This window comes from Amia ocellicauda, chromosome 17 (assembly GCF_036373705.1).
Source record: "Amia ocellicauda isolate fAmiCal2 chromosome 17, fAmiCal2.hap1, whole genome shotgun sequence".
NCBI lineage: Eukaryota > Metazoa > Chordata > Actinopteri > Amiiformes > Amiidae > Amia > Amia ocellicauda.
In genome coordinates, this window is record NC_089866.1 from 21,749,753 (window position 1) to 21,893,931 (window position 144,179).

Here is a 144,179-nt window from a genome sequence, read left to right on the forward strand (position 1 = left end):
GTCCCATCACAGCGGGTTACTCTTGGTATGCTGGAGCAGCTCCATTACAGACTCACATGCTCTTTAATTTAGCTGTGTTCACCAAACGGGACATGTAATTCCACCTGTAAGGGGGTGGCTGGGGAAACGTCTCTTAACAATATCATCCAGAGCCTTGGTGCATTTTGAGAAGTACAAAAACAAAAATGACCTTACAGTCTTTGATAGTGCTGCATGCTTGTGACAACACTAAATTCAAGAATTGCACAGCAATGAATGAGACTTGCACACGGATATTGTTCCCTCACCTCGGCCTGCAAGCCATTTAGTTGAGAAATGTGGATCCATCATATGTTGGACTAGCTAGTTGACAGTGCACATGCATGATGCTTAAGCAAGGGTTTCCACACACAGCTTTCCAGACAGCTCATAAGCATGTGTCCATGATGGGAGCGGATGAGCACATGTGCAAAGCAAGCCAAACCTCAGCCAGCATTACCATTCATAGATTATGATTCTCAGTGCTGTTGTGCAGTACTGTGATTGCAAAATAAAAGGAGGTCCTTGTTCTTTGAAGAGAATATGAAGGGGGCAGGAGAAAACATACATACATTAGATGAGTTTAAAATAAATAATGAGATAAGAATATTATAATAAATTAAATTGATATTATGTAGGTTACATTTTCTCATCATTTTAATTGCTTCTGGCCAAGTGCCGCACCTAGCATACTATGAACGCTCACCACTGATATTGGAAAAAAAACAAACAAGGGCTGTTGCGTAAGGGGATTTTGTTTATTGCTCTGGGAATTCAAAGATGTAAAAACAAAAGTATATTTCGGGGTATGTTCGTGGATTGTGGAAGCTTAACTGATACACTGTTACACAGTTGTAACACCAAAGCTGGTGGTTCTCTTGGGAAGCAGCAGACCTTCACTAAACTAATTTATCTTCTTGACATCCAGTTACCATCTCTGGGAAATGTTGCCCAGGTCAGTACAATGTTAAACCCCACACAGAGGAAGCATACACACAATATATACATCCTAAATCCTGTTTTTACAACAAAATTCAATTAATATCCCTCAAAATCAAGCCATGAAGAAGAGTTTCCCAAAAACATGCAGCTCTGGAAAAAATTAAGAGACCACTGCAAATGTTTCTTAAATCAGCATCTCTACATGTATGGCAGCCATTCAATTCCATTCATATTTTTATTTGTAATTTGGGAGAAATGTTGTCAGTAGTTTATAGAATAAAACAAAAATGTTCATTTTACCCAAACACATACCTATAAATAGTACAACCAAAGAAACTGATAATTTTGCAGTGGTCTCTTAATTTTTTCCAGAGCTGTAAGTTCTAAAAACATGTAACTCAGAAACCAAACCTTTTCTGTGTGAGAAAATATTCATTTCTATTGGGTATGCCTATTTTAAAATGTCAAGTATTTTTGAAAATGCCACCAGAAAATATAGGAATTTCTAAGGTTTTTGTTCAGACCAAAATCCCTCATGCATTGTATGGTGAACTCTAGGGATCTGAGGCCATGTTTTTTTTAATACTCTGTGATCAAACAGACTGAATGAGTCGAGAGATGCACTGAAGCACCTGTAAGATGAAGCCTCAGCTTTGATGATATACTTAATTAAACAAGAAAACGAAATAAAACAAACAAATAAAAGGATGGGAAATGCAAAATAGGTTACCCTTAGGAACTTCACAAATATCACAGCCATTAAATATGATATTGCAAGGTTTATAATGCATATCCCGACTCCCCCGCCCAATTTTTTGGTACAATATTTCAGTATTAGAAAATACAAGCTTCATTACCTGAGCAGCTTTGGACTGGCCAAGTAAAATTGTGATCTAGATACTTTCTTAAATTATATATACATGTTTTTAAATGTACAATGCTCTTTAATTTGTTAAGTATTTACAGATTAAATTACCAAACTTATGAACTGGAGGGAGTACTATATTTTTGCAAAAGGCATTTTCTGCAGGTCTTAAGGTGGCCATCAACGAAATAAAAGAAAGTGATCTAAAGGGTCTGAAAATAAGGTTTCATTATGAATACAAAATTATTCTGGCCCTTTAAAAATACCAACAGTAAGCCCAGAAACTATACCAAATATATGAGCACAAAATATAAATATTAAACGATGACAGCTAAATGAGAGCTGCTAAATAAAACTCCCTTTATACAGTGCTGGTGTCCACCTGGGCAACCAATTGATTGATTGACCATGGAATGAAAGAAAAGCAAACATTCTCATGCTTGTCAATCAACCAATTAAAAAACTCCAAGCAGACACCACTCAACTAATTAAGGGATGGTTGCAGCTCCTGTCACAGATGTTTAAAAATGTACATCGTGGTGCTCAATAAAGGCTGATATATTTGATGTTCGATGGTTTACTTTGTTCTTGGAAAATGTTTCAGTTATGTTACACAATAAGATTACTTTAAATGTCATGGATGAAATAGGAGACAAGGTTACATTGCTCTTCATGAGAAGGACAAGATCACTGTAAATTACATTGAACAGCTCAACTTCATCCCTTAATCTACTACAACTTCTTAGGAACTTCAATGGTGCATTTATTTGTAAAAGGCTTTTAAATTGAATTTTGATTAAACAATAACTATATACAATATAAGTTCCATTCCAACTTTGTGATACAAAACAGCATTTGTCAAAAACTTAATTTAATATAAAACATTCTGCAGGAAACTGTACTCCACTGTTAAAAGTACTGTGAAAATGAAATTGATCATTTTTAACTTACATCACTTAGCTTATTATTTACACACATATTTGTCTATAAGTAAAGGTATTTGTTGAATTATATACAGATTAAACGTGGTCTGATAAGGCCAGACCAGACCGGATCATTGATGTTGCCCAAGTACATAAAGTATACACAAACAGACAGATTTCAGTACTTTAGATGTTCATGTTTTACACCAGTAATCTGCTTAGAGCTATTCCAGAAATGGTCAGAGTAACTGGGGATAAGAGTCAGGTATGAAAATGCTCTTTTGATCTATATCCTTAGCCTGTAGTTCAGCCAGTCCTTCTCTCATGAAAATTGCCTTGTCAAATACAGTTTAGATTTCATAAGTTGGATGAGAGCACAGTGCCCCAGTGCTGTCAGTTCTATATTGTTCTACAGCCATTAATACGATATTGACCAAGTAGAAAAGTAATCAGTATTGGGTTTTAAAGGCTACTCCATGGTACATATTTCATTTTAACCTGACATCAGGAAAATATTGTGTTTATTTTTGTATTTTTGTAAACGAATGTGGACAAAGGGTAAAAATCGCCAAAAACAAAAACGTCACTCATTAGAAAATAATGGTTGCATGAAAAAACATACAAGACATCTTTGTTTGGTTGAAATTAAATTGCCTGCATGTTCCTCAAGCAGGATTTACCCTCCAAATTGTTAAACACAACAAACAACAACATATTTTAACAATCCTGTCAGAATCTTTTGTTTTATACTAAAGTGAAAATATAATTATTGTGATCTGTATATATATATATATATATATATATATATATATATATATATATATATATATATATACAGAGCCTTGCAATGCACACCCATGTCAACAGTTTATAGAGGAATGTTGCATGACAAATGAAAAGCAACAGGTGCCATTTCTGTTTTGTGCTTTCTGTTCAATTATTTTATCTTGGTGTCAAAGCTCAGTAACTGTACAAGTTATTAAAACAAGAAGTTTGGGTTAATCTACTAGAAACATGTTAGTCAACAGTCTGCAAAGGCTCAACATAAGTGATTTCCTTCAGCTCAGCGATCAGATTCATCTCTCAATTTTACAGGGCTATTCAGATCCAGGTTCAGATCCAGAAGAGGCTGAGCCATTGCCGTTGTTATCTAGCAACCGAAAGTGTAAAATCTCATTCATTTTAATGTCTAAGATGATGCTGGTTATTCGTTAGATTAGCTTGTAGGGCATGGTGTAGCATTGCATGTAATCCAGTCGAAATGTTTTATGGGAAACCTTTGCTTCAGTGACCCATTGCCCTTCAGCAGATCTTTTTTTCTTTGACATTACTCTTTTACATTAACCTTTCCACAGATTACCTTATTAAGGGTTTCGTCTGCAATTCGTCTAGCGTGAAGGTTCCTTCAGCTCCAATCCTAGTGGGGCCATGGAGAGAGAGAGGAGCAGTGAAGCCAGAGTAGCCTTCTGAAAAAGCAATAAAGATTTAACCCCCATTTCTGTGTCATAAACCCTTTCCATTCAACACTTTGCGTTAAGACTTATGATGCCATTAAGACCATCAAAATTGAACTGTAAGAAAACAGAGCTCTTGTTATCAATCTAGCCTCAGTATAATGATCTTGCTTCCCCCATGCAAATCTGCTGCTTTGAACTCTTCAGTGGATACCTGTCACTGCTTGTATCCAATTTAAGATTCTCTTCCTTTTAATCACTCAAACGCTTTCTATCTGCAGTCCCTTGTCTTTAACTAAAACCCCTCTTGTCCTCTCTGCTCATTTCCTATTGGCCATGATGTTGACCCTTCCTCTTGCTCTCCTACCTCACATGCCCACTCATTCTCTACCCTGTTGCCACGTTGGAGCTGGCACCATGACTTCATTAGCACCACAGGATCTCTGACCAGCTCTTGGTCCCTCCATCTTTGTGCTTGACAATCTGAGCAAATGTTGTTAAATACTTGATGCTACCAAGTCCTTTTTTCTGCTCTACCTTATTTCCCTGTAATTGCTTTATCTTGTACTGTAGTTTACTTCACTGTATAGCATTATACATTTTTTGTTGTTGAATATCTCTCTCTCTCTCTCTCTCTCTCTCTCTCTCGCTCTCTCTCTTTTTCTTTTCAGTTTCCAGGAAATATATAATGCAATTGCTGTTGTTCAATAAAGCTGATATGAATAAATGCACTAGCAACATGAATAATAACATCAGCAGCCCCAGTTAATCATTTTATGGAGAACCACATACATTATTCTAGTTTCTAGTTCATTCCAGTATAAATCCTGAAGAATCTGATTGGGAAAAGTCCAAAGAAAAGTTTTCAAATAACTTTTGGGAGTCATTTATCTGCGATTTTAGCAGCGGGGAGACTACGAGAGCAAAGGAAACTGAAGCAAAACCCAAGACAATGTCATTTGACAGGGGGAGATGCTTTGGGGAAACACAGAAACGATGACTGAATGACAGTGCTCAATACCTGACACTGTGTGCAACCAGAATTTTAATACTTCTAATCACTTTAAAGGTTTAGCCAAATATGAAGAGCATTGTTCCTTTCCATACCATGTTAATCTGATATACAGACTTGAGCTTAAGGCAAAGTAACCTTTCTTTCAAGAACTAAATTATAGCCTGGTCTTGCAAATTATACTTATATTTCAGGCAATTTCTTTATTTTGAATTGAATGGATTACAAATGATAGGTTTGTTCATTAGTTCATTTCTCTAATTTGAACTGTAGTAATTTATGTACTGTACCTCACAGCAGTAAGAAGTCATTTCATCCTAAAATGTTAACAGCAAAGCCGTCTCAATTGGGATAGATTACGCTGATTATTTAGTCTTAAGGACTTACACTTATCTCCATCTCTGAAAACTGTGGGCTGTGCTTTGTCTTGTTTAAAAGTCAGCCTGCTCTGCCTAAGAAAGGGGCTGAGTCCCAAATGAAAACAACACTGCATTAACCGAGTCCTGGGAGAGTCTATGCTCCTCAGACTTAGCGCTCTGCAGTAGTGGTTCAGAGGGTTCAGATGAATATAAACACATTGTATACGGAGTCAGATTCATAAAGCAGTCTGTGCTGTTGTTCATTACTGAACAATTTTATATGAATAGGGCCCCGCTCTTATTGCCTAGAACAAGGTAAGGGTGGACATGTTTTGTGATTCTGTCAGGAGTTAAATCATCTGCAGAAATACATTATTTTCAGCATTTCAGGTTTTCATATGAAGATTCCTAATTTTGGGCTCACTTCATGGCTAGGGTATGTCTGAGCTGCATGCTCATATTTAGATGTGCAAGAGTTCAAATCAAGAGGCTCATTTTAGTTTTATGTTTTTTGCTTGTGTGTTGTTGTTAAACTAAGACTGTGTTGAGCATATTTCAAGTGTCAAAGTAAAGTATTTCTTCATGTAGCAGACAGGATTAAAGTCCTAAGGAATAAAATAAAAACACACAGTAACTGTAAGGAGAACAAATCCCTAACACCAGCATATCAGAACAGATTTATTTTTGTGTTTTTCTTACTCTCGATGTCACACGAAGCCTGTAATGCAGACTCTATACTCCCAGCAGCATTTCCTGTCAAGTTCTGGAACTTCAGGAACATTACTTCAAATCCCCCACCCTCCAGCATATGCCAAAAAGTGTCTTTTGTCAACCAGAAACATGACGCCTCAATCCTGTGAAACGATATTGCCATCTTTCTCTTGCTCTCTCTCTCTCTCCCCCTCTACGTCTTTTGACCGGTTTCAGCAGGTGAATATCCAGATAAAACTTCAAGCAGTTTTAGAAAGTGTGTTATTAGTTTTACAATATTATTATAACTTTTTCACCCCACGTGACTACAGCTGGATACAACAGGGTCAAACTCAGGATTTGAAACCAATGCCGTCCAGTTATATGTCCAGAGCCCTAATCAACACATCACACTGCTGTCCTGTGCACAAAATAAAGAAACAAATAAATAAATAGATAAATACATTAGTTTGATATTTGTCATGAAAACCTAGCTTGCAATACTGGGCTCTATTTTGAGCTAACTCTTGTGTGCATTAATCAAAGATTTCAAAGGCATACACAAAAGTTTGAAGCCAACTACAGATTCCTTACTGTAGGTCAGAGTTATGCAAAGGCAAGGGTGGTTGAAAACTAATTCCACCGTGGCATTTTCACGTATCCATACATATGGATTAGATGTAAATAGTACACGGATGTCTCTTTGGGCACATCGGTGCTCAGTGTATTTTGAGTTCAATGAAGGCATAAATGGGAGCACAGGGAAATTAGCACACGGGTCCCTATTCTCACAAGCTATTAGGGAGGTGTTCTCAATATGTCAAATATATGTCAATTAGTGCGTCAATGGATCTTCTCTATCGTTGTGGATGGGCCCTCACAGACCTTATGGGAGGTTTAGTATTACCAAAGCATGTACTGTAATTTATCATTATTATTTTAAACTACAGCTACCACACTGCTGTACTTCATAATCCGTTCAAAATTAAGAATGGCTCCTAGCCTTTCGTGTCAATCAAGCACTAAATAACAATCCGCCACCTGTAATGTGATATTAGAGTTGCTTATGAATATGTAACCCCCGTCAGCAGCCGACAGCAAACCCAAGAGGGCATGGAGCTATGGGAGGGTTTGCTATAAATTCTACCTTCATACCTGGCAACTGGCTTAAACAGGAGACCTTATGCATAGATTGAGAAATTTGGGCAACCATTTAAACAGCAAATGAGTAACATGGCACAGTACACTGCTGTGACCTTGTTTGGTCTTGTCAGGGCTTTCAACTGGTTGCTAAGGAGGTTATAATCACAATTTAAAGCGTATTATTGATCTCTTGAAAGTCTTTCACTAATTTATTAAATAAGTCCCCCCCCAAATATTTCATACAATTCTGTTCACCGTGACTTAAAAAGCTTGCAATTTACTCATGCATCACTGGCTGCATTTCAAATGGAGATTGACTGCTTCCTAAATGACATTGCTGCAAATTAGCTTGTACGAAAAGCCAGTTTAAATCCCCAGCCCTTGGAGTGACATTCCAAATTAATTAAAAATCGAGAAATAGAAATAAATAAGAAAATATGCTTGTTCTTGCACAAACAAATGTCAAAATAAATGTTACATCTTAAGAAGTAGTACTTATAAATCAGAGATCTATTCAATGATTTGTATATCAATGTCTTTTATGTATGCATAGGACTAGACAAATAACAAAAAATCCCTGTATCAAAACAAGTCCGTGCACACAAAACATTAATAATTCACAGCAGTACAAATATTACCAATAATCATATAATAATTTGATAATATTGTGTAGCACTTATAATTACATATGTGAATATTAAATAAATCTTTAAAATAAAATGTAACGCCGTTACGTGAAGAACATTGGATCAGATCAGTCAGTAACAATACATCAGTGTATTCTATTACTAACTACTTAATATAATCATTCCCATAATGCTTAAGCACATTAACAAATCCTCTCCTTCATATTTGTAAAGAAGTTAGGATAACTTTAAAATATCTGTGCTTCATTCCTATTGGTTAATTATATCTCTAACGTAGGCCTCTACCTATATTTATTTTGAATTAATCAGATTTGTGATTTTCTTGCAGGTTTGTATCTAATCATAGGAAAAAACTAAAATACATGAACAAAACTGATGCATAAGGAATAAACATCAAAAATTAAAATTAAAAATAAAACAGTTGTATAGCAACACTTTATTTAACTTTAAAGCAAGTTTTGATCATATTTTATTTCTGATACATTTGCTGCCAAAAGGTTTTGATTTCTTCTTCCCCTTAATGTGGACTTAACGACATCACTAGCCCAGAAATCAACAAGTCAAACACATTTGGAATAGAATTCTTGTTAAGGGTATAACAAACATATCCAGTTCAGATCCTTGCAGAGATGAAATGGTATACAATATTTGTAAATCAATCCAGGGTATCTAATTATGTAAATACTTGAGTGAATGATGAATGTGTGCATGTATTATTCAAGCATCTCATCTTGAAGAATAATAAGACCCCCAAAACAGAACTCAACAACAATCTCCTTAGCAATAGCAGATTGATTCCCCACAAAGCTCAAGGCATGTGTCTGTTTTGAGTTCAAAATGACATCAGCAGCCAAGACAAAAAAAACAAAAAACGAATTGCCTTAATAAATTAAGGCAAAAAATATTATTTGACAATATTTAGGCTTAGACTCAATGTGGATATATTGGCAGTCCTGTGGGCTAATCAAAAATGATATACAATTCCCTGATCAACTTAAACATGATCAGCTGATGAAGCACATTTCTGTACTTAGCTGCAGTTCGTATTCCTTTAAAATACTTTGGATGGTGTGTTCAATGAGCCAGTGAGAACTCTCTAGATGTCTCATAAACAATGGAGAAGTGTAATTAATACGCTTGTGTTTAATTGTTGACAGAGGAGTATATACAATAGCAACAATTTCTTCTTTCACAGATGGCTTCAGTTCTAATTGAGAGCTTGCTTATTTGTTTTGGGTTTTCTTCTCTTTAAAGTGATAAAGGGCACCTCACTAGCAGCAGACTTTGTTTGTAATGAACTCAGGCTGTGTTGCACAGAATGCCACTTGTCAAAACACGTTCTGTTGTCATTCAACTCTGCAATGTTTTCTTCCACCTTTGATTCCTGATATGCATGTTACAATCCAGCGTCCATGAGAAGAAGTAATTATAATTGATATTTTCATGGCTTAGGCAGTAATCCATTTAATAAGCATTTCAAAATGATCGACATTCTAAACAGAAACTGTTCAATCCCCACATCGAAGAACTTTAAGCACAATAATATAAAACCTCCGGAAGAAGAACTCAATATCTCATGTACCTCCTCTGACTTTTGATGTTGATCATGTATAAGCCTGAACTCTCGTCTGTAACCTTATCCCTGACCCCAACTTTAACTGTTATACATGCGATCGACATCAGAATTCAGGGGTAGTGCATGGGACATTGCGTCTTTGTCAAGGTACTCCAAGGCAGGAGTTTCTGTTTCTTTTGTGTGTCTGTGTTTGTGTGTGTGCACAAGTGTGTGTATGGCACGTGCATCAAGGTACATATTGCACCTAAAAAGTCTAAAAAGTTTTTTGATCCTTGTTAAAAAGTAACAACTTGCTGAGCAGCAGTTATTGGAGTATCAATTTAGATGAGGACATTTGCTTGGTTTGTAAAGTGGATTATTTTAGGAATGTTTTAGGTAAAAATAACACTGTTTTCTCAAAGAAATGACTGATTTAGGTCATTATTTTAAAGAATGTACTAAGCAAATTCAGTACTATTTCAAATATCTTTCCATCACATTACCATGGCTTTTTCCCCATGATTGACTGGCTTGGTTTGGCTAATTAAAACGTTATGTCAGAAATGGGATTAATGGAGAATATCAAGTCGCAAGCCGTCTCTGGAAGCAACTTGTCATTAAGCTAAAGGAGAAAAAATATGCAAAAGCTGGGCTGGAAAAAAATTATCATATTAAATTTCATGTCATGGGTATTGGGTTCTTGTACTAAGGCACATTATTCAGATTTATTTTATTTATTCGACTGCTTACATATTCAATTATTGGTAATGGTATCTCCATCAGTATTGAAGCATAGCATTTATTATGATTTAACACCCCAGGATTGCACCACCCAGGAGAGAATACTGACTAAACTGAGAATATTGCATTTTCATTTTATTCCATTGCATCAGAAATACACAGAAGGTTGCGTCTCGGAAGTTATCTCAGTTTTTTGTCCCAAGCTTCGTCTGGTTTGTAGGTAAAAGAGTTAAAGCATTGCTGTTGCTGAGGCCCATTCACGGCTAGTCTGCTATAATGCTAATTCTGACCTACCAAGGTTTATTCAGGTTACAACTCATATTTCTGATATGCTGTGGATGCTGAGTAAGTGCCCCTGCCCTTATGATGTTCTCTGCATGTTGCTGTTTAGAGGAGCATCCTCCATCCCAAGATCACATCTAAGATACAACACCTAACATACAACGGAGCAGACCCCAACAAATCAGCAGAGACCTGCAAAACAAAAAGATGATGTAGGTACCACAGGCATAAATTAGAGAGTTCCAAATGTATTTATTTTTTCTGTGTGTGTGTGGGGGGGGGGAACTGTGAAATCAGTAGAAAGTTAAACTTCCTTTCATTTGAATCTTTATCAGTTAGTAAGCCTCAGTGCATTTTGTCTTTTTAAAACTGTGCAATGCCTTATTGTAATCAGACTAATTTGATGATCAATTTGAGATTCTTATCATTGTAAGAAGGCACTATATTAAATTACAAATTAGTAATGTAGATAGCCAATGATCATTTTATTCCTTTTAGTATTGTAAATGGCACATACGTCCAGATTTTCAGTGACAATATTGTTTAAATCTACCAGCACTTAATTCCACGGAAAACACCTCTGCAGAGTCTTAAAGTAACATACACTCACCTAAAGGATTATTAGGAACACCTGTTCAATTTCTCATTAATGCAATTATCTAACCAACCAATCACATGGCAGTTGCTTCAATGCATTTAGGGGTGTGGTCCTGGTCAAGACAATCTCCTGAACTCCAAACTGAATGTCTGAATGGGAAAGAAAGGTGATTTAAGCAATTTTGAGCGTGGCATGGTTGTTGGTGCCAGACGGGCCGGTCTGAGTATTTCGCAATCTGCTCAGTTACTGGGATTTTCACGCACAACCATTTCTAGGGTTTACAAAGAATGGTGTGAAAAGGGAAAAACATCCAGTATGCGGCAGTCCTGTGGGCGAAAATGCCTTGTTGATGCTAGAGGTCAGAGGAGAATGGGCCGACTGATTCAAGCTGATAGAAGAGCAACTTTGACTGAAATAACCACTCGTTACAACCGAGGTATGCAGCAAAGCATTTGTGAAGCCACAACACGTACAACCTTGAGGTGGATGGGCTACAACAGCAGAAGACCCCACCGGGTACCACTCATCTCCACTACAAATAGGAAAAAGAGGCTACAATTTGCACAAGCTCACCAAAATTGGACAGTTGAAGACTGGAAAAATGTTGCCTGGTCTGATGAGTCTCGATTTCTATTGAGACATTCAGATGGTAGAGTCAGAATTTGGCGTAAACAGAATGAGAACATGGATCCATCATGCCTTGTTACCACTGTGCAGGCTGGTGGTGGTGGTGTAATGGTGTGGGGGATGTTTTCTTGGCACACTTTAGGCCCCTTAGTGCCAATTGGGCATCGTTTAAATGCCAAGGCCTACCTGAGCATTGTTTCTGACCATGTCCATCCCTTTATGACCACCATGTACCCATCCTCTGATGGCTACTTCCAGCAGGATAATGCACCATGTCACAAAGGTCGAATCATTTCAAATTGGTTTCTTGAACATGACAATGAGTTCACTGTACTAAACTGGTCCCCACAGTCACCAATCTCAACCCAATAGAGCATCTTTGGGATGTGGTGGAACGGGAGCTTCGTGCCCTGGATGTGCATCCCACAAATCTCCATCAACTGCAAGATGCTATCCTATCAATATGGGCCAACATTTCTAAAGAATGCTTTCAGCACCTTGTTGAATCAATGCCACGTAGAATTAAGGCAGTTCTGAAGGCGAAAGGGGGTCAAACACAGTATTAGTATGGTGTTCCTAATAATCCTTTAGATGAGTGTATATATCTTTCATGGTTTTGCAATGAGTCATAAAGCTTCCTGAGACTCTTGAAGCTTTTAAATTAATATGTTTCCACTAGCTTGAGATTGACAACATTGTGTGTTTTAAAAGAACTATACATTTTATGGGCTTGACTCCTCAGTGCCAGTTGTCTTGCTTGATTAGGCTTTTAGCTCCAGGGTCTGAAATGAACAAGAACTTTAGATAAGAACCCAAGGTCGCAAAATAAATATTAATATTAATACAAATAAAAACATTTTTCTTTAAGGCTATTAATAGGATATTGGAATATGTGCAGTGGCATTTTCTGACTTATTAAAAATGTTCCGTATGTCTTAATGGCTATCACTCACCATGAAACCGTCTGACAGCAGCAGCAGCATCGAGGTCCATTTTCTCAGGGAGATAAATTAAGTTCTTACAGGCCAATTAGTTCTACGGTAGGAGTATCTATATTTTAATTGCATTCATGAGCTTGCTTGAATGGCTCGTTTCGGCAAAAAATAAGGCATTCTGAGTCCTTTCTGAATAATTGTCTGCTTGAAGTCAAGATTAACTAAAAAAGTCTGTCAGTTCCTCAGCTGTGGATTGTTTGAAACTATGGGTAGTGGATCATTTTATAATAATTATGCTTTTTTGTTCCCTCTGTATTGATACTAATGAAAGGCCATTTTAAAACACACAAGGAAAAAGTCTCTGTTAAACAGAAATAAAGAGTTTCAGTATGCAAATGCCTGTCGATCTTTTTAATTATTTAATTTCCATTTACAACAAGCTGTTCAGTGCAAAGCAAGAGAATAGAACAATTTATCAATTCGAGAAATAAATGCAGCTCCAAGACTTCAACATTTGGATATGAGAAGCAACAAATAAGAAATGCCGTTGTCAAGAGGCCTTCTGAAAAATCCATTATTGTAATTATAAACATAGTCAAGCAGCAAAGCCACTGACTTGGGGAATATGTTAATTCTATAATATGCAATTCCATCTGAAGGTCCTTCGTTTGAATGGGAGATTTTAAATAAATGAACATCTATTTGTATCAGATAGCTTTAGTGTACGATAGTTGGGTTGTCAAGCCACTGTTCCAATCTGCTCCTTCAAAATGGCTTTATGAAAACTATACATTAGCATACCATAGTTCACTAGCTTGCTCATTTCAGGTTTTGGCAGCAGACAGAACTGATCCAAAAACTGTGATTATCTCAGGGACACATTTTACTGAGGTTATTTTTGAGTTACCTGTAGAATCCTTAAGCAGTACCACCTCAATAGAAATGGAAGTAGCTCTTTGTAGGGTCAGTCAATCCGGTAGAGAGAGGCACTATTATGTACATGGTGTTGTGTGCATTAACCCGAGGCATTGACCACTTGGTTCTATGCTTAACAAAGTGTCCTGCTATTTTCAAGACGCACAGTATGAAATAAACTTGAAAGCAAAACTCAAATTGATTGAATCTATTTCAGTCCCACGTTCACCTGCAGTTACTGCCTGTGGTTGCGATGCTGCAATCTTTGCTTTCACTGCAGGTTTCTTTGGATTCACCTTTTTTTTTTGGTTAATGAGTTTTGGCACTGTTTTGCTGTGAGGGTGGGGTTTAGAGGGAGGTGTAGATCATGGGTCTCCATTGGTCCACTACGGTGGGATGGTCTGCGTTGGATTTCTGTGTGAGATGGTAATCGATTGTCAAGGTTTAAAAAAAAAAAAAAAGTGAATCCAAAGAAACTGGCAGTGAAAGCAAAGATTGCAGTATCGCATTTGATATCATTATTTTTGTTCACAATTCTATACATTTTGCTTTCGATAGTTTTATTTTGGATCTCAACATCCATTTTTTCAACTTTATTTTTCTCATTTACAATATATTTAATTTTGAATTAGTTACTTATGGCGCTAATTTGAGCCCATACATAACTGCGTCTACATATAGTAGTTAAAATCTTGAACCATATTTGTACTCTACAAAATCTGTTTTTGGAATTTGTTTTGAAGTGTGAACATACATTAAAGATGTAATGTTATTTTATATTTGTAGAAACCTGAACACAAGTTTATTTGTATGGACAACAACTCAGGGTCTCACCAGTGTAAAAATGTTGTCTAGTCATTTTCTTAATACAAGATGTAATGTCATCTGAAATCTTTCTTCGATTCATTTTTACCGTTTGTTTTGCTTTCATGTTCCTTCCTTCAGAAATGGATTGAGGCCTGCTCAGAAGACTTTCAGTCACTTTCAAAATTCAGAATGCTGTTTTACACTGGAATATGGCAAATTCACCCCAGTCACTTAGAAGCTGACCGTTTCATACCTTTGTGGACACAATATCCTTGATATATGTCAAGACAAGCATAACACTTAATGAATCCAATATATTCTGCGGGAGATTCATGTGTTTGGCATTATGGGGTAAACATCTAGTGGAAGTGTATTTCATGCTGTTTGCTACCGGATGGGAGTTTCCTAGCTAGTCAAATATTCTGTTTATTATTTGCTCTACTGATCATTTTATTTCTGTGTGGATAAAACTTTATGTTAGCACAAAGTGTCTCTAGACATAGTGAATTTAGTTAAATGTGCAATGTTGTTTGTGGCTGCCAATACAATCAGGCTAAACTTAACATACAGCCAAGTCAACAGTGCTTTGATCAGACACCATTAAATAGGTATGAATGCTCATGTCCACCGTGGTTTACATGCCAACTGAAGCAGACAAGCAAAGATTTTTAAAGTTTGAGATCAATAAAAAAACTTTATTTTTCTGGGTTGACCAAAACAAAAACAGACAGATCAATACAGATGGGCTCATCTGTTTAGTATTTTCTTATATGTATGGCATACACAACAGTTTTTCTTTCCAGTGTGAGTTTCCACCACCAAGACAAGAAATAAATAAATCCTACATTACATATATATTTAACATTGTTTTAATCGAAACGTGGTTTTGATTAAATGGGTGTACATCAACACTGTACATCACGCTGTATTGAACACTGTCCACAAAGAAAAAAAAAACATTAATTTGTTAAAATAAAAATAATAACACATGACATATTTACACAGAAAGACTGATGGATATACAGACAGTTAACCAAATCCATCTGTTGTTGTTTTTCTGACATATATTTTGGGTCGGTCACACTTTGAGTGGGTCACACTTTACAATAAGGTACCATGGTTCATCATGAATTAATAGATGAATGCCACAGGATAAACACATGAATATGTCATGCACTTCATCGGATTTCTTATGTTAATCACATGGATAGCAGGGTTAGGGTTCATGTGCTCAAATCCTATGGTATTCATATATTATGAATTCATGAGGAATTACGGTACCTTATTGTAAAGTGTTACCATATTTTGATTCAGAGTGAAGTGTCAGTGCTTCCAAGTCAGTGCTTTTCAGTCTCTCAGTCTCTTTACTGACTCTCACTTTGCCTTCACTTGCTAAAGATAAATCTTAATGAATGTCTTCACTAACACATTCAATAACATCCGATTCTTTGGGATGAAATATATTCAAAATGTAGATATAACTGATGACAAAATAATCACAAATAATAAATCCGATGTTACGTGTATTTCTTTCTAAACATCATTAGCTGGTGGTCGTTTACACTGTTGGAAGTTCATCCCATAATGCACACAAAGCATCATGGTATGTAGGAAAATTGTGGATACCTCAGGCAGGAATTCACATATCATTGTTACAGTGTTGAATGGAATCAACTCTTATTATTAGGTTAGCACTTTTATCCAAAACAGTTTCAGATCACTAACAGAGCTGCATGTAAAAATGGACATGCAAAGTACATGTCTTAGTGTACAGAAGCAACTACAGCAAAATAAATGAAGGATAACAAAGTATCAGCTTGAGTAGTGAGCATGTAGTTGAAGAACACAAGCAGCCTGTGATTTGGTCTACTGCAAGTGACATTCCCCATTAAAGGTGACATATTTTATTAATTTTATTTGGTACTATATATGTTGGAATTCAGCAAGTCCAAGTGTTGAAGCCGGTATGGGTCTGTCTCCAATGAGACAATATTTGATGATGGGCATTACATCAGTGATGCTTGTACTCTAATAACATTAGCAGCTGACATTTCCAAAAATGTCAATTTTTCAGCTCAGAGGTAAGACACAGAGATTCCCTGCTGCTCATTTATCAATTAATTTGATACAGTTATCTACAATAACTACAATGGCCTATGATCCATGTATCTACCATCAAGGAAATTAAAAAAACACCATACCAGAAGAGGGAGTTTAAAAGAACGGCACAATGTGGCAAAGCAACTGGCTTGACATAAGATTTAGTATTATTATTTGCATTTCCAGTAGGTAACCCATGTGGAAAATAAAAATAAATTAACATTATGTCATAAAAATATTTCAGCACACAATGGCCAAGAAATATATTAAAAATATGTTTTAAAATATAAAGTAATAGAGAGAAAGTAATGTATATGAAAAAATATATTTCAGCTAACATTTATATTTTATGTAGAGAAGCACAGGTGAATCTGTGCATGAGATATATGAAAATATGCATCCATACATTTAAAAATCTCTTTATTTTCTAAATATGTGGGCTTTTTTGCATTTGCAATATAAAAGATTTGTTGACAATATATTGCAATTCTGTCACAATTCACTTTCAGAAAGTATTGCACAATCTATGTAATTTGACCAACATTATATCGCCACCTAATAAACCCCAATAAATAAATACAAAATAACCAAAAAGGAGTATCTTAACTTTCTCTCAAAGTACATAACTTTCAGGACAGAGCACTACTGATTCAGGCTATCATGGATGTCTTTAAATAAGGTGATGTCAATACAAAATATGTTTGGCCATAGCTCTGGGGATCAACTGTCAGACAGGGGTTTGACAAAACGAAAGTATTAAAAATACATAATAATAATAATAATAATAATAATAATAATAATAATAATAATAATAATAATAATAATAATAATAAACTGGAATCTCTCCAGTTAAACATAACTCTTTGTGCCTTATATTGAAGTATTACAGTTAAAGCAGGGTCAGTTACTGAAGTTTAATAAAGATCAATATCTCATAGAAAAGAAATGAAGTAAAAGCCACCTTATTGATCTAAAAAGTAAAAATAATTTGTCAAAATTAATTTCAAGTTTAACATTTGTTTTTCAACGTTCCACATGCAGAAATAATTTACTGTGCATCATAAAGTGAATTAGATCCCAGTGTAGTCTTGAAGAGGTTTTTAGTCTAATTTCCCCTGATATATTAAGGGCTTTTGACATTTAAAATATGGGCCATCTTTGCCTCATATCTCACCAACCCCTAGCGCAACGTGTATTTCATAGAACTCACATCTGCAGTGTTTTTCACTACTTATTTGACTTATTTTAAAATGTAAACATTTGTGAAAATTGAATTTAAAATTAAGAATATGATGAAGTATAAGATATCAGAAAGTGAGAACATTTTAAATGCAATATAAAATCTATACATATATATATATGACATATTAACAAAAATGTTTATCGCTACTCAGAGGTAGCAATATAACCTTTAGGAAGCAAAACATATTTAAAATGTGTCCTAGATCTCACTTCAATATATTTGTAATCTTCAAGGTCTAGGTCTTTAAATAACCTAAACAGGAACATATCAGTAATTCACCAATGCAATTAGGTATTGCCTAAATTCCATTGACACACCCATTAGAGCGAACAGACTCATAAATGCTATAAAGACTAACATACATACTCAGATTGAAAATGTTTCCCAGATTTCATTTAAAGATACTTGCAATCTTCACAACTCAATCTATCAAAATCATCTGTTATTTTCCATACAGTAAACATACAAAAATAAGTCAATAGGGGTACATGTACACCAGTAAATCACCAGGTCAATAAACCATTGACTGTGGAGACTTGGCCTAGCCATTAGAAAAATACACTTGTAAATACTACACAAACTCAACAAAATTTGAAAATGTTCCCCAGATTTAATTTAAAGATATATGTAATCTCTAAACCAAACTCATTTCTAATACACACATTAAACATGAAGATACTGGTATAGGTATATACAATGCATCAAAAACATATAAATGTAATAAGGCATTGATATATCCTAGAAAATGTTTTTTTGGTAAATGGTATATATAATATAAATAATGCACAAAGACTGGTTTATGTGTTTCTGTACATAGTTTTAAATAACATAAACTATTTAAAATATTTAGTCATTTAAATAAGGAACCTCAGGGTTCCCACTCTTATTAGGAAATCATTTTCCAGGACTTTTCAAGGACATTTTCCATGACTCGTGTTTGGATATACAGTGCTCACTCGCCCATCATTATAATGCCACCCTCATCTACCACCAGCATAGAAAAGTATTGTTTTTAGTAGTAGTAGTAGTAGTAGTAGTAGTACTGTAGTGCCACAGTAATAGACTATATACTGTAGATCCATAGTGAGTCGAGTAGTCGGTGAGGAAGGGACGGATTCGGCGTATGTTGCTCAGGAAGAATCTACAGGTCCGTGGTGATGTGCTGGGTGTAGGAGAGCGCAGGATTGAGGGTGACTCCGAGATTTTTTGCGGAAGAAGAAGGAGAGAGTGTGGTGGATTCCAAGGGGACTGAGATGGAGAGATAAGCAGAAGGTGAGGAAGAGTGGGGGAAGAGCAGGAGATCCGATTTGGAGAGGTTGAGCTTGAGGTGGTGCGAGTGCATCCAGGCGGAGATAGCAGACAAACAGGAAGAGATGCGAGAGGGGATGAGAGGGTCAGAAGAGGGAAAAGACAGGAAGACCTGGGCATCATCAGCATAGAAGTGGTAGGAGAAACCATGGGAAGCGATGAGGGGGCCCAGGGAGCAAGTGTAGAGAGAGAACAGGAGGGGGCCCAGGACGGAGCCTTGGGGTACGCCTGTGAGGAGAGGCTGGGGGGTGGATGGGGAACCTCGCCATGTCTCTTGATAGGTCCGGTCGCTGAGGTAGGAGGAGAACCAGGTGAGAGCAGTCCCAGAGATTCCAAGGTCAGCGAGGCAGGAGAGGAGGATGGAGTGATCAACGGTATCAAATGCTGCGGAGAGGTCAAGGAGGATGAGGACTGAGGAGAGGGAGGCCACCCGAGCACAGCTGAGGGAGTCAGTGACTGCCAGGAGAGCCGTCTCAGTGGAGTGAGCTGTGCGGAAGCCGGATTGCAGAGGATCAAGGAGTGAGTGTTGGGACAGTAGGTCAGAGAGCTGACGGTGGACCACCCGCTCGAGAGTCTTTGAGAGGAAGGGGAGTAGGGAGACAGGGCGGTAGTACTGAGGAGAGGTGGGGTCAAGAGTTGGTTTCTTGAGGAGTGGGATGACAGCAGCTTGTTTAAATGCAGAGGGGAAACAGCCAGAGAGGAGGGAGGAGTTAAGGAGGGAGGAGATGAAGGATCAGGAGCGATCGCTTGGAGGAGGCGAGAAGGGAGAGGGTCCAGGGCGCACGTTGTAGGTTTGTGACGTAGGAGGAGAGAGGAAACTTCAGAGTCCGAGAGGTGAGAATGAAGAAAAGGAAATTGAACATTGAACGTACCCCATAGTTGAAGGACTTTAATGTTGCCGTGTCTGTTGCTTTTCTATTTGCTTACATAGGAGATGAAAATAAACACCGGTTAACTATGTTTTTGTATCCTAACTTCACCATTTTCCATGACCTTTCAAATATTTCCAGGATATTCGACAGATTTTCACATTTTCCATGTGTTCTCCATGACTGTAAAACCAGTCAATGAATTTCAAGGTTTTCCAGGTTTTCCAGGACACATGGGAACCCTGAACCTCTTTAATAAGGAGATCAAACCCTTGAATGAGAACATTTCTCCTCTGAAACTCTTTACAAGCCATATAATTACGAATAATCTAAGGCTAAAATGCTAGAAACTAGATAGACAACCATGAAAAATTGCAACTCAATGAAAATATGTTATCCCAATCAGAAGTCTTATAGTGCAATGAACAGTGCAAACAGTATGCTAACCTTAATGCAAAATGGCCTTTGTACCAACATATAATATGCCATTAAAAAGGCTATTTAAATTGCATTAATTGATACGGGGAAATACCTCCTTCTCCTACCCCCTAAACACACATTTGAAAAAATATTTCAGTTTTCAATTTAGACAAATATTATCACTTCAATGAATGCATTTAGATTAGAAAAATAAATAGCCTTTTGAAATAATACAATTATTGCTTCTTCTGCATTCAAGACCCTGGTAAAAGATCCTTTAATTCAGTCACTTAAGTGTCCAGAAATGGCATATAAAGTAAATTGAATGTGACGGCTCATAAATTAAGCAATGAAGATTATTTTGCTTTGAAACTGATTGCATGTCTGCCATCACTCAATGGCTCTACTAAAGCAAATTTACCAGTATTTAATAGTATTTGTATTCATTAGTACTTCATGAAGCTTTACATGCAGCACATTCTTTTTACAAAGTTTGAATGGTACAATTTCAGTATACACAAGAAGAAGAAATCAATCAAGCTGTAGTTTCTGGATATTTTCCAGAAAGTTGTTTTCTCTCATTTGATTATTCGGCAATACATGATCATTGATCTGAAAAATGTGTGATTTTATTTTTATTATCTTACAAACTACAGAGCTGCATTTGTCACTATACTGTAGGTTCTTTCCTTCTTCTGAAAGTCATGCAAAATAATGTTCCAATGCATGTGATATTAAACAAATATTTTAAATATATTAGAAGTATCATCATATTGCAGAGCAACCAAGGCCATTTATAAATCTTTGATATGTTTGTCAGGGAGGCAGTGTAACTACAAAGCCGATGTGTGTTTGTGTGTGAGAGTTTCTGTGTTCAGTGGTTCCTTCCTGTAACTCACTGAAACAGCACTTACAGAGCGATAAGCTTAATGCTTAACTACTCCATGAGTTCCATGATTCATCCAAACACCTTGACAAAGAAAAGCAGCTACACAAATAGAGTGAAATGTACTTATATCACAGGCTACTTGCTTCACGCCCTCCTTGTGTCTGATATATGGTGAAGCCCTTCACTGCCTTGAATGATCCTCACTGCAAACACTCAATGAACCTCAGCCCAGTTCAGTATTGCTCACTTCAGTCTCTGTGGCCATTTAATCATCCCTGGAAATCTGTCAATTATGTGTGCATTCTTGCCAACTGTAGTGCCACAGTAATAGACTATATACTGTAGATCCATAGTGAAATCAATATGTAACGACTATATCTCTGCATTGCAGTAAACAATGATGGGAATGTCTGATTTCAAACCAAACCCTTTCAGCACTCATATCCTTTTTAGATGATCTAGTGCATACACCAGACTGCCTTACTATATAGGAATCTGAACTTGTATAATGACAGAAAAGGAGAGCAGACACTTGAATTTGGCATTTAATTCCAATTTCCAGGGAAATCAGTATTCATTAATCTGTTTTCACTGTTCTGTCAATTATTAATAATGTTGGGTTCAGCATATTTGATGAATGGCAACGTTTCCCTGCAAGTAACTCACATTTGTGATAAATAAAAAAGGTTTTATAAATGTGAAAAATAGTATGTGAAGCTTTGATGAAACCTGGTTCTCTGGTTTAATAGTTGCCATTTACACTCTTCTGTTTTGAACATTCACAAGGTTGCTTTTTGTAAAATGTGAGAAATATGCATCTATGAGTGCCAGGGGCATAGCATCATTGCTTTGAGTTCTCCATTAAATTGCTTTCAGCTTCTAGTTGGCACATTTCTGTTAAATATTAATACAAATCAGCTAGATGTTAGGACTCTTGGTACATGGATCCTTAATAATTTAGAAACCAAAGAATAAAACAGGCTGAGATCTGATTTTATTTGTACAAGAGAATAGCTGCAGAGTCCCAACTCCATTTGATTGGATGTATAGGAAGTCCGATTTTTCATTATTGTGCCGACCAAAAAACTATTTAAAAAAGTATAACTCTTAGAAGTGCATAAGTACATCTTATTTACCCCTTTTTTGTTTCTTGTTTATTGTTTGATCAAAGAAAAGCAGAAGCACCCCTTCTTCATCCTAACTGTCCCTTTAGACAATGAAATACATTTCATGGTTCAGTCTGATAAACACTGGTCATGATCAACTGTGCCAGTAAGCATCTTGAATAACATGTTCCTCTTTGGCTAAACTGTAATTCCCTATTTTAACTTTTCATTCTGCAAAACATCCCACAAGATGTTACAATTTGCCAGAGGTAATGGGTGTTACCTCATTTTGTTCCTCTTTGTGGTTTGCAAAATAGAGCTCTTAAGTCAGCACAAGCATCAATTAGCTTTTGTTATGGAAGATGCCACATTGTGTGTACTTCACAAAGGTACAATATTCCACTGACTCTTAATTGACATGATTAACCAGATGCATAATTTTTGTGCCCAACATGACGGGTCTTTCAGGCATTTTGCTCGAATGGGCATTAAAGCAGCAGAACACCACTGGAACTTATAACTAATGATTACTAATATGCAACATTAAAAAGGACTTTTGCTCTTCGGCAGGATGGAGGACAAAACGTTTTAAAGTCTAGTGTGCAGAATAGAAAGATAACTAATGTAGTACTTTAGACATAAAAAATGTGTAATGAAACTAACAACCTAACCACAGACATGAAATTGACCGAGGTCACTCGCTTGTAAAAAAATGTTCAGAACAAAGTATTTTATTTCTAAACAAGCTTTTTATGAAGTGGCTGAATGGATTAGTTAAATGTGAACCAAACAATAATCTTTCATTGGAGCATTATACACTCACCTAAAGGATTATTAGGAACACCTGTTCAATTTCTCATTAATGCAATTATCTAACCAACCAATCACATGGCAGTTGCTTCAATGCAATTAGGGGTGTGGTCCTGGTCAAGACAGTCTCCTGAACTCCAACCTGAATGTCTGAATGGGAAAGAAAGGTGATTTAAGCAATTTTGAGCGTGACATGGTTGTTGGTGCCAGACGGGCCGGTCTGAGTATTTCACAATCTGCTCAGTTACTGGGATTTTCACGCACAACCAGTTCTAGGGTTTACAAAGAATGGTGTGAAAAGGGAAAAACATCCAGTATGCGGCAGTCCTGTGGGCGGAAATGCCTTGTTGATGCTAGAGGTCAGAGGAGAATGGGCCGACTGATTCAAGCTGATAGAAGAGCAACTTTGACTGAAATAACCACTCGTTACAACCGAGGTAGGCAGCAAAGCATTTGTGAAGCCACAACACATACAACCTTGAGGCGGATGGGCTACAACAGCAGAAGACCCCACCGGGTACCACTCATCTCCACTACAAATAGGAAAAAGAGGCTACAATTTGCACAAGCTCACCAAAACTGGACAGTTGAAGACTGGAAAAATGTTGCCTGGTCTGATGAGTCTTGATTTCTGTTGAGACATTCAGATGGTAGTCAGAATTTGGCGTAAACAGAATGAGAACATGGATCTATCATGCCTTGTTACCACTGTGCAGGCTGGTGGTGGTGGTGTAATGGTGTTGGGGATGTTTTCTTGGCACACTTTAGGCCCCTTAGTGCCAATTGGGCATCGTTTAAATGCCACAGCCTACCTGAGCATTGTTTCTGACCATGTCCATCCCTTTATGACCACCATGTACCCATCCTCTGACGGCTACTTCCAGCAGGATAATGCACCATGTCACAAAGGTTGAATCATTTCAAATTGGTTTCTTGAACATGACAATGAGTTCACTGTACTAAACTGGCCCCCACAGTCACCAGATCTCAACCCAATAGAGCATCTTTGGGATGTGGTGGAACGGGAGCTTCGTGCCCTGGATGTGCATCCCACAAATCTCCATCAACTGCAACATGCTATCCTATCAATATGGGCCAACATTTCTAAAGAATGCTTTCAGCACCTTGTTGAATCAATGCCACGTAGAATTAAGGCAGTTCTGAAGGCGAAAGGGGGTCAAACACAGTATTAGTATGGTGTTCCTAATAATCCTTTAGGTGAGTGTATATTAAATTAGCATCACTATTATTGAAGATTTTACCTGTTGCATATCCTATTATACAGCTCTGGAAAAATTTAAGAGACAACTGCAAAATTATCAGTTTCTCTGGTTTTACTATTTATAGGTATGTGTTTCGGTAAAATGAACATTTTTGTTTTATTACTGACAACATTTCTCCCAAATTCCAAATAAAAATATGAATGGAATGGAATGGCTGCCATACATGTAGAGATGCTGATTTAAGAAACATTTGCTGTGGTCCAGAGCTGTATATGTTCTGTATATCCTTGTCAATGATTTGGTTTCCTGCTGTGAAGGGCCCTGTAAATGTTAGAGAAAACCCAGATGCTAGGCCACCACTTTTTATAAGAGAACATGACAGGACGCAATGCAGATGAAATGGAAAAGAGGAAAAACTTTTTTTCTGGCTATGGTAATGCCATGTAGGTGCTAACTAGAGTAAAGGTCTTTCCACACTGTATGCATTGCATCAGAACCTCAGTTCCATACAGCAACTACTCCGGGTAGTTACTGATGAAGGACACTGAGGGGTAGGGTTGCCACGATTATTATAATCATCTTTGCTTGGGGTTCACTAAGGGTAGGCATCTAACACTGGTGGAGTGGGACCCTTTCCTGTATATATATTAATCTCTTGCCAGTCGATCTTTTGGCACAAACTTGTCTCAGTTTCTGATTCTAAAAAAAAACCCTCAGCTTTTTAGTCCCACTGAACAGTAATTACTCGTAATACCAGCTCCTACCTGTCTGAGCCTCACTGGTGCTGGTGCTTCAGCTGCTTCAGGGAGACGTCTCTCTTAATAATTAAGCATTTCTGAAAAATACGTGTATTGACTCATGTGCTGCCAATGCATTATAAAACAATAGTACGAGAGATAAAACAATGCCTATTTCAATGTACTTAAATATTGTTTTAAGCAGAATGCATATTGATTAGAAACATTAGAACAAAAATATGAAATTTCAGAAAAAGAAAAAAAAAACATGGACAATGTACATGCTTCAGACTGTCACCGAATAAGCAAGATAAATTACAATTAAATGCCTACTCAAAGGAATTTCAAAGTGTTGTTCAGTGAGTGATGTCCATACCTTGCGGTCTTCCACTGAAACAGCGACGCCACCAGGTACACACTCGATGACGCGCATGCGCTGATTAAGGGCTGTCACTAAATTGCATGCTGTGTAGCTGAAGTGGCGATGGATCATCTAAGGTAAATCATATTTACTGAAATGTTTCTACATACGTTTGCCATTTAAAAAAAAAAAAAAAAAATCGAAATAATTTGGGGGGCACGTGCCCCAACAGGATGACGCCACTGAAAGAAAGAGACGTTTAGGTCACGCCTGTGGCCCGCTTTTCATACTCATATTTCATAGGAGGAACAACCTGAAGGAGAGTCACAGTGGTCGTGTTCATGTAGGGCAGATTTCCGCAGTTCTGCATAGATTTGCAGAATCCCAATCCCATTGGTGGAGCCGCGCAGAACTGCAGAAATCTGTGCAACACAAATTATTATTATTTATTATTACATATTTCTTAGCAGACACCCTTGTCCAGGGTGACTTACAAAATGCAACCAGTATGCAGAATCCCTACCACCTGCAGCTGCACAAATAACAGAAGACTTGTTATTATTATTATTATTATTATTATTATTATAATAATAATAATAATAAATTGACGAAATGATTTCTCTGGCTTATAACAAAGAAAGTTCTATAAAAAACTGGAAGCACTTCAAACTTATTTAGACATCTTCAAAATTACCAACTATGAAGTTTACAGCAAGTATCCATCAAAAAAATTAAATGCCTGTTAATCTTGGAGCCAAGGTAAAATATTATTATTATTAATAATAATAATAATAATAATAACGATGACAACTTAAAATTTAATTTGCATTGTCTACATTATTATATTTTGTACAGCTTTTGCAACTACTGAAAATGCATTAAAACAACTGAATACATAAATTATCTTAAATGTGCACAGCTAGGTTATTTTTTAAATTAGAAAAATAATGGTAAAATAAGTGAATATGTGAACCTAAAAGTATTGTAACTAATAATTGTCTTCTATTAAGAAAATTAAACAGGTGTAGCATGTGAAAAACTGCTTTTAATATTGTTGACCATAGACCTTAGTTAGATAGAGAAAATAGTACAAAACAGAAAATAGAAACAGGTTAGATATTTTGTGCAGTAGAATTGCTTTACTCTTATTGTTTTCTATGTTACAAGAATAAACTGATTGTAAGTTATTTTGTGTATTTTGTGAAGCATCCTGGTCGTCCAGGTAAAAACAAGATCGAGACCACTTTATTTTTTAGTAAACAGTAGTTTTTATTTTCCTTAAATTGTGTACAGAAGAGTGACCCACTCTAATAGCACATCACCAACTTAGTCAGGAATTAACTCTCAAACCCCCAACTCTCTCTCCCCGAGCTATCCTCCTAACCCCACTACACTGCCCCCCCCCACTTGTAGATGCATCCGTCCACGAATATAATAGTAACTGAATCATTATCTGCAGAGCAGCCCCCAGCCATCAAGGTTTCCACATAAACTAAGCCCCAACTAACTAACTACACGGTAGAGTCTCTGGACAGACTGGAATGCAGCAGGTGGCATCTTTGGACCTGTGGAAACAAAAAAGATGCTACAACGCTGCCCTTGGCCCACCTCCCCCACAGCCTGGAGCTGCCCCCTCTGTAGTCAGCAACCAGTGTTGGGGTCATTACTGATCAAAAGTAATATATTAGTCATTATTCATTTCTTGAGAAAAAAGTAATTAGTATTATATTTTTGTTCATTTAAAATGTAGTATTTTATTTTACTTGTTATATTACCCACTGAATTCCTTCCTTTTGCACTGCAAAACAATGTGACTAATCTCTATAGTCTGGTAATGTGATTTTTAAATGTATACCAAACAAATAAACTGCAATTTAAGGCCTTATTTTGTGCATAACTGCGCATAAATCCTGTTGGGCAATATTATCTTATTTTAAACAAACAAAATAATCTGCTAGTAGTCTGCTCTAAACTGTGTAACAAAACAATAAATGAAAACAAAGTGGAAGGCAGTTAGGTAATTTCATTTCTGTTAATTTTCGAAAATTTGACTAAAATCGTCCAATAAGATGACGATGAAAATATGACGAGATTAAATCAGCAGTCTGACTAAAATACAGGCATGTACAACTGTTGCTGCCATGCAGTGCAGCTTATTGGCTGAACACTAGGATCTACAGCACAGACTAGTGAAGGAAGGGTGGGGAAAGTTAAGAAGTTTCCAAGAGTTTTGATAGTGTGATAATTTCCTCCAAAATAAATACAAATATTTGATCAAAAAGAGAGTGTTCGATAAAAGCTAGTTATGTTATATATAAAGTTAGTTATTATCATAGTTATTAGCTATTATAAGCAAACTGATTAAAAATAATATATATGAGAGAGAGCGAGTAGCTAGGCTACAGTCTGGCAGTACTTCAAATACAATGAAAAAACTAAGTAAACACATTTAAGATATGAACTGCAAGAAACTAAACCAAATGTGGCTACAATATGACTGGAAAAAATACAACACATTTGAAGTGACATCTGAAGAGTGAAATAAATCAAATTCCATTAGTAAGATTTTGGCGTTTCTTTATTTCTCAGACAAACACGAGAAGGCTTTGGAGGTAAAATAATTATTCAGAATGTTAGTTAGTCAGTGATAGTCTTATATATTCTTAAAGTAATAGTTAAGATAAGCTTATCCGTTTTATTCATTTGTTTGTTGCATAAATAGTTTTGGAAAGTAATAAGTTTCCACAATTATTGTATGGATTTAAATGCTAACAAATTAGAATGGTTATTTATGTAATATTCCAAAGACTAAAACTGAAATAAGTGCAGGTTGTTGATAGGTTGAAAATTCAATAGCATGACTAAAATGTGACTAAAACTAATGTAATTTTAGTTGACTAAAACTAAGAAATATTTTAGTCAATTTTTAGTATACTAAAAATAAATAAAAGTTCATGACTAAAATGCGATTTTATCTCATAGACATTTTAGTTTGCCTGACTAAGACTATGGCTAAATCTATGACTAAGGCTATTAAGGTACAAAATAAACTTACAAAGTAAAACTAAATATTGCAATTTGTTAGTTTCACTATAACAGTTCACAAAACTAACAGGAAACAAAAAAATAAATAAAGCTGTATTAAACTACATGAAACTTGAATGAAAGAGTTTTTGAAGCCAATTGGCCGCATAAAAAAGACGGACAAGTGTCTTCGGCAGGTGATTGGAAAAGTGATTGGTGGCATAAAAAATGATTGACAGTTACTCCAATGACCAATGCCAGTGCTTTTAATCCTGTATGGGCATAGTTTACCCAGATAATGAGTGAGTTTCATAATAATGCCTACCTTAAGCTCTGTGCATCTCACGACAGTAGCACATACACAAGCACATGTGCACACATCATTTAGATGAAGAACATATAATGTAGCATGATAACATTTTTTTAATGGAAAGTAACTAATATTATTACTCAAATAAAACTAACACATTATATTAACTTGTTATTAAGATATGTAATAGTATTACAATAGTGCGTTAAGTTACTAACGCATTACCCCCAACTCTGTCGGCAACATGAGCAACGTTTGACCGGTTTGGATACCCTCTGGGATCTTCTGGGCTCATCACTCACCTCAGCGGTGGCATGGGGAAGCTCTGTTGGTGGTGTGTCCGTCACCACTGGATATCCCACCTCCCCAGCTTCATCTCCCAGGTCCAGGGCAGGTAGTGCGATGGTCTCTTCCTCACTTTGCTCCTCCAGAAACCCAGTGCTTTCCGGCTTCCCCACCCGGTAAGGTGTCATTCTGTCCTGGTGAAGGACTACCTTCCTACGGTGACCTGCCCTCTGAACTCTGTAGACAACCTGGGACAGGGCCTGCAGGACTGTGCAGGGGCCTTCCCATACTCTCATCATTTTTGGGCAGTTCCCACGTTGTCTGCGAGTAACGTAAATCCAGACCTTATACCCTGGCTGATAATGCTTCCCATGGCCTCGGACATTGTACTGATGTTTCCGTTTAACTACATCCAGACAATCCTGGAGTTCATGGACATATTCCAGCTCTGGGCCCTCTGTGTTATCCCCTGGAGGCCGCCCATACAGCAGTTCAGTAGGCATGTGCAGCTCCTGTCCAAGCATTATGGAAGCAGGTGTACATCCCATTGCCTGGTGCACTGATCTCTGGTAGGCCATTTGTAACAGCTGCAGGTGGGTAACCCAATCTCACTGATGCTTCTACACAAACAGAATAAACTGGATCTCCAAAGTGCACTGTGGGTGTAATAGAGCCTCCCGTAAAAGTGACTTGAACTAAGAATTCAGGTTAAATGTGATTTTAAAAAAATCCTTGAAAATCCTTAGTGCTTTCGATGCTGAGTTCAGGTACTTCCTGTATTTCTTTCCCTACTTATAAATGTAATAGGTATACTTACAGGATATTTTTCATAAAATTCGTGGTCCGGCAAAGAAGGTGCTTTCCTGCAATGGTTTCTCGTCTTGTTGTAGCTTCAGCTTCAGAGAAATCCAGTTCCAGCCATCTGCCCTTTTTGTCCTCCGTTGGTTCGCCAATAATATCAGACTAGAACCTCCTGTAGAATTAACTGGAACTAAGACTAATCAGGTCAAGTCAAGAGTCAAGAATATAGAGCACAGTATGCAGGTATACTGGTTACAGCAATGCAAAACTCTTTGATGAACAAGTCCGTCTTTTATGAGTCGAACCCCTGTCCAGCTACACCTTCCAGAGTGACCACCCCCCCCCAGCAGAGTAGCCAATGGCAGCTGTCCATTAGCATACAAAGGGACAATGGAGCCCCCATCCCCTCTCTCACACTCCATGGTAATGACCCTGGTTCCCACACCTGTACCTCTCTCACAGGTGATTAACTCACCCCTCCCAAATAGACAGGTTCCTCACCTCATCTTTATCAATAGCTTTTGATATGCTATTGATACTGGTAGACAGACCGTCTCCTCACCAATCTTTTGTTATACTATTGATACCTGAGACCCCCTGCCCTCAGACAACGGTGTCCATTTTCTTTCACTCAAGAACTGTTAGGGAGACTGTGGAATATTACGAGGGTGGAATTAATCCAGTTTCACACCGTTTTATTCCTTACAGGTGCATCACCTGAAACTCAATTTTCTCCTCCAATGTTTTTGAATAATTGGCTTCTACTAGTGTTGTCACAATACCTGAATTTAGACTTTAGAATTTAGAATTTAGATACAGATACCAGGTTTACTATAACAATACTTGATTCCGAAACGATACTCGATACTGGAAAGGATACCTTGACAAAAAAAAAATGTATTAGCCAAAGGCACAGAATAATCATTGGGCTTTTTTTCCCCCAAACACTGAATGCTTATAACTGGCTATATAATCCAAAATAACTACCTATAAAACTACAGCACCATAATAAATAACAGAATATAATATTTCTCTCTCAAGCAGGTAAGTGGTTACAGATCAGCAGCATCATTTTTTCAAGGACTTCAACATACTGGCATACTGGCAAAAAACAAATACTTCTTCCATGCTAAGGAATCCCACACGCTGAGGCATTACTGAAACTGTCACTCCTTCTGCCCACTGCCCAATCCAAATGATATTTTGTAAATGCATTGTAATGGACAGATTGTTTTGTTGAGGTTAAACTAAGACCTAATTTCAGAAACTCATTTTTTGTGTGCAAGATTCCATCATGCTTAGTGTTATTAGCAGTGACATCATGGCAGTAATTAAGCTACTCCTTCTGTACTTTCAACTTAAACTGTAAAGTTAAGGTGGGCAGGGTGGTTGCAAGATCTCCATCTACTAGCCATGTTAAGTTTGCATATTTTTCTATTGTCTACATATATTTAAGGTTTTATGTTACATAAAGAGGTAAATACAAAATAAAACCTTGTTCATTTAAGTTGGAAATGTTCAGGTACTAGCAGAGATAGGATATGCATGATCATTGTTCTATTCGCCTCTTTTGACTGGGGCTATTTGTTACAACACTGGCTGCTGGAATAATTTACATTATCAGATAACTACTTTTGAGTGATCAACTCATGTAGATCAGCATGACACTGCATTCAGTTGAAACTCCAGACAGTGAAATGCAAACAAGGCCAATCTAACCCCTGCTCTTTTAGGTCAGGTGTGAACTGGTCTAAGAGATAAGGACAATGGAGCAAGAGTGTATAGAAATTGGTAAAGGGTGCCTTCTTATTCAGAATGAAGCAACTATTAACAGTCTGTTAGCTCTCTCCTTTTTGTTTTGCTTGCATGTCCCTGACTGTACTCTCCTGGACTTTCCTGCCCGCTTTCCTCATCACTATCCACTGGCAATTGAATGCCCAGAGCCCCCACATGGCTTTTGAAGTGTTCAATTTTGGTTTTCAAGGGGTACTCGCTTATAGCACACTTCCCTAAAACCTATAGGTACTGTTTTCTTGTTTTATGTCTCAAAACATATTGCCAGCACTAAAGAGAACCATATATCATAATATAGGCCCTGAAGGGTCTAATCATCTTAAATCAAAATAAAACGATGCTCCTCTACCCCAAAACAACTAGTAAGGATACAAAAATGATTCCACAATGCCACATAAACATGGAATTTAAGTGCAAAAACAGAACCCATGCATTTATTTTCATAGCATGTATGTTGTACATATAATACCAAATTATACCAAACAGGTGCTAATGATCATCAATTCAATCTGTAGGTTGAAACACAATTATTAACTGAAACAGAAACAGCTGTGTAGGAGGAATAAAACTGGGTAACAGCCAAACTCAGCTAAAATCCCTGACTTTGAAGTGTACCTAGAAGAATTGATGCTGTTTTGAAGGCAAAGGGTGGTCACACCAAATATTGATTTGATGTAGATTTTTCTTCTGTTCACTCACTTTGCATTTAGTTAATTGATAAATATAATCTATTAACATCTCTATTTTTGAAAACATTCTTACTTTACAGCATTTTTTCACACCTGCCTAAAACTTTTGCACAGTACTGTATATTAGAATTAAGTATTAAAACTGTTCAAAGCAATACCACGTCTTGTCAAAAAAATACCATATCTTTATGCATTTACATGGAAACCCACCATTTCCAGCTTCTTCTCCTTCTCCAAACTACAAATCCTAAAAAGCATTGTTGAGTTACATGATATGTAATATAGTCATCTCAGCACTGAGGGCACACTGTGAAAATACTCTGCTTGAACATGCTATACATTGAGAGAATAGGTGAAGTTAGGATAATCGTGATTTAAAACAAATGTTTACCAGTAGAGGAATTAATGTTAGCACTGATTTTACTCTGCATATTTTCTTGTTTTAAGGTGACCTTGTAGTTTGTATTAGTTTTGGCATAATAAGTGTTATACATTGACCCCTCTGCAGTAAGAAATTCTTCAGGTTAGGTTAGGTTGATGTGGCTACGAGCTGAAATATGATTGGTTAGATAAAAAATGTACACCCGAACAAACAAGTGACATCAGAAACACAAAGGCCACAATTCAAACAAAAAAATCCAGGTTAAGGAGGTCTAATACATCCTGCATCCTATAATACATCTCTTTAGCTATCTTCTTAGGAGAACTGAATAGTAAAAATTTGTGACGAACTGCAAGGACGTTTGATTAACTGTACGTTTTTGGTAGATTTGCTATTCCTGCATTTTTGTATGCCATTGATTGCATTTGGTTTGGCTGACAGTAGGCCTACATCACTTGTATTAGAGTTATATTCTAAATAATTATGAACCAACTCTTCACTGTGGGAGTCTTGCACTTGGAAAAAAGCATGATCTTAATAAAGCTGGAAATAAAATAATAAATATAATTTCACCAGGCAACTGGCAGCAGATTAAAGGCAGAGGTTTTTGGAATTGTTTTACGTTTAATTGATCAGGAAGTGGAACAGTTTATTTTAAATGAATTGCACAGGCTTTGTTTGTATACATTTGTTTGTTTTTTCTTCTTATTATTGCAGTTATATTTGTACCATTAGCATGCAGTAAACCGAAACCCTGCATAAATAATGCATATCGCCTGCATTACCGGCAAGGCGAGATTTGATCTTCGTGCTGTCGGTATGAACGCTGTTATCCCTGAACAGAGCAGGGCTGCTCTTTGAAGTTCACAACAGTCTTTCATTTAAACAAAGGAATGGTCCACACTGCTCATCAGTGTATTCATCTCCAAAACTCAAGCGTCCTGATGCCGAGGTTTATGGTTTGATCTCTCACAGCACCCATCTTGCATTTACTCACAGATACAGGGACACCAGTGTCCTTATTTATTCAGACCCTTGATGAAGTGCAAACTTAGTGTTCATTTAGCTAAACCATGAAAGTGTTCACTCAGAGCTTTTTTTGTGGGGTTTTTTTTTGCAGTAGAAATAAATTGTGTGAATTATAATATTGTATGTATCAATGTCCTATCTGTACAGTAGTTACATATATTTAATCAACCAAATCAACTTTTAGTAAACACTTCATCAAGTGTCTGAATGCATGTGGTGTGCATATCAGTCTGTAATCTATTATTATTCCAGTCCTGATAATCAGTTTCTATTCTAGAGAAGAGCAGTGCTTGTGCGTTTTCTTGAAACATAATGGAAAGCACGATGAAACTGTTTGGAAGTCACCTACATGTGTTTACACAAACCCCAGACTGATGCAAGTTGACAGAGAGGTATCATTGTCTTCCAATAACACCAGAGGTGAAAATAAACTTATGTTTTACAAAAAGATGACTATTGGATAAAACTAGAGGCACTAAAGAACCGATTAGCTTTTCTTTCATCTGTCGAAGCGGCAGGTTTCTAACCTGTATTTCAGTCCTCCAGCCCCAAGATACCAAGGTACCTTCCTCATTAAGCCACATATTGAACAATCATTAAGAATCACCCTATTGTATTACTTTAATCATGAGCTGTGACCTGATTGAAAAAGGCTGAGTAATATTATTTCAGGAGACAATGCTAAGACCTACAGCATTCTCTCTGCACTACAATATATTGTGGAGAGTACAATTTAAAATGAAACTAAGCACCAGAAATACTTTTTATTGAATATTCCAGCAAAATGCAGATAACACAAAGCATTGAAACCGTTGTCTGTAACTTACAACAGAACACTCACGTGTTTGTTGTTTTGCTGTATCATAAATGTTCTTAACATAAGCATAATTGGAAGCAAGCTACCGAGTTAGCAGCATTCATCGCTCTTCATCTCCCAAAGAGTTACACTATATTGAACTTCAGAAGCATATTATCCATCAAACAGTACAGTAGAATTTGCTGCACATGTATTAATGGCCCTGTTTGTGTATTAAATCCATTTATAAAAGGAATTCTACTGGAGTGTCTCTTGTTGCAGAATAGTAGAGGAAATTGAAGTTAAAAGTAAATAATATGGTCAGATAATGAAAGTGCAACCAGAAAAAGGTCAGTTTGCATTTGGTAATCGTGCACTATGTGATTTCAGATTTCAGAAACTATTCTTGCATGTAGACAGAGCTCAGTGTGTCGTGTCCACATTAAAATTTACAATAAGCATCCTACAGCTGAAGAACTGTGTGTGTGAATTCTGAAAGGGTATGCCACTTTCCATCTTGTTTACCTATGACTTTCAGCTAGCAATATCCTAAGCGCCGGGAATTTAATACCACTGAACTCGACATGAAATACTGAGGCATTAAGTGGCAAAAGGGGGAGACTGTCCGATCAACATGTCATTTAAAAACATGGGATCAGTCAGAACTACTTGGAATGCACACCTAGAGAAGCAAAAGTCTATATCGGTAGGCACATTGAAAGAGGTTAATAATCTACATTTCTCATTTCCCTCTGATGCATTGATGGGATTCCTGAAGCAATAGCAGAAGTATAGCTTTTACTCTTTGGCCTAAACGCATATCAAACCAGTCAGATTTGGGAAACAGATATGCCTCTTATCATCACAGTCAATGAGAATAGAACTACAAAGTAAAACAAACAAAGCTGGTTCAATATTTCACTTCTCTACATCTTGTGTCTATCGTATTTTGCCATGAAACGTCTCTGAACAAGACCATAAAAAGCAAGTGAAAACAAAGAAATTCACTCCCGCTTGACAGCAATAGAAGCACCATTCTGGAACCATAACTTTGGTTTATTCGTGTCTTTATATTTATTTTTCTGTTCTCAGATCCATCTGTGCAATAGAAAACCTTTTACCGACATATGTTATTTATTATGAATGCGATAATTTATCTTAACGACAGGCATCTTAAACAGAGGTATTACAGACAGATAGCAAAACAACAACATCAGCATCATTCTTCAGGAATAAAAGTGCATTTGTTTTAAAGTAAAACATAATTTGACAAACATGAGACAAAACCAATATTTTTCCATTTATTATGTATATATAAACCTACACATACACGCACTAGATTACATTAGACAGTAAAAGCACCTAATTTAGTTTGTTGATGGGTAAACATTCATAAGTTAAGACATATAAATAGATAAACTTGTTGAAAGAAACTTGTCTCCCCTTTCGATCTGTAAACTGATTCTGAGCAAACATGCAGAATGTTCAACAGAAACTGGGAAGTTAGTGATAAATACCATTAGAAAAGGGAGGTCTGTTTAAACTGCAGGATGCTTTGGGTAGTCATTGTTACTTTATTTATTCCATTATTTACAAGTTCCTCTTGTGAATGTGCATGTTGAGAGACGCATGTTGTTCTAGCTGGTTAATTAAAGTACAATTTTAGGTATCTGTGGAGTCAAGTCACGATTTTCCTTTTGCAACATTACCGGGTAAGCTTGACTTATGTATAAATAATCACAGGGCTATATGACACTCAGTTTCATAAGGATTTGCAGCTTATATAACCTAGGAGAATACTATAAAACTGAAGAACTTAATATTCTTGTAGTAGGAGAAGAACTGTCCAATCAATAAATAAATAAAAAGCTGTAAATATAACCATAAAATGTTTTAAATGTTGTAATATATGTAATTCTATTCTCATGATACAAGTATTAGATATTTTCTGACTTAACACGTTAGGAAAATATATGCTTTTAATAACTTAACAGAGAGAGCATAGGGATTCACAATTTCCTCCTTCAACCAGAAATAACTGAAAATAAATCAATAAAATATTAATCTTAAAACAATGTAATCTTTATTTCAGTATACAAATCTTTAACATACTTTGTATTTCTTCTACAATTGTCAGCTTACACAAATGTTATGTTAAGGTTGAATTATTTAAATTCTGTGAGACAAAGGGCATATAAAAATCTGATTGCTATGTGAATATAAATTGTCAGACATCTTTTTTGCATTAGAACAGCATTCTTTTTTTACTACTTAGCATAAATACACCTCATTGTTTAATAGCCGTTAACACTCAAACTAAGCAATTCGGCTCCATTATATTGCTCAGCGTAATTTATCTTTAAAAACATTTTGCTGCCCCTAACCACCTTTTACATAAAAAGTACTCCCTGCTAGCTAATAAGCAGTTGTCATACATGCAGGAAAAATATATATATCGTATCATCTATTTTTACACATACATCATGTCTGCTCCACTTCATAATTTCCTGTTTAATAAGTCTGCATTGATATGGCAGTTTGATTTGCAAGGATTGGACTTGGACAAAAACAAGACCAGTGAGGGGGATTTCATTCTTAAAGGAAGTCAAATAGTACGTTTCTTTCATTACACTTAGCTGTTTATGATGAAAGCAACACTGGATCAATTTTGATTTAAAATGACAAGAGAAAATGTGTTTTAGTTGTCAGGTACCAGTCATTTTAGAAGGTGTGTATTATCATTTTGAAGTGAGCATCCTGAACAAATCCTCCTTTAGTGTTGTACCATGTAAAATCCTGCCAGATGCAGAACAAAACTCTATAAAACTTTCAATTAAGGGTACTTGAAAATTAAAAATAGAAACATGCTTCAAACATTAAACCACATGTTCATCTGTCTTCCTTGATCACATGTTTAACACTCCTCTTCCACTTTCACATTTAGAGATTGACTTCACAGTTCTTGGTGAAAATAGAAGTGTATCCAGATTATTTTTTTTCCCAGCTTCACACAGTTTAATAAGAAAGGACGGAAATTAGAACAACGCAAATTAACTCTGCATTTCAATTTAACAGAATTATTTTTAGTCAGTGTGACGACTGAGCATAAAAGTAACAGGCAAAACATTATCCAGAAATGTAGAGTTATATTGCCCTCTCATGTCAATATTAAGCAATGTAATCCATTTGACTGGATGTCATTTCAGATAAGGATTTGTTTAGCTTTAATGGAGTTGTGTAAAATAAATATATTATAAAAGCTGTTGTGCACTGTAACTATAAGTGGTCTGCAGCTTTCAAAGTGGATTTAGGTGACATGTTATACAGTACTCTACACAACAAAGAAAATCACATCACACTTGTTTTACTTGCCTATGTTAAAAGTTATATATTTTAAGGTCAAAAACCAAGCAAACGTACATTTAGATAACAACTTCACTTCCCATTATTGTTCATGTATTCATTTATTAAGACTTTAAGGTCCTGAACATGCAGCAATAACTTGATGTGGTTTTGTAGACTTGCATTTAAAAACATATTTTAGGATTGTGAGAAATAAAGCAGTATCCATTTAGCCTCTAATACACAGAAGGCTATTTTTTAAACTATTGCATTCTCAGGAGCTTTCCAAGCAGAGCTGCATCATGTCATAATTATTTTACTATTAGGAAATGCATTATCAAGGTGCGTGAATGAGATAGAGGTAAAGCTCCGATTGTTCCCCCGGGTGTTTGTTGTCAGGTTATTCTAATTGTGTAATCAAGGGAAAAATACTATTTTAATTAAAAAAGCAATTTGCATTTCATCCAAGCCAATAAATATATGAAGAAAACATGCAAGGAGAATCACCGTCCTTCAATCATGCGCACAATGCTGACTCACCAAATCAAGTCGTCTTATTCTAGGTTTTTAGTTTTTTAGCATTACTCTGCTAAGTTAACATCATTGTAGCCACATTGTGAACTATCACATACACCATTCACTTTTTAAATATAGACTTAAAAACTCACCACTCACTTTTCAAATTAAAAAAAAACCAACATAAAGTGTCTCCGTAAGGTGTTGGGCACCACAAGCCCCAGAACAGTTCCAATGCCCTTGGCACAGATTCTGCGAGTCTCTGGACTCTACTGGAGGGATGGAACTCCATTCTTCCAAAAGATATTCCCTCATTTGGTGTTTTGATGATGGTGGTGGAGAGCGCTGTCTAACACGTCAGTCCACAATCTCCCATAGGTGTTCAATTGGATTGAGATCTGGTGACTGCGAAGGCCATAGCATATGATTCACGTCATTTTCATACTCATCAAACCATTAAGTGAGCCCTCGTGCCCTGTGGATGGGGGCACTGTCATCCTGGAAGAGACCACTCCCATCAGGATAGAAATGTTTCGCCATAGGATAAAGGTGATCACTCAGAATGACTGTCATGATTTGCAGTGACCCTTCCCTCTAAGGGGACAAGTGGACCCAAACCATGCCAGGAAAATGCCCCCCACAGCATAACAGAGCCTCCGGACCCTCCTCACTGTAGGGGTCCAGCAGTCAAGCCTGTACCGTTCTCTTGGTTTCACCGCACATGCACTCGCCCACTTGTGGAGAATATGGTGAAGGATGACTCATCTGACCATATCACTTTTCTCCTCATCTCTGTAGACCAGTGCCTACGGAGCCCCAATAATGACCCCTCTTTCAAAGTCACTTAGATCCTTTCCTCTAGCCATCTTGATGCAAAAATCGAGGTCAGCTGGGCCTGCTCAGTATTTGTATACATGCCACAGAGCATGATAGGATGTTAATTGCTTAATTGTATCATGCAGTACACCTGTTTGGAGGCATCTGCATTTGTTATGTTACTCCACTCATTTATTCAGTTTTTTCCTTTAATTTGTCACTCGTCTAGTACATTTCCCAATAAGCCTGCTAATATACAGTAAGAGTTCTCCAAAGACATCAGGGAGAACAACAATGATTCACTTTCTACATAAAAAACATTCAAGTGATGAGCTTGACAAGAGATTCTAAAATATTAAATATAATTACACATTTTAAAGTCTTGCAAAGTTGTTTTAAATGCCACCAAGACACATTCGAGTTAGCCATAGCAATCCAACATGATTAAAAGGTACATCATCCAAAAAACAAAAAAATAAAAAATAAATAAAAGAAGTCATCAGTGGAATGGGTGCAAACTAAAAAGCACGAAGCAGACACACAACATTTTTCGTGATTGATCTTCTCTGGGGCATTTCACATGTGCGTAGGAGTACATATAAAGGATCTGTTGTTTGTGCGCACCTATGTTTGTATGCCTTAATTTGGGGATTGTGAATCAGTTAATCTTTGATTACCATGTGATTTAACATAATGGAATCATCTGTATCCAGTGGGTAAAAAGCAGAAAGTGTGTCGCATAAAGCACACTATGAATGGGCACTTTGAAAAGAAATCATGAATAAAGTCTCCTGTTGCTCTTCTAAATGACAACTACTCTTCACCTTTAGATTGTCTGAGACTGAAGTCATAATGCAAGCCAGACTGAATGAATTGTACCGTACTTTGAGAGGATTATTATTGGATGAGATGTGAGAATCTTTACACTACCATGATTCATACAGTCATCCCATCAGTATGCCCTCCAGGGAAAGCAATGGATGTTGCATCAAGGGAAATCACACTTGATTTTGCTAATTAGTCTGATGATAAACTTCTTTGCAAGTGCAGGTACACAGTAACCCCCCTGTGGTTAAAATGTTGGAGCCACAGAGACACCAACAGTTGAGATGTATTTTTTATCAATGACTTGCACAAAAATGGAAAGATTAAGATGCTGGATCTATCAGTCAAGCCTTGCTGTTCCCACATCCATCTTTACTCAATAACCACTTCATCCAGTACAGGGTCATGGCACCTATATCCTCTTATTAAGTGTTCAAAATGCATTTTAGGCAACTATTAATTGATTCTGCTTTAATACATTTCACACTAGGCTACACAAAATCATTAAACTGTGCAGATTATTTGAGGTGCCAGGAAACTTTTTCCATGCAAGGTTGATATACAGACTGATATTTATTAAACATGTCCCGACTCTTGAGCACCGATAGCCATGGAAACTAACCAGAATTCAAAGAAAAATCTCATTTAAAATTCCAAGATGAACATCGGAAGAAAGTTAAGATAAGGCCGAATTTCAACAGCGATAACCACTGTTTTTTTTCACTGCTTTAAAAGTGCATTCCTCTGCTTTCATGAGCTGTGGATTTTTATTACATTTGATAAGAAAGCTTTTGCTTTACGTGGTCTTTATTTCTTTTGAGAAACGCATATCTGGATTTCTCTCCTTTAAAGGTTCAAATTCATTTGTGAGAAAAGTATTATTTACCTAATCTGTATTGAACATTAGACTGTACTCGACTGTGCTTTTCCTACAGTGTACCATCTTTTAAAACCAACAAACATCTTAAAAAACAACAGTTGAATGTTATTCTAAGAACAACAGATAGCTGAATACATGTTTGCCACATAAAACTACTAACTGAATAGAAATACTTCAAATTCAAACTAATATGGCCTTGAAAATAAAAAAAGTCTTCAGCTGAATATCTGACCGTCAATCCCACAGTGCACAATAGCAATACGAATATGCAACAAAAGCAGTGGGGGGCGGTGGAAAATTTGACTAGGTGAAGTCTTGGATTACCTAATCATTGCTGCATATGGTGACAGTGAATTACAGACCTTGAAAGTATTTCCAATTAATTAAAGTAAATTCATAAAATAAAAACTGGAAGATAAAGTAAAGTATGTAACATTCTCTGTGACTGCACAGTGGAGACCGCTTAATTAAATTGCTGTTGCAGTTCAGCTATTGCCCCCTCCAGCTTCCCTCTCCTACCTTGCCATCTTCTCCCACTCCGTACAGTACCCTTGAGCAAGATACTGTACCTAGATTGATCCAGTAAAAACTCAGCTGTGTAAATGAGTAATTGAATGTAAAAATAATGTGATATATATCTGCTAAGAAATGTAATAATAATAACAACATAGCAATGAGGCCCAAAACCTCTACCATGAAAATGGAGCTCAGACATCAAAAGGGATTTATTTGTATTGGGTAATTTATTTATATAAGTGGATTAAATAAAATGTTCAAGGTGTCTGAGCCTCAGCAGTCAGAGTTGCTTGGGGTCATCTTGTTGCCTACGGTTGTGTTGAAAAGCGAGCACATGTTAAGTGCAAGGACAGGTTTGGAAGAATTTGGGTTGAACTGTTGAGCCTAAGTGAAGACATTCAAAGAGATAAGACAAGAAAGTTGCTTAGCAGACATGGGGCCTGGTACCAAATACCCGAGATATGCAGCTTGTTTGGTATTTTGTTGATGTAAGCAACTTTTAGCTTTTTCCTCCAGTTCATTTGTTGCAGAGAGATGTATATTTAAGCATTTCGGGAAAAGCAATTAGGCACAAAGAATGCAAACATATGCATTTATTACATGTATGATTTAATTATTTCCATTCCCAAAGCTTATTCTTATTCAACTTAGTTTCAAGGTTCTCAATGAAATATTTATGTTTGAGGGTCCACACAGGCTGATAGTAGAACCCTAGAGATTTTAAATAAAACTAAATAAAAATATCATAAATTTTAAAACAAGTCTATTACAACTAAAGATCTGTATATCCAACTCAATAAATGTGGAGATTTTATGTTTATAAGATTTGGAACTTGGGTGCCATTATTCATATTGTGTTCACAGTATCAGCATAAACAGAAGGAAGGGAGGGTACAGATCAATTTACACAGTTGACCATCTCGAGTAGAAGTATTGATCATGAGACAGAAACAGATCATTTAAGCAGCCTTGGGACATATCGATCCCTTTCAAATTGGGAAGCAATCACTTGAAATGGTCTAGACCCGATGCAAATGACTTTGAGTAAGTATGTAACTGCCATATATTCACTACAGGCAAAATGGAAAAAACAAAACACCAGACATTTCAAATGAAAAAGATCATTATTTTGGCTCATGAACCGGTCACTGCTACCTCTAGTCCCTAATTTGTCAGCCATGAACAACAACAGAAGAATGTTGTGTTCAAATGCTTCTCAAAAGACAGTGACCAACCCTGCTTAATGTTTCGATATAAACATATAAACATGCATGAGCAAGGGTCAGGAAATTGCTGAAAAAAAGATGACACTTGACAATGGAATTTTCCATCAGAAATTCCAAGGTTCACAGATGTTAAATGGCCATTTCAGAAGTGTTCACATGCAGTATGCAGTGGAATCACCCATACCTTACAAGTGAGGTCAAACTATGCCTGCAACATTACACTGGAATGCAACAGTCATTTGTTGTGGATAGTTTTGATTAGTTAAGACATACATGTGATTGTTCTAGCCCTCTGTTAAATTGGAGCTATTACAAGCCTCAGTAGCTGTAGCCCTGAAATAACTATGAGATGAAGGTTCTACATTTTGTTCCCTTTTTAGACAGATATAGAGTGGGAAACAATATTTTACATGTTCACATTTGTGCAAGTCAGAACTGAGGGTAATTTGTCTTCTTTTCAATGTTTGGGTCAATGCTATGCAGACGGCAGTGATAAAGGAAAAACATTTGGTGAATGTGTATGGCAAAACAAGCGGAGGCTGGATTATATCTTGTCTGCCACAGCACACTCCCCTGAAATTACAGGTACACTGCAGTTTGACTTTCCATACCTCGTAGCCTGCAAAGAAAACCTCCCAGATGTCAACATATAAATTTTTTTAAATGTATCTAATACATTTTCTGTCACTGAGGACAGACTGCAATTGCTTTATAAATATATATAAAATATATAAAATGCAGTCTAAAATCTTTTTGTATCTTAAAACAGCATCACATTTCACACACTGTGACAAACACCAAATTACCATGGTCTCTTGATAGCTGGTGGCTAGAATTACCTTATATACTGTGCGTATAGAAAACTGCCCTAAACACCGAAAGCAAATACCTTTACACTTTGGGACAAGATCACCCTTTCATGTCTTATCAACTGTAAAAGTAAAGTCATGCACCACTAGCTTTAAAATTAAAGTCCACAAGATCCAAAATAAAATCCACCAGAGAAAAATGAAAACTGACAATTGGTTTTAAGATAACGCAGCAAAATATCAGCCAGGAATGTTAATCTCTTTTAATAGGAAGATGAATGCCCTGAGGTTACAGGAGTAACTTAGAACAGCTGGAAAATCTTTTAACAATAATCACACAGCTTAATAATAATACAAAAAAAAGATGAACTTACCAGTGAAATAAATGTTCAATGCCAAACAGCTTCAGAGGCAAAGGAATGTCATTGTTGGTGAGATAATTGGATTCAGGTTTCTAATTTGTAATTTGATCAATCCTAACCAGCTCAGTAACACAGCCTCTCTTTTATGTTTTTGAATTTGTGTTAATGGAAGCTGGATGTAGTTTAAAAAAAAAGAAATACACCAACATCTGTTTCAAACTTGATTACATACGTACATATAGCCATCTATATCATAAAACAGATAAGAGAGACAATGCCACCCTGAAAACTGGTTCTGGAGAATGTTTGCACAAGTGCACACAATCAGTTAGATCAATTACTCAATTGGGTTTTAATTGGATAGGAACCTTTATGGCAATTAAGTTATATATAGACTTCCTCTATATCTGAAAGTTTACTTTAAATATTGGGGAATAGGATTCAGCTTTTTAATCAGTCAGGCAATATTGTCTTACACTTATACCTGTTATAGTAAATGAAGCCTCCAAACCAAACTAATATTCTCCTCATGTTTGCAGTGAAAATAAATGAAGTGTCAAGCCATTGAAAGCTGCCTCATTAATTCACACTTTATTAAATGGCACTAAAGGTGGGGTAACATTAAGCTGTAATGTTTGCAGCAGACAATTTTATCCAGGCCTTTTAACTTTACATTTTAAACATTAATGTGTCAGTCATTTTGAGGTGCAAGCTTTAGGAGAGTACCAGTCTAATGAAGTTAAACATGACATGGGTATGCAAATGAGGCTGAAAAGTCAGAGAAAGTGATCAAAATGTCACATGGTTTGAAAAGTTTAGGATTAAACATAATTTTGCCTCCCAAGCACATCGATATAGCTCATCATCATCATCATCATCATCATCATCATAACAGAAGTGCTATGTAGGATATCCACAATTAATATTGGACATTGAGAAAAATGCAGTTAACAAGGCTTGAAATGATACCACTACAAAGTCTTGGTGTTTGAAGACTATTGTTTACTTTAACCAGCAATCAATGATGACAAATTTCTAACCTACTTTTCTGTTGCCTTATAGAATGCAAAATATAAAAACATACAAATCAAGTGTTCACAGTAAACTTATCTCATAGCTGTTTTCCGTTAGGCACATCCAGAGGAGCATGATGGGACCTAATGACATCACTTACACAGAAAGCTGACTTCAATGATGTATCTTAATCCTTGTGACTTCTTAAACATTGTCTTTGTTTACACTGAAGATGCTAGCAGGAAAATGACCACGCCACAGAGAGTTATGTTCATTGTTTCTATAAAGCCAGCGAACGCTTTATTAAATTCCCCTTCGTGAACTTTTTCTCCTTATTCAAGAGATGACAATTCAGATCAAGTCTACACAGCACATGAATCTTAAATTAAGACATAAAAAAGGCAGCCAAGAAAATTGGACAGAAACTGTTTCTAATACTGAAATTGTGATCAAACAAAAGATACTCCCGAGACATAATACAGTAAACACCATTTATAGAAAACAGTGTAGCTACAGTTGATAAAATAAATTCAATTTTATTCAAAAGGCACACAAACCTTTTTCTGCTCACAGTTATGTTTATACAGTTTCATCTTTAAAAAAAGGCAAAATGTTGGGCCCAAGTCTGAGCCCAAAATCAAACAGCGACACACATAAACAAAATAGATAACAATCCACCTCCATTATGAAAGTTACTTTAAGGGTGTTACAGAATAGTGTGAAACCATTTGTCACGCGAAACATGATAACTATGATTATTGCTTGAAGCCCTTGCAAGTATAGAATGTATACTATTATAATATTATTCACATATATTCTTTGGGGAAAGGTTTTTATTTTAATAATGTATATCTTTCTGAATCAAATGTATGACCTCACACCCCTGTATCTCAACCACCAGTGTGACTAGTGGGACGAAGGGAGAAAGGATCCAATTAACTCCCCTATCAACTTGTTCATAGATTATTGCTGACATAACTCGTCTGCAGACACAATGATTAGTCTTACTTTTTATTAGCTATCTTGCGACCTGCTCTTTCATGAACTAGTTATGCATGGTTTATAAAGTCACATGATTCCGCAACACCGCAACAGCACCTTTCATAACAGGCAACAGAAAATGATTGTAAGTTGAACATCCACGCAAGACACGTGTGCTACATTATCGAGTCACTCGCAAGAGAAAGCAATGACAGACTTATGTAACACTCAATCAGACTCCTTTTATACCAAATTAACGCTGAATAGTAGAATAACTTAAATTTTGTTATACCCCTTAATTTCCCATTGATGAAGCACTACAATATTGTCATTTACTATAACCTTATGCAAGCTTAATTACAGCATAATGATACACATTTCAAGTGATCAAGCACTAATAGGTTTAATATTCAATGTTTAATCGGAAACTCAAACAGAAAGTCTTTATACTGTGACTTCTGCCAGCATAGGAGACTTCCACTGCATATCTACACAGAAACAGGACGTGTGGTAAGACTGTCAATTATACGCAAAAGAAGATCAACTAATATACAAATTTACAGTGGTATCAAGAGCGACTGATTATGAAACAATCGTCCTCTCCCTTCCCCAGTGAAATCTGATTTTAGCCCAGGTACAATCACAATTTCAACACACTGTCACTTAATTCCAGACCAGGTTCTTGGGGGAAGATTTTTTTTAATGTATTTATTTTTTGCCAGAGGTTTTTTTGTAGAAACCCAAAAGAAAACTTTCCTAGCTTTGGGTTTTATAATTTGCAGGTGGGTCAACGTTTTGACTGAATCTCAGTGTTCCAGTGTGGTCTGAATTACCATCGCTCTAAAACAGAGCCCCCGATCTTCCATACATTCCTCATCAGAGTCTGATTTTGATTAAGAGAACAATACAAAAAGCTAAAATTGGCACATAGTCAAAGGGGAATAGTAAAAAGAAATATACAGCTTTTTAAATTAGAAAAAAAAGTACAGTGCCTTACTTGTCACATAGGGGCTCTCAGATCGGACCCGGTGACAAGACATTTTTGGCATTAAAAACATTAGCAAACATTCTGTATTTCTAAAAAGAAAATATTAGAAAAACTTTTTCTATTAGAAATTATACTTGCTCTCTGTTGGACGTCTGCCTTGATTGTGTAAAGCTGAAAAGAATTCAAATTAAATAAAAGATTATCCGCAACAACCTGACAATGGAAGAGAACTGGTCGATTTCTTCAGGGGGATTGTAACTTTGCTGTGATTTACACCTTTTCATTCTTTCACAGAGTTTCGGCCGCCAACCTGCCGATCATGATCTACTGGCCGATTTTGAATTTTATTATTTTCTATCATATTACATAATTTCACTCTTTAAACTGCAAGTCACTATAAAGGGCAGTTATTTATTTAAAAATATATCTAAGCTTGAAGGCTGGGTTGCTTTTTTGGAGGGGAGGTGAAAAAATGTATATATTTCTTTCTTCTCATATGAAATCTTCTGGTCATTAAAAGGTTACTTTCAAGCAACCAGATAATGTGAACCAAAAATAATAGTGATGGGCTTTTCATAAGACCATTGAGGGCAGATACAGTATGACCCAGTTAGACTGGTTTGTGGTTAAGATGAAAGTCTGTTTTCAATGTGCTCTCCTATTTCAATTAGCCAGTGTTACTTCTCTATTTACACGAATAAACTTTCTCTTTTCATATGCATATATTTATATATACTTATTTTTTGGGGTTTTCTCCAAAAGTCAATGGATGCAGTCCAGGCAGTACTACACTGCTGATAAGTCAATGCGGTTTGCTGAGTTTGTACTCTTGTCCCATGTGTTCATTTTTGTTGGTGTCGTTCCAGGCCTGTTTCCATTCATCTGGAAAAAATTAATAAATGAATTCATTAAAATCAAACATAACTGCAATGAGATTTCAAAATGAGTTCTATCATAGCGACAATAATTGCTTGGACAGAAGAACTTTTCCTTGACTTAACCTTTCCCAGTGAAATTCAACAGAGTGCCGTTGGCAATGCAAATGCTTGTGTGGGGGATATGGTTGCCAAGAAATGGTTTAAAGTTCCTTGGGGAACAATAAGATTTGTAAATGTTCCTATGAATATTGACAAAAGGTTTCAAGGGTTCTATCAGTAGATCTTGTCCAAATGTCGTACAGTAACCTTAAAGAATCCGCACAGATAAGGGCTAAGCCGTCCCTGTTTATCTTTTGAACTACATTTTTTCCAAACATGAAATCCCCCATTTGATATCAGGAAATGTTGTTGTCAACTTTTATCTACTGTCACAAGAATGTATTAGACATGCAAGATTATGTGAGACAGACCTTTTTACTCCAGATGAATCTCTACAGAGTATCAAAGCCAACGTATTTACAACCAAATCAGACTGTATCTAAAGTTCTTGCTGACATAATACGAAATATAAACATGTAGTTTCAAAAAGCCATTTTCAATGTTCGGGAAGCAGAATCGGCTTTATATTGAACAACCTAGTAAGGTAGCTCTTGAACAGCAGACTCTAAGAAATCTTCCACAGTGTAGCACCTTTATGCATGCCTAGCTGAGTGTGAGAAGTAGTTATGTTACAGCCAAGAGGAAGTTCAACAACAGGTAAACCAAATAATACTTACAATGTCAGAGTTGAAAGGTTTCACGTTGATGTTACGGATGGAGCTACTGGTAAGAGACCAAACCTTGGTTTTGTGTTTAAAGGCAGCTCGGACCTTAAAAAGGGGAAAATATTTAAATATATATACATTTCAAAGTAGCCTCAATATAAAATTTATATTATCTTCACATATTGTACGTTAGATATTAATAAATGAAACATAAGTAACAACTTTGTATTGTATTCCGTGGATGCAGACCTCGACATCAAATCAAATCCCATTTATAATTCAGTTCTTTTTTGTGATGAACCCATAATTAAATTACATAATCATTACAAGGATATTAAACATGCAGATTAGTCCCTCCACGCTTATTTATTTTTTAAAATAGTTGTCTTTGATGTTGCTAATCGTTTTTTTAATTTTCATCGAATTAAACAAAATAATGAAATAAATGTGTTATTCTCTCAGGTTTGGAGATGACTTCAAAAAAGCAATGTTATACAACCTATCGGAGATCATTTCCATTCTTGATTAGATTGATGAGTATAATATACATGTTGACATTTAAACACTATATGCAGTACCTCGGAGTTAAGAAGGCAGTGGAAGAGGAAAATGAAGAAGCCCTGGAAAAAAATACAACTACAGTTACTTACAGTTACTTATTATCAAAGTATCAAACTCTAACTTGAAGGGAAAATATTTGCAGAGATAAGAAATAACTCTTAGAATTCAGTAATTCAGGAATTCGAAATTATGTTGTATTTTATCCTAACCAGTTTGAAACAAGTGTATCATACTCATATAACTTACTCCAGTAGAGTCTGAATTGGCTAAATACTATTTGAAATAATATACCAAGCATAATAGTAAACTTAATGTATATCAGAATGTTAATTAATCATACAATTCTATAAGGAAATAACAACACAATTCAGATTTTATCCTTAAAACCGATGTGTACATCAGATGGACTTCAGTTGCCAAGCTTTTTTGTGCATTATCTCATTTGTAAATAGTAACTCATGGAATCTTATTGTTGTTTCCTTGATTTGCTTAATTTCCTTTTTAAGACAATGTTCTTCAAGTTTAATGCAAGTTTTGCACTAAATGGTTTCATTGTCCCCATTTAATAACTAATAAACACTGCTTAACTATGCTATTAAATCACTCAGATTATATAGACTTTATACAAATGTATTTAAAATACACCCTGCTCCACTCAAACCATGCTTGCCTATAAAACACAAGTCCTTAAATGAACAATTATGTCACCAAAATTCCAGCTGCTCATTGCCACATCGTTAAATTGTAATTTGTAGTCTGTACTGAAATAAAATAAATAATAATAGCCACATATAAACAGAAAACTATTGCGTGTTTACATCTGGTCAAACAATGCTAGAATAGAACTTGAAAGTTCGCTATGTTCGCTATGCTAACACAGCTAAGCTGAAATGATAAAAATGAAGACTGAATAATCTGCAGTTGTTTGTCCTGATTGAAAAAACAAATGTCATGGTGTGTGTTGTTTTTGCATCTGGCCAATCTATTGCTGATCTAATTTAAGTGGAGTCTGTTTATCCTATTGCATATGCAGGCCTTTGTGTTCATCTATTTATGATTGATATTCATAATGCCCCTAACGTGAAACCTATTCAAAGTTTTTAGTTTTTTTAAATCCACACTACAGTATGATCAAAGGTGATGCTGTTTAAAATGGTGGTTGTCTCTAAGATGGTAGGTGAAAGAGGAACGTCTTTAAATGCACAAATTAAGGACCATCCTGAAGCAGAACATATCAAGGAAGACCCTTACTAACCACCTCTCTGGTTATTTCAAACATATTGGGGAAGAAAGGCAATTTTTCCCCTCTCTTTTTTATATTTTACATTAATATTTCAGTCATGTCAACAAAACTGTTTCATGGCAGCCTACATAAATTGCGTCTTCATTCATCTGTAATAAAGCCATTATTAATCACCAATTTGAGCCCAGTAGAAGGAAAGATCAGAATTTCAATCAGCGTGGTCTCTTTATCAGTACACGCTGAATACATTTCGCAATCTGGCACCAAATCATGGCACTGTCTTCCCTGGTTAGGAAGACAGCAGCGCTGGGAAATGAAAAATGAAGCATGGCTGCATGTACCTGTAACGAATTAAATATAGCAAACATGTACTGGAATGGAAGCGCATGTTCATTGACAGCCAGGACCCCGAAAATCCACGAGATCCCCAGGATTGGCAAGAGGACAGCAACAGCTTTGGCCGTCAGCCTGAAAGATAATATAACAAAGCAGAAAGTTTGTGAGACGGACAGGATTCTTGAAATCAGCACCAGCAGTTCTGTGACGGCTGCAGGGCACCACTATGAAACAGCTAAAAAGTCCTTTCAGATGAGCTAGCTCTTTCTAGAAACTTCTATTTCAGTGGTGTTGGATGTCTGAACTTGATTGCTTCTGAAAGCTGTGTGTAGAGGAGAGAGAGTTATGCATTGCAATGCTGGTGGACAAATCAGGGAGCTCCATCTGTCCTTTATTACAAAATGGGATTGACTCATAACAGTGTTCTTAATGAGAGCATGTTTGGTTAATCAACGTTTTATTCTACTCAAAGTCAAGTATGATATCATAAGATAATCAATGTTTTGTTAAAGATGTATAGGTAGCACTGAAACATAAAACTGCTTTTCTTTACAGAGTACTTCCAGGAACAAACACACAACAAAGTCTTAACTACATTGCTTACAGTCAGGGGAAAGCATTTGGACGTTTGACGTATATTATATTGTCAACAAATCACTGTAAAAATAACTCCTTGAGTCAACAACCACAAGAAAGAGCCTTCCTTTTAAATAACATAAGACAACGTAGATTAAGTATTTGGGTCCATGTGAAATGAGATCTGTATGTGATTTAAACTACTCTTTCATCCACATCAAGCCTAAGCCAGACCGACAAAATCAAATCAAATACAAATCCCTTCTCCTAAAACCTGGTGGAAAAAAAATAATCAACTGCAAAGTGTTTCAGCTGATTCTATATGACTGTTCTCGGGTTCCTTTTCAGCTGTGGATGACAATAGTCACTTGAAAACAATGCGAAACCGAGACACAGAAGAGATTAGAACACCATTGCGAGTACATACAGTAGAAAATAAACACATAGTTTGAAGGTGATCTCATTTCTACCGAGGAAAGAAAAGCACATGACTCTAAAACAATGATTTATGTTGTTTTTGATTGCTTGGAGTTGAACCCTAGACTTCCCAGCTGGAATGCACAAAAGAACAATAATTGAACGTTCACGTTGTCACCAACAAATTCGTTTTCCTTGGTTTAAATACATATCCACTGCTCTCACAAATACAAACAGCAGTGACTTCAGACAAAACAAAGACATAAATACTTCTCATATTTTTCAAACAGGGGTTCATCCTTCTCTAGCAGGGCACCATTACACCACAATTTCCAAGAAGAAAAAAACTAGGAGGCTAAAAGGATTATGAAATAATGAAAAGTGCGATCTCTACTGTAAAAGCTCTCTTCCAGCATTTCAGATTCAGTCCCGAGTTATATAATCCTGCTTCTTCCTTGTGAGTGAAATTAATGCTTATGGTGCAGCTGAAAAATTGTATTCTGTGCTCCCTGAGCCAACTTCCAAACATTATTAATCTAAAAAGCTGTATTTCAGTAAGCAGAAACAGTGTGAGCCTGGCCTGATAGACTTGCCTGTCAGCTATTGATTTCATTCTATTTAATCATGCATCAGCAAACTGGCCTGAAGACTGATGTAGTTAATTGAGTAATCAGTTCGTCTGCACTTCACATTGCACATCTTTCACAGTCTTTGACAGCCACTGATAGGCTTTTATAACAGTGTTGTTTTCGGCAGTCGGGATTGGCACCCGTTATGGATCATTTTATAGCTGCTGGTTAAAAAACGCGTGTCCTTTAATTGGCGATTTTTACAGAGTCATGTGGAACAAACAATCTTCCCGTTCACAAAGCACAGGCATGGGTGAATATAAATTTGGTTATACAGTATAAAGTTTAGCTAGAAGTTTAATACAGATGGGGTAATAAAAATCTGTATTCCCCTCCCCCTGTTGTAAATCTACCATCTTCTGCTTCACAGAACCACCGTTTTTAACTGTGAGTGTGCCATGCAAATTGTGCAGCTACAGATAAAAGATTAAAGTCCTGTTACATGCAAGTTAATAAACACAATAAACAAACAAAAGGCTAGAAATGAATCTGTAAGCATAGACATGATTTAGAAAGGATTTCAGGCATCTTTAAGAGTGGTTTAAGTGCTTTAAAAGAAGACAATGGAAAAAATGAACAGGAGACCCGTGGCTCATTAAGGAAATCTCCAAGCTCCATTTTACAAAATAATTTCTAGATTTGCTTTTCGTCTTCGTTATTCTTTATGTTCGACAAAAGCTGCAGCAATTATAGTCATAATGCTAAATTACTATCATTACACTAAAGAGAAAATGTTACAGGCCCCTTCCAATTTGTAAATTTCCATCAGAAAAAAAAAAGATTAGACAAGCACTGCTTGTGTGGGTTTTTTCTTACTTATCTTCAGCTCATTTATGTAGACAGCACACCTTGGATACAAAATGAAAACAAAATTACGTGCCAATTATTTCTTTGTTTGTCATGGCTGAAAATAACTAATGTGGTTGGGTTTGAGTTTATTTCTTTGTTTCCTTTTGTTCCTTTTTTTCCCTAAATGACATCCTTTATTTTAATTGGTTGTCTTCAGATGTATGCTATTTTTTCTTCCTTTCTTTCGTTTTCCTTTCTTTGTATCCATGTATATATTGGAGTGTCCAGCTTTAAAGTAAATAATTCAAATACTTCCTTGTGATCTGTTTCCAATAGTTCTGTACCCAACATCTACGGTATACAGAAAGAGCAGTCTTTGTTGTTTGAGTCTAAAAGTGAATAGAAACCACTGGAATCAAAAAGTAAAGAAATCAGACATAACATAAATTAAGCTGCATTTCTTTACTGGGATGTCTTGCCAATGATTACTAATTACCTGATTAAAGAAATAAAGTTTCTAGTAAAGGTCTAAAATATTAATCTTCATATATCTGTAATGTTATACACAAGATTCTCGTTAGCACTGATAGCTACACTAATACACTGTTTCCCTGTTTTTCAAATGCACCTTAGTAATTGATTTACTTAAGAGTGCTGTGATGTAGGGTCCCTAAATTAAGCCTGACTATGCGTGTGATGCTTCTACCTACAGTAAATAAATCAGCTTTTCCTCCCAGCAATGTAACCTTTTATTAAGGTATCTGGTCCTAGAATATCAGGATAAATCCCTATCCCTGCTTTTCTGTTCATAGCAACTGTACATTACTGGTAATCACCAAATGCAATAACAATGGTGATAATTCTGCCACAGTCCTATATTCAGGGATATGAAGATTTCCACCATGATAAGATGACCTGGAATCAGGTATACTCAGCCTTCTCATCAGTAAATAAGGAACACAGTTGCCTTAGTAAATCAATCCTTTATTACTATTAGACAGTCAATAGTTAAGATAAAGAAAGCTGTTGGAAATTATCAAGGCCTGTGCATGAGAGAGCTGTCACAGTGTGCCTAAAAATAGAATATGAAAAGTGAGAGAAATCATAATGGAATGGAAAGTTTATTATCTTATAAGGGAATATCATCCACAGAAAATAACACGACTTGTTTATGCATACGCTCGGTTCTGAATTTCATTAGAGAACATTTCCCGGGTGGACGATAAAATTTTGTTGCCAACTTTTTTCCTTCAGATGTATCACAATGCCGCAATTAAAGGGACAGCAGGTGTTCAAACAGCAATCATATCACTAATGGTGCATGAAAAAAGTTCAGTCATAAATCCTAGGTTCAATTATTCTCGCTAAGGATTGTTCCGAAAGGTCTGCAACAGGAAACGGATTAGATAACATAAATCTCCCTCAAGGATAACTTGTCGCAGCCAACTTGTTGACTTCGTTTTTATTCTGTTCTCTCTCTCTTTTTTTTTTGCAAGAATACTGTCTCCATGACGACTACTACACTGATTGGAAAGAGACGTCAAGGTTGAAGATGCAGTAAACACATTCCAGAACAGCTCTCTCACACTTCCCCTTTTCTAAAGAGCAGCGCTGTAATGTACACGGGATGCGGGGGTTTAAGACCTAGACTTCAATTATCACTAATAATGAAGTTTATATTTACACTGCATTGAAAAATGTAAGGGCCCACTAAATACCCTTTCCCCCCAGAGTCGTACAATTGTGTGTCAAATGTAAAGAACACGTGTCAGATCATGACTAACGATTTGCTGCAGAACACGTGTTGTGAAATGAGAAAATCAGCTTTGCCCATGACGGGGTTACACACAGCCGTCGGATGAGCTTCACACACTTGCCTTCTGGAGTCACATCAAGGAGTGGGAAATTGGTAAAATGGATGGTTATTTTACCTTAATGGTTTTATATGTATTGGCTAATTTAGCTAAGTACAGTTAGGGAAAAAAGTATTTGATCCCTTGCTGATTTTGTATGTTTGCCCACTGACAAAGAAATGATCAGTCTATAATTTTAATGGTAGGTGTATTTTAACAGTGAGAGACAGAATAACAACAAAAAAATCCAGAAAACCGCATTTCAAAAAAGTTATAAATTGATGTGCATGTTAATGAGGGAAATAAGTATTTGATCCCCTATCAATCAGCAAGATTTCCGATCCCAGGTGTCTTTTATACAGGTAACGAGCTGAGATTAAGAGCACTCTCTTAAAGGGAGTGCTCCTAATCTCAGCTCGTTACCTGTATAAAAGACACCTGTCCACAGAAGCAATTAATCAATCAGATTCAAAACTCTGCACCATGGCCAAGACCAAAGAGCTGTCCAAGGATGTCAGGGACAAGATTGTAGACCTACACAAGGCGGGAATGGGCTACAAGACCATCGCCAAGCAGCTTGGTGAGAAGGTGACAACAGTTGGTGCGATTATTCGCAAATGGAAGAAACACAAAATAACTGTCAGTCTCCCTCGGTCTGGGGCTCCATGCAAGATCTCACCTCGTGGAGTTTCAATGATCATGAGAATGGTGAGGAATCAGCCCAGAACTACACGGGAGGATCTTGTTAATGATCTCAAGGCAGCTGGGACCATAGTCACCAAGAAAACAATTGGTAACACACTACGCCGTGAAGGACTGAAATCCTGCAGCGCCCGCTAGGTCCCCCTGCCCAAGAAAGCACATGTACAGGCCCGTCTGAAGTTTGCCAATGAACATCTGAATGATTCAGAGGAGAACTGGGTGAAAGTGTTGTGGTCAGATGAGACCAAAATCGAGCTCTTTGGCATCAACTCAACTCACCGTGTTTGGAGGAGGAGGAATGACCCCAAGAACACCATCCCCACCGTCAAACATGGAGGTGGAAACATTATGCTTTGGGGGTGTTTTTCTGCTAAGGGGACAGGACAACTGCACCACATCAAAGGGACGATGGACGGGGCCATGTACCGTCAAATCTTGGGTGAGAACCTCCTTCCCTCAGCCAGGGCATTGAAAATGGGTCGTGGATGGGTATTCCAGCATGACAATGACCCAAGACACACAGCCAAGGCAACAAAGGAGTGGCTCAAGAAGAAGCACATTAAGGTCCTGGAGTGGCCTAGCCAGTCTCCAGACCTTAATCCCATAGAAAATCTGTGGAGGGAGCTGAAGGTTCGAGTTGCCAAACGTCAGCCTCGAAACCTTAATGACTTGGAGAGGATCTGCAAAGAGGAGTGGGACAAAATCCCTCCTGAGATGTGTGCAAACCTGGTGGCCAACTACAAGAAACGTCTGACCTCTGTGATTGCCAACAAGGGTTTTGCCACCAAGTACTAAGTCGAAGGGGTCAAATACTTATTTCCCTCATTAACATGCAAATCAATTTATCACTTTTTTGAAATGCGTTCTTCTGGATTTTTTTGTTGTTATTCTGTCTCTCACTGTTAAAATACACCTACCATTAAAATTATAGACTGATCATTTCTTTGTCAGTGGGCAAACGTACAAAATCAGCAGGGGATCAAATACTTTTTTCCCTCACTGTAGGTCAATATATGTACTGAATAACTTAAATGCTGTTGTTAAAGGATGGTTAGCAAAGTCTATATCAATATCTTATTTCTGAAGTCTGGTCAGTGGAATTAAAGAGAAAGGCCTAGAGGGAGAGTTAGGAATTAGTAAGAATTTAGCTTAACACTTGAATTTCTTGTTCTTTTCACAGCTGTTTAGGCCAACTAACTTAACAATAGAGAACAATATTTAATATTTTCCATCCCTTTCTAATATGGATATAGAAATTAGGCTGATCTGGTGAAAGATGATAGAATTATAGCAGTTATGCCCAAAACAAATGTCAGAAAGGATTTGACACACAACAAACCCTGTCCCAGTAAGACAAATTGATGTGGACAAATAATAAATCAAACTGATTGGAGAAGCTCTATTCTGCACTAAAAAGGTAGACTCTCCTCTTCCTGCTTCACCCTATCAAGGCCAGGGTTTGATTGTAAGTTATCCATGTGGTTGACAAGTTGTGGTTATTCCTTTCAAATAACTTTACTTTTCAAAAGGGATTTAATCTGATGAACCTGTGCTCTTTGACTGAAATATCAGCTCAAAATGTCCATACCCCATGCCTCAGCATTGCCAAATTAAGGCAAGAAGCCAAGAATTCCCATTACAATATAATTGTCCAAGATGTATTGTTCATGGTAGCCTACAGGAGGTAGAATATTAATCAATAACTCTTTGACATCACAGACATGCAACTGTTCAGCAACGCAATTCCCATGGGCTGTATTATGCCTTAATTATACCTTCATTGTGATAATACACTCTTTTAAAAGTGGATTGCAGTCATTTAAGGTCAGTCTCTTGAATATCAAAAATGATTCTTGTCTTAATACAGACATTTACAGTGTGAATTTTAAAATAGGGTAAAAAAAACTCATTCTGGGTCTCTTAATTAACTCCTTTTAAAGGGTTTATATAAAATTATACAATGTACCATGTGTCGCATTTCTGCACATTTTTTGTCCATTAAAGTAATTTTTAAAACTTCAATCAGACCTTAAAAATCACTTATTTGAAAATTCTGCTTTTATCCTGTAAATATAACTCGTTAGGTGAGCAACAGGACTCTACTGTCCAGTGCTGTTATGACTTCACTTCGATGTGTACATACCAAGACTAAGCAGTGCACTGTCTGAATATTTCATGCATCCCAAATCAGGGTTAATTAACGGCCTGACACAGCCTCGGCAGATTTATGAACTAATGAACAACTGTATTCGATCTGAGACGCAACATCTGCACAACACAGTTTTCACCAAAAGGGGAAATAGAGGGCAGAAAAAGGCCAAATGACCCAAAAGAGAAAGAACAAGTCAACAAGACTGAAATGAGTTAAAACACAGTCAATGTAGGGGGCAAGCTGGGCAAGAGGGAAAAAAGTATTGGTCACAGACTACTTGAAGAGGCTCTGCTGAGGCACAATCCTGGATTCAGAGACCTTCTACAAACTGCCTCCCCGAATAACAGTGAGGGAAAAAAGCATTTGATCCCCTGCTGATTTTGTACGTTTGCCCACTGACAAAGAAATGATTTATCTATAATTTTAATGGTAGGTGTATTCTAACAGCGAGAGACAGAATAACAACAAAACAATCCAGATAAACGCATTTCAAAAAAGTTATAAATTGATTTGCATGTTAATGAGTGGAATAAGTATTTGACCCCTTCGACTTAGTACTTGGTGGCAAAACCCTTGTTGGCAATCACAGAGGTCAGACGTTTCTTGTAGTTGGCCACCAGGTTTGCACACATCTCAGGAGGAATTTTGTCCCACTCCTCTTTGCAGATCCTCTCCAAGTCATTAAGGTTTCGAGGCTGACGTTTGGCAACTCGAACCTTCAGCTCCCTCCACAGATTTTCTATGGGATTAAGGTCTGGAGACTGGCTAGGCCACTCCAGGACCTTAATGTGCTTCTTCTTGAGCCACTCCTTTGTTGCCTTGGCTGTATGTTTTGGGTCATTGTCATGTTGGAATACCCATCCACGACCCATTTTCAATGCCCTGGCTGAGGGAAGGAGGTTCTCACCCAAGATTTGATGGTACATGGCCCCGTCCATCATCCCTTTGATGCGGTGCAGTTGTCCTGTCCCCTTAGCAGAAAAACACCCCCAAAGCATAATGTTTCCACCTCCATGTTTGACGGTGGGGATGGTGTTCTTGGGGTCATTCCTCCTCCTCCAAACACGGAGAGTTGAGTTGATGCCAAAGAGCTCGATTTTGGTCTCATCTGACCACAACACTTTCACCCAGTTCTCCTCTGAATCATTCAGATGTTCATTGGCAAACTTCAGACGGGCCTGTACATGTGCTTTCTTGAGCAGGGGGACCTTGCGGGCACTGCAGGATTTCAGTCCTTCACGGCGTAGTCTGTTACCAATTGTTTTCTTGGTGACTATGGTCCCAGCTGCCTTGAGATCATTAACAAGATCCTCCCGTGTAGTTCTGGGCTGATTCCTCACCGTTCTCATGATCATTGAAACTCCACGAGGTGAGATCTTGCATGGAGCCCCAGACCGAGGGAGACTGACAGTTATTTTGAGTTTCTTCCATTTGCGAATAATCGCACCAACTGTTGTCACCTTCTCACCAAGCTGATTGGCGATGGTCTTGTAGCCCATTCCAGCCTTGTGTAGGTCTACAATCTTGTCTTGGCCATGGTGGAGATTTTGGAATCTGATTGATTGATTGCTTCTGTGGACAGGTGTCTTTTATACAGGTAACGAGCTGAGATTAGGAGCACTCCCTTTAAGAGAGTGCTCCTAATCTCAGCTCGTTACCTGTATAAAAGACACCTGCGAACCAGAAATCTTGCTGATTGATAGGGGATCAAATACTTATTTCACTTATTAACATGCAAATCAATTTATAACTTTTTTGAAATGCGGTTTTCTGGATTTTTTTGTTGTTATTCTGTCTCTCACTGTTAAAATACACCTACCATTAAAATTATAGACTGATCATTTCTTTGTCAGTGGGCAAACGTACAAAATCAGCAGGGGATCAAATACTTTTTTCCCCTCACTGTACATAACCTATTTATCACCAAAAATACTGGGACGAGCCTCCCTCTGTCTGAAATAGATTATATCAAAGGTTGCATGTGACATGGTTGTGTTTTGTTTTTTCTTAAGGGCACCATGGCCATAGTCATGAGTCAAGAGGACCTACACTCTCTTAAATACATGGGCAGCAGCAGTCTTGGTGTATTTGTCTGCTATCCCAATGCTTTGGGTTATATAGTGTCTATCACCGTGCTAACTGGTAGTATATGTATTATGTACAGTTTAAGAAAAAGATGAAGCCTGCAAGATATAATAATATAGTTTGCGAGATGAAAAAAGGTATGACACTTTTAAGGCATAAAAATGTTATGCAGGTATTAAAATACTGATTCTTAGCTTCAAATAGTTTCTGAGCTGAGTTTCTCCCTAAAGTAATGAAAGTAATTGTAATGTTATAAAGAGCCTGGAAGGGAGACAAGAGAATTGACTGGCTAAGTCTGGCTATGGTGAGCCTTAAGTGGTCTTTGATGTTCGGTACCTAAATGAAAGCAGTTTCAAGTGCTTCAAACAATGATATCTCTAGCTTTTGGCAAAGTGGCAATTATTTTTCTCTCTCTCTGTGTTGGGAGAATGTGATACATGACAGGCTTGTCTTAAGTTTAGACCACAATGATTTTTTTGGGGGGGAACACTTCAAAAAAGACTTTCAATGGACAAAATGAATATTTATTATTAATAGACGCATTGAAACAAAACCATGCTCAGTGTACACAAGTGGCCAGCACTGTGTACACAACATTAAGCACTGTCTGCACTTCACACACCATCAGGCTATAATAAATAAATATCTCTCCATACAATGAACCTCGATCTGACTCTCTCTCTTCAGAGAAAGTGTATTTAACTTCTAACTGATGAAAACATGGTTTCAGCCCCTGAAGTGACTGTCGCCAGTTATTTTGTTTTTATTCGTTTTTCGTGTCTTTACATAGACTCAAGGAGGTCAGGAGTACCATTATACCATTCAGACACTCAGCTGTGGACTTCAAATTGAAAACAATGTTCAGCAAAGACCCACTCCTTTACAATACAAATATTTGTATAGTAGAGAGTCAAAAAACAATATAGATATACAGCTCTAGAAAAAATTAAGAAACCATTGCAATTTTTTCTTAAATCAGCATCTCTACATGTATGGCAGCCATTCTATTCCAGTGTCCGTTGAATTTCAACACAGGCACACCTCATTCAACTCAATGAGGTATTGATTACCTGAACCAAAGCTTATTTAACAAGGAAAAGTATAAAAAACACTGCTGTGGTCATCACTATTCTCTTGCAATTGGACAAGCTGGGTGGCAAAAACAGTGCTAGTAGTACCTCAAAAGTAATTGGAATCAAAAAATAACTATTGACCATGCCAAAATAGTTGAAAAGGAAAGTTCTGAGTGAGGAAAAGAAGGGTTCAATTCTGGCTTTACTGGCAGAGGGATACAGTGAGCATTGGGTTGCTTCCATCCTTAAACGGTTCATAAGAACAAGGTCAAGCAGCAGACATTGGGGACAACAAAGCTACAGATCGGCAGAGGGACGAAAACGACTCTCCACTGACCAGGATGACCACCAACTCATTCAAATGTCACTCAACAACAACAGGATTACATCAAGTGACCTACATAAAGAATGGCAAACGGCAGCTGGGGTGAAGTGTATGGCGAGGACGATTCGAAACAGGCTCCTAGGGGCAAGGCTGAAGTCATGCAAATCTAGAAAAAAGCCCTTCATCAATGAGAAGCAAAGAAGAGCCAGGCTGAGGTTTGCAAAAGACCATAAGTAGTGGACCGTAGAGGACTGGAGTAAGATCATCTTCACTGATGAGTCCAATTTTCAGCTTTGCCCAACACCTGGTCGTCTAATGGTTAGACGGAGACCTGGAGAGGCCTACAAGCCACAGTGTCTTGCACCCACTGTGAAATGTGATGGAGGATCGGTGATGATCTGGTGGTGCTTCAGCAAGGCTGGAATCGGGCAGATTTGTCTTTGTGAAGGACGCATGCATCAAGCCACGTACAAGGTTGTCCTGGACGAAAACTTGTTTTCTTCTGCTCTGACAATGTTCCCCAACTCTGAGGATTGGTTTCTCCAGCAGGACAATGCTCCATGCCACACAGCCAGGTCGATCAAGGTGTGGATGGAGGACCACCAGATCAAGACCCTGTCATGGCCAGCCCAATCTCCAGACCTGAACCCCATTGAAAACCTCTGGAATGTGAACAAGAGGAAGATGGATGGTCACAAGCCATCAAACAAAGCCGAGCTGCTTGAATTTTTGCACCAGGAGTGGCATGTATATGTCTACAATTCGCAGTGCTGATACCCAGTTGTTATTTACAATGATAGGTTTTAGGATTCCATGGCATTTCTCCAGCTCAAAAAGACACACTCCAAAACAGCTTACTCACCAATTACTTTACACAATTTCAATGATTTTTACAGCTTCCTCCCTGCAGCAATATTTTTTTTCACACAATAAAGTAAGAAGGTTCAGCTGGGAGTTTGGCAATGTAGAGAGTGCACCTACAGCCTCCGTGCAGTCTTTGCTATGATGTCCTTTAAGGCCATTACGTGTCTGTTTGTTTTTTAACACATTATCTTTGTAAAACCCTTCTTTATTATCCATATATTTTCAATCAGACTGTAGGGCAGATGCTCTTAATCCATATTTATAGGAGGTCTTCCTGCCAGTTAGCATATATCCAGAAATCAGTCTATGTCCTATATTAGCACCTGCCAGCCACACAAATTGACATCTCTCTGAAACCCTTAATAGAAGTTAGACTTCCATTAATCTGGCTACATTGAATCTTATTCCAAATTAATTGCTAATATTAATAACACAGGGATGTTTTTTGATTGAGGCTTTTGATGCAATAACCATCCCTGTCCCCAAAAACATACACGCATGTCTTGGCATCCCACTCGGATCTCTGACAGAGATGGCATTTGGGCTCTTGTATTTTTCCAGTGTTCTTCATAGCTCAGACATTATTCCTAACAGAAACATATTCATCTCGATACTGTCAATGTTTAACTTTTAGCCTAATCCAAAATCATATACACACTGGTATAATGTGTCAAATTATAAATTGCCTCTACATCTGTAACAATAACAAAAACAACCAAAACTAATCAAGCTAATAATGAAAAAATAAATATGAATGACTATTCTAAAATAAACTAAATCTTTCCTTTCAGGCTGTGATTTTATCAGTCCATTTGATAGTTTTAATGTGACTTTGAACTAATCAGTAAGATTAATATCTTCATTGTTCTGCTCCAAACTGCATTTCCAACAGAACTGTGCACGGTGAAAGCATAAACAAAAGATGCATATCCATTGTTTTGTGTAAGGAAGGGAAAAGACTCACTTGACTGCGTTGGCATCTCCGTGTACCTTGTAGTTATCAGCACTAATTCTGGAGATGATTCTCGTTACAGCTATCAGGATGCCGATGTTTACCTGATGAAAACAGATAGAGATTTTCAAATGTTTTCCACATCATAAAAAACAAGAAGAAAAAGTGTGGCACCACATCTTTCATAAATATGATGATGATGACAAAAACACTGATGGTGATCATTAGTTTTTGTAGCAGTTGTCGAAGTAAAAGTGAACAATAATAACTGTCATCACTACTATCATCAGCAAAACAACTCTAATCCACACCATCAAAGCTGGAGGAAAAGTTATCTCTAAATAAATGTTAAAAAGAGGTTCTGTTTAGCTTTGGTTTGTGCTTGGAGACAGTGATTCCTTTGTGCTTCAAAGGCATGCTGCACTCCGGCCTTGGTGCAAATTAAACACAAAGTGGACATAACAGCATCATTTAAGAAATTATTCACAGGTGAAAAAATCAAGAATTGGAGCTATGAAAACAAGAATGAGTGGAGTTATATAAATCCATACCAGCGTTTACACACTGACACACACACATTGACAAAATCAATTGAAACACAACGTTGGCGCAGTCTTCACAGTGCCTTTTACTGATATGGAAATGCAGAAAAGAGACCATTTATTCAAGTGGATAGAACATTATTCAGTTGCTGTGCCAGTCCGGCTATTCGCTTATTAAACGGGATGGATCAAAATGAATTTTATACAGAGGTACTTTATATGGTAATGAAATGAAACCGATCTCCTTATCCAATGACCATCTTCACACTTGAGATATTATTTTTGTTGACACACATTTTAGACCCAGAACAAAATCATTTTTTGCGTACGCTACAGGAATGGATCTCGTGTAAAGATTTCTAAAGGAGCTGGAGTCTCCTTCCACATGCCCTTCATATATCACACTCGCAGATAATAGGATAATAGGGGCAGAGTCTCTTATCAGGATCAACTTGTGGATTCAATCCATCAGCTTCCTCTTTGATCTGGGGAGTGCATGGGTAATAGCAATACAGACAACATAAATGTCATTAGATTTCCTTTCTGTTATTCACACATTCATTAGGGGTAGATTAATCTGTCTGCCCTGTAGAATATGGTCATCAGTAGCCCAGAAGAGGATGTATTTTGCTTTAGTCTGACATAAATGACAAGATTTTAAAATGTTCATAAGCACAAAACATTCTATTGATTTACACCTGCTTACAGAATAAAAAATAAAAAACAAGTTTTCTTACCACAATTACAAAAAGTGCTGGAGCAACAAAAGCCCATATCGCTCCATTCTGAAGGGAGAGCCAGCAGCTGTGACAAGAGACAAGGACAAAGTGTTGGTTGGAGGCAGAGTTGGCCATTTTAGTTTGGCCATTTTTCCTCAGATTAATAAACAATTATCATCAGATGAAATAAAGTGGAAAGAATTGACTTTTACGAATGATTCCTTCATTTATTTTTTACTGGATTAATTACCACAGCAGTCGCACAACATGGACAGTGTTGATGTAAACGAGCAAACAAATTAAATATATGTTTTATATATATATATATATATCTTTAAAAACATATTTGACTGAATGTGAGTAAATTTCCAGAGACAACATGGGTAATATAGCTTTCAAGTAAAGCATCCATTTTTGTCTCCTCAACCAACCTCTCACTTTGATCAGCTCAACTGTCAGTTGGTTACAGCAGAGTAAGACAGGGATGACTGTGATATAAACCCGGGCTATTTTCTGCCAAATTACACCCTGAGATTTCTCTCCAAACATTTCTCCAATCCAGCTACTGTCGTGAGCATGTTTTTTCTTTTCACACTTCAACTTTAGGCAGACAAATGAAATAATAGAACAATATCAGTGTAATCTACGAAACCTCCTCAACACAATTTGTATTATTATTTACTAAAGATACGTAATTAACCCACCACAGTTTGCTGCAGCACAGCACAGGTTAAACATCACAGAATATGTTTGTACTGTTCAGCAATTCTATATGGAAATTACTCTCATTTCTTACTGGACCCTAAAGAATACAAGTCTGTAACAGCAATTGTTTTGATATTACAACTTGTTTAGTTTGCCGTTATTTTGCAACATTAATTAAACTTTAATTTCTAGTGGAGGGGAGGGGGGTAATTAATCCATCTGCACTTTGGATGTGTTTCACAGTGGATGGGGGATTAGCTGTTTACCCAGCTGTATCCACACAACAAATACACAGTTATTCTTCATTATCATTTAATTTATCCTTCTCTAAACCCAAAGTCACTGTTTGGGATTTGAGCTCCTTTGGCAGGAAGATAAATTGAATGTATTTTGATGGTTTCAGGGCGCAGTGTCTGTGGAATACATGTGGCAGAGAGAGCGTTTCTCCAATATATGCAAACTCATTTTCTCCGGATGTATTTTCAAACTTCCATTTAAAAAGCGTGCAGAAATTGAAGCGGCAGTACTATTAATAATGGTATTAATCTCAACTACATACATTAATGAATTCTTCCAACTTAAAACCCTTGGGGCTGCATTATGTCGAGGGACAAAGAAACTTGAGCTTTAATTAACAGTGGATATCAAATCAATTCTAGTCTCTCCCAAACAAAGAAGTATGGGCTGATTTCAACAAGGTTCAATCAGGCTTTGAATATCTGAATTAACATTTTCGATACGTCTATATCTTCAGTGAAGATAAGTGGTACACATGCAGTGGCAGGTTGCATCCCATTTGGCTGATATTTTAATTTTTACAAGCAAAGTGTAATTCTGAGAGCGTTACACTGCAGTCTCATTATTTCCTCAAGGAGCTTTTAGATCCCTGCACACGATGGGCCATATTAATTGCAGATTCAGTTGTGGGTTCACGAGTGTTTGTGGGTCTTGGTTGCTCCGTCTTTTATTTTCTGTCAAAGGAAAGCTATACGCAGATTAACTCATCAAAAGATCAGGTTCAGTGCCAGATGAGCGGATTATTGAAGTTCCTCTCCTTCACAGCTGGGTTGTAAAACAGTCCAAAGTGGGCATCCATTTATCTGAAGACATGCAGCAAGGAGGATCATCTCAGAGCAACCTATCCACATGAAGCACTGTAGCATGTTGCCCTCGAGCCCCACACTGTCACGGTGCAGAAGTCACAGGATGAGCTCACCTGGCCCCTGTGGTGTGTATTGCATCAATGCAGGCTGTGTCACCATGCTTCTACAGCCTTGCAACTGCCCCCGCATTTCAAACTGATACCTCTTTTCACTGCCACAGCTTGTCATTGAAGCCTCTAGGTTGACCTGAGATTAAGTCCATCATGTCTCAGAGGTTATTATATTAATTTGTTTTGTTGATTGACAGGGTAGCAGAATCCCCCCCCCCAAACAAAAAAAAAACAGTACATCATATTGTGTTACACAGTATTGCTTTTGCTCCTCTATGCCCAAGGTGATGGGGCACATAACTAGATCACCTCACAACTGACTCAGTCAGGGGAGCCTACGGGCTCATTTCGATCAACATCCACTCCATGGGTGAGCTGACATGCTTTGTCTGACCTGGGGAGGAATATAACGTGATCTGTTTTGGTGAAGGCAGTGGGAGCGGATTGAATTACAGGTCCATACACTGATTCAGAGGAAATTCAGGGGCACACTGCAAATCATAGCTCATTGTGGGTAAAATAACAAAAAGGCCCCATTTCCAGTTCTTAACATACGTTGATGTTACCATGCCAATGCCGAATATTTCTTGTTAATATGAAATAGATGGCACTTCCCCTTCCCTCTGTTCATTTCATTTTTTTCCCTAAAATAAACCTTCTTACTTGGCAACAATTCAGGTCATTCAAAGAAGCAGGGTGGCAGTCAGCCAGAGAGTCTATAAATCCCACAGCATTATAAAAATGGAGACATGAAAGCACCTACCTTTACTTTTCAATCCCCCATATCCTACAACAGAGGAGAAGGTTTCTGCTGGCTATTTTCTGTCAGCTTACTGAAAACCAACTCCCAAACATCAAAAAACACAGCTACTGCAGATCAATAGGGATTATATTTAACAAGCTAATGCAGAAATAGAGACATTCCATCAACAGAATATAGGATGTGAAAATTATATATATATATATATATATATATATATATATATATATATATATATATATATAATGTTTAAATGGCAATGGAACGCACACATTGCAAGAAGATCAGATCAAAGATGGACAAAGGAAGCTATTGGATGGATCCCAACAGATAAAAAAGACCTAGAAGATGACCACATAAAAGACGGGAAGATGAAATAATAAACTTTGCAGATTGGAAAAGCGAAGTTGTAGATCGAAGTAAGTGGAAACATCTTGAGGATGCCTTCATCCAGCAGTGGATCGATATGGGTTGATGGTGATGATGACGACATATATATATATATATATATATATATATATATATATATATATATAGAGAGAGAGAGAGAGAGAGAGAGAGAGAGAGAGAAAGAGAGAGAGAGTTTTTATTTCTTACTTACTTTCCTTCTTTGCCATAGCTGTCCAGGGCTGATGTGACAGAAACAATGCAGATCACAAGAGGAGAACCTAGAACAATATGATACATGGGTTAGGGAAAGAAAAACAACAGGCAGAAAAAAGCAGAAAGTCTCATGCTTACTAATAAATGCATCTTTTTTTAATCCTTTTGGCTGCACAATTCCAAGACGACATTGTTTTGCCATTTTGAAAACGGAAGAAAAAAAAAACTGAAGATTGAGGACATTTGCTGGATATAAATATAAACTTTAAAGGCAAATAAATGGGGAGTACACTTAGTAGCAGTAGCTATTATTATCTATTGGCTATTAGTAAACACAGCTGGACGAAATTGTGCATTGTTTGCTTTTGGCAACAAAAATGCTAAATAGGTTTGCAAAAAAGATTAAAATTACTCATCCCAAATAATCAGTAAAACATGTGGGAAAGGCACACTGACTGCCAGATTGTCTGCCAAATGCAGTGCATTCCTTTGCCCGTTGAGAGCCACGGAGATCTCCAGTGTATTTCTCTCTGTAATACACATATTTATATGTTTCAAATTGGTCTCCAATGCAAAGACATAGGCAGGCTCAAATAAAATGGCCAGAGACCCCCATAAGCAAGGATAAGACATGGCCTATTTAGCACAAAGTTTTAATCTCACTGTTGCTGGCAGTTTGGCGTATCTAGTCCGAGTCAGCTCAGCATCTCTGTGGATTTCAGATGCTTCACGATAAACATTAAAATGTAATGAATGACAGAAGACGAGAATATACAACACATTTCACAGATGTATTTGTTTATTATGATTATTCCTTTAAATGTATTCAATATTTTTTCAAGGTCTCCCTCCCTTTGCACATTAAAAAGAAAAATGAAGCCTTGTCAAGCGTGAACAATGAAGCTCATCTAGATGTAGGAGAACAAAAGCTTATTACTATTCCTCTCTACTTTATTAATCTCATTTTAAACGGCTTTTAATTGGACATGCTTATGCAAACTGTAAAGAGCATTCGTCTCAGAGCGACCGAAAGACACTGATCAATCCTCATGGTGTCAACTCAGCACTCCTCAAACCTCAGTCATGCAGTGAAAAGTTTATCCAAATAGGACACTCATTTTTAGAACGTGCTGACGCCATAAAATAAATGGCAATGTCTATCATTAAGTGTGAACAGTAGTGTCCCTTCTAAAATAGTGCTAAGGGAAACTAAATGAGCAGAATAAACAGCTCTGTTTTTTGCAAATATTACCAAATGGATCTTTTATCTGCACGAGAGAAAGAAAAAGAAAGATTGCTTTATTTTTGTCACACCTTGTTATGGTGAAGAAGCCTCATAGGCAGTAAAGTGATAGTGAAGAGTACATTTCTCAAGACAGGTGTATTTGGAATGATGTCTCAGAATACTGGCTTTGTCTGCGTCCACAACAAGGACAAAGTGCCTGTATACTGTTCCTGCATTGGTCAGTACCGTGGAAACCGCATTTAACCAGTAAAATTGGCAACAAATGGGAGTTGTCCTGGACAGTGCTGTCAAAACATCACTTGAAAAGCTGCCACAAGTCATGCCAATTGTAAAGGATTATCTTAGTTCTGTGTTCAGCTACTCTTTCATATCCACCGCAGGAGTGATACATGGCTTTAATTATTCATGTTGGCTCTGTGGGATTCAAATCCAGCTGCCATTGTCTTCTGTTTGCATTTAACAGATTTTAGAAATGACTTAGCGACGCTGGTAATGACAACTAAACACAAGGCCTGTTTCAGAAGAAAAAAACCTGTATTTTAAGCCTAACTAATACTGTGTCCTCACACTATTTTTCATGTTTTATCAAAAGGGGTTTCCCTCCCCCATCTTCCGTTAATTATGGTTAATTAAGTAGACATGGACTCACGGATAAAGGATTCATAGAAAGAAAGACAATTAAACACAAGTGCCGTATCTCCATCATTGTAATTCGCGTTGTGGGATTTTCTACATCAAATATTGTTACCTAAGCCAAAAAGTAGAACACTACTTCAGGTAGTACATTATAACTTTACTCTTCTCTCCCCCACTATCTTCATCTATTGAACTTCCTACCTGTGCACTTCATTACAGATTCTATTAAAGCGTGCACCTTCAAGTTGGTTTTCCATTACAGTTTTGATGTTCCATTGCATTAATAACAAAGGACTCGGGCATCATGGCCTAATTTGTGTATCTCTCATGCTTGATACAACAGCAGATGAAAGCCAGTCAGACAGATTTAAAAGAAACCAGACATAAAGACACTAATTTACAACTCTGCACAGAACAGAACACAACTAAGAGCACCTTTCTGTCCCAGCTGTAAATATTGAATGCAATATGAAAGCACTATTGCGCTTTCACACTGCTCAATACCTCAGATTTTGTTTTCTAATATATAATGTATGCTGCTCCCAGATTTCACTGTATATTGCAGCACAATAACCATCGGCTGTCAGTGCAGGATTTCACATGCGGCTGGTCTTTTTGCTATGGAGAACTAATCGCATTTGAAGTCTCAATGTGCCTACGCGAAACATAAATCAATAATGAATAAGTCTGCGCTTTAACACACGGTGGTGTGAATTAACGATCAATCATATCAAAGTATGAAAATTGTAGTAAAATAGTCAATAAAAGCATCCCACAGTATTCATAGTTTATTGCCTGTATGAAGGATTGACGTTTTCAAATGTATACGTGAAATTTATACGTGAACAACTCCTAATCTGGAAGTATATAAAAATGCAAAAACTTCAACCAAACGAGCCACATGGAGGCACCAGACATACAGCAGATGCCATATGTGAATCTTATAGAAGAATGAGGTGAAAAACACAAACAAAAAAAGCTCTTAATTGAACCCAAAAGAGGGCACAGATCCCATTTCCCCCCACAAGCTAGAAACAGCAGGGACTTACCCCAGCCTATCCCATAGTAATAGAAGTGCTTGCTCTCTTCAGACCCGAACACTTTGATCACCATGCTGTAAAGATGAAGGCCCTCCACCAGCATCCAAGCAAAGGCACTCAAGAAGAAGAAGTGAAGGAGAATAGCCATAATCTTGCAGGGAAGCTATAAAATAACAAGTAGGGTTGGGGAGTAAAGTCACTTAGAAGTGTATCTTTCAGATTTCATCTTGTTATTGGTTGAACTTAGTCATCTCTAAAGTACAACAACATACACATTGTTATTGCAGCATTTGTCAAACATTTATCCTGGCTTTTTTATGCTCCCCTGTTTGATCAATGTCACCAGATACAAACACTCCACATGAATTTCTGTAAATACAAAGCATGTCCTCATTCCATTCGATGGCTGTCATTAAAATGAGCAGCAGAATCAAAATCTAAATCAGACGGGCTGAAATTGTGACAGAGGAGCCGGGCCTTCAGAGATGCCCTTAGGAGTCTTATTGAGTCCATTCATAGGGTTAAAAAAAAAATGCAATTCCATTCCGTGTGGTTGTGTACAATCAGGAAATGACATAACAAACTAATGATACAACTCAGGAACTATAGACAAAAACAGCATGTGTGGAGAACGAATACTGCTGTCTTTTTCTCTACAAGTTAGTTTGGTAAAACAGTGGCAGAAAAAAATCAACTGTTCTGTATCATGGTGGTGGGGGGGGGCGGTAATGAGATTTGTCTACTGTGAAGATTCATTAAAATCAACCCCACTTATCAAGATTTTCCAACTAAACTACACAAAACAAAGTATTAAAGATATCACAGGCTGCATTCAAATTGAGAAAGTGTTCTGTTCCAAAATAATTAAAGCATTCTGCCACTGGAGTACATGTAATTAAAGATACCTCAACCAACAATACAGTTTCTCACAATTATTAATAGGTCTCATTATTTAATCAATGCCTTGTTTATTTTGTGAATGTATCCACATATTTGCATTATTGCCACCATTGGATCTAATCAGCTTTGCACTCAATTGTTTTCAACGCCTAGCCAGACTGCACATATGTAACATCAAGTAGATATGACAAGTAAGCTGACGTAAGGGACAAACTCATATAATAAATTTGTAATTTTTTCATGAAAATTAAAAAGAAACCATACTAAACAAATATGTATATAAAAAGAAAGAAACCAAGTATGTTAGTACTGCATTCTATTATTGTTGTTGCTATTTTGTCAAAATAATTCAGTTAATCCTATGAACAAATACTGTGACTCATAAGACTTCTGTAATGCAGGTTTATGTTCAAGCTAACTGCAGATTGCATGGAGAGAAACTGAATCCTAAAACCACAGACCAATTTACTTCTGCAAGGTAACAGCAACTGGAGACCATTCTCAAGGGTAGTCCCGGCAGTCTCACAGACAGTCCAAACTGCACAAAAGCACTCTAGACTCACATTGCTCCCTGTCTGAAGGCGGAAACATGGGACGGCATTTTGAAGAGAGTGGGCTGCAGACAGCCTGGGGATGTTTAACACAGAGCATCATATGCTAAGAATAAATACTGAGGTTTTTTTTGTATGTGATTTATTTTTATATTTATGTTTAGCTAGATCCAAGAGAGGTGAAAAAAAAGTTTAGCAACTGAAGTATCATCTGTCATGAGCAAGAACACGCACTTCCAAAAGGATGTCCAGGTGTACAGATCTCCTGTATTAGGTGTATAGATCTCTTTGGGGGGCAAAACTAGTAATAACACAGCAATTACATAGTAATAGTTTAGTGCATCATAAAATAATCATATGAAATCTGTTATTGTATCATTAAAACATAACCCCTCCCACACCTGCAAAAGTCCAAGAGGCACTGATAAGTCTGCTTATTTGCCTTCACACATAAGAGAAGAAAAAATATGTTAGCTGCAGTTTCATTGCAAAATAAAATTCCTCTGACTGGATTTGGCAGAAATTCTGAAACTCTTTCAGTAAGCTTTTTCTCCACAAAAAAATAGCCGAAGTTAAAATAATGCCTCAAAAAACACATTCCTACTTCAGTTAATTAAAACATACCCTAAATAACTCAAGAGATCTTTATGACTGAGGGCCACACAGCAGCGTGCAATTGAGTGTTCCTCTACAGCTGGCTCACTGTAGGGCAGGAGCTCTTCCTGAGTTTAAAAAAAAAATTATTAGCTAATTTAGCTGTGCCACAACCGACAGCTCCTGGATTTTGGTTTACTACACAAAATCAATTAATCCAAATGCAAGACAGATAGGGTCTTCATTCTGAGGGAGAGATGAGTCAATAATGATTCTGGAACACTCTTCCAATTTTCCAATGTATGTTGTGACTAACTTACATTGAAGAAACATGTTATAAGATCTTTGTCCTAGTGGGAAAATAAATACATAAATAAATACATATAAATATTGCTTTCTGGTTTTCCAGAGATAGACCATATCAACACAGATTTAGGCATATGTGTGCAATTTAAGTGCTGGAAAAAGAGCAAAGAAGACACCTACACATAGGGAAAATATAATAATAATAATAATAATAATAATAATAATAATAATAATACAATAAAAATGTAAGCTGAATATTTTTTCTTTGTGGTTTTGTGCCAGTGCAATAAAGTGTTCTTCATAATACTGGTCTTGAGACCTATTTTTATTTGTGGTTTGGAAACACTATCTGAAATGATAGGAATGATTATGCGATCTGCTTAGGAACAGTTCAAATAATCACTAGTTTTCTGATATTGTTTTTTTGTGTATGGTTTAAAAAAAAAATCGAAAAGCTACTCTCTCAGTATGCAGACTTAATGTGAATGGGCACCATAACAGCCAGGGTGTACTTTGGACAGCTGTGTGTTGTCAGCATCCCTGCAATTGTATGATAAGGGCATAAACATCTACAAACACAGTAAGACACCATGACACAAAGCTGGGAGGTTAGTGGTTCAGGGAAAATAGTGTGGAAAGCATTTCGTGCTCAGAGTCCTCACCTCAACCCTACAAAGCATCTAGAGGGTGAACCGCTAATGAAAAGGGATTGTGCTAGCACAGAGGTGTAGTGAGGTATCTACTTACCGTGTCTGATTCAAATCGGAAGCTGATCAACAGCAGGATCTGAGCCACAAGGATAGCAAAGGACAAGTTGGCATGAATGTGGTAGCGCTGGTTGCGAATGGTGCTCACAGATCTGCAAATGAGCAGCAAAGAGGCACAGCTCTCATCATTTAAGCAGATTGAATGTTGAATATTTAGTGCATCCCTTTAAATGTTCATAGCTACAGTTACAAGTGGGACCACGGTGCTGTGCCTAGACAAATAAACTGCTTTTAAGGAGCTTTTGCCTTCACCAGCATTAAAAACATTTCACTATGACAACCATCCCATTCCCTTCCCCAATAAATCAAATCTCCCAGCTTTTTTAAATTACTCAATTAATTCTATATGTATTAACATTTGTGGATCCAGGCGCATTTGTACAATACACCATTTCACGTTCCAAAATGAAACCAAATGTCTAAGCAGCGTAGCTCTGTTCTAATACAAGGGTACATCCTCCTTAATGAGATTCCATGATTCATTTGTTTCCAACGATTAGTATTTATTAATGCATTTAAACCAAATAAATTGCTGGCAAAGTGTAATGAGAAGAAAAATGAACCACCAGAATCCAGTCATAGGGCTTTTTCTCTTTGAAAATTCAATTAACTTTAACAATGAAACCTATTACGATTATAATTTGGGTTTGGATGATATTTGGCCCAGCTTCCCTGAAAACACTTCATAATCAAATTTTGCTAACAGTACCATACCGCATTCTTTAATCAGTACGAATACAAGAAGCTGCAGTGATAATGTCAAGCAGAAAAATGCAGCTGGTGTTTGTGTAATAAAGTAAACCCCCCAAAAATGCAAAAAGCAAAGCTATGAGAAAAAGTCAATTTGGAATACAAAGCATTCACATTGGACACTTTTACAAATACACAAAAAGGAAGTTCAGTTTATCCTAGGAACCACTGTTTCATAATTACTGTGTATGTTTCATGCAGGGTGTGACTGACAGGCACATGAAGTCGTCACGCAGGACAATACTCACGAGAGAATGGCAAAGGTGACCAGGGTGATGGTCAAGCAGAAAATGGAGATGGAGCACCCAATGTAGCTGATGGAGGACAGCGCCACCTGGTGGACTTGCTTGAGCTGTGCACAGAAATGAAACAACAAGTGTTACCAACACAGGGCAATAGACTGGAAATCATTCTTAAAGCAGGAATGAAGGTGTCCCACAAGTCTTCATTTTTCTACATGGGAAATGTAGATGCTTCTCAGCACACCATTACAAGTCAGGTGTACTTCGGTTACTGTACATGCTCCCAAAGTCCAAAGGGGTGTTAAAAAGAGATGACTGCACACAAACCCGTGTGCAAAACACAAGCCCTAGTTTAAAATGGTCAATTATGGAACATTTCTAAAAGGAGTTTAAAAGTTTAAAAGCAACACTGGACACACATATACAAATATATGCGAGGCTCACACTACAGTGGACATCAGCTTTTAATGGTAGAGTCATCTTGAATCATTAAAATCCTTATACCACAAGGGGGGCAAAAATATAATACAAAGCCCTTTGGTCAACTGAACAAGACTCCTCTCTCTCTCTCTCTCTCTCTCTCTCTCTCTCTCTCTCTCTCAATGATGCGATTTTTCATACATCCAGTACATAATCATTTACAGTACCACATACATTGTGTATAACATGCTCAAGTGCCCTAATTTATACTAAAATCTAGGGCATTAGAGAGTTTTATATTTAAAGGGAAGAAGCACATATTCTTGAATGAAGGATTGGTTGGATCAAAATACCTGAGAACGCCCCCCAAACACAGACAACAAACTCACATTAAAAATGTTAAGTAAGAAAAGAAAAGAAAACATATCAATCTCAAAACACAAACTAATAATACCATATTAGTGTTGACCTAATGGTTGGCCAGAGCACTATAAGTGACAAGCCTTTTGTTTTCATTCCTCCATGAAGTGTGCTTTCCAAGGCAATAATAATCTGAGGACTCCCTTCCCTATTGGCTCTGGCCGACACTGAGTACAGCTCCCTGGAGTTTTGAAGACTATATGGTCCTGTTTTCTTTTGACTACTGTCCAAGGTGGATTCAATCACCCCATTCCAACCAGGCAAACAATTATCAAATTATGCTGGGGCTTTGTGTTGAGATCAGCAGGTCATACATCGAGGAGCATTTTTGCTTCAGTGCAATCTTTTGCACATTTTAGCGTCCATGATGGTTTCAGTTAACAATGTACAAAGCAGCAACATTTCCATGGTCTCTCCTGAAACACATGCAACTCCTCAGACTTCCAGCAAAATACTGCATTTGAAATTAACCCTCCCCCACCACTGAATTTACATTTATTAAATGCAATAGGTTACTATATTAGTGTCCCTATTAATATTATAGTCTGTGCAGGAGCCTGGGGCTTTTGAATAAACAAGCACATTTGCGACACTGGAATGAAAACATGGGATGTACAGGGAAACTGTATTTGACAGGGAACAGACATTTCTTAGAATAATGTTTGTTATCTGTCCAGATCAAATAGACTGAAGACCATTTAGCTCCTAAATGAACATATTACCTTTTCAGATAAAAAGGGAGGTTTGTTAATATGTATCAAATGTGATTAGAGGCATTTCATTCTGTTTGCTGTGGTGTTTCATAAAAATATTTTATGTAAGACTTTTTTTTCCATACTGAAACATAAATAGACAGCTGGTGATTTATTAATTATTTCATTACAGAACACAATTTCTTAGTTGGGGTAAAGGCAGTAACCTTTGCTGTTCATACTCCTGTATTTTTCATAGCAACTGTCAATATGTGCTGTTGGAGGATATGGAAACTTGCTATAAAATTCTCCCTCAGGGTAGCAGGATACTGGCTCCTATTTTCACTTGAAATGATGCTCCCCGTATCACATACAATTTCCAATTCCGCGCAGATCAGAAGGAGAGCGGTTCGGTGGATCTTAACATAAAGGTAACAGAAAAGCATTGCATTCATCTTGTTTGATTTCACCAAACACCCCACGGGATGTTGGTTTAGATGAAAAGAAACAGCCAAGGATGCAGAGAATTGAAATAACCTACGCTACTGACGCTGTACGGCTTTTCAGTGTAAATTGTAAATGCACAGAAGAATGTGCCCAATATATTTTCATCTCCATGTGCCGCGGTTTTGCTGAACTCACTCTCCCTGTCACTCCATCTCCGCGCAGCAATGATGGAATATTCCAATATCCCAACTTTGGTATCTGTTTACACTGTAAGTCACTAATCTGACTTTCTGAGCTCATGAATGATTGGCAGGATCCAAATTGGAAGCCAAATTAAGGAGGACAGATGGGGCCACCAACCTTACAAAGGCTAATAGGGCATTTCAGGTCATTGTTCTAGACCTGCAATTCATTATAACTTAGGCTCCAAGCAGCACAATCCTGACACAACAGAATACATAATAATGTATTCTGATGTCGCACTGCTTCATGCAAGCACCCCAGGGCACCTTATCCAATATATAAGCCTGCCAAGCGTAAGCAAGACTCAGACACGTACGTTTTCTAACAAGATTTAAAAGATTCATTTCTGTAGCTAATATGAATGGGGATCAGGTCCCAAAGACAAGGGGCAATAATGACTAAATGATAACCTGACTCCCTCATGGTATCACACAGCACTTCTCTTGGATACATGCTAACCTTCTGCGATTTCTGCATAAAAGGGAGACTAGGATAAGAAACCACAGGGATCTTTTTTTTCATGTTGTTATTTTAATCATGTCTATGCAAACCACTTTTTTTTTTGGTCACAGAGCAGTTCTTTTCTCCAGACATTTCCACTCCACTGGGTGTTCAACTGGTGTTTATAGAAGTGGGTTAGATCCTTTACGTTTACATAGACATTTTGTTGTTGAGGTTGTTGTTGCTTTCTGCATCTACCTCCGCGGCGGGCCATCTGGGGACATAGGCGGACTGGCCATCGGTCAATGCTGGAATGCCAAATGCCAGAAGGCCCGGTCCAGTTCGGTGGGCCGGTCGATTCACATGTGGGCCGGTCGCCCCGTGTAGACCGCACATCGCCAACACCAACCACCAACCAACACCAATAACCACACTTTGGCAACCCGCACCAGACCGCACTTTATTGCCCAGACTTCACCAGCCATCGTGCCCCTGGGTAAAAGTCCAGGGCCATTTTTTGGTCCCAGTCCGCCCCTGTCTGGGGACACCGTTTAGCACAGCACACCTTAGAGGCTCCGCTAGCATATTAAAATACAAAATAGATCACTAATAAAAAAAAATTATGCTGAATTGCAGCACAAAAGGATACCCACCTTCAAAATAATTGCTAACTACAGCAGCAGCAGGGTTCTTTAGCTTTCAAAAATAAAATTCCTACGATAATTGTGTTTGCAAGCTCACTTGAAATGAAATATTATCCCTGCACTATGACTGTAAGCTTTGGAGGATTAGCCCTGATGGATTAAAATAAGAGTGACAAGCACAAACTGGTTACCTAACGGACTTCCTGTGCATTGTATTTTAATGGTGTTTACTTGGTTTGTGCCTCAGGGCATCGATATATATTTATGTCTATATTTATTTATATATATATATATATCCCTGTAAAACCTCAGATTTGTAAAAGCCACGCAGAAAATAAAAGGGAGGCTTTCAAGAGCACATCTTAAACCACAAGTGACTGGCACTGAAGTTTTGAGAAAGTTTTACCCTGTTATTTCCAGATAAATCCAGCAATGCCACATGTGTTCTATATATATATATATATATATATATATATATATATATATATATATATATATATATATATTAAGTGGGATATAGATAGTTGGCTCATTTGTGGCATGTGGATTGTGAACTACTCTAACCCTTCTGTAAGAAAATAAAAATTACATATGTGAACGGATAGGACTGTATATAATACACCCCCCCCACACACCCAAAAAAAAAGAAAAACACTTTAAAACCACTGATAAGTGGAAAAACTAACACTCATAAATTTGCTGAGCAGACGAGTCTAAAGATCAGAGAGAAATGGAGAGACCAAACAAATTCAAGGAAACATAGCACCATCTTCAGGACAAAACAATGAACACATACAAAAAATACATATATTCCAGCAGAGCCTTTTTTGAAAACCTGCCTGGCTTAAAGGTTAGTGAACAGGGCTTTATTTATGTAAATGTCAGGTACATCGTTCATCGTTGAGCAGCTAGGATTTTTCTTTAATCCTAGTTAGTTTTTAATTTAATGCCTGTGAACAGAGATTGCTTAAGGGGTGGGGTAGCACTGAAGCAGGTTGTCAGCAGGAGCTAGGAGAGCTCGATCACAGCTTTGCAATTGCATTTCATTCTAGACATGCTATCAGCTTGTGGACCTTCACCAATTCCTAAGAGAAATGTGCCAGAAGTACATGGCCACTGTTCAGTATAGATGAAATTGAGAATATTAAAGTATTAGAGGCCTACGCTAGCTGGGCTTTTCATTTTCTCGTTAGCTTAATATGCGTGCGCAACTCTACTGTAAGATCATTTAACTGTCCGAATGCAGTTCCCTCACTTTTCATTTATCTTCCGATTTTTGGCAGTTTTGTTTTTTGTCCATTTCCTGTAAATTGCGGTCGGTATGCTCGGCATCAAGAGACTTGACTTTCCAGATCTGAAAGTTGTCAAGCAAATATACTGCAGAGAGCGGGAATCACCGCCCAGTGTGGCATGAATGGTTTTAAAAGAAGACAACAAGCTTGACAAAATACATAGCAGAACCTGGAGGGTGGGGGGTGAGCCAAGTGAAGCACATAGTACAGTGTCAATGCGTCAATGAGTTTCTGCTCAATTTAATTGGAGATACAACAGTCCGTTTCTTGAGAGGGCTTTAGATCTATATGCACTTCCTGCCAAATCACTGTTCAGAGTAAGCAGTTAAGCAAGTTCCAAGGTAAGAGAGCGCTAAACCCCCTTAAGCCATGCCTTTAAAGGAGACTGAGCATTTGAATTGGAGATTCCAGTTTCAGAGCCAAGAGCAGGGTATTAGTGCATCACCTCCAGATGCAGGAGGTCAGTCTATTACAGCTTCTGGCTGAATGCTACACTTTTCTATACGCCCCAGTTGTGACTGATTAAAACCAGGCAGGGATCTCAGGTAACACGCAGCACAATGCAGAAACCTCCCACCAAACAAAAGCACTTTATTCTTTTATGAAATATTCAGCTGAAGTGCAGTTCTTTCAGCGTTATTTCTAAATTCAGTATTTTTGTGAATGCAGGGATTATCTCCAGTCTTAGTTACTTTAAAGAGATGGAGATTAGACAGCAAGCTAAGGAAGAGGTTAGAACATATTACTTTATTTTTGGGGGGGAGTGTGAAATGTGCTTAGACAGCAAGCCCATAAACCCAATCGTCCCTCGCCTACTGCAGTTTGGGCTAAAGGGACCTAGGGGACACTGCAGAAAAGTCAATAGGGAACACAGGACACAGATGCTGATCTCATCAACCTCATTTCTGATAGGAAACGTTTCACGAACTCCCTTCTTTGTACCTGTGATGCTTCCGGATTTTCTGTAATCCCTGTACTTTCGGGAAACCTAAGGACCTCAATCTCGCCGTGTTCCCCAATCCTGCTGAAGTCTAATGAAACTGGCTATATCTTATCATGAAGGGCAGGGGGGCATAAGGAGTAGGAGGGCAGGCGCTGATTGTATTGACCCTAAAGTGGGGCTCCTTACATGTCATTTGGAGTCGCCTGTGAAGAAGAGTCAGCCATTCTGTAAAACTATGCACAAAACAAACATTTTTAGGTTCGCTACTTTCTTTTGTTCCTGTAACTTACAAGAGGTTTTGTCTGGGAAAGAAGAACTGTGATTGAAATTTCAGAAAAGAAATTCTCCTTAACCGTATGCTCAATACCTCTTTTCTTATCACTCTCTTCCCATGTTTGTCCTCTAAAGCATTTGTTATCAGAGAGCTTTTGTAAAACACTCGAAAGTCTGACAGATTCTGCTGTGTTACCAGGAGCTGTGATGAACTGGGCGCAGCAGAGGACGTGGACATCGATCAAAAAAGCAAACAAAGCATCGCCCAACTTGGAGTGAACATTCTCAATACTGCATCGAATTCAGCCAGCTGAATTCTCCAAATCTATCCAAATCCCATTGGACGGCACTTCCCAGAACCACAAGATGTAATATAAAATGATGGGGGGGGTAAATGAAACCAAGGTCCCAGCTATGTCTGCAAGGAACAATCTTTAATGTATTAGTCTGAGCTGCACACATTTAAAGGGTGGGGGGAGGATACAGCTGTTTCAGTTTACATCTGTGGGTTTGATTGGATAAATATGTAAAGCATACATATCATTCCATCACCTTCTATTTTTAGACTCTCCACTCATTTGAAACAGAGATCTAGCGAGTGTAAATGACTCAGTTTTTCTTTTTAATCCCTGTCTGCTCAATGCCAGCCGTTTGACACCACACTCCAACCCAGGCATGTATAATTGAACAGAGGCCTAATTTAAGGATGTAAGGTCTGAAGTGATGTCGAGAACAGGGAGGTCAGATGCCAAACCAAACAACATAATAGAAACCATTTGACAACAAGCATGGCTGTGGGACTGCAGACAACTGCCCTTGAAAACTGAAATGTGAATTTGATTTGAATGAGGTTTGAAGGATTGAATCCAGCTATCTGGAGCAAAAAATAAATATGTATATGTCATAATCAAAGACATTAAAAAATGTGGAATGATAAAACAATCTGGTTTTAGTAGCATACAGAAAGACTTATTAAAATCAAAGTCGAATTAAATCCTTCAAAACATGGCATCATTATATTAGGGAAAGTCCAGAAAGTCCACTGTTTAAATCTGTGGTTACAGGTAGAGTTTCAATACCTGAAAAACAGCAGCAGCATGAAAAACATTTGGAACCTAAATCCTGCATCTAAATAATTAAAAAAAAGGTTCAAATGTTGTTGTTTTTTAAGTATGAACCAGCAGAGTGTAATCCTGTTAGTTTTACAACACACAAACAAAATACTATTGCAATAGTACCTGAACAAGACCTCAGGGATAATATTTAACAACAACTTAAAAGCTTGCCTTAGGATCCAGAGCTAATTAGAAGAATACTACAACGTTCAATATAACCTGAATGAATTGATTTCCCCACACAAGAGCGGCACCAAGATCATAAGCAGTCAGAATTTTCTCCATTTACACAGAAAGAGCTCCAGCTATACGACTATACTCATGGGGGGGGTGGGGGTGGACAGACATCCTGTTCAGTATCAGACTAATGGATTTCTACAACCCTTTCTTTTATATTATGTAGAGATGTTACAGGTCAAGAGATTCCACGGTACCTTCCAAAATAAACAGACTAAACAAACTAATGCGGCCCTGTACTCTTAGCTGTATAAACCCAGTTGGAAGGTGCTGGGTCTTCATTTACATAAAAAGTGACGCACTGGCTGTATTCTAAATCACCTCTGGAAATTACACAGACAAGCACAGAAAAGCACAGGAGCAACTGACAACCAACCCCATAACAAACACCATGCGGCACACTTGGACAAACTACATGCGTTTAGGTAAAGGACTGTCAATCATCTACTGCAAGCTGAACATGGTGCGCTTCAATCTGGCTTGAGCATCCTGCTTCAAATCCCCAATATGCTGGAGTTTGTCCAGATTTTCAGATCTAAGACTCCTCGTTGAAGTGATTAATAGCCCTGCCTAGAAAAACACAACGATCGCATCAGGCGTCTGGATTGAAATGCATGCAGACGGAAGAAACAGAAACAGGACCAGTTGAACAGTTTCTTTTTGTAACTTCTCATCATAAAATTCATCAATTGTCATGTCTATCTCTGAATGCAAACAATCCAAAAAACAACAACATGCATATTGCATTTTTCCTTTGGGGCATTGTAGATTTAGTGGCAGTTTTATTTTGGTTTCCCTTTGGTATTTTAAAAAGTCCGTTTTGTTCTTTTTTAGACATCGCAAGACTTTGGTTAAGGCCTGTATAAACTTAGATTGCTCCCTTATAATTAGAACGATCTATAAATCACTGCTTTGCAGAAACTGCAAGACAGTTCACATACATTTGGAAAGGATGAAGTTAGCCTCTAATTAGAATTTAGAAATTAGCGAATTATAGCATCAAATCTCAAAGCAGTGATTACCTTGAGCGTCTCCAGAGAATGTTCTTTTCTTTGAGAGAACCGAACAACAGCTTAACTGTAACAGAGAACAATTCTCTAGGGTACATTTTCAAAATAATGCTCCAATCTCCAAAATTACCCAAGGGATATTATTTCTGTTCACAACATCGAAGTAGCCTCATTAATTCCAATTCAAAATTATTTTCTATATCACGGCATATGAAACCCACGATGTAAGCCAATGAACTGTCTCCATGGAAGTCTACCAGTACAGTAACATACCCTGTCAGCCAGATGTCAGTGTGACAGGGGGGTGCTAGTCTGTTTCATGTCCTGCTCAGCTTCCTGATCTCAACCCCTTAGAATATCTCTGGGATAAACTCTCTTGGATGAATTGGGAAAAGGCTTCAGAGACTCATTTGGCTACAAGTGGCACAGTATTGCTCAATAGCTATCAATAGGATTGGAGCAGCCATTAAGGTCAAAGGTAGGTATACACCACATTCATTTAATTTGGAACAGCTGCTGCATTCTGCTGTCCCAGTATATTGTGTAACATAGTGTATATATGTAATTATTATGAATAGGATATACATTGAATTCACTTCCCCATCTTGCTTGTGTTAAAAGCTTGTTGTTAGGCAGACAGTGTTTCAAAGTGATTCAGTCTCCCTTTTACAGAAAAAACAGCACACACTCTGTATCTATAGCAAACCTCCCAAGAGAATATGCCAGAATCAAACCTGATAAAACAGATAAAAGAAATACAGAAAAGGCGACATAAATAAGAAATAAGTCAAGCTGGCAATCAAGCCAAAGAGAGCCTGAAGCTTATGCAGCAGACACCTTGCATCATTTATAAAAATGAAAAATGCAGGGGAATTAATTTGCTTAACGCACACACGCAAAAACAATTTCTTTAAAATCTCTGGGATCACTAGGAACAAAGCATAAGCTATTTATGGTCTATAAACATGAGAATACTGGTAGCATTTTGTGTTCATACAGTCTGTGGGAAAACATATCTAAATTCACTTCACAAGCAGTCAATAAAGATTATCCAATGATAATAACGGTTATCAAAAAGCACTCTGAAAAACAGGCTGCATGTATACAAATCACCGCAAACATACATACAATAGAATCACACATTTTCCATTTGGAGAAGTTGAATATGACACTGTATGCACTATCTGAATGCTTCAAAAGTGTATATAATTGTTTTCAGAGCTGAAGTCATACTTGATCATTGTAAGACGTGAATTTATAGTGCAGGTACTATTACCTAGAAATAAATGTCTCACTCTGGTGATCCAAGTGTCTGTTGGAGGCTACAGCGCTGCTATAAACAGACAGCGCTGTACGCTTATCAATCTCACAGACAGCCCTATACACTTATCAATCTCACAGGCAGCGCCTTCCTAATCTTTTCAGACCAGGGTAACACATGATGAATTCCTTACATATTTAGATTTATAGCAGCGTCGAACCAATAGAAGTGAATTTAAATGGCTGTTTATTGGTTACTGAAGGAGTATAGTCTCTTTTGCATTTGGATTCACTTGTAACTTAAAGCACCAGAAAAGCCTCTGGTGCCTTCGTTTTTTATTTCTGATTTTTGTGTTTTACATATACAAGAGCTAAGAAAGACACATATAACAATATAAGCTTTATAACACACTGTTATCATCATACATCTACACCTGATAAACACAGAGTGCATTACCCACACAACAGATAATTCTTACTAACCAGCACATAATTTAATTTCCATTTAGCACAGAAAAGGTATATATTTTATAAACCTGTTCTTTCCAATTCACTTTAAAAAGAAAGGTATTTCACACAGTAACCAGGACCAATCCACAAAATGTTCAATTCCAGCTGTTTCCTTAGAAATACAACTGGAAACTAGAAGAGTCTTGGAGGCTCTTGGCTCAGTCTTTTTTCTAAACTAAACTTCAAAAATAGCTACTACACCTGCCTGGGTTGAACAGCCAACAGCCAACATCGCATTTAAAATACATCTACCTTTTCACCTCACCATCTGTGACTGCATCAAGCACACATTTGGGTGATAGACTATGAAAAAGTTTCCTTACCCATAGCAGGTCTTAACAGCTGGATATTATAAATCATGTGCCCAATGACTAGTTTTTATCTGCCACCTGTGAGAGTTATTAAATAGATTCACAGTCATACAGTTTTACACGATCTCCCTTTTTCATATGGATGTCGTAATCTTTAGTAACTACGCCACGTTAATAGAGCCTCTGATTTTGTTCTCTTGTGTAGCCTATTTCAGTAATGGTCATGTCATTGTACTTTTGTTTGGTCATAGTGCTAGTTATATTAGTCCATTTATCAGTTGTAACAGGAGTAGTAGTAGCCAGTAGAGGTGGCAGTAGTAATAGTAGTAGTAAAAGTATGTATTAAAATCTGTATCGTATTTAAGCTTTTAATGGATTTGATGGATGAATATTTAAAAGCCTAAAATTTACTCCATGTGGATTCCTGGTAAACTTTTATATGCCTCTGTAATGCTTTTTCACTTGGAAGTTGTGGGGAAGGAGATGTAGATACATTTAATATATATATATATATATATATATATATATATATATATATATATATATATATATATATATATGTATATATGCAATGCATTTTAATTGCAGACTATAAGGCAACAAAGGGTGAACATTTTGACTTTCTATAGACACTGATTTTTTTTTTTTTAATTCATAGAAATTGGAAAGCAAAGCATTTCCCTGTCCTTTCAACAACTTCTGTCCACAAGCATTCAAAATGTCATATTACAATATATTACTGCGTTCTCTAAACAATTTCTTTGTGGGCTGCTCTTAAACATTTTCCAGTCACATACCCCAAACTGAGCTTTCCTTAATCTGTGACCACCAGTTTCCATCCATTGCTGCACAGAAAATCTGGGATTAAATTCAGGCAAGCCAGTTTTTTCTCTCTTTTTTTTTTACAACGCAGACCTTTTCCTTTGGTAGCTGATGACGTCAAGTTTAGAGGAAAAAAAACACAGCAATTTACAGTGCAAGAAAAACAGCAGGTGATGGAAAAGTGTGAAATGATGTACAGCACGCACTGCCTGATCAGATGAAAGCAGTGCCACGAAAAAAAACCAGAGGTTTAGTGACTTTTATGAGAGAAGTGCAGATTGAGAAATGTGATCTTAATGGAAACATAGTGTTAGTGTGCCCTCTGGGGTACCACTATAGCTTGGTGTATATTGAGCGTGTTCTGCTGCAGGGCCCGTGTTGGAGCCACTACTTCTAATAGCTTGACCCAGTGACAGAAATGTGCCGGTGGAAAGTAACATCTGAGCAACACATGCTGCAGAATCTCGAGCATCCTTATTACATCTCCACAGATAACACTGGACTGTGTGCTGATGTCTGATTGGTAACAAGGATGACCACAAAGTCCTAATGAATCCATGTATGAGTACCACAGGGTTAACACCTGAAAATCACATGCACTTCCTCTGAGCTCTGAACCTTATTAACCCTGTCCCTATCCCTGATCCTAAGTCTCACCGTCACTGCTATACATGTGATCAGCATCAGAGCTCAGAGGAACTGCATCTGCACGTGATATTCAGGTGTTATCCCCATGGTAGCCAAACATGAATTCATTAGGAACCTGTAGGAAGTCATTGTAAAGTGTGAGCCCTGACTTTGAAGCAAAAAACTGTTGTTGTGTAAAAGTTGCAACCAATCAGACATCAACACACAGCCAAGTGTGATTTGTGGAGCTCTGTCTACAAATTCCTTCATTAATTCAGAATCTGTGGCCATCACTGTAAAGTGTTACGAAGCTGGTATGGGGTATGGTCAACAGACGCACACACATCATAAATGTTATGCAAAAAACGGTTTCTAGGCAAGGTAAGAATGTACTCTAAATTTAAAGTTGCATGCACTTAAGGCACAAGTTGCTATAAAATGTGAAACTAAAGTTACAGAGCATTAAGAGAAGATTGGCAAATTTAAAAAAAGCAAAAAAAGGTAGTTCAGGAAGGCTGAATGTGCTCATATAACATAAGAATAAACAGAGTCCAATGTAGTAACCCTAGAATACAAATCCAATTATGGCAAATTACAGTTATAATTCATGTAGAAAACCCTGTTAGCCAAGAATGTGTATAAAAAAATAATAATTGCTCTTTAGTTCTTTGACTTGTCACATTCACTGAATACTGCAACCATTAAGCAATAGTGCCATCTAGCTAATGCTTCCTCTGTTACTGTCCACAGTAAATCCAGCAAGCAGAGCAAAGGGACTCGGGGGCCTACCAACAAGACTGGTGGTGCTGTGCCAAGCGGAACCGCTTTTTATGAAATAAGGGTGGATAATAAAGCAGAAGTTCTAAGGCAGTTCTTATAAAGGTCTCTCCAGCTCATGCCAGGAAATTAAAAATAAAAAACTTCTGAAAAGGCAGTCCATATTGTGTAGCCAACAGTTTTTAACGAGATAACAAAGTCTTTGCCATCCTCTGTCATAGATAGAGGGGGGGGGAATATGCTTACTTTGAGTGGAACCACTTGCATGAGGATGGCGAAGTTGGTGAGGTGATTACACAGGCAGACGGAGTAGGTGAGGTTCCCTCCCGACCTGACACAGCCTTCATTGGACCACTTTCCCTCTCCAGAGCTGAGAGAATACAAGACACAGAAGAGCGCTTCAAAGGGGCTGTGGCCTGAGCTATGCTCCATTTTTAGTCCATTTTATGTGTCAAAATTTAAAATTGGCGATTGACAAACTGAGAGCTCTCCAGTTAAACTCTCTAGTTAGAAGGGACTTTATACTAATGAAGAGGCTAGCTGGCCGTTGTTTAAGGTCTTTTATTTCATAACCTCACACTTCTGGAGCAGGAAGTGGGCAATGGGAAAAAGGAAATGCAGTCCTGTTGCTCAATACACACTACACACACGCCAAACAACAACATTTCATGACAGCATAATTAAGTCATTTAAAAGCACCCTAAGAATTACATTTTATTTAAAGGGTAATTTAACCCCTCTAATATAATTAAACACCATTGATTGCTAGCATACCCAAATAATGTAATATGGTTCAATCATTTATTTATAGCACCCTAAAACACCTCAAATTGTTATTAATTTTGCTCACACCTCAACATATGGTCCAAAAGACTTTTGGCATTAATTCTATATGTTAATATCCAATTATGTTTTCTGTATTAAAGGTTTATATTATCATTATTATTATTATTATTAAAAGAATAGCAAAATTATAGGCATTTACCTGTAATCCAGAAAGGCACAGTAGAGATGCACATCATTGCTTTGGTTGCCTGCATGGCCATTATGATCAGCACTCTGCAAACACAACACATAATTAATTGTAATTACCGACCATCCATACCTGTTTCTGCATAAAGAGTTTTCACAGCTTTAAGAAAACTGTAATAGCCTCCAGCCTGAATCATTTTTAAATTAGTTCACCATTCGATTCCAGGGACTTGATTTACAGCCGGTTGTATGTTTTCATCTTCTTGTGCCTGAGGAATTGAGTTAAACCAGGGGAACTGTCAAAATCCAGCATCAAAACCATTTCCCCTGAAATTGCTGTGCTTTGACCTAAACTGTGATTCCTATTCAGAAGAGAGTAGCTCACATGAATCTAGGGCACTCCACTTCACTTTTTGAAACCCTGGCTGGATGTAAAGGGTTCCACCTTCTGTGACTTAACACCGCGCACCTTCTACATAATTCAGCAGAACCCACTGTGTCCCCGCTCTGCTAAATTGAAGGGCAGAATTTAAACTTACTGTTGACAACAAAATTGCTTTTTTTCGTAAACAAGCGTTATGTGCTTTAGCTCTTAACTACAAGTAAAAAACAAATTGAGAAATCTTGTTGATCCACTGAGATAAATTCAAGTTCTTCCGATTTGCCACTATAACCCATTCTGAACGCCACTAGCATTGGGCTGATGTGCAATTTAAATTAAGGGCTCCTGAAATCAACCAGTGCGAAGAATCCTTTGATGGCACTGTGGCATCATCAATGCACCTCAAAAGAAATCGTAAAACTGATCAGCATACAGTAGCGTACTAGCCATAGTGGTCTAATTAGGATCCTAGCAGTGAAGAGCCATGAGATGCTTAATTATCGTGAGGAACTTTGAAGCTGCGTCACAAATCATAATGAGAAACGGTTGGCTGCAGCAGTCATGGCCCCCTTTTGCGATTTTAGAAGTAAATCAGCGAGACCAATTCCTGCATTGTTGGAGGTTGGTTCTATTAAACGGGTGGCTTCAGACGGGTGGTTTCAGATCTGCTCCGATTTTTTTTTTTTTTTTTTTGGCTCAAATCAAAAAAGTATTACTCAACCAGCACAGAGAGCTACACACATCAGAACCGGCCATCACACTAACGAGATCAGAACAGAACAGCTTATCATTCATTTTCTGAAGGTGATTATGATATTGTACAAAATAGGACCGAGACTCCCTACTGTCTTAAAGTGTTTTATTTGACTATAACTCACTTTTTCCATGTAATTCCTTAAATCTGATTTGGAGTCCCCTGGGACAGTGAGCTAATGGTTGAAGGAATGCGAATGTGGTAATTGGGGCTTGGCAATCGTTTTAGATTTAATCTTTAGGCTCTGTGGTCCAATTTCTAACAAAAACAGAATTTCAAAGCCTGGCAAACGGTGTACACCGGTTTTCTTTTCCCATTTCTTAATTGGAAAATTGGATTAACTCTATGTGAGATAATCTTCATTAACTTCTTTTTTCGGAAAAAATTATGCATGAATGCAATTCCAATTCCTGCAGCAGCAAATGGGATCGCTTATCTTATTCCTGCCCCACCTAAACACATTTCATTTCATAATCTGCCCTGGGTTTCTCACCCTCTTTAGTTAAATGTATTGAGCGTCCCACATCAACCACAATTTGTTTTTCTTTTCCTGCACTAACACAATTGCAAACAGAAAAACCACCGCACAACCATTCTTGTTAAACAAATATGTGGGTGCGAAGTACTTACCTCAATGCATGTTCAACATGTGCCTGGTACTAACCTAGAAACAGCTCTGTTTAAAGAGGTGTTGCAGACTTTTGTGAATTTATAATGGTCCTATGAGGTTTAACAACTTTAAAGGTCTTGTCACAGACAAATGGAGACAGATGTGAAGAGAACATGAAGGTAAAACGCTAAGCTGAAATAGGAAACAAAGTAACTAGACACACAAAAATAGGTAAGTGAAACAGTAAGCATGTTAATTTTAATATCTTAACTGATCCAGTGTAGAAATTCCTTCAGCTGTTCAAAAGCATCCATAGAATCAATAACAATAATTTCAATGAAAAACAGTTTCAATGAAAACAGCTGTAGTTCTGTTGATCGTTTCACCTTGGTGCCCTTTTATTGTCCTTTTGCCAAGACCCATAAACCACCTCAACTATTTATGTGAGTTTATTAACAAGAGCGATCTTTAAACAACCCTTAAAAATAACTTCAACTTTCAATTAGAGAAGGTGCACAAGTGCAAACCCTCAGAGCTTTTTATACTCAATTAAAGCCCAGCAATACAACCTTGTTCAACAGTGTTCCTCTGTTCTGTAAATGGCTTTTGATCCCAATATAAAAAGATGCAGGCAGGCCTTGGCAAAAGCTGCAATATAAGATTTCGTCTTTTTCCCCCACAGCATTATGTTTTAATTATAAACATTTGTGTATACACCAAAATGTCATCAGGCAGTTACATGCTGTGCTTGTGTGTATCGATTCCACTTGATTTGAGGTGATGACAGATTGTCCTTAGATTAATGTTACAAATAAAAGCACACATACAGAAAAATCAAAGTGACATATAACATTCAAACTCTCAAGGCCGTGTTAGCACACACCTATTTATAATTGGTACAGCACTGGTTAATTATTACATACTAAAGGCAAAGATCATGCAGTATTCAGCAACTGTAATGACTTCATACATTCTTGACCATAAATAAAGGCATTGTGCATAATTTGAATGACCCTGTGCCACTAAAGTGTTGTGAATAGAGTACCCCCTCTCTGTCTCCTGCTAATGTGAGGATGCAACCTACCAGCCCAGGCTCCAGCTGGGAAACACTGGCAGCCTTGAGTTATTCGTACTCATTTCACAGTGCCATTGAGGTCACAATATGGCAAAACTTAGAGGTTACTAATAACCCCTCAGAAAGGCACAATAAGCAAGATAGTGCCATTGCCTTAAAATTAACTTAACTTTAGCTAACAACATCCAATAAAGTATTAGAATAGGTCCATTGCTGGTAGGTAAATGGCACACGCTTAAACATCTCTCGATATTCCAAGTGCTTAAGTGGAATGTGAATGTATTTTTCCAAATCCTAATGTATTAAAACACCTCCCTTGTGGTTAAAATAATCTGATATGCTTTACTACTGCAGCAAGCCACAATTCTGCAGAATAGCACAATTAAGACAAAAAACAATATCAAATCATTCTCAGCACTGACGTCCACTCCCCACAAGTGCCTTGAAAAAACACAAAACAGAATCAATCTCTGTTTCTGCCGGGATACACTGTAACATTGGAAGTAAACGTCTATGGCACAGGTGTGGCATAACAGACTCTCAAGGGTCTGTAATGGCAAAGTTTTCCATTCACATCTTGAAACCTCCAGCCAAACATAAACCCAGTTAAGTTTTTATTGTGAACTGCGTGTACTTTCAGAATAAGTGGAAAAGCTAAAAGCAAAAAGGGTGGTTCAGGCAGTAGTACATTTCAATACCTCAACAAATAGGGATGCAGAAAACATCCCAGTTGTCTAAGTTGTATTTAAAAAGCATTATTATAAAATTATTTTGTCAGTCAGGCATTACGTATTATGAGGTATTGGTGAACAAAACACAATACAATTATTCTGAAGCAGAAAAACAAGCACGTAATGTTTACTTTTCCAACCACGACAAGCAAATTTGAAAAGGTAACCAGTTTTGTTACACAGAAAGACTTCCCTAGAAGGGTTATGATACCATGCCAAACACTAAAGCCGTTACTACTGTAGACTGTGTGTTTTTCAATTCCCCGTGCAATATAATAACGTCAAAGACATTTTAAGTAAACCTTCAGCAGAAGCTTGTCTAATAACCCCTTAATAAATAACCTTGAAGTAACACAGAGCATCTGCACTCTGTATAGATATAAAGAATGGAACAGAAAGAGAGAAACAAAGGAGAGGAAGAGTATTATTTCTCACACTGATGTTAGTTGTCTCAGATGGCATATTACGACACGGTTTGCCAAAAACTAATGTGTGTCATCTGACATGAAAGGCATTATGAGGTTCTCTGGCATGTGGCTCATCACCACATTGTGGTTAGGTATATTTTAGGAAGGCTAAGATCTATATAAAGTGCGCCTGGGTTCTAAATTTGTAAGGTTCTTGCTCTATGCCTTTTTGAATATTTATCCACACAAAAAAGTCAGAATTCCATCCTTTTATTTTAATGTTTTTTCTCTTCAAATGTCTTATAGCATGTCTATAATTAGGGACAAGGCCACATAGGGTATAATTTTAAGGGTATTCATTTTTATCTCCTCAGTATAGGGAAATAAATACCCCCTTCCTTGACAAACCTCATTTCAGTGTACAATGTAAACAGGCTTTATATGTTAACAGAGGTAGCAAGACAAAAACAGTGCTGCAGCTGCTAATACATTTCATTATTACAATCTAATTTGTTTTCAGATTACTAGAGAATTACACACATATTCAGTTTTCTCATTTTGATTTTACTCAGTATAAAAATAAATAAAAGGCGCTTAAGATTTTGCCCAACACATAAGAAAAGCTATTAAATTACTTGTTTGAGGGTTTCATTTTAGTTCGGTTGCATGAATAACCCATTGCGGTCTATACTGTCTGAAAAGTTGAAACCGCATGCATCATCTTCCCCAAGAAACTGTTTATCAAAGCTAAGTTTTCTATAAAAAACAAGATATTTTATTCCCACATGTCTGACATGTGAAACAATTCTTTCAAATTTCCTTCTTAAGTGAAAATCAATGTTGTGGTACAGCTCGGACACCCGCCCCCCGAAGAAAAAAATGAAATGAAAGAAAGAAAAGCTATTGTCACTCTTCAATCTTTCAACACACATTTCACAGCAAGATACCCATTAAAAGGGATTCCGTTTCGTCCCCAATTTGAAAAATCCACTGATAATGTCATACAAGGGGAGATGAAAATGAAAGACATTGAATATGAAAGGAGGTCTTAAATTATCAGAACATTTGACCAGAACACACAGGTCCAGATGAAGTCATGCTTTCTGGGGAAATGTAAGCCATGCAGCTGTGCTGTGTGGGATCGCACAAACACACCAGAAAGGTAGTGGTTATCTGTAGTGAAGTGCAGAAGAAGAAAAAGTGGGACGAATACAAACCAGGGATTAATTCAGGTGCTAGAAGCCAAATAGTTATGTCATCTTGGTAGTGCATCTTCCTGGACACTTTTCTACTTTATACGATCACTAACATATCAGATAGCTTAAAATTCAAACGTTCTGAAGTCCTGATTTGGAAGACTTATTACTTGGTTTACCTATTATACCTATGCCTCCAAAAATATCACGAAGCTGGGAGTGTAGTTGTGGTTCATGGTGTCAAACATACTGAGCCCAGTCTTGATCTCATCCTCGTAGAGCCCTTCTGAGATTAACTAACTGGTGACTCAGGACCAGACCGCAGAGACCGGCCTCTCTCACTGCTCTGCAAAAATTCCTATGGAATATTGGCACAGCGTAAATTCAGTCATTTTTAAAAGTATTGCATCAATCATTAACACCAAGTGTGGGCCTGCGCTCTATAACAGAGAACAGTTCTCTTTTGTATGTTTTTTGTCTCTCCAATACGTTCAGTAACATAGGAAATATTGCCCTACCAGATCCACAAGGCAGATTTGAATTAAAGGGAGGTAAGACACAGCCTGCAGTTAAAAATCATATTTGCAGCCCTGTGGCAGTGACAGTGTGGAATGTTACCGATCAAATTCAATTGCCACAGATGTAGCAGAAAAATGACTCCAAATGAGGCTCTGATTTAATATACAGGTTTGTGTTAAGTTAGGAAGTGCCAAATTCAGTTTACTGTAGTAATGAGAAGAAGAAAATAATGCCACAGTGTTCCATAACGAGGAGAGAAAGCAAGCGCTCCCAAAAATAATAGAGCGCTGCGACTGAATTCTGTGAAAATGTCACACCTGTCATCTATGCAACAGCACACAGTCTAATAAACTGATAGAACAACATTTAGCGGTAGCCCTGACCTCTGGGCACTTCCCCGCATCTAGCAGTAGAGTGATATTAATGCAGCTGATTTTTCTAAGTCAAATTACAGCACCATTACCAACGGGGCCAGATTGCTCTTTTCACTTCCAGATTTTCGGTGCACAATTCCTGGCAGGGAAACAGTTTCTAGTGCCAGACTTCCATCTGCAATTGATCAGTTCACTACTCAAAGTGAGAGTGCGTTTTTCCCACAGGATTTGGGTGTGTTCTGAGAGTTATAAAAAGCCACTGGCAGTTGAGACTGGTTATTATTGTGGTATAAATTACTGATACTAACTTTGGCTGGGCTCGTTAAAAAACCAACAGAGTTTAGTTCAACGACGCGCTTATACCTAGTGCTTTTTATAAATGGCTTTTTTTTTTAAACACACCATTCCATTTGTAAAACCTGGACAAGAAAAGCCCATACATTCAAAAGACATTTATCTTTTTTAATGAATGCTGCAAGTATATCATAAAGTGTAATGATGACAGGAGGTTAGAGAAAGGAAAAATATAAGCCACCAGACTTTTACTCTTACTTGAACACCAACCTTTTACTTTGTTTGTTTCAATCGTTTTAACTTTTGTCTTGAAAGCCAATGAAATATAACATCGATTAAGTGACCAAAAGATGTTGGACAACTGATATAGATATAAAGAGGCACCATCCCCAATCATCAATGCACCGTGTTCAGTATTACTATGAATGGGGTTTACAGCTTGGGGTTTACAAAGAAAATGCATTAGACAGATCCTTTACAATTCCCATGATTTGTTTTCCAATTCAAGTACATTTATTAGGCTGTAAAGAAAAGCCTTGGTTGTCAAAATGTGTGTATTTGTAATCTTGTAATTTGAAATATGGCGCAACAGAGGCATTTATTCCAAAATCATTATTTCCATTCTTCCATTTATTAATGTTTAACTGTGCCCCCACCCACCACCCCAAATTTAAAAAAACCTCACACAATAATTAATCATGGCTGCTGCCAAAATCAAATCAACACAATGCAAAGGCAGGCGTGAGAAACTCCACAAGTCATAACATACTATTGATACAAGTGGTTCTCAGGATTGGGTGGAGGGATAGTTTTACTGTTCAGCCCCTTCCTCCATTGTGATTTTAACTTATTTAAAGCCTGACAGTAAATTAATATTATCTACCATCGTGTCAATTTTATCTCCATTTTATCTTTTGTTGGCTGAATCTTTCTCATTCTGTGTCTTCCCACATTGAAATCTACACAGTGCAAATTCCAGGGCCATCATAGCAACGCCTCACAATGCAGACATGGGCTTCCCTTCAGCAAGACTGCAGCGCAGCCCCCAATTAAGGCAAATTCTTGTGGCTGCGGTCTATTCTCCAAAGGACTGCATGTTTAGTCCACCCAATTCAAATAATTTCTGAACTTAAACTGACGCAAACATTAAACACCACAGAGACTAAAGAGTGTGCTCCTTGTTTGGAAGGCCTGGGGTTGTAAATATCAAGCAACACATCAGAAAATGCACAGGATTAATTAATATTACATAGATACTGTTAACCCCAATGTGTAGGGCAAGATAGCTGCAATCATTACAGAGTACAGCACAACACAGAATTATACAAACAACTAAACGACTCTGTGTTAAATTACAAATGTGTGAATTACATTCAAGGGAACAACACTTCGCTATCCCAGTGGAAAGTTCTCTTAATGCATTTGCAAAGGTTATTTCTGAGTACAAATACCTCTGCCCTGAAATCAGACATTAAAAGAAAAGGCCTGAGATTGATCACAGGTTGTTGTTTTTAGCTGTTATTAATGGGGAGAGGCCGAGCTGAGGTAACCATGGAGCGGGAGAAAAAGTCTGCAAAAAATGGCACAGGCTGACAGAAAGGCACTCCCGAAACAAAACTCCCTTTTCACGATTGCGCTCCAGCTTTAATTAACTGGATGTACTCACCCCATAGCCCCTTTTGTTCATCTGAGATTTAGGTCTCTTAAACAGTGATGGTTAACACCAAAGAGGTCAGCGCATCCCCTATATCACAACCGAATGGCAGGAGTGGCTACAAACTTCCAGAGTGCGTCTGGGAAATACGGTAAAGGTGAAGCGTGCAGTCCCTAAAGACGGTGTTGTACAGCCTGGATTGTGTTCAGATCTGCGTGGAAATGGAAAACGGAAGATATCCCAGCTCCTCAGGTCCTTGAATAAAGTGTAAGCGTTCTGCATTTCTCTACCATTGCATAAGAAACTTTCTTCTCAAAGTCACTTAAGAAACCAAACACACAGGGACCGCCTGAGACCTGACCTATGCCTCCTATGTTCCTTTAATATGCCACTCTTCAAAGAAACCATTGTAATGTGTACTAAACTAAACCAATTTTCGATGATGGTGTAATACACGTCAATGAAAATACAAGACTCACATCAGATACTCTGTACCTTCAGATGACGAGGATTAAGTTAATTAGTAAATTATTCTTATTGGAACATATTAGGGGGAGGAAAGCATTCATTGTCAAAATTCTAGTAAAAGCCAGAAACTTGAAATTGCATCATCGTATTTAAAGCACTTAGGTCATCTTTTTGACTTGAGGTGCACAATCACTATTTTTTTTTTTATATTGCAGCAGCTTTAATCAGGATTTTGTTCATTTCAAAAGCAATGCACAGACTAATAACTCAGTCCCATTAAAATCACTGCCAACAGTCAAGTGTGCTGGTATGCATCTGCAACAATCCAAAAAAGGACAAATTCTCTGGCATTCAAACTAAGAAAGGAGATAGGTGTCTGGTAAAACAAACACAATAATCATTTGACAAGGATAATGCTGGGTAATTACAAAGTAAACATTTCTTGTTCTGCGGAAAGTATAACAAAATAAGCTGGGATGGGTTAGCTAAGCAGAATGGTTTTCATTCAGTTCTGAAAATGTCTCTTTACAAAAAAGTCTTTTGATGTCAATTTATTTTAATAGTAACTGAATATTTTCTGCCTGGAAGCTGCTGTAGCTGGAAAAGCATTTGTGCACAGTGAAATGGACTGTATCTACAGCTGAGTATTTCTTGCAGTTAGTAGAAAGAAGGCCGTACTTTATTTCAATGATTTGTCTATTAAAATCACTAGATACTTTTCCCTTTTTCTTTTTTAAGCCAATGCAATACTAACACAAATTTATTTAATATGTCAAGTATTTAACAGGATTGAAATATACTGTATCCTCTGCAGAATAATTGAATTAATCCAGCTCTTGATTCAGTCATACTTTATCAAAATAATGAAAATAATAGCAGATCAGAATTTTTCCCCTTATTAATATTCAGTAGTACTGTATGGACTGAATAGGTGAAAACATAGGGCAATATAATGCTTTATTTTAGTGAGAGAATGCCTTGACTAGATGCTGCTGTGACTGCTGTTTTGATTAGCGTTCAGGAGATAAGACAATGTACAACATAGACGTATGTAAATATAGTTCATTTTGGCCTAGACTTGCTTGACTAAGGGAACGATGGTCAAGGGGATGAGGCCTGCAGAACCACCCACCCACTAGGTGGAATGGACCAGAGAGCTACTGGATGGAGGAGTGATGAAAAAGAAAAGGCTGCTGGGAAAGTGACTTTGTAGCCAGATACAAGTTAATTCATATGTCTTCATATAAATCCACAGTTTATGTTGGTTCCTCTTTTCTTTGTTGTATTTCAGTAAGATTGTTCATGTAGGCCAGGCTGTAATATATAATACTGAAATCCACAATAAAATAAATTAAATCACAAAATATATACAGCTCTGGAAAAAATTAAGAGACCACTTAACATTGTTTTCTGAACGTGGAGTGGTCTCTTAATTTTTTCCAGAGCTGTATATATATATATATATATATATATATATATATATATATATATATATATATATATATATATATATATACACATGTTGGATGTGTGTAACTCAAGAACAATGAAAAACATGTCCAGGTTGGAGGATTGCTGCGATCCACTATTAAGCGTAGGTTAACCAGTGCCATACATGTTTTATTAAGACGCTCGAATCATTGGTATTCATTTAAATTTTTGAGAGCATTTCCCATGGAAAACTGGCAACTACACACATCCTTTGCTAAATCCCAGCCATAATGACTATCAAAGCAAAAGAGTATGCTGTCCATAAAGTGAAATAATGTTCTGCTTTTAAGAGAACCCAAGGTTCAAATTTCGATAATTACATTTTTTTGTATACCACATGTTTCGTTAATAAAGAAAAAAATAAACATGGAGATCAAGGGTATTATTAAAAATAGATTTCCATTCAGAATGCTGGCAAGTACCCAAGAAAACATGCTTTTGGACACGAACAGGCTTTTGTCCGTGAGGGATATTATTCCTCTAATACATGATCAGAGTGTCGTAAAAACACGGCTAAAAAAAGAAAGAAAGTCAAGCAGAGAATGCCATATGTAAGTGAAATGATTTTCATTCAGTAGCCCTGTGGTTTCCAATCCTGGTCTTGCAGAGCAACTGGATCTTTTGTTTAATTCAAAGCAAGTGCACTATCACACCTGCAGAGGGTCACAAGCAGACAAGAAATATGAGAGGGAAGAGGCACTTGCAGTCTTATTTGAGCAGCTCCGACGCCACCAATCATAACCTACATGGATTAGAAAGGCTACCACTGTCGGTTTGATAATTCAGCATATTTTCGTTTCATTTTCACATTTCAAAGCCATTGTATTGATACTCTCATAAAGGTATAAATTGTGATAAATTATAAAAATGAAATAAAGAATACTTATCAAGCTGATGATTAGAAACTTGGATTTTAATTATCTGAAATAGAATAACATTAGCACTACTCCTTTCAAAGAGGATTCATCAGTCCTGATCCTTGAGGTCTTTCATTTGTTAAAATCTTAATTACTTAGGCTAATTAATCCCTTTTAATTAAACGATTGCTCAGATAACATATTATTTCCCTGCTTCCAGTTACATTGCTAAAAAGTGTCTGGTGATTAACGTTACATCTGTATTAAGTGCTGCGTTTCCGAAGTCACTTTATTTAGCTATACTTTGACAATGTCCAGTTATGTGGAATCAATGCAATTGGCCCCACACAAAACCCACAGCCTGTCATGAAATGGTTTCACAGTGTACCAGTCACCCTAGTGTCAGAGCGTCAATTAACCTATTAAGAGGTGGCTAGATACCAAATTTCCATGACACAAGTCGGGGTCAGAATTCAAATCTTTCTGTAAGTGAAATTCCTTGGCAACAGTACACCTATTTCTGAAGGCATTTTAAAATATCTAATTATGAAAATTATTTAATTAAAGGTTCCATAAGTAATTAGGAGTTGAGCTGGAAAGAAAACCAGATACTGCAGGGAGTCCTTTAGACCAAAACCAGGAACTCTGCATTACAAATATAGAACGTCTTTAACCTAGTCAAAAAGAAAAAGGATTTGTGAATAAATACTAGGTTCTGAAAGAGGTCATTGTACGCACAAAGTAAGGGGTGTGGATTAAATTACCCATCCATGTTGTGCATGCTGAATCATCATGTTTCATAAACACTTGGATCAAAATTGACGCGCAACTGGATGAGCTTGATGAGCCAAATTGTCTCCTTATGTTCTGAAACTGCCTTATGTTCTCATGTGCAGAAAATACTTCTTACCAAATATTCGTAATTGCTCAAACGACTGAATCCCAGAAAGGGCAGAACGTGAAATACCTGCTGCACTGTAGAGCTAAGTTCCCATAGATCTCAACATCATCACGAGAAAGGTGGGGGAGGAAATAAGATTTGCTGGTGTGACATGCAAAAGAGAACTGTACATCGAAACAAGTGGAATCATCTTGGGGAGGCCTCCATCCAGCAGTGGATCGATATAGGCTGATGAAGATGAGGATCCCAAGACTATATTTAATATGTTTAATAGATGTACAGCAAAAACAAAACTACATCAATTCAATAATGCAGCAAACCATCACTTACCAGTAAGTGTGTGAGGACAATTTTGATGACGGGAGACCCAGAGAGGTTGATGGACAGAGCAGGTGGGGGCTCCACCTTCAGGGAGATGAGGTAACTGGTCACTTGGATCTTGTAGTCTTTATAATCAGCAGCCTCGTTAATCCTACAGAGACCACAACACAAATAAAAACATTAGTTTACCAGGGTCACTAGGGTTGGTTGTAAAAGGAACAAAACTAAAAACTCTATTGCCTAAATAATACCAGGGGGCACTTCTTTCATATCCACACAATCTATTACATAAAGGCATAAAGAATTCACCTGCCTACTGTTACTATATAGCCTTCATTTCCTTTGGCTATTTACTTTGGCCTGCATCTTCAGGTTCAACTGTTATTCTTCCTAACATATTTCTGCTCATCCATCACACTGCACTTCCTCTGCAATTTATTGCTCAACTATCGCACCCGTCACACTAAATGGAGTTGCCAGCTAATCAGTTTACGAGGTGTGGATGTAAATTAGCATTGTAACCCCTCCAACAGCACAACCCACGTCATATTTACAAGAGCCATCTCCATATATGTTGCATTCCATATCTTGTAGGACAAACAAATAAATTACTATCCCCCTGCAAACATTGCTCAGTATCTCCCAGAAATTGTGTGCATTCGATTACATATGTGAGAATAACAGGAGATCAACTGCAAGCTGTTATCTAGCAAAGTATAGAAGACAATATACATCTTTTTATGATTGCTTTTCGCCCGTTCCACTGCTTCTCAGCGTATGTGTGTATTATTGAAAATCGATTTTAGTGTATTTCATTATTGTACAGTTTATATTACTGATGCTTCAGATACGCTGCTAGCTGAATCACTGTATGAAATAGAAGTGAAGAAACAAATGTTAGTAATGCTTTGCAATATCATAAATATTTTTAAAACAATAAAATGTCATTACTAGGGTCCAAATTATAGCAGAAGCAAATCTACATATTACAAGAGCATAAGGATGCCTCTAACTTAAATTGCCCCTAAATCATATTTGCACTGTTGGTGAATAGGTTATCTTTGGCAACCCAGTGCATATAAAAGGATTTATTATACACGCAAAAGCACAGATGAATGCCAGACATGTAATTTACAGTGTCCATCTTAAAACTATCAAAACATGATAAATATTTATGTCAGGGTTTATCTTGTCTTTGGAAGAGCACTGAGAAAACTGAGAATTTAAGAGCGAAACAAGTGATGCACATATTCCAAAAAGGAAACAAGATTATCTGTAAGCTTCAGACACGGGTGGAACTCGTACTGGTGGTATTTATATTAATATTTGTACTTTAATTGTGTTGGCTGTAATCCACCTTTGGGTGTGCATGGTATGGTATTTACAGTAATGGTATTTTATACTCACACATGAAAATGATTAAGTCACTGTTATTGATTTCTACGCTTTGATGTATGTAATGATGACAGAACTTACTTTGTACTGAGCGGGTCGATTTGCTTGTAGTAATTATGCATGGTGTGATAGAACAGGCCCACAATGGTGGTTTGAGCTGGGGAAGAATGAGAAGACAAAAAAAGCTGAATAAATTAATCTGTAAATTGCCAAAAAAATCACAGAGTTGTAGCTTACATTTTCACCATGCTGTGAAAATACTTGCTATCTGTACAAAATTAATTAGCACTCACTTGCAGCTGAATTCACACTCCGAAACTAATAGGAGTCTTGTTTGCTCACATTTGGGTGTGATTACACAGCTGCATGCCATGTGTCCAAGCTATATAAACTTTGTGCTCCTCAGAAAAGTATATACAGGCTGGATAAGTAGCCAAAGTAGCCAACAATACAGTCTTGCCTGGTCATTTTTCACATTTAGATTTTGAATAATACATTGCGCAACTGTCTTTGAAACAAATATCAAGACAAAGAACTACAAATCAGACACAGCTCAGTGCCTTACCTTACCTAGTAAGAAACCCCTTTTAGAAGATGTACCAAAGTACAAACAAATATTTTGGGTATTGTCCTTGTCTTCTTGCAATTGTTTTAATTTTTCATAATGCGTTTAAAGAAAAGAAAAGATCAACAAGCTCAGACACTGGACCGCTACAGTGTTTGAAAGAGACCTTATTCCTGTGCCTTAATAAAGCAAGACACTGTCAAATTAAACACCGACCTGTGAAAAGTCTGATAAATCATCTTTCATTGTCATGGAGGCTCTCTTCCAGCAACATGTGTAACTGTAGATGAGAATCGTGCTCCCCATGTCTCAAGCATTTTTATGAAAGCATCCAACCAAAATAACAGCTAAGGCATCCCTGCATTTCCTGTCAGTAGGAGACTGTCTACATAGTGTACTTAAAGCCCAGATGAATCACATGACACAGACAGTAAGAGGTGACCAAAACATCTGGGGACAACATGATGTAAGGAGATGAGAGAACGTGGCAGAAGGCATGCAGCTATAAGCAAGTCATTTTTATTACTTCCTGGGTTGTGGATAGAACAATAACAATAACATAATTTAGGAGATACTTCAAGACAAACAATTGGCCAGAGATGATGGCATCAAAAATTGCTTTTGTAGAGTCGCCTATATAAAGCCCTCAGTTTTACATCTCCCTCTAAGAATCAAGGTACAAATTTTGCACCCAAGTACAAAGACAATCTTAAAAAAATATCAATATATATAAAACAATGCTTTAATGATTATTTGACACCTTGCTGCTTTATATGCACTTAGCTACATTATAAAACCTCTGCTGGACTGCTTTAATGAAGCATTCCATGTGTTCCATTAATAGTAAATGGATTTTGCAATCAGGGACATTTATATTGCATTTCTGATAATGGTATTTTAATAGATTATTAAAATTGTTCATTTAAATAGTTCTGTAATATGTATTTAAACCCAAAAGGATGATTAACATGTCAAAACCTATTTTGCATTGGTTTTCTATGCTTATTCAAAGGAGAGAGAGATCCATTCAGATGCAGTTTGATTGCAAAGTCATTGATTGAACATCTTAAAGCAAAATGGCCTTTATGGATAGTTCTGTGCAGTTGGAAAAAAGGTTCTTCCCCTTAGAAGTTTTAAGACAAATATCCGTCAGATCCGTCAGACTACAGTGCCATAAGAATGGACAACACTGCTGCGAAGAGGAAAAAAATGTTGAATTTACAATGTGTTTTATCTGTTACTGGCTTGAATACTAATGAGTAGGAGTTTTACTAATGTACATTCCAGAGACTGCTTCCAGAAATCAGCGTGGGCTTATTTAATGTACAATTTGAGAATTAGTCACCGCTGTTCCTTACACAGCTGTGTAATAAAGGGGAAAGAATAGTCTCAAGTCCTAACATTCAATATTGATTTACAGTACAGTAGTTCTTATTAATGATGCAGAGCCCTTAAAGCAAAGACACTCAGTCCAAGGTTGTCTCTGTAAAAAATGTAAAAGGACCATTTGTGCCTTTTGAATTTTACATTCAGTACAGTGTTGTCATACTACCTAATGAGGTTATGATTTAAATTTTGTGGGAGGGGAGGTTGCAAAAATCGATTCATTTCTATGGCCCATTCCATATATAATACATATTTTTATACTACTCTTTCTGAATACATTTATTTTAAGTACTCCCAAATTTGCTCTTGGAAGCAAAAAATATCTGTCACACAGGCTTTTTTTTCCACACAGCTGCCTCGTGTAACACTTTTTAGTTCCCCCTGCACACTTCCTCCGTACCAGGATGTGCTCAGAAACGACCTGTTCTTAAGGACGGGCAACTGTTTTAGCACACTTAATTCCCCGTAAATATATTACTGTCACAAAATGCAAATCCTCATATTTGGAATGACGGAGAAACGATCACTTACAGTTGTGGTTGAAAGCTTGTCCTGGAACAGAGATATAGTTCTTGCCAAGCATAGGAAAGCGGTAATGTGGCAGACTGATGCTCTGAGGGATTTTCACAAGAGAATAATCTGCAAGAATAATATAAAATAATTTTGTATTGACAATGTGGACATAAAAGTAGCGCATAGGTAAAATATGTCCTATAAAATCAAATGAAATGAGAAATTACAATAAGAACCTTTCAACCGTACCTGCTACTGACGAGGACCCATCAATGGATATCACAGCTTGGGAACTGAACTCAAGGTTGTACACCATGTGTAACATCACTTTATCAACTGTGTCAATCAGGCCACTGACAACAGGGGTTGACTATGACAAAAAAAGACGTTACAAGGTTAACCCTTCATTTAACTCTTCCTTCAATCAACCAGACAATATGGTAACGACAGACAGATGCTACTACCACCAGCGAAGGAGGTGCATGGAGCAAAATAATTGTTCTGGTAAAGTAGGCATCTTCTAATCCCCAGGATAAATCAGCACGAAGACGTTTAAATATAAAGTCTTTAAGAAATGTGGAGAATCATGCATAAATACACACATAATACACCTACATAATACCCCTTACAATAAAATGTGATGCAGTACCCTCTGCAGTGCTCTTGACAATGTCTGGCAGACTACCCACTGCTACTGCAGCCAATTCTAGTTCTGGTTTTAAAGCACTGTATTATAAATCATTCAGGAATTTAATACTATGTTTTACGGAAGATCAATATAGAAGGCACATATTTCTTTTATCTTACATGATAAAGAAAAAGAACTATGGTTAATCAAATAAGTAATCCAGATATCACTGGAGATACTACATGTATGGAATTGGAATGGAATTGTGCCGATATATCCAGCATATCAAAAATGCCACTTTTAAAGCTGTGCATCCATAATCATTTTGCTTCAAACTACATATTCAAGCTCACAAACTCACCCTATCACCAAGTGTTAAGGGCTTCGGTTCAGACACATACATTAATGCGATTGCTGTTTTAATAACTAAACCAATTACACAATCCTTCTTCACTAGATCATAGATTAGTGATGATTTTTGGAATGATGTGGAAATGTGTCTGTGTAACTTTTAAAGACTACTTTGGGTTCTGTGTAGATTTGCTGGAATGTGCTCAAGTATTGAAACATCTGTTTCAGAGTTTCATCATCCCATTAGCCATTATGCTACATTTCACATCAAACCACAAGCTTTTAGATGTTGTTTCTGTTTCATTGTCAAACATACTTGAATTTATTTTTTGGTTTATTTTATGCGAGACTCATTTATGGGCCTCTCAATACTGCAAGCATTTCCAAACAGGTCATCCACTTTAGCAGTGAAGCTTTGTGTTTTCAGGGAAATTGATCCAGATGGAAATTGCCTGATCTTACCTCGGCAGCATCAGGCCAACCAGGCAGTGAAAGCACCTCTCCAACGCTTTTCAAGAATGTCTGAAAAATAAATCAAGGGATAGCTGCAGTATTCGCCATTCCCCAGCAGGAAAAACACTAGTGGCATCTCCAGCACACTACTAGAGTAAGCTGAGAGTACACTTTCTGTCAAAAATGATTCATAAGAGACACAAAATAGGAATAGTAAAAAAGGAAGCACTCCAAAGAACTGTCTTAAAACACAGGACTTTTCAACATGAGCACCAGGAGGGACGTATCTGTCTTTGTTGTTGAAATAGGGGTTTTGTTAAAAGAAACAGTACCTCAGTCAGGTTGGAGGCGGTTGCTTGGGGAATGGTCTTGTTTGGAAGTTTGGTGGAAAATAACTCCAAGGCGCCCAGCATAGGCGCTGGGTACTGGAAGTTCTGGATCTCCTCGGTCAGGTTTATAATAATCGGATGGTAGGCGTCCATAGATACCTGCAACACAAAGCAATGAAGGAGAAAAACACACACACACACACACACACACACACAGAAAAGAAAAAACAAATGACAAGTGGTGACTCTTGGTCTTCACATCAAAGCAAGGTGTTTAGCTTGCCGAAGGCATTTTAAAATAGATGCTGGATTCCACCACTCTTTTAAATTAAATTAAAAACTATTGTGTTTCCTCTTCTGCATCACTTGCTCTTGGGTCCTATGCCAATCACTGTGTATATATATATATATATATATATATATATATATATATATATATATATATATATATATATGCCTTAAATGGTTTTAGATTTATGAATAACTTTGTATCTAACCACATTTTGGATTGTCCCAGCAGCATTGACCCCGGCTGTACTGGTCCTGGTTGACTGAACGTCTGAGCCTAATTGTGATATAGTATACTGCATGCAACTTTAAATACAAATCCACAGAGATTAATAATCTGCGTTTAAACATATTTTACTCTTGGAAACACAATCTAATGGGCAGCAAAGTAGAACTATATTAAAGAGAAGAAAATACAAATCAAAAGTGTCTTTTAGAAACGTGGGACTTTACAGCTCCATACCCCAAAGGAGACATTTCTTACTATTTAATAGCGAGCTAAATGAGTGCTTTTACTTTTGTAACGTTGGATCTTTAGAGCAGAGTTAATATTTAGTATGATGTCTTTGCGTGATCAGACTATGTAACTACGTAACCATTATTTTGTTTTTTCCTTTGTTTTTTATTTTTTGCTTTCCCTCACAGTTTAAAGGTTTATGAATGCCTATCTGTTTATTGACAACCAACACTCTGGGGTTCCTAAGCACAATGTGACAGATGACGAATTGACAATTGTGTTTATAATGACATTTTTAGTAGTGTTATTGCTTTGGTCCACCCAAAGCAAATCCTATAAAAAGATGATGTTTCCATTACCCTCTCATATCTTTACTTTCTTACAACAGGGGGTTAATTGATTTTTTTTTTTTTTATCTTGAAATAATATTGCTCAGTCTCACCCATCTGTTTCTTCAAGTAAGCTAAAGTACATATACGTCCATGTTTTTTGGAGTTCTGATCTGTAATTCTAGACTGTATTGCACTTTTAGAGTGCTCTTATGTTTTGTAAGTCACCCTGGATAAGAAATAAATAATAATAATAATAATAATAATAATAATAATAATAATAATAATAATAATAATAATAATTGATAACACCTTTAAGATAATATTTTCTAAAAAATAAAAAATAAATTGTATTGCCTGCTAAAGCAAAATAAATAAATCCATAAACAAAAAGGGGGATAAGATAAGAAAAGTAAAGTCTATCGGGGGGGTGGGGAAAAACAAAAAGGTTTTGGCATGTCTATTTCTGAAACTAGCTTCGGTCACTACTGATCTATAAGCAGTTCAGAATGGGGAAAAAATACAAAAACAAGGTAGCTGTAGTTTTAAGTGCACACCACAGTAATACACAGCAGATTACAAAGAAGAGATGTGATGTTAAATATTGAAGGAACACAAAGCTACACTGAGCTGTTGTTGTTGTTGTTTTTTACAATTGTATGAAAACATGGGGAACCATAATATTGGTCTTCAATTGTACAACAAAATGTATTGGATCCAGTTTTTGAAACATACTGTTGGATCAGCTGTAGAACTGGCTGAGTCCGGGACAGAGGGTGTTGTAGGTATAAACGCTGGTTGTCCTGCAGGGGGAAAATAAATTACAAATTTAGCAAATATTCTTATTGATCAACACAGGAAAAAGAGCCAAATATCATGACCCAGAACTAAGATGGAATCCAAATCCTTCTGTCAGAGATCTTAATTTGCAATAGAAGTGTGCTTACATGGCCTCCACAATGAAACAGCTTTTGTGTGCGTCTCTTTCAAGTCAAACGGCACATGCTTGTACTTCAGAAACTCAATACAGACTCCCGCTATTTATTTGGATGAAAATGCAAACACTTTTACAAGCTTTTAAGGTCGAACTGGCACAGATGGTATATTTAATAAAAAAACTATTAGGAATTTCACCCTGCCAAACACTATGAGGTTCAATCAATTTATATCTTACTCCTGGAGCTCTCTTTACACTGTGCTCAAGGGAAAAAAGAAAAGGAAAAAGTTTTATCTGGGGCATTTTAATTCTAAATCGTGTAAAATTGCAGTTACATTTAAGGTTTTAAAGATACAATTGACAGAGCAATCAGAGGGTAAGGTTATCTGGCATACATCGAAATGTAACATTTTCTTTGCATTCCTCATAAGAGGCGTGTTTGGGGAAACGAATTGTAGTTTCCCAAGGAGATCCGGAATAATAAATAATAATGATTTATTGCCTTCCTGTCTCCTTCAGGCGCTTACAGACCATCCCTTATCTAGAAAAATTGTACATCACAACACATCTAAACACCCAACACCTGATATATCACAACAGTGTTCAGTGTCACTGACCCAAATGGATAATGTTTTGTTATTCCTATTGCAATTATTATTATGATTTACTGGGCTGTTACCTCAGGTAGGTGACTCACATTTTAAAACAAAACTGCAGTTTACCAGCGGTGCTACACAGTGTGTCGTGGTTTAACAATAAGTAAACAAATACATAAATCAATCTCAGCCAGATATTCAGTGCGAAATAAGATATTCCATTACATCAGTGATGCGTATGGTTACCCATACCCTCACACAATAAAAAAGCCAGTATGAAACAGCTCCCGAAACTACAGTCATGATAAGGTCGTTAAAATAGGCAAACAATCTTGGTTGCAAACAACAAAACCTCTCTCTTAAGTTTAATTCCTACGCATGTGGTTTGAGCAGTGCTGTTTAAAAGATCCCACAGGACACAGAGCAGGGCTGAATTTTCTTAATTTCATTGCTAGTACAATTGCAAAGGGACAATTACTACTTCCAAAATGTTTTACGGCTATGCTTATGGCCTAAAAACATGCACTGACAGAACTGAACAGATTTATTTTTTGCAATGTTTTTATTTTTATTTTTTAGTGCTTAATGCCGCCAGGCCAACAATGCTTTCCTTCTCCTTTAGCCTCCCAGGGGCCTGTCCTTACAAAGGCATGTCCTGTTCCCTCAGTACCGAGTCTGATGCAAACTCACACATACCCTTATAAGACCACGCACCACACAGCATTCCTGGTACCGTTACTTGACACGTTTATTATTTCATAAGAATGATGTGAAATTGAACCTGCTGTAATATAATTTACAAAATCCAGTCAAATCCCAGCTGATGCTTAAAAAGGACAATATGCTCTTTAATCAATACAAATGACCTAAAGTAATAAATGGCCCTGGCAGGTGGTCATTTCCTCTTCCCTTCTGAGCAGTGGACTTAGGAATTAAGGCCTGATTTAATAAATAGATCACTATTTATATTTAAAAACCCATTATCGTTCCTGCTTATGCATATATGTGTTTAAATCTGACGTTTTGTTCTAGAAAAGCAACATTTCTTAATTTGTAACTAAAAAGCACTGAACAATATCAACCTTTGAGAACTAAGATAACCACCATATCACAACTTTTAGCACTGTGCCAAGTTGTGAGAATGTTTAAGCTCACAAGAATAAATGAATGGTTTCATTTTTTTACATTGTTCATGTGGGTTTGAGGTTTTCATCTTTAAAAAAAAGGTGGGGTGTATGGGGGGCCAAACAGGCTATAATACATTGGTTTGTGTGTGTACTTGTGCATACTATATTGGTTTGTGTGTGTACTATATAGGTAGTATATCATAATACACAAATGTATTACGGCCTGTTTGGCACCCCATAGGGGAGGTAAACTGAACATGACGTTGAAGTTTCATGAATAAGTGCTTAAGTATTGTGACAGAAGCCATGCTCTTTATATTCAGAAAACTAGCACACCTCAGCTGATACATTTAACAGACCAAACCATATGGTATTCTGCTTTGTTTTGCAGTGTTTATATCCCCTGTGCCAGGATACAATTTCTACTACTCATTATTTCTAGGGCTCATTTTAAACGCATTAATGCTGAAGGCTGTTTGAAATGTCATCAAACATTCCTTATATGTTTATGTTGAAATATACGGTAGCCCGCTCACTAAAACTGACACAATATAAGAGTGCGCTGGGTATTGTTTTATACAAGTCAATAAAGATTAAAATAATTGCATGACTTTCAATGTTGTGTGTATCAATCATATAATCTATCAAAGACTGGCATATATTGCTATATATGTGATATTTAGTACTTTGTGAATCCTCCATTGGCTTAAATAACACAGAGGATGTGCTTCCTGTAGGTTTTTAAATATGATCGTCAAACTCAAAGTAAAACTACCCCAGAAAAATACAGACCCAGTGGGTTTGATGTTCTTTTCATCAAAAGCTTCACTTTCTTGTTCCAGATATAATGCTAGTCTACACATCCCCCCTACACCCAATATTTTTTTCATCCAACCACCAATGCTTTATGTTGAATTCAGGCCTCCTCTTTTTATTCACATAAACCAAAGTATGTATTTAGAGTTTAAAGTATTCCTACCCTTAATTTGAAACAATGTTATTCTGAAATTCAATACATTTAATAATAATATTGTTTCTCAAGTTGTTGGGACACTGATTCAGCCTGACTATTTGATTGAACTGCATTAAGACACTTAACGGCACTTAAAGGTAAACATAGAGCTCCATCAAATTAATATAATTAGTGATATAACTCCAATAAATACTAATACCAATAAAAATGATTATGATAAGAATTGCATTGCATTGTCTTCTCTACAGAATAAGCATGAAACACACTCTGATAAGCTCCAGAACTTCTTACATGGGTGAGAATGGACTGAGAAATAGAAAGCTCTGATTCAAGTCTTCGGCAATTTACTAATATACATACATTGGACTTTACTCAAGCAAAAACACATTTTCAAAATACGGCAAGAGATAAGTCATTATAATACAAAAGCCCAGAGTCAAATATTCAAGTCTGTCATGGGTTAACCTTCCAAATCTTCCAAATTTAAAAATAAATTTCTTCACCAAAAACTAAAAGGCACATATGGCTATAAAAACAGGGTTAACTGATCTGAAAATTGTATCACACTTATATTACAAAGCAAAAAACAAACATTTCTTTAGGGAAATCTTGTTTTCATCAGTTCAGTAAGCTTTAAAAACTATAACATCATCCCAGTTTTTGACAGCTTTCTGGAACTGATGGCAAAACTACATTTTTTTTTTTTTTGACAGAATGAGTTAAAAGCAATGACTTTGTCAGTGTAAAAGAATATTGCTAATTCATACCCAGAAACTAAACAAATGCTATCCATGCAATCAATACCCTATTAATTAACACCTAAAATGTGGAAAGTTATTTTAACCCATAATCATAACCTATATACGAAGTAAACTAAAAGCAATAATGCAATGAATGTCTGAAAATCCTCTGGTTTTGACCTATAATTGTGGTGCAAATACTTCAATTAGTGCATTTGAACTCTATTCTGAAGCTCTTTTCTCTAATTTTAACAGAACAGTGCTTTGCAAGTGTGTGGAGAGTTCAAGACCTAGGAGTTCCATTACAAACTGTGGTTTAATATTTGTCAAATCATTATTAGTGTTAAGTCATTATATGAACCAAATCTGACGAAAAATCATCTTAACACAAATAATTCTTATAAAATGTCCAAGGCCAGAATTTTTTTTTCCTGGCACAGACATTATACATACTTCCCAGATCCCCAAAGTATTTTGACAGTTCTGTTCAATGCATTCACCAGAGTTTTCATTGTCTCTCAGTTGGAGAGTGGTCTGAAGATCTCATTTGAGGTATATTATGGCTTTTGAGAACAAAGTTGAGGAATCAAATGAGCTTCAATTGCTAAAAAATGAACATAGGCCTATTCGAATCACTATGCTAATGATATAGCAGACACTTTTTGCCCTGGTTCATAACATGTGTCAATAATGTACTTATTCATCTATTTATTATTCTTGGAATGCTTTTAACAATATTTATATGAGCCGCGCTAGCCTGGATTCGTCTTCTTTGATGTATGTGCTACACAACCTAGGAACGCAGCCGGCCTTTGAGAGGAAATGAAGGTCTAACTCATTCCCTTCTGGAATGCAGGCACCCATAAAACTAAAGAGGAAAACATTAAAGTTGAAAAAATGTAATGAAACATCACCCTGAGCAACGATCAGCACAGCTCCAACAATGCTGTTGAAACACACTCAGCTGAGCGTTTCACCTTTTCTATTGCTCTTACCTATAGCTGCCTTGTAGTAAAGTAGGATTTCTTCAGGACTTAGAGCTCTTTCCCAGATGATAAACTCATCAAAGGCCTCCGTCATGTAGTTGCCATAATATTGATCATTTCCCGGTCCAAGGACCATCTCGGGCTGAGGGTCTCCATAATTCGAGGACACTTCACCACTGTGGTCACTGGCATTAAAGGTTCCATTGATATAGACTTTCAAACCGTCTACCAGATTCCATGTGAACAGAATATGTGTCCAGTAAGGCCCTATGAAGTTACAAAACAAAGTTATTGTTCATTGAGATCTTCACTGTTTTCAGGAGTAGGAAAACTCCACCTTAGTGGTTTCACAGAACAACTGCCTTCCATTTGAAAATTCAACTTTTGTTTCTCCTATTATCACATTTATTACATTCAAATTGTCAAATTGAAATGAGTCGCAATGGAAAAATGACTCAACTAAAATTTCACATTCAAAATATTGATTGTATTTAAAAATGATCACCCTCATTTGGATGCTTTTCGTGAAGAACTTTGAATGGAAGAAGGGTATAAAATGTCTGTACTCTCTCTAAATGTTGTTTGGACTTGGACACTTCCATTCCCCTTCAGAAACAAGCAAAATGCAAACAAATACCACTCCCCAAAAGCATTTGAAAACATAAGAGCAGCCAAAACCAGAATAAATAAAGCCAGTCCCTGTTTTGACATCTCGCATAGAATTAATGGAATTTAACAATTTACAAAGGATCTAATGTTTCAATACTGACATCACCAGAACAACACAGAGAGACACTGACCTACAGTGCAGCAACTTCCTGCCTGTACCTCACAGACACGGTGAGCTCATCACCCAATCGCACGCGAGACGTTTAAATGAACCCAGATTTAATGCTGAAACAAAAAGCATATGTCCCTCTTGTACTGACCCAATGGTTGAGCCTTTCAAAGTCACTCTGGGGTGATGTAAACGCAAGCCCCCTGTGATATTGGGTTATTCAAAGGGTAAATTGCTTTTAAAGTCTTTACTATATTCTATGCTATATTTTTTAAATATATACTATTCTTTTTTTTGGGGGGGCATACGTGTATTTTCTTTGGATACGTTTGTATATTTATGTCATTCTTAATTGCTAAGATGTACACAGGTCTCTCTTGCACTGTTTAATATATGAAAGAGCAGAAGATTCGTGTTCAGCTATCTACAGTCACATGAGATGGAACAAATCCAGAGAGATCATTGTGGGGCCTGTCATTAACGAATCCTCAAAAAATGTGGCAGACAAACTCTCACAAAGAGAAAACGTGAACAAATCCATATAATACCAACTGAACCTTCAATGCCTTTAGAGGGAGAGAGGAACAAAACAACAATTTAGGAGTCGTGTAACCTTTAACACACTGCCTGGTTCTACTGAAAACGGGTTATTTCTACGCAAATTCAGACGCAGAGATAAAAAGGTAGTAGAGATAGTTTGATTAATTCAGGTCGGCTGTCTATCTGGGGAGACACTGGAGAATGAAGAGCGGAGGAAAATTGAGGGGTTTTAAAAGTCAGAGATTTCCTCTCAGATGACTTTGAAAAGCAACTTGTTATTTGTCAGAGGTGTGTGTTTGGAGTGATAATTAAAGGGCTAAAGTTTGCAGGTGCTTTCCTTCTATTTATACAAACATTTTGTGGAACTAAACAGGTTTACAAAGGAAAATTAAACATATAAATTGCATTTTTAACCCGTTGTTTTTTTTTTACCAAATCAAACTGGAATCTTTGTCACAAGAGTTATACCTGGCAGGCTGATGTTCACTTTCCATCTGTGCGAGTTTCCCCGTGTGTAGAACTCTACATAGCCGCCTTGTGCATTAGGGTAGACAGAGAAGCCGTTAGAAATCACCTTCCCTCCCGAGACTACGGCACGGGACTGAGTTCCTTCATTCTTCCAAAAGAAGGAAAAAGTGACACCTAAGAGAAAGACAGAAGTTCCCCATGTGCTGCAATTACAACACTGACATTCCTCAGTTGGTTGAATTAACAAAACAAATAAATGACCAGATGTTTATATCATTCTTGGAACACTTAAAAAAACGTAAACCTTTTCAGTTCATATCGGAATACGGATTATGACATTAAACTTTGCAATAATAATAATAATCCACAGCCAGTACATTAATTCTGAACAGAGGTTTTTGGAGTAAAGATGAGGCAAGTGCAAATATGCCCAGTGTTGTCTCATACTATATGCAAAATTCAAATTTCACAAGGGACAAGATTTACCCCATCTGTTTCTGAAAATAAATAAGCTACTCAAAATGAAGGATGATAAAGTAATCCAAAATGGAAACGCTTATGCATGCTAAATGTTCTACAATCACAACGAATCTATAAACAAAAATTATATATATATATATATATATATATATATATATATATATATATATACACAGACACATATATGTAATATAGCTGTCTTTTAAATGTCATAGAGCAATAGAAACATAAAAAGCACATTTTGTAATATAACATCTTTGTTTTTGTTAAAAGTAATAAAGATCTGGCTTATGCAACCCAACCTCGCATTCTGGAATATAAGTAAGAAATTCAAACCCAAATGGGGAATGATCTCACACTCTTCAGTTGCTCTTAGCAGGTCAGTTTTAATGACTTCCTGTTCCTGAGCAAACATTGGAAGGGCTATTGTAAAACAAATATTTATATTTAAAGCAAAAACTGAAATAAATGGAAATTAACAGTCGAATACACCGTAAATGTTTCTCTCAGGTAATTACACTTTTTTTTCTAAAGAATTAGAAAGTGTTCACTGGATAAGGAAAAGTACAGTGTCTTTAATTCTGCCCTGCAAGTCAATATGTCAAACCGTGCAAATCAAAACATTCACTAGAAAAGACATCAGTACACAACCACAATAAAACACAGAGAAAAATAATGTTTTGGCCGTTTTCGCAGACCTTGATTGGCACTAGTTTTGGACTGCCCTACCTAAAATAACATTGGCTAGTCCGTGATTAGAGCCAATTAGGGTCTGTGAAAACAGCCCTTTAAACCCTAAAAAGTGAAGTCAAACCTTTGGGTCCACAGAGGTCTGGGTCACTAATGCAAGAGTTCTTGTAATTTCCAAAATGTAAAAACATGGCTCCATTATCCCCATTCAGAAAGATGCCTTTGTTTACCAACCCTTCTACAATGTCTACAAGGGGAAAGAACAGAATATTGTTTCAACATATTATTCTTTTTGGAGCTGTTAGTATTATTTTACCCCTGACATGAAAATACATCCTATAATAATAGAAGACACCTAAATACATTATTACTTAATCCAGAGATCAGTGGAGGTTCGCTCTCAAAATACTGACACAAACATCCAAATATCCAAAACAAATCATAGATCAATTGCAAATAATATACATAATATACATCTCTCATCAGCCATAAGAGAGACCTAGGCTGGGATTAAATCAAAACTTTGACCCACCCACTAATAGCAAACTACAAACTTGTACATCATAGCGGTTACATTTCTGATTAGAAGAAAGTAGCATCTAACTGAAAATGAAGACTCAACAGAGTACAGTTCTGTAGTTTTCTATTAGCGGGTAGGTCAAAGTTTAGATTTAATCCCAGCCCTAGTTGTTTCTAATCTTCTATTCCTAATGAGAAATAATTTATCTAGCACAAGATTAAAAAAACTTCTTCTGATGTGTCAAAGCATGTGCCTGACCTACTTCCATTGTATACTGGTATCATGTCACAGAGAGAATTTATCTAATTTCCTGTCTGGACCAGCACCCATCAGATTTGTTAAAAAAGGAATTGCCCACCCACATAGCAAACTTAACAACATCTTCTTATAGAGTGATTTATTTATTTCATTATGTTTCTAAATGCTTTCTCTCATTACAGAAACATTGGAGACAAAACAATTGATGGGCACAACATTGCTGTATGGCTTACTTTCATTTGGAGAACATGCTGTTACCATTGGACATTCATAATGCTGGTATTTCTATTAAATTAATTTTGAGCAGAAGGGTGTGGAGCACTCCCTTAAAATGTACACGCTAAACATAGATGTGAAAGATTGACCTCCTTTCGGTTGTACCCTGCTTTATATGAAAGCTGATGTCTCACCTACAGTTGCAGAAATGTTAGTGTAGGCAGAGTCATTGGTATACACAGAGGCAGAGTTATGGGAAGGTAACACAGTATGGTTGTGGATTCTGAGTGCTGGATGGAACAAAAACAAGGAAAACAGGAGAATTACAGAACAACACATGACTGGTGAAACAATCACTGACACATACAGACATGGGTGATGCACAGGGTCAAGGAGAAGGTCAAACAGAAAGTGGAATAAGGAAAAAGGATGATTGGAGGTAGTGTTTATTCAGTGTTCAAGCTGAAATAGATGAGTTTAAAACTATCTACCTGTACACTCAAATACTGGGTCTACTAAATAACACAACAGGTAAATCAAGTGTCAGAAAGAAAGTACACACATGTATATCTACGATCTGATAAATAGCTGACAATTGGGTCTATCACTTCAAAACCACGCTGTCTCGTTTCCAGCAGAACTGTTGTGCTTTTCCCAGCTGATATTAATATCACGGCACTACCATGCCTGCTTCTCTGATCTTATTATCCTGGTTCTTCTTTATTCCACATGGAAAAATACAAAGGCCTTAACAAAACACATTGCACGCCATCGCCATTTCTCTTTTTCCGATTTTCTGGCATCGGCTGCATTAAATTTCCTCATGGTAATCTCCACAGACATTTCCCTCAATGGTGAAAGCCGTATAATTCTCTTTCTGGTATGCATCTGTTAGGGTGATAGATTTCCCATGCAGTTACTGAAAGTGATGATCTTATTATTCCTTATTAGATCTGATAACGTACCCCCCACTGTAATAAACCTGGATTTAGTATTCAGAATTGAATTGGAATTTGTAAATTGATTCTTTCCCAGGGAGCAGTTAGTATTTCTGTATGACAGCAGAGATTACACAATAAATACATAAATAAGACCAAATAATAAATAAATAAATAAACTAAATAAGATACCGGAACACATTTCTGTAAGTTATACACGTTAATGTCTATTATAAAGTGTTTAAACATCTATAAACTAAATTATAGTCTGGCAGACAGGCCCAGAATGTATATTAGGTTATAATATCTAACAATGTGGGCGATTCCTATATATTCCTATATTCTAAAAGTCATTTTTGCATGCATTGTTTGAATTAATTCAGGACAAGTAAACTTTCTGATGAACAGAGACCAATTCAGTCCAGAATTTCAAGAATACTTTTTTTTTTGTTTTTGGACTGCTGTCTGTTTTTCAAAGCTATCTTTAAAAACATGACTGACATTTCCCCAAATATTGAACATACTCAATTGTGTTTACCCACTGCTATTAAAGGCTTACATTCAACCAAAGCTGTCTGAAGACAATTTACGAATTGGGTAAACTACAGTATCTCTAAGGGAAAATATTTAAACTTGAACACTGTATATGTTGGCACCACAAAACTAGAGATTGAAGGTTGGCATGCTATTCAAAGTTGGCGAATGCAATTAAAAGAAACCAACATGTGGCGAAAGAAACAGAGAAAATGTATCAGTAATATAATCTAAGCCTACACCTTACACTTCCACATACTTATATTACTTCCATTAACATGACCTGTTCGGTTTCCAATTGCATCCCATCGTCTGTATATCCCATCTACTGCACCCAAAGGCCAGTAGTGCGAAGCGTTGGCTAAAATATGTAGACCTGACAACAAAGATGAATTTTGTTTTAATATAATGTGCTTTCAAATAACTCCTCACAGAGTAGCATGCACTAATAGACCTTAACTGTTTTGGTTTGTAATAGATCTTTTAATTTCTTTGAAAGCTACTGGCATTTATTATACACTTAACCTTTCAATTCATGACTAACTGTAACTGAAAATAAATTAATCTGACATCTGAAAGTAACACATTTTAACAAAGTACACTGTTCTTTTGCTTTTATTTACAACTGGAGAGTGAAGGCATAATTTTGAGGGTTTTTTTTAATAATTTAGTTCAAACTAACCCCACACACAGTTGTTTGAATTTCATCAAGGCCTATCATGTACTATTTAAAATAAGCAAATATAAAACATAATTACATAAATATACTGCAATAAAATATTATTTACATCGCAAAACAGTATTGTTATAATGTGTTTATGATGAAGCTTTCCGTATTTATAACTCTAACTGTATCTGTATGTAACTTTTAATTGTACGTACAATTCAGTGTGTTATTAAAAATCAATCATTATAACAACAATGTTTAAGATATTCAGTAATCTGGATTGACGTATTCAAATGTATATAATGATATACGCAGGAAACAGAAAAATATTACAGACCCTTCATATGATAAGAAAATATGATATATAATAAGATATATATTAATAGTTCAACAACTGCAAGCACTGGTTTTAAGGATGTGGGAAAGTTTTACTTTACCTGGATGAACATACGGTGGTGCCAATTGACCATAAACCTGAATTGAAAAAAATAAGAAAATATACACATAAAAGTAATTAAGAGTAGTCAAAATAGGGTAAAACAAGTACATGTATATAATATAGCTCATGTAACTCATTTACCTGAAAACGGGCACGGATTAAGGACAGAAAGGTGGTTAGTGATACCAGATTGCAGAGCTTTTCCATAGCTTTGAAAATCCCCAATTTGGACCTGTCTTGGCTGTATTTAAATCCTGTGTGGAAAGCACATCCAAAGTCGGGTGAGCATTTTTCTGAACAGATCCCAGGTGTTTCCAGCTGCGCAAACGCCTCTTTCCTGTGCAGTCAGCTCCCCAGTGTCCTGAGCGAGAACTCCCAACATCAAACACAGGCTGTGCGATACAGTTTCTGCTTTGAAAGAAAAAGTGCCACCGGCTTTTTTCCCCTCCGATCCTTGTCTGGTTTCTGTCCCAGACTTGTGCTCCAGCGCTGTGCGGTCGCGGCTGTCCTGTCCTGTCCTGTCCTGTCCTGTCCTGGGCTGGATGCGACTCTTGGTCCTCCTATAGGATCTTCTCAGCTTGAGGTTAGTGGAGGATTGCATTCCCTGGCCTGGACTGGCTCGGTGGTGTTGGGTGTGGAAATTCAAATTGTGATGTCATCGTCTCTTCTTCCTCCTCCTCCTCTTCTTTATTATGGTGGCAATATGTGTTCGTTTTGTGTGTCCTTTTTTAATGTCGAATGATTTGCACCAGTTCCAAATGAAATGTGTGTTTGCTTTTGGGCTTTCATTAAATAGGCTTGTCTATAGAGATACATTGACACATCTTAGAGTTAACATTTACTTTGCAATGTAATTGAAAGAATCATAATGTTAATTTATGATGCTTTTAATTTGCGGTGAGGAATTGAGAGACTGATATAAGTGAGTGCTGCTTAATGGTCCTCCAAAACTGACGCAGATATGAACACCTTTTTCAAACCTGTTAGGTGGCATTGTATACGACAGTATTAAGCTGGTATTATTACTACTAGTTGTATTGTTGTTTAATAATGCACTGATTTAATGACAGAATACATTTGTTATAAAAATGAGTTTTAAAAATGCAATCAGTTATTTTGCCTTATTAATGCGCATTATTCGTATACGTTGGACCTCGTTAAAGCTTTTTAAAATATTACTACAACTTATTATTATTATTATTATTATTATTATTATTATTATTATTATTATAAAAACTAAAACATTTCATTATTAACATCACTTACTCTAATGGCATTCTGTGGTCTCCTATTCTACCCCTATTTAAAACAAAGTCGATGGAGAATCGTTGTTGTTCTACTTAAAATAATGTATCATTTATAAATATTCCTAAATAAACTTGGATAATAATAATCGGATATACAATAAAATACAATGCAGAAGAGAACAAGAAAACTAAAAAAGTCCTATCAAGTGTAAACATTATGCTCAGTCAGGTCCTGAAAAGCAGCTCAACGCCGCCATCTGTCGGTTAATAGTGGAACAACGTAAATGAACTACTTCAACCTTGCTTTTCTGTTCATATACACTCACCTAAAGGATTATTAGGAACACCATACTAATACTGTGTTTGACCCCCTTTTGCCTTCAGAACTGCCTTAATTCTACGTGGCATTGATTCAACAAGGTGCTGAAAGCATTCTTTAGAAATGTTGGCACATATTGATAGGATAGCATCTTGCAGTTGATGGAGATTTGTGGGATGCACATCCAGGGCACGAAGCTCCTGTTCCACCACATCCCAAAGATGCTCTATTGGGTTGAGATCTGGTGACTGTGGGGGCCAGTTTAGTACAGTGAACTCATTGTCATGTTCAAGAAACCAATTTGAAATGATTCGACCTTTGTGACATGGTGCATTATCCTGCTGGAAGTAGCCATCAGAGGATGGGTACATGGCGGTCATAAAGGGATGGACATGGTCAGAAACAATGCTCAGGTAGGCCGTGGCATTTAAACGATGCCCAATTGGCACTAAGGGGCCTAAAGTGTGCCAAGAAAACATCCCCCACACCATTACACCACCACCACCAGCCTGCACAGTGGTAACAAGGCATGATGGATCCATGTTCTCATTCTGTTTACGCCAAATTCTGACTCTACCATCTGAATGTCTCAACAGAAATCGAGACTCATCAGACCAGGCAACATTTTTCCAGTCCTCAACTGTCCAATTTTGGTGAGCTTGTGCAAATTGTAGCCTCTTTTTCCTATTTGTAGTGGAGATGAGTGGTACCCGGTGGGGTCTTCTGCTGTTGTAGCCCATCCGCCTCAAGGTTGTACGTGTTGTGGCTTCACAAATGCTTTGCTGCATACCTCGGTTGTAACGAGTGGTTATTTCAGTCAAAGTTACTCTTCTATCAGCTTGAATCAGTCGGCCCATTCTCCTCTGACCTCTAGCATCAACAAGGCATTTCCGCCCACAGGACTGCCGCATACTGGATGTTTTTCCCTTTTCACACCATTCTTTGTAAACCCTAGAAATGGTTGTGCGTGAAAATCCCAGTAACTGAGCAGATTGTGAAATACTCAGACCGGCCCGTCTGGCACCAACAACCATGCCACGATCAAAATTGCTTAAATCACCTTTCTTTCCCATTCAGACATTCAGTTTGGAGTTCAGGAGATTGTCTTGACCAGGACCACACCCCTAAATGCATTGAAGCAACTGCCATGTGATTGGTTGATTAGATAATTGCATTAATGAGAAATTGAACAGGTGTTCCTAATAATCCTTTAGGTGAGTGTACATTAGTTCTAATTCATATCAACAAAATGTATTTTTTAATGAAAGCCTAATTAACATACTTAAACCATTGGTTTGTGCAAAAGTTAAGATCAACTTGAAATACAACCTAGAAAAAACATCAACCTAGCAGTAGAATAGTATGTCTACACTGAACAAAAAGATCAATGCAACAATTTCAAAGATTTTACTGAATCATGAGGAAATCACTCGATTGAAATTAATCCATTAGGCCCTAATCTATGGATTTCAAGTCACGTTTTGAGGGAGAGTGTGATTAGCTGCTGACTGCAGGAATGTCCACCAGAGCTGCAGGTGGGTCCAGACCCTGGTGAGGACGGGGAGCCGCCGAAGAGCTGCCCTGAGACGCTGTGACAGTGTGTGCAGAAATTCTTCAGTTCTTCAGTGCAAACCCACAGACAATCCGATCCCGCAGATGAAGAAGCCGGATTTTGAGGTCCTGGACTGGCCTGCTTACACATGGTTTGCGGTTGTGAGGCTGGTTGGACGTACTGCCAAATCCTCTAAAACAACCTTGGAGGCAGCTTATGGTAGAGAAATGAACATTCAGTTCTCTGGCAACAGCTCTGGTGGACATTCCTGCTGTCAGCATGCCAATCACACACTCCCCCAAACATCTGTGGCATTGTGTTGTGTGACACAACTTGTCCCAGCCCATGGTGCACCTGTGTAATGATGATGCCGTTTAATCGGCTTCTTGATCCGCCACACCTGTCAGATCTTGGCCAAGAAGAAACACTCACTATAAGGGATGTAAACAAATTAGTGCACAGGAATTTTGAAATAAGCTTTTTGTGCAAACGGATCATTTCTGGGATCTTTTGTTTCAGCTCATGAAACATGAGACCAACACTTTACATGTTATTTTTGTTCAGAATATATGTATACAGATATAAACACATACAAGCCCAAACTCCATTACATTTTCGTTTGCTAGGGAAAATGCAAATGATTTATTTTAGTAACAATTTCAAATTACACCATTACCAACTCTAATGCATACACATTGGAGAGCAGTATTAAACCATAAGGGCATTACTTAAATATATCAAAGGAATACATACATGTGTAAACGTATTTTCCGCAAGTATGGTGGGCGGCAAACTATAGTCACAGCACAACAAATGTGCATTACCCCTCATCTGAATTATAGGTTTATGATCTAACTATTCAGTGATGTCAGTGATTCAACTCCATAAAAGCAGTTTTTACTGGGATCAAATAATTGAAACTTGCAGTCAAAAAATAAGCCTTACAACCTTATTTCTGGAAGATATTGGGGACATTGTTGTAGATATTGTGGGTTATTTACCTCAAACAAAACTCATAATTTGTAAGAACACAAAGAGTAATCCACTATGGACTGGTTTCAGGGAATAAAGCAGTGCACCAATATTCTCAAAACAAGTTTATTTTTGCACTTTGTTTTTACAGGTACATTGTACAGGTGTTGAAGGCATGAGAACCAACCGCAAGATGGGAACCAGTTGCCCTTTAATGCCTAGGAATAAAACTAAAATCTTGTTAAACCTGGCTAAAGAAATGGCTACAATCAACTCTATTTTAATAAACAAAACAAAAAAAAGTTTTGGTTAAATCAAGAAAACCTGTTCAGAAAGTGCCACTAAGGATTCACATTCCAGGTTGACATTTCTCACATTTCTTCCTCCACTAAAAGATCACTACAAAGTAAAATTTAAATCACTGGAGCCAATTCTACAACAGGTATCAAGTCTCCAATTACTCAGGAGTGCATTCTGTATATGCCACCTTGAACTTAAGACATTACATGCAGACAGAAATCGAAAACATTTATTAAAAGTATTAGGCAGATGAATAGAGGGGGGGTTGGTCCAATGCATATTCCATTGGGGGAAAATCAAGATGTTCATTCTCTAGAAATTAAATACAACTTGTACGTGCCATCTTTACAGCATTTCTTTGGATTTCCCCCAACAGTTAAACAAAAACCTTGTAATTGAGATTTTAAATGTAAATCTTAAAATACATGCCTAATTTTATTAAACTAAACCGCTGGCACACCCCATCAGCATACCAGGTTCAACTGGACACCAACATATAAAACAAAAAGGTACAGATCAGAAACTTGACAGCAGCACTTTACCCTGAAAGGCTCAATTTATACGAATCGAGATACGCCAGTCAAAAAAAAAAAAAAAAAAAAAAACCTGGAACGCTGCAGCAGAAAAATACACATGGCCAAACAGGGGTTCAGATGGGCATCAACGGCCAAGAGTGACGAGACACTAGAACTTCAATTGATGGTAACATTTGAGCAGCTTAGGCATGTGTTATCAGTTAGGAGTTGATCATATTAACATGCAATGAAAAATCCTGAGCCAATTGCTTTCAAAACTTAAACACAACTTTATTATGGTCTTAAAAAAAAAAAAAAAAAAAAAAAAAAAAAATGGGAAAAGTGCCACCAATGTGTATTTACTGCAGAAGGCCGATAAATTATCCAAATTTAGGGAGAGGAGAAAGGAGAAAAAAAAAAAAAAAACAGGATAGTTGCAGTCCAAAAAGCCAAGTATTACGCAGGTCCAAAGTAGTAGGAATCAATTTGTATTTTCCGCCACACTCACACTGAAATCCACACTCTCTTCAGCCGCTCATTTTTTTAAAGCACATACATAAATGTTCTGTTGAACTACTGGGGGGAGACTAGCTGCACCACCAAGATTTTTCACAGACAGCTGCCTATAAAACTAGACCGCTGGTGCCCGGCTCCAGACGTGCTTCACAGGTCATCCTCATCGTCTGGTAGAGCAGTCGACTGAGCAACCTGGCAAGGGAAAAAAACACCCAGGGTTAATAATGATACCGAGCACGCAGACGAGGGCACTGGGATACTACAGAGCAGCAGACAGAAGGGTTTGATCCATTACTAGAAACGATTACAGAAAAGCCACTGCAGGAGGGAGAACTACTTCAATCTTCATGGGAGCGCAAAAATGATAAACTTGGCATATATAAATGTGTACATACCTGCAAATCTTGCTCGTACTGTGCTGCCAGGGCGGGATCCATAACAACCTCGGGTGGTGCCAAGGCAGGCATGGCCACAAACTCCAGATTAGGGTCTCCAATCAACTTCCTGGCCAACCACAGGAAGGGCTTCTCAAAGTTGTAGTTGCTTTTGGCGGAGATATCATAATACTGAAAGAGAGGATGCATCATAAGCATACATGTAAAGATTTCAATTAGCATTATACAACCTTTACTCAAGAAACATTTCGGTTATATTATATAAAGCAAACATACTAAAGCCTTCTGTAACACTTCAAGCTACCACTAATGAACTCAACATACCTGAAGGTTCTTCTTTCTATGGAAGACGATGGACTTTGCTTTGACTTTCCTGTCTTTGATGTCTACTTTGTTGCCGCACAACACAATGGGGATATTCTCACAGACTCGTACCAAGTCTCTGTGCCAGTTAGGGACATTTTTATATGTTACCCTAGATGTTACATCAAACATGATAATGGCACACTGAGCTGAAAAATAAAAATACAAGAGATTAACAATATACTTCAACAAGTTAATGGACTTGGATAACATGACAAACCACTGACTAAAGAGATCCAAAGAAATCAGACTAGTACTCCATAGGACCAAGTTCTCATTTACTTATAAATGTTTAAAATCTTCAGAAGAATGTAATTTACATATGAAGTCTATAAATGCATATACACAAATCTAAAGTGATATGCTGACACGGGCCTATAAACACACTTTTTAAATTGATCCATTGCACTTCTTTTAACATTTGAAATCAAGATACTCTGTGGATGATATAAACATCCCTGTTGATCTCTTGAGCATTACCTTGAATGTAATAGCCATCACGAAGACCCCCAAACTTCTCTTGTCCTGCAGTGTCCCACACATTGAATTTAATAGCACCTCTATTGGTGTGAAATACAAGAGGATGGACCTCAACACCCAAAGTAGCTGGAAGAAAAGAGGGATTTTACATCAGTTTCAGCATGAGACCAGACCTCAGTTTCCTTTACTTAACATTAAAATTCTTGTTTCTCTGCCTCATTTTAAACCTGTAGAGTTTTCATATGTATTCAAGTATTTGTCAAGACTCCCAATTTTCAATGTAGCAAGTTCACACTTTTACAAGTCCTTACCCCCTGCAAAGACATTAACAAGAAGGGCAGGGAACAGAGACCCCCAACCATTCCCACACTATCTCAGAGTGGGAGATAGTATCTGGGAGGTGAAGGCCTTTTACAAATGTCACTTTGACACTATGGTTTTGGAAAAGCATGCTTTACTGAAAAAATGTAAACCTACCAACATATTTCTTCTCAAACTCTCCCGTCAAGTGACGCTTCACGAAGGTAGTTTTACCAGTACCACCATCTCCAACCAGAACAAGCTGGAGGGGGAGAAAAAAAGTTGAGGATTGCCATTTGGTTTGCTAATTCACTTGCAGGGATCCTTTAATGGGTTTACCACTAGGGGGGCTTTTACAGATACATACAACAAATTAGCATTTCAGTGCCGAATTAAAACTTTTCAAACTCAAAACCCAGTGGAGATTAAGGTTTCCAAATTACAGCTTGACCCAACATCTGGACAGTGCACTGCCTGATCACTTGGGGAAAGAAACTGGAATGAAAGTCTCATGTACAGAGGATGAGAGATCCAGTAAAGCAGCCATCAGCTCAAGCTGCCAAGCATGCATCCTGCCCAGAGAAGCATTTTCACGGTGGATCTATACACACACACACACACACACAATTTATACTTTACCTTAAACTGAACTTGGGGTTCTCCTTGACTTGCCATTCTCAATGTTTCACCTGCAAGAGAGACGGAAATGAACACATGAATCCACAGATGCAGTTTGCAGCTCGATTACGTTTAGGCCGACCAGAACTACAAACCAGTTTATCCTACGACAAAGTGACGGTGGTTTGGACCTGCCACCGTCATTAACTTTGCTTTCATCGAAACCCGTGAAGCGGATAACGCGTCGCAGTCCCGTGCGGCGGCCTGCACCGCAGTGTCCACAGGGCGAGGCACATGGCCATCAGGGCAGTCGATGATCGGTGCGCGCATTTGGGTCCACCCATTTAAACCAGTTTCAAAAGCACTGCCACTGATTCACACCAGTATCGCCCCACGCAGCCGAGCGCTTACAACTGCGAGCCACACGCAGCATGTGCAAACCGCGCTTTGATGACGTCAACATTTTACCAGCAACAGAACTAAAGACAAATCTAATAAAAGCTGAACAACTTTCCAATTGAGGACAGAAATGCAACGTACGTAGTACGTGAACTTCCTAGATCCGTGGAAAGATCTAGACGCACCCCCAAAGAAATCCTAAGCGACTTCCCTTATTAGGCCTATGTGATAAAAGCCGCATTTCTGGTACCCCACCACCCTCCTGCCCATCAGCCCTGACTCAAACGCAGAAGGCCCACTTTTGCCTCCCTCGATTACACAGGGTGGGTTTAAAATCAGCAAAAGTCTCATTTAACACAGTGGGATGAATTCAGATGCATTTTGAACCCCGATCCAGACACAGGACGTGTAATCGTTCAGATTCAGCCCGTATATCATTCCTACAATACTCGACTGGCAAAAGTGTTACAAAATAGCAGCAATGTTTCGAAACCCGGATTAATCTCCCCGTCGATCATTACAGTTTAGATCCGATTTGAAAACGGAACACGATCGCTGTAAAGTTGCCATCTCATTGTCACATAAAAAGCCCGCCAAGTCAGCCCCTTCCTACACAGACAATAAATCGGCTTTCAGCAAAAGCCTCAGCGATGCACTTAAAAAACCCAAAAATCCACACAAAAACCCTTTCGACGTACTGAACTAACCCGATAGTTGTTAATAAATGTCTTGCACTTGTGCGATTTGTGCAGATGCCTCTGATTATGAACAGATTGTACGGCTTCTACGCCCCTTACCGTTTCCAGAACTATCTCAGGCAGCTTCCGAATATCCTGGAGAAAATGGCGGAAGCGCGGCTCATATACCCGGCCGCACACCCCTGTCATGTGACGCGGATTCTCCATGGCAACTCGCGGGAAGGCGGGATGTTTGAAAGAGTCTCCGCCCACAACGAGGCAGTGACGTATGGAGTGCTCTTCCTTTGTCCCACATGGCTGTTGGGAGTCGAGACAAAGGCAAAGCATCGCTGCGCAGGGTGTGTGAAACTGAAGCGGCTCAATCGCCATGTTGTCTCATGTTTCCAGGTGCAAAACCATGTGTTGATGACCTTTGTTTTGGAGCCAGAATGGCTGCTGTTTCAGGCAATGTTTTGATGCTATCTTCGTTGTGAAAGATTGAACTTCTGAAGTAAGCCATCACTCAGTTACATTTTCTCAATTGTCTGGAACAAAGGAGAGTGTTTTGTATACAACAAAATGAATAAACATTGATATTATTTTGTGTTAAAAGCATAATTAAGGATTTTAATAATTGTGCGTACTGAAGAGCTAGTTTACACTCTGCTGCAAAGGTTTTAATGAAAACTATTACGGAAAGAAATGTGAAAAAAAATATATATTGGGCATGCTACAAACCATCTTTACGATGTTTATGTCTTAATCTTCTACATTGTACACTCTCGATATTATTCTATTTTTAAAATCGTTTGTTTTCAGAGCACTACACTTGTAGAATAATTGAGATGGCAGCAGATGGCGCCAAAGCGTTATGTTAATACAGCACACGGATCCTGCACTCAGATTATACTAGGTGGGTAAAGGAACACATAACAGAGTCAATGGTGAGACTTTTTTTTTGTTACAAATATAGAAAGACTCATCGACTCATTGGACAGTATATGCAGTCATTGCCACCTTCCTCCAATAGACACTGCTCATATATGGGCATAATATAAAGAACTACAAAATGGTTTTACATGTACAGCCTCCCTGGAGGCTATATATATGAGCAAAAGGTTTATACAGGTGCTAAAAATTAGTTGTCTGTTTGTTTCCAATCCTGGGTCTCTTGTCCCGGGAATTTAACATACAGAGAATACCTGACTGTGGAAAACCACAGAAGGCAAGGAACCACACTCAATGTTCTGATGAAGACTAACTGCATCAACACTGTTGTTTGCTCACTTTTCAAACGGTAATGTGCAAGATTAAAAATACAATGTTTTCTACAAAGTGAATACAGATCTGGATCTATATATGGGTCAATGACAAATAAGGTTTTAAAAATGAAAAACTAAATGCACAGCAAAATGAATGGAAAATACATTTTTATGTTCACAAGAATGCATTTAGTGTATTCTTGTTTGTTTTATAGCTTTTAAGATGGCATTTAATATTTTTTCATAAGATTTCTGATTTTACCATCCAAGAAATGTCAAGTGGCGCAACCGTATATTAATTTAAAAAACATACTTTTAATGTATTTCCTGGATACAAGTACATATGAATCATTATACTGTCTAAAATACATAAGACATACAAAACTTCCCTTTAAATTCTTTATTTATGAGGCTTTTATTACATTTCTTAGAAACAGACACTTATTTATGTTATTAAGCATCCAATTTCTCATAGGGAGAAAGAAAAACTTTTTTTAAACCATAAACATTTGTATATAGTACATATATTTATGACTTAACTTTGCAGTTGCAATGAAAATTGATATTTTAAAATATAAATTTTCTGCATGCACCACCTGATTTGCTCAATAACATTTGATTATCACAAAATAACAACAAAGAAGTTCATGCATTTTATTCTGGTTTCTTTTGGCTTTTAACTCACCCCCATTTTTGCTTGTTTTATATATTTTTTACAGTTTTTCCCAATTGTTTACACAATAAAATTGGAACGTGAAACGCACTTTTTGCAAAACACTACACACAGTTCTCTACATTAGGCACAACATTCAAAATTAAAATCTCTGTAGTCCCTTTGGAAAGCAATGCCAATCACAATGCCAAGCTCTATACACCAATTGGCAACACCCAATCCTCACAGGTGTAAACACTAGTTGCTGAATTGTTCACTTAGAAATCAGAGCTTTAGCACTAGAAAAGGCCACAGATGAGCTCTCCTGTTCTGGAGGAAAATGGAAGTCAATGGTGAAGCTAGAGCTAGAGGTCTAGGATTGAGAATAAGGAGGAAAAGGAGGATGAGGATGAGATCAGGACCACATTGGTTGACTATGTGCTCAACCATGGATTGAGTATGAGGGAGGCAGGGCAGAGAGTTCAGCCCAACCTGAGCTGCTACACGGTTGCATCTATCATCCGTACATTCAGAAATGTAGATCGGTAAGTTACCTACCATCTACACTACGCACTTTATGAATGTATACTGTAGTATACTGCAGTCCGACATATCAGTAGGTCTATGTTACTCAGTGATTGTTGGCCAATGTTACAGTAATGTCATTTCATATTGAAAGAAAGTAGATTATTTTAGCTTACTGTAACCAATCATATCATATTTGTGGATCTTCTGCAGAACTGAGAGACGGCCTGGCCATGGTGGAAGACACCGGCTGTTCACAGCAGAACAGGAGACCGCTATTGTGAACATGGTGGTGGCAAACAATACCAGTCGACTACGAGAAATCCAGAACCACATAATTGCAGACAACACAATATTCAAAAACATTCACCAGGTGGGCTTGTCTACATTGGTCCGTGTATTACAGCGCAACCGAATCCGGATGAAACAGGTCTACAGGGTGCCATTTGAGCGAAACTCAGAGAGGGTTAAAGAACAGCGCTATGAATATGTGCAAGTAAGTACTATACTGTGAATGTACTATCATATCAGCACTGTATAGACACATTACAATAATGTAATCCAGTGTATTGTGCCTCACCATATCAACTGCTCTAGGTCTATTTTACATATTGTCTTGTCTGTTTCAGAGAGTCTTGGAGCTGGATGCCGCTGTAGTTCAGCACGTTTATATTTACATTGATGAGGCTGGCTTCAACCTAGTCAAAAGAAGGGGACAGGGACGGACCATTATTGGCCACTGTGCCATTGTGAATGTGCCTGGACAGCGTGGAGGGAATATCACCATGTGCGCAGCTGTCCTCCATCACCATGCCAACCTTGGTCCCTACAACACCGCCTTTCTCATCACAGTCCTGGACACACTACATCGCATCCTCATTCCAGCCGAGCAGAGGGGTGGACCAGAGCAGCCCAAGTTCGTGAGTTTCCACCGGGATGCTCTGGTCCGCAACTGGTTTATGGACCACCCATAATTTATTGTTCTACACCTCCCACCATATTCCCCATTCCTAAACCCAATTGAAGAGTTTTTTTCGGCATAGCAATGGAAGGTGTATGACCGCCATCCCCTCACACGCATGCCTCTTCTCCAGGCAATGGAGGATGCATGTGGTGAAGTGGGCACTTTCGGCGGCTGGATTCCTTCCACACTGTTTAGCCAGGGAGAACATCGCTTGTTATGTAGATGAGGTGCTGAGGCCAGACCAAAAAAAGGAGGCGGGATGCAGCCTAATTTCTTTTGTCTTACATTTTGCATGTGTTTTTGTCTTTTTGTGTTTAGAGTTTTGAAAGAATTAGTTACTTTCATTTTTTATTTTTGTACAGAAAAACTTTTATCTTGCTGAATGTTTTTCCTGGTTTTCTCCTGTTGGGTATGGAAAGTGTTACATACAAAACACAAGTGTTCAAAAATACTGCATTTTGGAAATAAATGACAATGTTTGTTTATATATATTTCAGTAGGTATACATTACTGTGACAATCTTTTACAACCGGCTACAGTGTAACACTTAAAATGCAAAAGGCATAAACCTACTGATGGGATATTCATAGTAGTGCTTTGTGTTGAGCACATCAGTGTGTTGTTGGTTGGTAGACAGATCTATTCATATGACGTGTGTGTGTCATTTTGATGCAAAACAACATTTTGGAAAGAGATCAAACAGTTTTGAATGCAGTGTTTGCTTTTGCTAGAGATTTGTAGAGTTTTGCATTTTTTGTTTGTGGTTTTGTGTTTTGTGTTTAGAGTTTTGGGAAAATGAGCCAAAGATTCAGCAAACGTGTAGACAATTGGGAAAAACTGTAATATTACATTTTTAATATGTACATTATAAGGAATACAGGTATGTGACACCTATCAAATGAAAATGGACAAACTGTACTATAATTTTCTGCATCGTTGATCATGATCATACAAACTATATTACACTACTACCAAGTATTTTTTCACAAAAACAGAAATGTGTTTTTTGAAATTAAAATGTTTGACCTTTTCCTCCATTAAAGTGTAATGAACATTTTGAGATGAAAATTCATGTTGAAATACCACTCAAACTGAAATTTGTGTTGTTGGGTGAAATAACCTAAGAAATGAAGGAATAATGTGCAATTGGAATAACGGAAAAATAACGGAAAAGTTTAGAGAGAATTTCTAACACAAAATGCAAAAATATAAATCAAAATCACTGTTTTCATGAAATACATAAGGCATTATTATACAAAATACATTTTCTATATGAAGTATACATTCAGTGTATTACATACATTAACTAGCAAACATTCTTTCATGTATGACTCTGTTCATGGACTGGAGGTTCACAATGATATCCTGGGTTAATTTATTTAGTTCAGGTGTTTCTTTTGATACAAAAATGAATTAGAATAGATGCACTTAAATAACTTAATATCATAGAGAAAGATTATTATGATCATTCAAATGTATTTAATATATTCAAAACCTTGAATTAACATGACTTTTTTCCATTAGTGTAACTGTAATTCTGGTTGCACCGTTTGACTTGGTTGTGCCACCTGACTTTTCAAACTCAATTCAAATCTAACAAGCATTAACTTGGACAACTATATTAACATTTGGCCTTGAAGTAAAGTGTATACATACACCGATCAGCCATAACATTATGACCACTGACAGGTGAAGTGAATAACACTGATAATCTCGTTATCATGGCACCTGTCAGTGGGTGGGATATATTAGGCAGTAAGTGAACATTTTGTCCTCAAAGTTGATGTGTTAGAAGCAGGAAAAATAGGCAAGCGTAAGGATCTGAGCGACTTTGACAAGGGCCAAATTGTGATGGCTAGACGACTGGGTCAGAGCATCTCCAAAACTGCAGCTCTTGTGGGGTGTTCCCAGTCTGCAGTGGTCAGTAACTATCAAAAGTGGTCCAAGGAAGGAAAAGCAGTGTGACAGGGTCATGGGCAGCCAAGGCTCATTGGCCCGTGTGGTCTGATCCAACAGACGAGCTACTGTAGCTCAAATTGCTGAAAAAGTGAATGCTGGTTCTGATAGAAAGGTGTCAGAACACACAGTGCATCGCAGTTTGTTGCGTATGGGGCTGCGTAGCCACAGACCAGTCAGGGTGCCCATGCTGACCCCTGTCCACTGCCGAAAGTGCCTACAATGGGCACGTGAGCATCAGAACTGGACCACGGAGCAATGGAAGAAGGTAGCCTGGTCTGATGAATCACGAGTTCAAGGTGTTGACTTGGCCTCCAAATTCCCCAGATCTCAATCCAATCGAGCATCTGTGGGATGTGCTGGACAAACAAGTCCAATCCACAGAGGCCCCACCTCCCAACTTACAGGACTTAAAGGATCTGCTGCTAACGTCTTGGTGCCAGATACCATAGCACACCTTCAGAGGTCTAGTGGAGTCCATGCCTCGACGGGTCAGGGCTGTTTTGGTGGCAAAAGGGGGACCTACACAATATTAGGCAGGTGGTCATAATGTTATGGCTGATCGGTGTACATTGTTAAAATAAAACATTAATTGCTACAAAACCATTTTTGTTTTGTATTTTTCCTGGGGTCACACCACCTGACATGGTAACTTGACCCAACCTCAAAATGGCTAAAAATTGTAAAATTATCAAATATTTATGAGAGAATTGCTAATCTTGTTACTGCAGCACAGGGGTCATTTGGGGTCTTCTTTTGTGATGCCATATCCTGTTCATAGTTTTCTTAAAGTGATATTACATAAAAATGCTTTTTTTATGGGTTGCGCCATTTGACATTTCCAGTTATTTGCAATTACCATATTTACAATGTGGGTCTCCTGCTTTAGTGTGAACAGTTGACCTCTTCCACCAGATACTGGTTTCCTTGTAGTTCTATAAACACATTTGAATGGTTTTAGTTATAGATCGTTCTCATTATGAAAGTACAGTACATATTCATGTACCAGTAAGACTGCAGTACTTACAGTTACTTACCGGTTGTCATTTCAAAATATCCAGATGATACCTGCAACAGTATAGGTGCTCATATTTGGTTGAACCCATTGCCCAGCCTCCCTCATGTTCATCCCATGGTTGACGACATGGTCAACCACAGTTGCTCTGATTTAATCGGTTATTGTGTTCCTGACTCTTTTCCTCTTCCCCGTCTTCTCCTTCTCCCCCATCCTCCTTCTCCCCCATCCTCCTTCACCTCCTCCTCCTCCTCCTCCTCCTCCTCCTCCTCCAGTCCTCACCCCTCTTACTCTCTGTCCAATATTGGCCTCCACTGTTGTCCAAATCAGATGTTTACCTGTGGCCTATTTATAGTGCTCAAGCACTAATTTATAAGTGAACTCGTTATATAAAAGTGTTTTCACATGTGTCAATGTGGAAAGGCAATTGGCAAAATAGTGTAGCAATGTAGAGTCCAATGTTTACAGTTTTGCTAGAAGTGTGTTATAAAATTACAAATTGAGTGTAAAGCAGAGAACCTGCATTCAGTTTGGCACACTTGGTAAAAGCATTGGCTTTTGTGTTAACGGTTTCAGAGATAGTGCTTCAAGAATCACTGTTGTTTAAGCATTCAGAAAAAAACTAAATAATGCAACTCTGCCACCTACTGTTTGACATGTTAAATAGACTGAGAATTCTGTGATCAAATTGCATTACAACATTACAACCAAAGACCTGTTAGGGGTTAGAATTAAGTACTTGTGACCCAAAGAAAGTAGAGATTAACTTTGAAGCTTTCTTTTTATACAAGTTAAAATGGTATTTCCACAACACAGTCCTGTACATTCCTGTTGTCATTTATTTTGGGAATGTGTGCTGGAAATAAATCACATTGACCATTTGTAATGTGCTCTTTTTAGGGTTTTTAACAACTGATACAGCAAAACATTGTCAATAATGTATAATATCCTTACAAACATGAATGATCTATAGTTGTACTTTAATTACCTCATTTATGTATGGATTTACTTGCTTATTTATTTATTCAACCCATTTGAAATTCCAGATCCTTGCCACCAGTACTTTGGAATTAGAATAATTGTATTTGAATAATTAACATTTCAATCAGATATAAAGGATAATATAACTTACAGTTTATCTGCTGTTCCTATGGATGTTTTACACCATTGCCCTTAAAGTGCTCTTTATTTATTAAGATGCTGTCAATACATTGTTAGCTAGGGCTGTTAAGAGGGACAACAAGTCTCCTGGGTGTCTTTGAAAATTGATATGTTTCACAGACTATACATAATGTATCAACACTATTTTCCTGGAAATTACACAGAATTTAAGGTGAGAAATGCACGTTACTGAGACTAATGTGTTAATATATTTCTATATTGGATAATAATAATTATAGTAATGCAGTAAACTAGGTATTTTGAATATTTTTCCAATTCTTAACGGTGACCTTGAAGAATTTCCCTTCAAATAACCGAGATGTTAGATAGAGTCAGAGGGAAACTAGTTAGAGAACCAATGGCAAACTGTGATCGCAATATGGTTAGCTTTGAGGCATTCTTTCAAAAAACAAGGACCAAGTCTAAAACAATGGTCTACAATTTTAGAAAAGCAAACCTTGAAGGTATGAGGCGGCACTTAGAAGAGTTAGACTGGAGCACACTGGATACAGATTCAGTCGAAAATGGATGGTTATATTTTAAGAATATACTACTTGAGGCTCAGGAGAAATTTATACCAAAACTTGAGGACCAAAAAACATTGGCCAAAATTGTTTAATGGAAGTATGCAAAAAAATATAAAGAGAAAGAAAATGTATGGCATATACAAAATGGATAAAACAATATACAAAGAATATGTTGAACTGCAAAGAGATCTTAAGAAAGCGATCAGGAATGCAAACAGGTAAATAGAAAAAGAAACATAGCTCTTGGAGCTAAAACTAATGCAAAGAGCTTTTTTCAATACTACAACAGCAAGAGGTCAATAAAGGAGGAAGTGAAACAGATAAAGGGCAAAAATTGAAGAATCCTGGAAAACTAACAAGATGTGGTAAATGTTCTGAATGAGTATTTCACAGAGATTTTTACAAAAGAAAAAACAGATAACATGCCACAGGTTAACAATCAGTCCAGTCAAACCCTAAGAGAGATCAGGATAAATGAGGAGGAGGTACTAAAGGGACTAGCAGAATTAAATACAAACAAATCACCTGGGCCAGATGGGATATTTCCAACAGTACTTTATTTACAGGCCGCTAAGTCAAATATTCCAAATGACACTTAGAACAGGGGATGTGCCAACTGACTAGAAGACAGCAAATGTCATACCAGTCCACAAGAAAGGACAAAACTGAGCCAGGAAATTACAGACCAATCAGCCTCACCTGCATTACTTGTAAAATGTTGGAAAAAATGATTAGACAGAAAACAGAGCAGCATCTTAATGAAAACCATATTCTTGGAGATAGTCAACATGGGTTTAGACGAGGCAGATCATGTCTTACTAATTTATTTGAATGTTTTTAATATGCAACTGTAGCTGTAGATCATGTGAAAGCATATGATACAGTGAGGGAAAAAAGTATTTGATCCCCTGCTGATTTTGTACGTTTGCCCACTGACAAAGAAATGATCAGTCTATAATTTTAATGGTAGGTGTATTTTAACAGTGAGAGACAGAATAACAACAAAAAAATCCAGAAAAATGCATTTCAAAAAAGTTATAAATTGATTTGCATGTTAATGAGGGAAATAAGTATTTGACCCCTTCGACTTAGTACTTGGTGGCAAAACCCTTGTTGGCAATCACAGAGGTCAGACGTTTCTTGTAGTTGGCCACCAGGTTTGCACACATCTCAGGAGGGATTTTGTCCCACTCCTCTTTGCAGATCCTCTCCAAGTCATTAAGGTTTCGAGGCTGACATTTGGCAACTCGAACCTTCAGCTCCCTCCACAGATTTTCTATGGGATTAAGGTCTGGAGACTGGCTAGGCCACTCCAGGACCTTAATGTGCTTCTTCTTGAGCCACTCCTTTGTTGCCTTGGCTGTGTGTCTTGGGTCATTGTCATGCTGGAATACCCATCCACGACCCATTTTCAATGCCCTGGCTGAGGGAAGGAGGTTCTCACCCAAGATTTGACGGTACATGGCACCGTCCATCGTCCCTTTGATGTGGTGCAGTTGTCCTGTCCCCTTAGCAGAAAAACACCCCCAAAGCATAATGTTTCCACCTCCATGTTTGACGGTGGGGATGGTGTTCTTGGGGTCATTCCTCCTCCTCCAAACACGGCGAGTTGAGTTGATGCCAAAGAGCTCAATTTTGGTCTCATCTGACCACAACACTTTCATCCAGTTCTCCTCTGAATCATTCAGATGTTCATTGGCAAACTTCAGACGGGCCTGTACATGTGCTTTCTTGAGGAGGGGGACCTTGCGGGCACTGCAGGTTTTCAGTCCTTCACGGCGTAGTGTGTTACCAATTGTTTTCTTGGTGACTATGGTCCCAGCTGCCTTGAGATCATTAACAAGATCCTCCCGTGTAGTTCTGGGCTGATTCCTCACCGTTCTCATGATCATTGAATCTCCACGAGGTGAGATCTTGCATGGAGCCCCAGACCGAGGGAGACTGACAGTTATTTTGTGTTTCTTCCATTTGCGAATAATCGCACCAACTGTTGTCACCTTCTCACCAAGCTGCTTGGCGATGGTCTTGTAGCCCATTCCAGCCTTGTGTAGGTCTACAATCTTGTCCCTGACATCCTTGGACAGCTCTTTGGTCTTGGCCATGGTTGAGAGTTTGGAATCTGATTGATTGATTGCTTCTGTGGACAAGTGTCTTTTATACAGGTAACGAGCTGAGATTAGGAGCACTCCCTTTAAGAGAGCGCTCCTAATCTCAGCTCGTTACCTGTATAAAAGACACCTGGGAGCCAGAAATCTTGCTGATTGATAGGGGATCAAATACTTATTTCCCTCATTAACATGCAAATCAATTTATAACTTTTTTGAAATGCGTTTTTCTGGATTTGTTGCTGTTATTCTGTCTCTCACTGTTAAAATACACCTACCATTACAATTATAGACTGATCATTTCTTTGTCAGTGGGCAAATGTACAAAATCAGCAGGGGATCAAAAACTTTTTTCCCTCACTGTATGATGTACTTAGATTTTCAGAAAGCTTTTGATAAGGTTCCACAACAAAGACTGATCCTCAAATTGGAAGCTGTAGGCATTCAGGATAATGTAAGTAGATGTATTATGAACTGGTTGATGTCTAGGAAACAGAGGGTGTCGATTAGAGGAGTTGCTTCTAACTAGAGTGAGGTTGTTAGTGGATTTCCACAGGGATCAGTTCTAGGGCCTTTGCTGTTTCTAATCTAAATTAATGATCTGGACTCTGGGATAGTTAGCAAACTTGTCAAATTTACAGATGATACTAAAATAGGTGGCTCAGCAGATACAATCTCGGCAGCACAGGCTATTCAAAGGGAATTAGATAATATTCAGTTGTTGGCCGACACCTGGCAGATGAAATTCAATGTGGACAAGTGCAAGGTAATACACGCAGGTAACAAAAATGTCCACTATAATTACACTATGGGAGGAATAGAACTAGATGAAGTAACGCATGAAAAAGACTTAGGAGTCTATGTGGACTCCTCACTTTCTCCATCCAAACAATGTGGGGAAGCAATAAAAAAGGCAAACAGAATGCTAGGGTATATTGTCAAAAGTGTAGAATTGAGAACAAGGGCAGTAATGTTCAGACTGTACAATGCGCTAGTTAGAGCTCATCTGGATACTGTGTACAGTTCTGGGTTCCAGTGCAGTGTCCATTTCCCTGTGTGTGTTTGGGGGAGAGCCTTTATCCCATTATGCAAATACTGCTTGCAGCTCCCCTCTGTGCAGCGCCAATTGACCAGGAGACGGCACTACAATCTACAAGGAATATATCAAAAACAAGGCGAACAAAATTGCAAGCGCCTTGCTTCAGTCATTGCGTGAAAGAAGCTGCAATCTGTGTCCCCGAAGGTGGACATTGCATTGTCCATATATCTAACTTTCCCAGTCAAGTGCCTGTGCAGGTCGCTCTGTGTAAACCTGGCCTGTGGAGAACAGGGTGCCTCTACAGTGGGGCTGACATACTGAGCGCTCACTCTGAAGCCCTTCAAGCACCACCTGGGTTTTGGTGACATCCAAAACGCATATATTAGCTTTAGACCTTAATTGTTGGTGTTTTATATCTTATTACATTTTTTTTTTTTTTACTTTATTTAGGGGGCATTCTTTTTGTGGGGCATTGGTGGTTGATTGTGTACAGTTTCAGGACTTTGAGAGGGCTTTGATAGTTCTTGACTTTGGCAACTCTGCCACACACATGTGTCTAGATAGTTACTAGATTGCTTGTTGTGTGTGTTGACTGAATGAGATTGGTTATAAGTGGTTTGCTAGCATAGACATGTACAGATTTTTGGTCCCAAAGCCACGTAGCACCTCGTGGGAATGTTTGGGCACAAGTGGTGCACCTGCTTCTCGCCCCAGCACGGCGCTTTCGGCCGCTAGCTTGTCTTCACCCTTGCCAGTGTTACCAAACCAATATAGTTGGTTCGGAGTGCACCCAAGTGCACCCTCGCAGCCCATTCTTAAATCATTCCCTAAACGTATGTTTGGTCATACCACTCGTGCATTCAGTCCGAGCTGGTATCGTGAAAGACCGCGGATGGAGTATTCAGTCAACCTGGACGCATGCTTTTGCTTCCCCTGTCGCAAATTTGGAAGCACAAAGGATAGAGATGTATGAAGATAGGCAGGGACATTCCATACATACACTGCTTTAACAATCAACTGCACTTGGCAGTGGTACGTGCAATGCAAGCAGAGCCACATGCCAAAACATTTCTCGAGCTATCAGGACCTCTTCACTCATTCTTTCATCGGCACTATGTTTAAAAAAACTATGATGTCCCTTCTCTTAAAAGATTGTTAGAAATAAGGTGGACAAGTCACTATGAAGTAAGAGAATGCCTGGTAGAGAATCAGAATGCTATCCTTAATATTCTGAGGTCACAGAGGACAGTGCAGCAGCAATCAGGGCTGTTAGTGACCACACAGCACTGTAAATGGGGCCTCACAGCACACATTACTGTAACTGTGACCTCACAGCACACATCACTGTAATCGTGACACTGTAGCACACTGCAGTGTAACCATGAGTCCACAGCACACCGCACTGTAACTGTGACCCTACAGCTCACAGCACTGTAACTGTGACCTCACAGCAGTGTAAGCATGATTTCACAGCATATTGTACTGTAACCGTGACCTCACAGCACACAGCACTGTAAGTGTGACCCCACAGCACACTGTATTTTAACCGTGACCCCAAAGCACACAGCACTGTACATGGGAACCCACAGCACACATCACTGTAACTGTGACCTCACAGCAGTGTAAGCATGACCTCACAGCACACAGTACTGTAACCATGACCCCACAACACACATCAATGTAACTGTGACCACAGAGCACACAGAACTGTAACTGTGACCACACAGCACTGTGAATGTGATCTCACAGCACACATCACTGTAATTGTGACCTCACTTCAGACATCACTGTACCTGTGACATCACTGCACACTTCACTGTAAATGTGAACTCACTACACACAACACTGTAACTGTGATCTCACAGCTCACAGCACTGTAACTGTGACCTCACAGAGTGTAAGCATGATCTCACAGCATATAGTACTGTAACCGTGACCTCACAGCACACAGCACTGTAAGTGTGATGCCACAGTACACAGCACTGTAACTGTAACAACACAGCACTGCAAGTGGGACCCCACAGCACACAGCATTGTAACCGTGACCCCAAAGCACACTGCACTTTAACTGCGACCCCACAGCACAGAGCATTGTAACTGTAACTGCACAGCACTATAAATGGGAACCCACAGCACACTGCAATGTAACTGTGACCTCACTGCACACATCACTGCAACTGTGACCTCACAGCAGTGTAACCATGACCCCACAACACACATCAATGTAATTGTGACCACAGAGCACACATCACTGTAACTGTCACGGCACAGCAGTGTAAATGTGACCCCACAGCTCATATTACAGTTCTATTCTGCAGGCTCACTCTGTAGATCTGTGCAGTTCATCAGTTCCTTTTTGCAGGGTTTGAAAGATATCAGAGGAGATGAAATGTGGAGTCATTTTGAGATAGTAGATAGCCCTACCTTAAAGAGAAAGAGAACAATGAGCACACAGCTGACAGACAGCATTGTTCTCTCCACTGTTGGGCATGCAGACTCTGATTCATCTAATACCCCCAGTCCGTCACAGTCACTCAAGATATAACTTCAAAATATTCCGGATAGAGCCATTGATGAAATGGAAAACAGATTTTCAAGGAGAAAAATCGATCTGACAAAGGAAGTTCGTTGTCTTCTTCCCCAATGTAGTTCTTTTTTAGATTTGGACATGTTGCACCCCCTACAGAGGCTGGCAGGTTCTGAACCAAGTGACAGTATGACAAATGAAATTCAAGTTGCCAAACCCATACTGCTTAAGAAAGTATCCAGTAATGTGGATCTTTCAACAGTGTGTAAACATGTACAGGGATATAAGGAAGCATTCCCAGAGCTGCATTCACTTTATGTGACTGCTTTAGGTATTGGGGTATCCTCAGCATCTTGTGAGAGTTCATTGTCTACTTTATCACGGGTGTTAACCTCCTTCCATCGCACTATGCTACATGATAGGAAAAATAATTTGGTCATTTTGGCCCATGAGAAGTCAATAACAAATGGCCTTGATATGGATGCATTTGTTGGGGATTTTGCAAAAACAAACAAGATTGATGTTGTGGCTGCTTTTGCCACATATGATTTTTTTTTTCTTCCAATTTACCCTATGAAAAGTCAATAACAATTTAAGGCCTTAATATGAATATGTGTGTTTGTTGTACTGATGCTGTGAGACAGTTAAAGTGTTTTCTCTACAGGCTTTGTCTTTTTTTCACAATAGTTTGTAATATAGTATGCCTTTTGAGTTTCAAGGCAAATGTTGAGTATGTTTAGGAATGGCTAAAGGAGAATCACAAAGAAAAAAGGGAAAAAAAAGGTTTTTAGTTAATGTATAACTATAAAAAAGATACGATGTCCTCCTAAGTGGGGTGGTGGCAGGTAGAAATATTGACAGATAACACAGTAGACAAGACCTAAAGGAATAAGGGTAAAGCTGCTAATAGCCCTGTATTGTACATCACATACTATATAATGTGTCGAAAAAAATACTGCACCCCAAGCATTTCCCAAAGCCCACTCAATCATAGCAGTCAAGAACCAGGCCTGCTGTCAATTATATGGTTAACACTAGAATCGCAGAGATTTTGAACTACCTACAAAAGCTGATAGCTCTTTAAATGCTGTGGTATAATGAAAGGCAAAGGATTGAATAAAGTAGCATAAATGGAGTAGTATTTAAATGTAAATATGAACAAAAAACATTCAAATGATTGGTATAAATAACAAAGCGCTTTGTTTTCTAAACACGTACACTGCACAGTCAAAACTAATGAAACAAGTGTTTATCTGCGTCGTAATCACTCTGTGTCCACACAATCAGACTACACTTGTAATGCTATACAATGCGTGTGTTTTTCAAGCACATGAAAGACTGTAGACACGTGAGGTAGAGATTGCAACCCTGAACTTGATTTGCGATTGTGCAGCTAAAACGCTACTTAGGCATATTTAATACATATATTTAGTAAAAGTAAAGAACAGGTCTGCACAGTGTATTCAGGAACCCAAAGTAATTAACATTAAATCGGTCAAACCGAGCAGCCCTACACTTTTTTATTGTTCTTTAGGCAACATCAGGTTCATTGGGGAGCTGTTCAAGGTGAAGATACTGGCGAAGACCACCATGCACAATTGCATCGTCAAGCTGTTGAAGAACCACAAAGAGTCCCTGTGCCAACTCTTCTCCACTATCGGCAAAGAACTGGACTTGGAGACAGCCAAAGCAAGGCAGGTTCGGCTGCCGCTCCAGACTGAGCCCTGGCTAAACATCCAGCAATGTGATGGGGCCTCTAGACAGTGGTCTGAATACATGTTTCTGAGCATCTGCAGAAGCCTTCTTGAAGGAATACTGCTTCACTCGGTGGTATAAAGTTACTTCTCTACCTGCTGTCTGGACTGTTTTCTAATCGTTCTGTCTGACCCTTTCACCACCCCCACATGGACCAGTACTTCAACCAGATGGAGCAGATCATCAAAGAGAGGAAGACCTCCTCTCGAATCCGCTTCATGCTGCAGGACGTCTTGGACCTGAGAAGAGTAAGTAATGAGTGTTGGGAGAATAGAAACCTTCCTTGCTTTCAGCTTCCCACCCCCCCAGTCCCTGTCTGCCTCTTGTTCTCTCTCTCTACAATGGTCACTGACTCTTTCTCCCCTTCCTCAGGATAACTGGGTGCCCAGGAGGGCTGACCAGGGTCCTAAGACAATCAACCAGGTCCACAGGGAAGCAGAGCTGGAGGCGCACTGTGAGCAGATCAAGGTGCAGCAGCAGCTCATGATCAAGAAGGACAACCAACGTGAAAAGAATTCCAGCGACAGTGTCCTGTCACTCGTCGGTCGGGCCAGAGCAGAGCAGGCCAGGAAGAGACAGCCTTTTGTAAAAACACTAGAAATAGAAGCACCTGTCCTTCTCTGGCAAAGATGAGAGCTGGAGCGTTATAATGGATCAACATACAATCATTACATTTCTTTCCCTTCTTTCTCTAATCTACAAAATAAAATGAAAATGTTCTTCACTTCAAACTAAGACTCTTTTGATCAGTGTGTATGTGGTGTCATATACATATATATATATATATATAGAGAGAGATATCCATACTGTTCCCCAGGCTGTGCCGAGCACGATCAGTACAGCCTGGGGAACAGTATGGATATCTATATACTGTATTGTGAATTCAGTGGAGGTGCACTGTAGATCAGAGCGTGGAGGGAGGACTGCACTAGTCTCAGAGTTCTCTACCTCATATAAAATCTGATAGTCCAAGACTAGTACTAAACTGTGTTTGTGAAGCCGCCACTAAGAAATTGTGAGCAGAAGCTCGACAGTTGTACAGTGCGACAGGAACTGCTACGAATTTGAAAAATGATGTTTTAAGACCAATTAAAAGAGTATCTGATTAATGTAAGCAGTTGAGCATGTTAAATACCTTTTAAATAATTTTAGCTGCAAAGCAGCATCATAGCTTTTTTCTATAAGGATTTATGAGAGGATTTTGCATTTGACCTGACAGGAAGGTCAAAG

General features: G+C 37.7%; 4 protein-coding genes across 7 annotated transcripts; 1 reads left to right on the forward strand and 3 right to left on the reverse strand.

Annotated features, from left to right (window-relative positions):
* Window positions 1-26,924: 26,924 nt before the first annotated feature.
* On the reverse strand, window positions 26,925-30,324 carry LOC136712658 (uncharacterized). The gene is made up of 2 exons (XM_066689345.1): window positions 29,216-30,324; window positions 26,925-27,144 (listed from the first exon to the last, which is right to left on the reverse strand). The coding sequence occupies exons 1-2, from the start codon at window positions 29,774-29,776 to the stop codon at window positions 27,091-27,093; spliced, it is 615 nt and encodes a 204-aa protein (XP_066545442.1). The 5' UTR covers window positions 29,777-30,324; the 3' UTR covers window positions 26,925-27,090.
* Window positions 30,325-45,515: 15,191 nt separating this feature from the next.
* On the reverse strand, window positions 45,516-119,417 carry adgrd1 (adhesion G protein-coupled receptor D1). Of its 3 annotated transcripts, XM_066689534.1 has the most exons (26): window positions 118,950-119,417; window positions 118,807-118,843; window positions 117,962-118,078; window positions 116,425-116,520; window positions 115,361-115,483; window positions 114,067-114,240; window positions 112,290-112,547; window positions 107,657-107,724; window positions 105,851-106,006; window positions 105,528-105,587; window positions 104,336-104,456; window positions 104,105-104,212; window positions 101,704-101,779; window positions 100,237-100,378; window positions 88,207-88,280; window positions 87,468-87,591; window positions 74,744-74,847; window positions 73,726-73,837; window positions 70,637-70,790; window positions 67,704-67,770; window positions 64,443-64,509; window positions 63,176-63,267; window positions 50,752-50,878; window positions 49,185-49,226; window positions 48,619-48,711; window positions 45,516-47,846 (listed from the first exon to the last, which is right to left on the reverse strand). In XM_066689534.1, the coding sequence occupies exons 1-26, from the start codon at window positions 119,013-119,015 to the stop codon at window positions 47,751-47,753; spliced, it is 2,754 nt and encodes a 917-aa protein (XP_066545631.1). In that variant the 5' UTR covers window positions 119,016-119,417; the 3' UTR covers window positions 45,516-47,750. The 3 variants fall into 3 exon arrangements, with proteins under 3 accessions (XP_066545631.1, XP_066545634.1, XP_066545632.1); XM_066689537.1 differs by lacking the exon at window positions 116,425-116,520 and having other exon boundaries at window positions 117,986-118,078; XM_066689535.1 differs by lacking the exon at window positions 116,425-116,520.
* A 3,593-nt stretch (window positions 119,418-123,010) lies between these two features.
* LOC136712331 (GTP-binding nuclear protein Ran) lies at window positions 123,011-127,667 on the reverse strand. Its single transcript, XM_066688845.1, has 7 exons — window positions 127,582-127,667; window positions 126,407-126,456; window positions 125,945-126,029; window positions 125,468-125,593; window positions 124,949-125,136; window positions 124,625-124,795; window positions 123,011-124,421 (listed from the first exon to the last, which is right to left on the reverse strand). The coding sequence occupies exons 2-7, from the start codon at window positions 126,440-126,442 to the stop codon at window positions 124,377-124,379; spliced, it is 651 nt and encodes a 216-aa protein (XP_066544942.1). The 5' UTR covers window positions 126,443-126,456; window positions 127,582-127,667; the 3' UTR covers window positions 123,011-124,376.
* Window positions 127,668-127,775: 108 nt separating this feature from the next.
* LOC136712949 (uncharacterized) lies at window positions 127,776-132,026 on the forward strand. 2 transcript variants are annotated; one of them, XM_066689783.1, is made up of 5 exons: window positions 127,776-127,972; window positions 128,281-128,374; window positions 128,657-128,758; window positions 130,114-130,396; window positions 130,530-132,026. In XM_066689783.1, the coding sequence occupies exons 3-5, from the start codon at window positions 128,712-128,714 to the stop codon at window positions 130,872-130,874; spliced, it is 675 nt and encodes a 224-aa protein (XP_066545880.1). In that variant the 5' UTR covers window positions 127,776-127,972; window positions 128,281-128,374; window positions 128,657-128,711; the 3' UTR covers window positions 130,875-132,026. The 2 variants fall into 2 exon arrangements, with proteins under 2 accessions (XP_066545880.1, XP_066545881.1); XM_066689784.1 differs by lacking the exon at window positions 128,657-128,758 and having other exon boundaries at window positions 130,530-132,025.
* Window positions 132,027-144,179: the final 12,153 nt, after the last annotated feature.

What these genes read in the sequence shown, in the direction of transcription:
- LOC136712658 (XM_066689345.1), bottom strand. Translation starts at nt 29,776, where the DNA reads ATGGCCTACCAGAGATCAGTGCACCAGGCAATGGGATGTACACCTGCT. An exon ending in TTCCCCATGCCACCGCTGAG is followed by an intron (nt 27,145 to 29,215) that starts GTGAGTGATGAG and finishes TTGTTTCCACAG; the next exon opens with GTCCAAAGATGCCACCTGCT.
- adgrd1 (XM_066689534.1), bottom strand. Translation starts at nt 119,015, where the DNA reads ATGGAAAAGCTCTGCAATCTGGTATCACTAACCACCTTTCTGTCCTTA. An exon ending in GTTGGCCTGATGCTGCCGAG is followed by an intron (nt 104,457 to 105,527) that starts GTAAGATCAGGC and finishes TTTTTGTCATAG; the next exon opens with TCAACCCCTGTTGTCAGTGG. An exon ending in CTATATTTAATTCGTTACAG is followed by an intron (nt 49,227 to 50,751) that starts GTACATGCAGCC and finishes ATTTTTTTCCAG; the next exon opens with GGCTTCTTCATTTTCCTCTT.
- LOC136712331 (XM_066688845.1), bottom strand. Translation starts at nt 126,442, where the DNA reads ATGGCAAGTCAAGGAGAACCCCAAGTTCAGTTTAAG. An exon ending in TGATGGCTATTACATTCAAG is followed by an intron (nt 125,137 to 125,467) that starts GTAATGCTCAAG and finishes TTTATTTTTCAG; the next exon opens with CTCAGTGTGCCATTATCATG. An exon ending in ATAGAAAGAAGAACCTTCAG is followed by an intron (nt 124,796 to 124,948) that starts GTATGTTGAGTT and finishes CCTCTCTTTCAG; the next exon opens with TATTATGATATCTCCGCCAA.
- LOC136712949 (XM_066689783.1), top strand. Translation starts at nt 128,712, where the DNA reads ATGAAGACTAACTGCATCAACACTGTTGTTTGCTCACTTTTCAAACG. An exon ending in GTTTGCTCACTTTTCAAACG is followed by an intron (nt 128,759 to 130,113) that starts GTAATGTGCAAG and finishes GATCTTCTGCAG; the next exon opens with AACTGAGAGACGGCCTGGCC. An exon ending in AGCGCTATGAATATGTGCAA is followed by an intron (nt 130,397 to 130,529) that starts GTAAGTACTATA and finishes TGTCTGTTTCAG; the next exon opens with AGAGTCTTGGAGCTGGATGC.